At 37.5% G+C, this 144,179-nt stretch overlaps 4 protein-coding genes across 24 annotated transcripts; all 4 read left to right on the top strand.

The window, feature by feature from the left end:
* Positions 1-40,700: 40,700 nt before the first annotated feature.
* Positions 40,701-45,760, top strand: CARD16 (caspase recruitment domain family member 16). Of its 4 annotated transcripts, none has more exons than XM_003313281.5 (4): positions 40,701-40,771; positions 41,404-41,670; positions 42,518-42,580; positions 44,345-44,503. In XM_003313281.5, the coding sequence occupies exons 1-3, from the start codon at positions 40,765-40,767 to the stop codon at positions 42,535-42,537; spliced, it is 294 nt and encodes a 97-aa protein (XP_003313329.1). In that variant the 5' UTR covers positions 40,701-40,764; the 3' UTR covers positions 42,538-42,580; positions 44,345-44,503. The 4 variants fall into 4 exon arrangements, with proteins under 4 accessions (XP_003313329.1, XP_003313330.1, XP_063640555.1 ...); XM_063784485.1 differs by having other exon boundaries at positions 40,726-40,871; XM_003313282.7 differs by lacking the exon at positions 42,518-42,580 and having other exon boundaries at positions 44,345-45,760.
* A 726-nt stretch (positions 45,761-46,486) lies between these two features.
* Positions 46,487-60,570, top strand: CASP1 (caspase 1). 12 transcript variants are annotated; one of them, XM_009424087.5, is made up of 10 exons: positions 46,487-50,965; positions 51,598-51,864; positions 52,946-53,008; positions 54,798-54,913; positions 55,577-55,750; positions 56,180-56,414; positions 56,812-56,955; positions 59,127-59,236; positions 59,721-59,851; positions 60,478-60,570. In XM_009424087.5, exons 1-9 carry the CDS (start codon positions 50,959-50,961, stop codon positions 59,817-59,819), a joined length of 1,215 nt encoding a protein of 404 aa, XP_009422362.4. In that variant the 5' UTR covers positions 46,487-50,958; the 3' UTR covers positions 59,820-59,851; positions 60,478-60,570. The 12 variants fall into 12 exon arrangements, 10 of the variants coding, with proteins under 10 accessions (XP_009422362.4, XP_063640549.1, XP_016777377.3 ...); XM_063784477.1 differs by lacking the exon at positions 46,487-50,965 and adding an exon at positions 50,982-51,460; XM_063784479.1 differs by lacking the exon at positions 52,946-53,008.
* Positions 59,146-100,751, top strand: CASP5 (caspase 5). 4 transcript variants are annotated; one of them, XM_024347394.3, is made up of 10 exons: positions 59,146-59,236; positions 76,989-77,162; positions 78,634-78,888; positions 82,739-82,848; positions 83,982-84,155; positions 85,683-85,917; positions 87,159-87,302; positions 88,695-88,804; positions 90,335-90,437; positions 91,826-100,751. In XM_024347394.3, exons 2-9 carry the CDS (start codon positions 77,030-77,032, stop codon positions 90,431-90,433), a joined length of 1,260 nt encoding a protein of 419 aa, XP_024203162.3. In that variant the 5' UTR covers positions 59,146-59,236; positions 76,989-77,029; the 3' UTR covers positions 90,434-90,437; positions 91,826-100,751. The 4 variants fall into 4 exon arrangements, with proteins under 4 accessions (XP_024203162.3, XP_063640544.1, XP_063640546.1 ...); XM_063784474.1 differs by lacking the exon at positions 59,146-59,236 and adding an exon at positions 60,684-62,948; XM_063784476.1 differs by lacking the exons at positions 59,146-59,236; positions 76,989-77,162 and adding an exon at positions 60,684-62,948 and having other exon boundaries at positions 78,637-78,888.
* A 6,597-nt stretch (positions 100,752-107,348) lies between these two features.
* Positions 107,349-134,296, top strand: CASP4 (caspase 4). Of its 4 annotated transcripts, none has more exons than XM_009424085.5 (10): positions 108,600-108,674; positions 114,843-114,876; positions 122,186-122,440; positions 125,177-125,286; positions 126,076-126,249; positions 127,399-127,633; positions 128,491-128,634; positions 129,974-130,083; positions 132,313-132,416; positions 134,189-134,296. In XM_009424085.5, exons 2-9 carry the CDS (start codon positions 114,843-114,845, stop codon positions 132,409-132,411), a joined length of 1,161 nt encoding a protein of 386 aa, XP_009422360.1. In that variant the 5' UTR covers positions 108,600-108,674; the 3' UTR covers positions 132,412-132,416; positions 134,189-134,296. The 4 variants fall into 4 exon arrangements, with proteins under 4 accessions (XP_009422361.1, XP_009422360.1, XP_063640552.1 ...); XM_063784481.1 differs by having other exon boundaries at positions 108,612-108,674; positions 125,119-125,286; XM_009424086.4 differs by lacking the exon at positions 114,843-114,876 and having other exon boundaries at positions 107,349-108,674.
* Positions 134,297-144,179: the final 9,883 nt, after the last annotated feature.

Genomic DNA, 144,179 nt, shown 5'->3' with positions numbered 1-144,179 from the left:
CATTTGATAGGAATAACATTGAATCTGTGGATTGCCTTGGGCAGATGGCCATTTTAATGGTATTGATTCTTTTACTCTGTGAGCATGGAATGTTTTCCCATTTGTCTGTGTCATATCTGATTTTAGTGTTTTGTAGTTCTCCTTGTAGAGATCTTTTGGAATATTCCTGGGTATTTTCTTTTCCTTTTTTGGCTACTGCAATTGAGGTGAGTTCTTGATTTGGCTCTCAGCTTCGACAGTTTTGGTGTACAGAAGTGCTACTGAATTTTGTACATTGGAGGACAGTTTGACTTCTTCTTTTCCTATTTGGATGCCTTTTATTTCCTTCCATTGTCTGATCACTCTGGCTAGGACTTCCAAGACTATGTGGAATAGTTGTGTTGAGAGAGGGCATCCTTGTCTTGTGCTGGTTTTCAAAGGGAAATCTTTCAGATGTTTGGCTATGGGTTTGTCATAGTTGTCTCTTATTATTTTGGGGTCTGTTTCCTTTGTTGCCTAATTTGTTGAGGGTTTTTATCATAAAGGGATGTTGCATTCTATAAACAGCTTTTCTGTGTCTGCTTTTTTGTTTTAAATCCTGCTTATGTGGTGAATCACATTTATTGACTTGTGTATGTTGAATCAATCTTGCATTATGGGAATGAAGTGCACTGGATTGTGGTGAGTTAACTTTTTGATGTGCTGCTGTATTCAGTTTGCTAGTATTTTGTTGAACAAAATAGAAAACTTTTTGAGTGTTGACATGATATTCAAAGGAAATGCTTATTGAAGTATTTCTGATTTTAGGTTTTGGGATTAGGAATGCTCAACTAGTAATTGTAATGTAGATATTCCAAAATTCAGAAAAGTCTGAAATCCAAAATATTTTGTGTCCCCAGCACCCAGCATTTTGGAAAAGAGATATTCTACCCATAGTATAATAAACAGGGAATACTGAAAGAACACCTTCCTTCTGCTCAGTGCAGAGTGCACTGTTCTTCTCTCAAAGTTCATTGCTTAAACCATTCCTTTTGAGGGTCAGTTGATGTTGATTTCTGAGGTGGTAATAAGATCACAAATGCTCACTTATAGGTTTTTCTCTCTCATTTCAGCAGGGGAATATCTAGATACAGCATGGGCTCCTTACTTTTCAGAATGTGTATAGCCCCATTGGTGGTATGACACTATAACTAGCATATCTTTTAGTGGAACTTTTAAAAATGTTTGCTTTATTTCTTTTCCCCAGAGGAGGCAAAGAATTCTCTCTTTATGCCCCTGCTTTTTGAGTGGTGTCTGTTCAAAAACACACAGTTCCACAAGCATTCCATTAAGTCTGATATAAAAATGAAAATGTCCTATGTTTTTTACCACACTGGAAAAAAAAGATGAAACTTAGAGCAGGTAATGGATTTAGAGTCTTCAGACTTGATTCATAAGACCTGAACTGGCTAATAGCACCATTTTTTCCTTCAGAATACCATTTTCAGGGCTTTCTGCTTTGGGAATACAGATATAAATTATAGTAAGTACATAACTTTGAAGAATTTAGAACTCAGCAGGAGAGGTGAGGAGAAGGAAGACAGTTATGATCGTGAGAGCATGATGTGAAAAGGGACATTTTTCCAAATCCCAGAGTTTACTATTGACAAATCCATGAAGAGAATCTGCATATTTCTAACCTTTGCTAAGGGTGTTGAGAAATACAAAGTAAATTTTGATTAAAACCTAGATCCCTAATATTTCACAGTCTTCTCACAGTCAACAAATATAAAAGTAATAGCAGATAGAGCATGAGACTCTGAAGAAACACTACAGTGCATTGAATGCAAAATTATGCACCTGCATTGTGCAGGAGAAAATAGTTTGGGTTTAAATCAGTCACTCAGTGATGTAAAGATTTTGAAGAACTGGAAGAACTACAAGTTTAATTGCAATCATGAGCCTTTTCTAATCCTAAACTCAATAAAAGTGAATGTGAATTTCTGACCTCTTGAAATCCTTCAATGATGATCATCATACTGCCATTTTATGAATTATTATTTTTTAATTTCTGGAATACATGTGCAGGATGTGCAGGTTTGTTACATAGGTAAACGTGTGCCATGGTGGTTTGCTGCTGCACAGATCAACCATCACCTATTTATTAAGCCAGGCATTCATTAGCTCTTTTCCCTAATGGTCTCCCCCAGCCGCCATCCTCTTCTCTGACCCTGGTGTTTGTTGTTCCCTTCCCTGTGTCCATGTATTCTCATTGTTCAGCTCCCACTTATAAGTGAGAACATGTATTGTTTGATTTTCTGTTCCTGCATTAGTCTGCTGAGGATAATGGCTTCCAGCTTCAACCTTGACCCTGCAAAGGACATGATCTCATTCTTTTGTATGGCTGCATAGTATTCCATGGTGTATATGTACCACATTTTCTCTATCCAGCCTATCATTGATGGACATTTGGGTTGATTTCATGTCTTTGCTATTGTGGATAGTTCTGCAATGAACACATGCATGCATGTAATATATCTTTATAATAGAATGATTTATATTCCTCTGGGTATTTACCCAGTAATGGTATTTCTGAGTCAAATGATATTTCTGGTTTTAATCTTTGATGAATCACCACACACTCTTCGACAATGGTTGAACTAATTTACATTCCCAGCCACAGTGTCTCTTGAATACAACATACTGATGGGTACTGTCTTTTTATCCAGCTTGCCATATTCTGTGTCTTTTAATTGGGGCATTTAGCCTGGTGGCGGCAAAATCTCTCAGCATTTGCTTGTCTGAAAAGGATTTTATTTCTTCTTCACTTATGAAGCTTAGTTTGGTCAGATACAAAATTCTGGGTTGGAAATTATTTTCTTTATGAATGTTGACTATTGGTCCCCAGTATTTTCTGGCTTGTAGAGTTTCTGCTGAGAAGTCCGCTGCTAGTCTGATGGGCTTCCCTTTGAAGGTGACCTGGCCTCTCTCTCTGGCTGCCCTTAACATTTTTTCCTTCATTTCAACCTTAGAGAATCTGATGATTATGTGTCTTGGGATTGATCTTCTTGTGGAGTATCTTACTGGGGTTGTCTGAATTTCCTGAATTTGAATGTTGGTCTGTCTTTCTAGGTTGAGGATGTTCTCCTGGATGATATCCTGAAGTATGTTCTTCAACTTGATTCCATTCTCCCTATCTCTTTTGGGTACTTCAATCAGTCATAGGTTTGGTCTTTTTACATAGTCCCATAGCTCTGGAAGATATTGTTCATTGCTTTTTTATTTTTTTTCTCTAATCTCGTCTGCCTGCCTTATTTCAGAAAAGTAGTATTCAAGCTCTGATATTCTTTCTTCTGCCTGGTTGATTCAGCTATTAATACTTGTGTTTGCATCATGAAGCTCTCATGCTGTGTTTCTCAGCTCCAACAGATCATTTGTATTCCTCTCTAAACTGGTTATTCTAATTAACATTTCCTGTAATCTTTTATCATGGTTTTTGGCTTCTTTGCATTGGGTTAGAACATAATCCTTTAGCTCAGCAAAGTTTGTCATTACTCAGTTTCTGATACCTACTTCTGTCAGTTCATCCATCTCAGCTTCAGCCCTGTTGTGTGCCCTTGCTGAAGAAATGCTGAAATCATTTGAGAAGAAAAGGCATTCCAGCTTTTGGAATTTTCAGTGGTCTTGCACTGGTTTTTCATCATCTTTGTGGATTTATCTACCTTTAATCTTTGAAGCTGTTGACCTTTGGATGGGATTTTTGTAGGGTCTTTTTTGTTGATGCTGTTGTTATTGTTGCTTTCTGTTTTTTGTTTTTCTTCTAGCAGTCAGTCCCCTCTTCTGCAGGTCTGCTGCAATTCGCTGGGGGTCCACTACAGACACTGTTCACCTAGGTATCATCGATGGAGGCTGCAGAACAGCAAAGATTGCTGCCTGCTCCTTTCTATGGAAGCTTTGTCCCAGAGAGGCACTGACCTGATGCCTGTTGGAACTCTCCTGCATAAGGTGTCTGGCAACCCCTGTTGAAAGGTCTAACCCACTCAGGAGGCCCAGGATGAGGAAACAACTTAAGGAAGGAGTCTGGCTATCCCTTAGCAGAGATGGTGCAGTGGGCTGGGGGAATCCCCCTTGTCTAGATCTCTGATACTCTTCAGAGCCAGCAGGCAGGAAAGATTAAGTTGGCTGAATCTGAGACCACAGCCACCCCTCCCCACAGGTGCTCTGTCCCAGGGAAATGAGAGCTTTGTCTGTAAACTCCTGGCTGGAGTTGCTGGAATTCCTGCAAGGATGCCTTGCCCAGTGAGGAGGGATGGATCCCGGTCCCACCTCAAGAAGCAGTCTGGCCATGATCTGCTCCAGGGGCTGTGCTGCACTGTGAAGACTGCTGCCCAGTCCAATCTGCCCAGCCTCCCTAGCACTGGTAGAGGAAAACCGCTGACTAGAGCTGCAGTAACAGCAGTCGCCCCTCCCATGAGGACTTCGGTCATTTTAGGCCTAATCTAGGCTGTTATGCTGGGTAGTGGGGATTCTAATCCAGTGGATCTAAGCTTGCAGGCTTTTGTGAGAGTGGACCTGCTGAGTGAGGCCATTTTGCTCCCTGGCTTCAGCCCCCTTTCCATGGGAGTGGATGGGACTCCTGCCTCACTAGAGTTCCGGGAGCTGCTGGACTGTGTAAAAACTCCTGCAGCTCAGTGCCTGCCCAAACAGCTGCCAACCAGAACAGCAGCCGTGGGTCTGCCCAGTTTTGTGTTGAGACCCAAGGCCCTGATGGTGTATGCTCACGAGGGGATCTCCTGAGCCCTGGATTGCAAAAATCCTGGAAAAAATAGTACCCCAGGTGGGTAGCACAGTCCCTCACTGCCTCCCTTGCCTGAAGGAAGGAGGTCCCTTTGTCCCATGTAGCTCCTGGGTGAACTGCCGCCCACACTGCTTCTCCTTGCTTTCTGTAGGTTGCACTAACTGCCTAGATAGTCCCAGTGAGAGGATTTGGGTACCTCAGTTTGAAATGCAAAAATCACTTGCCTTGTGTATTTCCCTCTGCTGGAGCTGCAAACCAGAGCTGTTTCTACTCGGCCATCCCTTGCCTTTTTCTTTCTCCTTTTACTTACTGTTCTTCTGCGCATATCTCTTTTGTATAATCACACATTAATTCTACTACAGCTTGAGCCTCCTTCTACAATCAGCTTTCATTCAGGGGATATCAAAAAGCAAAGGTGAACTTTCACCCTCGGTAAAAATTAAATGTTACGACCATCTTAGGTAGTAAAAGGAAAGCATGCCAGGGAGTAGAGAAGAGGGTTCTCTCAGCACTATCTCCAATAAAAGGTTAAGACCATAGGGAGACAGAGAGGGGAAGACATCGTGAGGATTCATCAACACAGTTTAAGCAGGAAATATGAACTATTTGGTTAATTCTTATGAGGAAACGAAAGAAGACTTGTTAGATTAAACTCCTTCAGTCATTGTGGTTCTTTGTGATCAGAGAAAGAAAAACTGAGAGTTCAGGAAGAGAAGAGACAGATGGATAGAGTAAGTAGGGGCGGCACAGGAAACAAGGAAAAGAAACAGGCTGAGGTGTCAACCCACAGGACAATGTTTTGTCATTTTCTTTTTTTTTTTCCTCCCACAGGAAGAAACTAAGTTCCAGTACTTGGATGCCAACTTGCTGACGACAAGGCACTTCCTTACAATGAGCCTGGAATTCTAAGCAGCAGTTTCACAATCTGTAATTGCACGTTTCTGCCCTTTACAATAAAGAAATACACAGTTTCCTTTCATTTGTTAGTCTGAGGCTCTTTTCAATGCTGTAGGAAAGAACACAGGCTGTTACCTATGGCAGGTGATTCCTTTTCTGACTAGGAACTTGGGAGTAGGATCTTAGAAAACACTTGATTTATTGATGTGTAATAAACACAAGAAAGGAGGTGAGCCATTAGCATGCATGTTGAATTCTTTTTCTTACTGGTTGTGTGTAGTTTGAATCACAGGACCTGGTGTTAGAGATACTGAAGGAGATCATAGTTTTCCAGAGGTCTTTGAGCCAGAAAGAAGTTAATTCCTTTCTTTCAGCTTCTGGTAATCAAAGGGAGAGTAAAGAAAGGTAGAGGAAGTTATTTGTGTAAGACAAGTCTAGAAGTTGCAAAATGCACTCTGAAATCTTTCTCTTGATTCCAAATTAATTGCCCAGATCGTAAACATTCCTCCCAGAATCAGACCTGAGAGCCTCTGAATTGTTAACCTCTTTGCCATCTCTTATTGTGAATTATATCCTTGGTCTGTTTAAAGTGATTCCATTTTTCCCCCTTTCTCTGGTCGAGGTACTGACTACTTTAATGCAATATTTCATAGGTAACTATCACATTTGTGTGGTTGCTGCTGTTGTTTTTAAGTGGTCTCCCTCTCTCCAGGACTTAACTCTCCAATCTATTCTGCACACAACTTTCGGGTCTCCTCTTATATAACGACGCTGAAAAAGCCTAAGGGATAGTCATGAGTTACTTAGGCAGCTAGTATTCCAGCAGGTCATAACGCTTCTTTGGCTTCATTCTCCTCACAGGAAAAGGGAGAAATTGGACTAGATCAGTGGATTCTAAACCTTATAACATATCACAGTAATCTGTAATCATATTAAAAAAGTCTGATCACTACCCCCTTCCTCACTCTGAATAGCTCTGTCTTAAATATCCTGCAGGCATTTATTGCCTTTTGAAGATCTGCAGATAATTCTTATGGAACTGACCTGGCATAGGTTTGTCTACAGATTAGTGTTATTAATAAAGTTGACCAGTTATTTAACTCTCTCTGCTTATCTGCTAGTGATCTATTAATGTAACTAACTTTGCTCAGGGACATACAGTGGCTCCTTATTGCCTTTTTTAAAAAAAATCTGAACTTTCAGACAAGTTTTTCCACCTTCTGAAACGTGTATTCATTTCTCCATTAATCCTTATAAAGCATGATTTCAGCTTCATAACAAAATTACTGTATTTACTTCACTCATATTTCTTTGTTGTTGAGTTTCTTTATTACTTTGATTCTCCCTATAGAGCAATTCTATCCGGGGTTTATGTCTCACCTCACAACATTTAACTAATCTCCAGAATCAAAGGATCATTAGATAATAGATGGGAAAAATTGAAAACCACTAGTCAAAAACAAGTCATGATCTGGTAATTATAAACAACTAAGTATAGTCAGCTATTGTTACCTTAAACTCCTGAGGAATTGTATCCTATAATGTGTTTAAGCATTACATCACTTTACTGGGAACCTAAACTATGGTCCTGATGAGTTTTTTCCTCTAACTGATTCCTTCCATTTTTATTACCACTGCAGATTTCATTCAGTGATTATTATAACAAAAAATAATCTGTAATAACCGTTTCTTTAAAAAATACTTACCATATGATAGCTATTTAATGTACTCTCTCTGGTTTAATATTTAAAACCAATCAATACAGTTGTGCTATTTTTGCCATATTATAGTTGAAGGGGATACTTAGAGAATCCCTTCAAAATATGCTTTAGGTCAAAAGTCTGTTGAGAGGAGTGATCTCAGGTTGGCGTGACTCTCAAACTCTGCCATTACTCTACCTTTCTGCAAACATCTTCAAATACTTGCCCTGCCTCTGATCACTCCTACTTCAGTCCTGGCTTCACATTTATATTCCTTCTAAAGCCCAGCTCTCCCAGTTTTGTGGTTATACCAGACATTCAAGCCTTTGTGCTTCTTCCCACACTGCTCTCTGCCAGGAGACCAACCCACAGTTGTTCAATGGACAAATTCCTACTAGTCCTTCTGGTTTCAGTGCCCAGCCCTCTCTTCTCTGGAGAGCTATCTTCCACCTACGACACGCTTTACCTATGCTTTTATTGAGTATCTGCTCATTATGTACATTCTTATAAAATGTTTCATTTTACTTATTTGCATATCTATCCACTTGACTGCAAGCTTTAAAGTGTACAAACATGTTTCCAAAATGGTACCCCTAATACTAGCAGAGTAAGTTTTAAGAAATGATGATCATTAGATATTCCTGAATGGGGCCAGGCGCTGTGGCTCACGCCTGTAAACCCAGCACTTTGGAGGAGCAAAGTGGATGGATCATCTGAGATCACTCATTCAAGACTAGCCTGGCCAACATGGTGAAACTCTGTCTCTACTAAAAATATAAAAAAATTGGCTGGGCATGGTAGCACATGCCTGTAATCCCAGCTACTTGAGAGGCTGAGCCAGGAGAATTCCTTGAAACCGGGAGGCGGAGGTTGCAGTGAGCCGAGATTGCGCCATTGCACCACAGCCTGGGCAGCAAGAGTGAAACTCTGACTCAATATATATATATTCCTGAATAGATAGGGGAATGAATATGCCTTCCTTCTGCTTGAAACTTCCAATGTGCACTTATCATCTGTTAAATGAAATCAAACTCACCTGGTTTGCTATTAAGAATTTGTTACTGTTCAATGGGTTCACCTTGCCCACTGCTTAGACAGAGCTGATTTGTTAGGGTAGGGGAATTGCAATCAGGAAACAGTAACTGACTCACAGCCGGCTGTGTGGGTGATCAGAGTTTTGTTATTACTTGAATCAGTCTCCCCGAGCATTCAGAAATCAGAATGTTTAAAGATAATTTGGCAGGTAAGGGCTAGGGAAGTAGGGAGTGCTGATTAGTTAGGTGGGAGATGGAATCATAGGGTGTCAAAGTGAGGTTTTCTTGCTGTCTTCTCTTCCTGGGTGCGATGGCAGCCTGGTTGGGTTAGATTATGGGTCTGGGTGGTGTCAGCTGATCCACTGAGTGCAGTGTCTGAAAAATATCTTAAGTGCTGATCTTAGGTTTCACAATAGTGATACTATCCCCGGGAGCATGTTGGGGACGTTCAGACTCTAGGAGCCAGAGGTTGCATCACCCTTAAATTGTAATTTTTAATCTTGTAGCTAATTTGTTAGTCCTGCAAAGGCAGACTGGACCCCAGGCAAGAAGGGGGTCTTTTTGGGAAAGGGCTGTTTTTGTTTCACAGTCAAACCATGAACTGAATTCCTTCCCAAAGTTAGTTCAGCCTATGCCCAGGAATGAAGAAGGACAGCTTAAGTGTTAGAAGCAAGATGGAGTTGGTTAGGTCTGATTTCTTTCACTGTCATAATTTCCTCAGTTGCAATATTATAAAGGCGGTTTCAATCCCTTCCTTTAGGTTTTATAACAGCTTAATCTTAAGATGTAGGCTATGAAGATGGGAAAAGGCTGTTGATCACACTGGCTTCCACCTGCTGACAGGGGACATAGTGGAAATTGGAGTGAACCCCAAGGTGAGAAGACTGGAACTGCTTTGCAACTGCCAGACCATACTTATGCAGGCCTGGCTGGGCTTCCAATGCTTACATGGCAAAAACATTAGTATTGTCCTTGTAGGTTTCCTACAGTATTCAAGAGAACAGCCTCCTGTAAGGTATAAAACAAATCCTAGGATAAGGAGTACAATTCTCAATTTTAAAAGGAAAGATTCTAAAAGAATTTTAAAAGGAAAGATTTAAAAGCACTAGTTTAGGGACTTCTAATCCACAAATATTTTGGGATTTATTCCAAACTGCAGGAAAAAAAAAAAAACTCAAGGACAGCTAACAACAGGTGTATTATAGATTTTCTTTCAAAGCATAATTTTTCTCTTTCCAGAGCCATTTTTATTAAGAACAAATTATGATAGAAATAATTTGTTTACAAAAATAAGCTTTAGTCTTACTGTACTTGACCTGATTATTTGCATAAGGTGCAACAGATAATTATTTTTCAGTTAGGCTGTTTTTTGTTTAAATTGGCTTTGATGGAACTCTGTTCCATGAGCAATCTCAGGTAAGACTTTTTAAGAGCCGAGCCCAGCCATGCGTTCGTACACTCAAATACCTATGAGTTGGGTAAATTCCTCTCTTCTCAAGGTCCCAGGATAAATTGGAGCTCCTGAACCTGTTAGACAGTGATATTCTTCACTTACCAGAGATCAAGAAACTTGTACAAGGACTCTGTGTAGACAAGGTATGAAGCCAGATTCCCCAAGGGATTTCATTGTTTCTATGAGTCAACTTCGATTCTTTAAAAGAAGCACAGCATTCCACTCAAAGCCTTGATAAAACAACCAATTTCTCTGATTGTGTCCTGTTACAAAAAAAAAAAAAATCTTATTGCACTTATGCAATTAACTATGCTCCCATAAATTGTGAATACTTACAAATAGCTTCCAAATTCTGGAGAAATCAGGTAGAGAGAAACAAAGATGGTTCAAAATTTTTTCACCAGAGCATATTTTACTCACTTGTTAAAAGTTGCAAATAGCTCTAAAGAAATAAGTTATCTTGACTCTGAAAACAAAAGGATTAGCGATATTTAACATATAAGGTCTTCATGAGAGTCCTAGAAGTTTCATTTTTTCCTCCATTCCAATAGAACAAGTTTTAAAGTTATCTGACACCTGCATTCAAAGTCCTATATCTGATTATAAACTGCCATTTGAAAAGGACCAAAGCAAGACAAAATATCTGTTGATGACAAAAGCCTATAGACACTATTAAAGTTACAATTGACTAGGAATTTGGCTTACTTCTGTGACATCCCACAATTTTACATAACAATGATAATTACTAATAAAGTACACTAAATAATATCAGAATTACAGAAGTTTATATAAATACACAGACAGAAAACTCCGGGCTTGTAAGATTTTTCATTTGCCAGCTTTAAATTGGATTACTAGCTTCAGGGTGGAGCCCTTGGAGGAACAGGGTCAGGAAAGCATGCACTTTTTTCTGAGCTAAATAAGCATCCACAGCTGAAGGGAAAGACAGATCTCCAGAATTAAGGGTGTCATTTTATACTGGATGCTTGATCCCCAAAAGGAGGAAAATACTACCGGAGAAGACAGTGTGGTGCTTCTACCCTGCATTTTGTTGCAAGGCAACCTAAAACCAATCAGCCCATTTTGAAATCAGCCGATGGGAATCTCATCTCTCAGTCAGGGGTAAGGATGTTTCCATATCTTCCAGGTGGCCAAGTGCATGTTTCTCTAATCCAAGTGTGCAAAGAGCCAAGTATCCCTCCAAAAATACTCTTGGCCATCCATTAAATATATTTCCTACCTAGTTATTACATACCAAAGCTCTCATAATGCAAAGTAATTTCTGATCCCCCCAAAACTCAAACTGTCAGATAACACAATGCAAAACAGAACAGAGCCTTTGATTTTGATAGGGATCTATCTACTTTTTATTCCTGGGGTTTCAGGAAGAAAACAGAGCGTTTTTTTTTTGTTTGTTTGTTTGCTTTTTGCTGTTTTTTTTTCCAAAACGAGGTCTATGCTGCCTCCTCTGTTTTTCCCACAGAGTCCCAGGCTACCAGAAGTTATTTTAGGGCCTCTCATGTGTGCATTAAAAGTGGCAAGACAAAAAATGGAAAAAAAAATTCAGTTGACTAAGAAGAAAAAACTCCCCCCTTAGATAAGTAGTGATTGAATTTCTATCAATATACGTTAGTTTTTTTCTAATTTAGAACTTTATATAATTGGAATCCCAGGGTATGTGTTCCCTCCTATATGGCTTCATTCACTCATAATGAATGCAGAAGTTTTTTCATCCATATTATTACATATCTTAGTAATATTTCCCTTTTATGACTGAACAGCATTTCAGTGTATGTATATAGCACAAATTATTTACTTATGCTCCTGAATTGGTTATTGAGTTGTTTCCAGTTTTTGACATCTCCATTTTTGAGGAACAGTGGGCCCTTGCAATCTAGTTGCTCAATGTTTAGCTTCCCAGGACATGAGACTCAAGGCTTATGGTTCTACATCCCCAGATATATGGTCTAGTCATGATTTCTGTGTCCTGGATGCCGCTTTGGCATGCTTCAACTCAGTGGTTCCTGGCTCTATCTGGGGAAGAAACCTTCGCATCAAAGTTAATAGAAAAAATAAATGAATCAGTAAATAAATTTAAAAGCAAATGATTGGAAGAGAAGTAATTTACAGGCAATTTCTGCTTTCTTTCATGCTACAAATCCTCCCAGTGGCAAGGAGCACAAGATTGTGCTGCAAATGGATTAAGTCATTGCCAAAGTAAAGATAAAACTTTGCCCGATTTTCTCACCCCAGAAAGTTCTTCATGCCCATTGTCCTCAATTTCCTGCCACTTCCTCCTAAGATAAGTAGTGATTAAATTTTTACCACTATACATTAGTTATTTCTAATATAAACCTTATTTAATTGGAATCACAGGATATGTGTTCCTTTGTATATGGCTTCTTTCACTCATCATGAAATCATAATGTTGTCATCCATGTTACTGCATAAATTAGTATTTTTTTCTTTTGTGACTGAATAGTATTTCAGTGTATGTGTATAGCACAAATTGTTTACTTATGCTCCTGAATTGGATATTGAGTTGTTGCCAGTTTATGACATCTTCATTTTTGAGGAAACAGTGAGACCTTGCAATCTAGTGGCTCAATGTTTAGCTTCCCAGGACAAAAGACTCATGGCTCATGGTTCTACATCCCCAGATACATGGTCTAGTCATGGCTTCTGTGTCCTGGATGCCATTTTGTCATACTTTAACTCACTGATTCATGGCTCTGCCTGGGGGAGAAAACTATGTGTGAAATCCTTAAGTTAATAGAGAAAATAAAAGAATCAGTACATAAATGTAAAAGTAAATGAATGGAAGAGAAGTGATGCACAGGTAATTTCTGCTTTCTTCCATGCTCCAAATCCTCCCACTGTCAAGGAGCTCAAGATTTTGCTGCAATCTGACTAGGTCATTGACTAAGTAAAGATAAAAAAAACAAATCATGAGAAAGCCCTTAGGTTAAAAGCCACATCATTTTCCTTCTACACAGTGCATTCTAGTCTAACCTAAAAACGTTTAACTCATCGCTTAGAGCACAGGAAGTAACATTGGTGGCCCACATGTCAAAAGGTGGATGTTTTTGTGACTCCCGGTCCTTATTCTCCAAAGATAACAAGGTAATAACACAAGAAAGTTTTTGTTAAAGAAATTGATAAATGTAAAGTACTGTCTGCATTTTTTTTATTAGTCCAACTTGCATCAAAGAGGTTCATAAAATAAATTGGCCGCATTGAGTTTATTTCTGGAATTATCAATTGAACATGTGCTTGCAAAGACAGAGACCTCTTCTGGCCTTCTCTGGCTTCTCATTCTACAGTTTTCATGAGTCCTAAAATATTTTGTCTCCCATTTCTCCAATTAATTTCTTATTCTTCTCATCACTTGCCATATTTGCACATTCTGAATATTCCAGTTACATACTACATACCAGGCTTCATGTTTGTCTTCCCCTCTTGTATGTGAGAGCAAGGGGGAAATGACCATGATATGTTTTGACTGAACCCCTGGCTCCTAGAACCATATCGTCCATATATATTTGTTGACTGAATGACTAGATGCACTGCTTGAAGAGTCTAACAAAAGATAAACTTAGCTGGATAATCTGCAAATAATTATCCTTGATTTTTCTAATGTAAAATATTTGTATTAATTATAGTAATATCACTCATTATCTGCTTACCATTTGCCAGGCAATGTTCCATGCATTTTGCACATTTTCTCTCACTTAATGCTCAATGTGTAGGTATGTACTATTATTAAAATTATTTCACAGGCAGAGGAACTAATGCATAGGGAAGTTCAATTTCTTGCCCAAGAAATGAAGTTTAAGATGCTAAGTTCAACATTCTGAGTCCAGATCCTGTGCTCCAGGCCTCTATGAGGCAATGTTCCTCAAAAGAAAGCCATCCAGGATGGGTGGGTGGCTCACAGCTGTAATCCCAGCAGTTTGGGAGGCCAACGTGGGTGAATTGCTTGAGTGCAGAATATCAAAAACAGCCTAGGAAACATAGGGAGACCTTGTCTTTACAAACATAAAAATATTATCCAGCCATGGTAGCATGTGCTTGTGTTCCCAGCTACTTGGGAGGCAGACCTGAGAGGATCATCTGAGCCTGGGGAGGTGGAGGCTGCTGTGAGCCATGTTAGTGCCACTGCACTCCAGCCTGTGTGACAGAATAAAATTCTGTATCAGAAAAAAAAAATCTGAAAAGGAAGGACATTAAATAGGAAAAGCTTTAATTTTTGTGAAAAATGTGTTCATTTCTTGAAGTAAAATTGCTTCACAGGGACATACATTTCCCATGACTTTCCCTAGACTGTGAAATGGGCCCAGAAGAGTAGGGGTTCAAATTCTCTAAAGGTTGTGTTACTTTTCTCCATCAAGTTTTCTAATGAATGAGAAACTCTTCACTGTGTGAGTTTAATTGTACACATACTTTGTCATTCTTGTCTTATTCTCCAAGCCGCATTCCCCTCTTACCCTGACCTGTTCCAAAAGCTGGTGAAGAAAATTTCCCAAAGATACACTCTCTGTTGCAGTCTAGAGTTCAGGAATGTGATTCTCACTCTATTAAAAATATGAAAAAATAAAAAAAAGGCATGCGTATGCATGTGCAGTGGTTGTTTCCCAATACGTGTACACGCCCTGCCAAAAAGGTATAAAAGGAAGGTGAAAAGAAAGGTGAAGCATGCTTTCAGTTTCAGCTCACACAAGAAGGGAGGAGAGAAAAGCATGGCCGGTGAGTCTTTTACTGTCCCATAAACAGGTCCCTGGGAGGAAAGAGTTGTGGAAGGCGCTGGCTCTTTTGGAAGCTATAATTAGTATCTGTGGAAGTTTACGTGAGCAGAAGTGAGGGAGAGGGAGGAGAGGGAGGAGAGAAGAAACCAGTTGACTCTTTCAGCCTTTAGAAAGGAAAGGCAATCCCAGAAAGGAACTGAGGTTTTAGGAGCAGCCTGTTGTCATTTTGCAATCTTATTTAAACTCTTACATGTTGTAAGTGTGGCAGAGCCTACAGAATTGGCACAGGAGGAGTACTAGCAGCAGTGGTTCCTAAATGAAATAGGCTATTTCTGTTTCATTACTTTATTATTCTGAGTTAAATAAACATGGAACATAAGAGGATGATCTCCGCTTTCCAGGGACTGATGTGGAAATGGTAAACTCAGTCTTCAGTCCACTCCATGCACATGTATGGAGACTACTGAGGGAAACAAGTAGGACAGCGATAAAGTAAGAGGAGGGATTACCCAACTGTGAGGAGGGGGACATTTCACTGATGAAATCTAAATGATGTCACTTTCTGTTGGTGACATGAGAAGAATATGAGGCTGTTTTCATGATGTGAGAAATCCTTGTCCTCCAAACAGACATGATCCTCCTGAAGAAGAGATGGCTGCTTATCAATTCATTGGGTGAAGGTACAATAAATGGCTTACCGGATGAATTATTGGAGACAAATGTGCTGAGCCAGGAAGACACAGAGATAGTAAAATGTGAAAATATTACAGTTATGGATAAGGCCCGAGCTTTGCTTGACGCTGTTTTTCGGAAAGGGGCACGGGCATGTGAAATTTGCATCACATACATTTGTGAAGAAGACAGGTACCTGGCAGGGACGCTGGGACTCTCAGCAGGTAAGGGTCAGTGACTCACACTCAAGTTCACCTAGGGCCTGTCATTGTGACTACCATGTGATGTCTTTACTAGTCAGGTTAAGTTGCAGAAAACTTTCTTATCTCTGGCTTCGGGCAATATTTCTCTAGCAGGGGCCCTACTGCGTATCCCTTGACTATCCTTCGTTTCTGTTCCTTCATCCTCAGTGGCCCTCTTCTGATTAAAGCTCATTTCCTGTTCTGAGTACGTGGTAGCTAATTTCCTGAAGGTCATGAGAACTACCTAAAAAGCTTCACACTATATGTTCCACTGTTCCTGGTGAGGCACAATATTTATTGATGGATTTAGTATTTTTGAGTCCAGGCTGTACCCAGGCACTTATGTAGTTGTTTGACAAGAAGCTTTAAGTCTGTAATTAACTACATTTTGTACTTCTCTCCAAAATTTTGCCCTCCAAGTAGCATAAATTATATTTCAGAAATGACGATATACTCAGATAATACATTTATTGATTATAGAAAAGTAAGGATTTCATGTTGGCTCTTTCGTCCAGTTGCCTCCTTCATTTTCTTTTGAGTAAGATCACCCACTTGCCTGTTATCAGGCTGTGGATCATGCTGTGAGCCCTGGGCTGCCTCCATTTGCAGCCCCCTTAGGACCTGATACAGTGCTCAGGAAATGAGCTGGCCCATTCTTGTGATCCCTTGGACCTACCACATGGTGAGGATGAGAGTTCTGGCGGACTCCTAGTTACTGGTCTCTGTGGTACTTTCCAAAGCCACTTCAGAGGCAGATGTTCTTTCAAAGTAAAAGCCTTTTTTTTTTAAAATTTTTTATTTTTTTAAGAGTTAGAGGAAGCTTATGCCTGTCTAAGCAGACATGGGATAAGTTTATGTTTTCATCTATATGTAATAAATATCATATTTTTCTGAAAACGTCTCTTTCATTTTATACCCCCCACCACTCTCTAAATTAAAGACCATCTTGAGCGTTATTTAATGTCGTTCAGTTAGGGTTGTGGGAGGAATCTTTAGTGGGGAGTGTTGTAGGCATTAGGGTAAAGTTTTCCAGAGATGATAAGTGACTATTTCAATGTCCTTCTTTTTCTGGTCCAACATCTGGAAGTCATCTTACTACACGAGACTCTCAAGTAGTACTTCCTCCTAGGTAATGCTGTTTTTAAAGGAAGAGCATTCTTTGAACCCTGTCTTCTTTGACATTAATGTTGTAGAATGAACCACAGTTAAAGGGGCTATGGAGAATTCCCACAGAGTGATCATATAATTTTCTTTTTGTAATCTATTCTGCTTTTGCAGCAATTGTCCCCACAGCTTCACTATCTATGTTTATATTAAAAATTCGGAATCTGTGTCTCAAATCCTGATCACCCAAATAAGTACCAAACTTCATCATTTAAGCCTACTGAAATATTCCCTAACATCTTCCAGAGACACCTTTATCTAAACAATATCAGAGCTGAACATGCCATTCTTCCACACCTTGCTTCTCTTCCAGTTTTGTGTAACTCGGTTGTTGGTGTCACCATCACTAGTTGTTCAAACCAGGCACTTGAAACCCATCTTGGCCCCTTTCCTTTCACGCATCTCCGATATTCAAGCCATGGCCAAGTTTTATAGATTCTTCTCCCAAATTTGGAACTGTGTCTGCATTTCTACTTCTATTTCATTAAAAAAACCCTATTCATCAAGGGCCCTTTTTTATTTAGAAACAATTTAGAGGCTAGAAATGCACATTTTTTTATCAAGGTCAGGCATTACTCTATTGAATTTATTAAGGTTGATTAATTCATGAATGTATCCTTAAATGTTTTAGAGCCTGGGATATTCACTATGTAATGAAATACTGTATTTTCACTAAGAAAAATTACCTCAAAAATAACCCATATATTTCTATTTTGTTTTTTTATATTGTTTTCATTCTTCTTTCTCAAGAAACCAAACATTTATTCTATCAAATTATTATTGTATAGTTTACTCCAATATATCCATTCTAATTATTTCTTCCCTATGTCACCACACTTCATGCTGCCTTTATTTGTCTAACTGATTGTATAACAGTTTCTCAACCTTGTTTTCAAAATTAAATATTATTTTCTTGACTTAATAGTTTCTAAAAGATACTCCACAAATCTAGAAAACTCATTTCTATCTTGAAACAAAGATTACATTAACTTCTCTAACAAGTGATCACATTGTCAGATGGTGTTGAACCTGTGATGAAGTAAAAGTCTCAAGGATTTTCTCATATAAACTCTGTGAAAACATTTCCTCATAGGTCTGTGCAGTCAATGTTAAGTGCTATAAATCCATCTAGTGTGCTCTTTGATGTTAGCATTTATCATACTATTTTATATTCATTCTAGTTCATATAATTAATAATCTCCTCTTTCCATACATGGACATAGTAGGAAGAGATCCTGAAGGACAGGACAAGGGTTCATTAACAAAATATTCCTAGTGCTTACTACCATTTCCATTAAGTAAATAAATAAAAACATAAGCATATCTCTCAGAAATTTTTAGTAGCTTTAATTAAGACTGCCTCCCATTAAATTTTGTTCTATGGTTCAAATCTTTTGAAATAAATTTATATTCTAACTATTTGATCTTACACATTTGATTGTTTTCTGAGCATTTTATCATGCATGGCCTTGAAAATCTTCCTTTCTACATTTTTATCTGCAATATTTGTGAAAATACTGATCCTGAAATATGAAAGGAGATCCCTGTATTGCACACCTGGAAATCTCTGGCTGGAAATGTACTCCATTAGCAGTGAAATTACTCAGCGGTGAAAGATCAGGATTGTCTTCCTAAGAATGCATTTCCACTTTCATGGCTTCATCCTTAGGTGAGGCTGTAAGAAACACAAAGCAGAACAAAGAGGGATGCCAATGTTCATGATATTCTTTGACTCTTGCGACTCCTCAGGCAGTGCCAGTGTGGGACAACCCTGCTATGCCTACATCCATAGGCTCAGGAGGAAGCGTCAAGCTTTGCTCCCTAGACGAAGCTAAAAGGATATGGAAAGAAAATTTGACAGAGGTGCCATGCTCAGAACATAAGGATAGAGTGGGGTGAAAGATATACTTGTGGTGATTCCAAAATGCAGTGGCTTTTTCTTAGAGCTGTTCTCAATGGAGAATCGTACTTCTGCTTCCCTTACATAAAAAAAAAAATTCCTGTATCCTAGAATCCCAGGTTTATAGAAACAGTTCCTAATTGCACCGAATTCCTGGATAAATAACATCAACAATGACAGCTATTGAATGTTCACTAACAGTGGCCAGTGTTCTAAGCATTCTATGATAATACATAATTTTTAACCTTAAAAAAAAACATTTTAGAGATCAAGAAGCTGAGACATGGGATTGTTAAATATTTTGTGAAAAGAAAAACAATCAGAAATTGGAGCAATCAGTTTTAGAATTCAATCATTCTTGCTTCAAAGCTTGTGCATTTTTCAAAATCCTACCTATCAAGAGCAATGAAGCCAGTAGTTCACCTGCCATCTGGGCATTTGCAATTTCTATGCCTACTCTTGAAGTAGCACTCAATTCCATTAGCCATTTTCAATGTATAGTCCATGGGATTTGGTATCTTGATAGAATTAAGAAAGGGTAAACAGTCATAAATTTGCCAGGGGAATATTAAATTACAGAGAATAAATTACTGCTCATCCAAACTGCATTTCCTACAGATTTATCCAATAATGGGCAAGTCAAGCCGCACACGTCTTGCTCTCATTATCTGCAACGAAGAGTTTGATAGTCTTTCTAAAATAACGGGAGCTGAGGTTGACATCATAGGCATGACGATGCTGCTGCAAAATCTGGGGTACAAGGTGGACGTGAAAAGAAATCTCATTGCTTGGGTAAGGTCTATTACACCTTAGAGAGAATGGTCATGCCCTTCCTATAACTAAATAATATTAGAAAGCTTGGTTGTAGGACCAAGAAATGTAATCTTTTGATAATATAAAATATAAACTTGCCATGGGAGGGTGCTGGATGCTACAAGTTCCCTTGAAACATCAGAGTCATTCAGCATAAGCCTGGTTTAACTTAATTGTGAAGTGCTTTTTTTTTTGTTTAGTTTTTTGTTTTTGATTTTGTTTTCGTTTGTTTGTTTAACTCAGTAATGCCACGTTCTCTCTGCAAGATAACTCTGAATGACTTCCTAAAACAACTTCCTTCAACTTTCTCGAAATTAAGACTTAAAGTTTTTTTGGCACTCCATTGTTTGTCATGGAATTCCTTAAGAAATCCTTAAGTATTTTTTATTGGCTTTCCAAGGTGCCATGAGAGTTAATTACATAGTCCAAAATCAGTGGTATGGTCTCTTTCAGGAAATGACTACAGAGCTGGAGGCATTTGCTCACCGCCCAGAGCACAAGACCTCTGACAGCACCTTCCTGGTGTTCTTGTCTCATGGTGTTCGGGAAGGCATTTGTGGGAAGAAGTACTCTGAACAAGTCCCTGATATATTACAACTCAATGAAATATTTAAAATGTTGAATAGCAAGAACTGCCCAAGTTTGAAGGACAAACCCAAGGTGATCATCTTCGAGGCCTGCTGTGGTGGTGAGTGCTGATGTCCTTGAGAACACCAGACATTCTAATGCTGTCCTCATCTGTATGGATCCAGGGTTTTTCAGTTTGTGTCTGTTTATTAATGTCAAAGAAAACATAGTGTCATCATTCAACATGTGGCTTCTGTGAATTGTATGACTGGTTGGTAGATATTTGTTTCATTTTCAATCCTGAGACTTTGATGTTTGGTTGTTTTTAAAATTTGTTTGAGTGTTAGAAGAAATAAGAATTGTCGAAAAGATTGTTACTTGAATGTATGTGTGCATGTGTAAGTGAATTAATGATAGAGCAAATATATTGATAAATATGATTGAACAGAGGCTAAGAGGAGAATGTTGTCCTCTCAGCCATTGGTAGTAGTAACAAACCAAATTTTGTCTTGCCAGAGAACCATGGTGTGGTGTTGGTAAAAGATTCATTATGAGTCTCTGAAAATATATCTTTACCAAATCTGGGAGATTTTGAGGATGATGCTGTTAAGAAAGCCCACATAGAGAAGGATTTTATTGCTTTCTGCTCTTCCGCATCAGGTAACAGGTTTCTTGTACACAGAATATCTTTGTGGGTGTTATCAATAGAAAAACCCACAACCACCCACTAGAGGGTACATAAGTGTACAGAACTTTAGATAAGATTTTTGAACACAAACCAAAGCTTTGTTCCAAGTCATACACACAATTCTCTTTATCCACAGACAGCAAGTAAGCACATCTTTTCATTGAGTTAGTAATTAATGAACTCCTCTCTGTTGCAAAATATTTTAGAACTGTGAGAGATAACGAGAATTAAATGGAAGATGATCCGCGCTGTAGCACATTAGAATCTGACTCTGCATAGGAAAGGTCCTCCATGTTGAGATCATTCAATGGACCAATAGGCCCCGACATCAAGTATTCACAGGAGACGAGTAGGAGCAGTGTTCAGCAAAGTAGAATAGCAAGCAAGGAACTTTGGGCCCCTAAATTAAAGTGGGTTTTACCTAGAAGCATGAAGTATATAAAGCAGAATATATATGCATTATTCTAAAGGTATGCTTTGCAGTAAGAATCTTGCTATTATTGACTCATCTAGTCATTTAGTACTTTGTAAACTAGCTCCACTTTTTTATCCCTGGGCTTTCCTTGAATTGCTCACTAAAATATATGAATATAAATATCATTTTTCTATGGATTAAATAAATTAATCTATGTGAAATATTGCACATGACACAGAAAGAAGTACACGTTAAAGGACTGGTGTTATTTAAAATGTTTTCATCGTAGAACTTAATCCAGTTACTTTTCTTAGCAAGGTTTAAATAAAGATCACTTGAATGCTTTCATCCACCTTGTATGGCAGTTTCCTGAGAGGACTTGCATTCTCTTGGTCACCTCTGGCCCAAACGCCCAGCCCCTGCTCAAATAGTTAAATTTTCTATAATATTTTGTACAATGAGATATCTTCTTTCAGAAGAAGTTTGGTTCTATATTGTCTTGAACATGCCCTGATGTAGAACTCTATATTTTTTCAATGATCAAAAACAATGAAAAGACACACACCAAAAACATACATTTCCAGTCTGAGTACATATAGTAGACTTTAACATTAGATAGAACTGTTCTTTAATATCTTTTGGTCCCAGCCTTCCACATGACATTCACAGTTCTCTATTTAGCTCTGTATATAGCTATTTTCCAAAACCCAATTCCTTCCCTTTAACCCATTCTGCCTTTTCCTAACTCTCTACTAAATTTACGACTGTGTGAACTCAGGGACTATGTCATCTTAATGCCTGCAACATATACAGCACCGGTTAGAGTATAAGTAAAAATACACTCACTGAACTTCAAATGGATTCACTAAAATTACAATGAAGTGTATGGAAAATAGATGAATTCCAAAACATGCCTCAGCTGGAGCAGAAATACTAGAGTTTCTTCTCTTTCTTCAGGCAAGAGCCAGTCTTGAGATGTAAAATGTGCTTTATCAACAGATAATGTCTCTTGGAGACATCCCACACAGGGCTCTGTTTTTATTATGAGACTCATTGAACATCTGCAAGAATATGCCTGTTCCTGTGATGTGGAGGAAATTTTCTGCAAGGTAGGGCTCTGGTGGATGCTATTTTCACTCTAATTCCCTGAATGCTTGGCTATTGCAATTGGAAGCATAGAAAGCAGATCCAGACATGTTTATCCTCCAATAATACCCTTCTTTCCAAAAGAGTTTTGAAGTTCTTTGGAGAGTGCACAAGCCTGGGAGCCAAATCCAATCTATTAAGACCCACAGCCTCAATAAAACAATCATTTATTTTCACCCTCCCCCTGACCTGCAGAGACAAATGAGTGGACTCTAATTTGCCTGTGTCCCGCATGGCTATTAGATCCAACCACAGATTTAAAAAGCCCCAAGGAGGTCATTCAATGCTTAGATAAGCACATGGCTATACTTGTTGCAGATACAAGTACTTTTTGTTTTTGTCACTTATTTTGCTACATTTGTTGTAGTCTTTTTGGCATGAGTCAACAAACTTTTCAGGAAAACCGGTCTCTAGACTTTCCTTTCTCTTTCGGGTTCGACTTTCATTTGAGCAGCCAGATGATAAAGCACAGATGCCCAGCACTGAAAGGATGACTTTGACAAGACGTTTCTACCTCTTTTCAGGACATTAAAATAAGGAAGCTGTATGAATGTCTGAGGGCAGGTATGTGTGTGTGGTTGGGAGTGTGGGAAGGTTAAGGAAAGCATACTGAAAGTCCATTTTAGTCAAGGACTCTAGGTCTACAGGCCTAGAATTTTTAATCCAAAAATTTAAATTTTGAAATGATCTGAAATCCAAAACTGTGTGAGAACCCACATGATATTCAAAGGAAATGCTTATAGAAGCATTTCAAATTTTAGGATTTTGGAATAAGGATGCTAAACCAGTAAATATAATGCAGACATTCCAATATACAAAAATATCTGAAATTCAAAATACTTCTGGTAGCATGCATTTTGGATAAGGGATAATCAATCCGTAGTATAATATACAGAAAATACTGAAGTAATGCCTTTCTTCTGGTCACTGCAGAGCATGCTGCTCTTCTTCCAAAGTTTTTCTTTTAGACCCTTTCTGAGTGTCAGCTGATAGGGACCTAGAAGTGGCCGTAAGACTATGAACCCTCACTTTTAGATATTTCTCCCCTTCACCTCAGCAGGGTAACATTTTAAAATAGCATGCAGTCTTTCCTTTTAAGATTGTGTGTGTTCTCATTGGTGGTATAACTTTATTACTTACATTTCTTTTAGCAAAATTCTCTTTTATGTTTTTTTTTATCCCCCCCATAGGTAACCAAGGCTTCCTTCATTCTATAATGGTTTTTGGAATTATATCTGTTTAATAATAGACTTTTTTGAATATTTTAATAAATTTGATATAAAAATAAAAACATGTCCTCAGTTTCTTTCCACAGTGGAGAAACAGAGGTTGGAAATCAGAGGAAGTATTGAATTTAGAATGTTAGGCTTAATTCATAAGACCTGAACTGCGTATTAGCACCATTTTTTCATTCGAAAAACCATTTGCTGGGGTTTCTGCTTTAGGGATGCAGATACAAATTACCACAGGTACCTGACTTCAAAAAATTTAGAGCTCAGCAGGAGAGATGGGGAGAAGACAGATAGTTATGACAGTGACAGTGCAGTGTGATAAGAGACTTTTCCCAAATCCCACAGTTTACTACTGACAAATCCATGAACAGAACCTGCATATTTCTACTCTTTGTTAAGGTATTTAAGAGAGAGAAAGTAAATTTTGAATTAACTCTAGACCCTTAGTAGTTGACAGACTTCTTGCAAAGGTAAGACAGCCATCAAAAATGAAGTGCTTGGCAGATGGTGCATGACACCCTGAAGAAACTCTAGGATGCATGGTGTGTACAGTGAAGTACCTGCATGGTGCAGATAAAACAAGTTTGGGGTGAAATCATTCACTCAGGGATGTTAAGATTTAGGGAGGATTCGAAGAACTACCATTTCTCCTGCAAATATGAGCCTTTTCTAATCTCTAACCTATAAATCAAAGTGAATATCTGACCTTTTAAAAATCTTCATAGTTGAACACATTACAGTCCCCCTTATTTCTGGCCTTTTATTAACTGTCTGGGCATATCTTTTCTGTACTATCATGCATATTCTACTACAACCTGAGACTATATCTGTGATCAGTCTTTGCTCAGCGAATATCAAAAAGCAGAAGTAAATTGTCACCTTCAGTAAAAATTAACTGTTAATGCAATCTTAGGCAGTTGAAGGAAAGCTTTCCCGGGAGTAAGGGGATTCCTTCAGAATGATCTCCAATCAAAAGGTAGGATGACCAGGAGATGTGGAGGAGAAGACACCGTCATGATTTCTCAGCACAGTTTAAACAAGAAATACATTGATTGAATAAACAATCCTTTCGTTATTTCTTTTTTGTTGCTGTTGACTTTGTTAAATATCAGTTGGTTACAGGTGTGTGGTATTATTTTGGAGTTCTCTATTCTGTTCCATTGGTCTATGTGTCTGTTTTTTATACCATTACCTTGCTGTGGGGTTACTGTAGACTTGTATAGCTTGAAGTCCAGGAATGTGATGCCTCCATCTTTGTGAAAAGCAGTTTGGAGATTTACCGAAGAACTAAAAACAGAACTATCATGTGACCAAGTAATCCCATTATTGGCTAAATTCCCAAAGGAAAATGTACTGTACTATCAATAAGATACATGCTTTCAGATGTTTGTCAACAGCACTATCCACCATAGCAAAATCGTAGAATCAACCCAGGTGCCCATCAATAGTGGACTGGATAAAAAAAAAAATTGGTACATATCTACCATGGAATAGTACACTGCCATATAAATTCAAATATTGTACTTTCCAGCAATATGGATGTAACTGGAGCCCATTACCCTAAGCAAATTAATACAGAAACAGAAAACTAAGTACCACATGATCTGACTTATAAGTGGTAGCTAAGTAGTAGGCACTCATGGACATAAAGATGGAAATAATAGACACAGGGAGCAACTAGAGGAAGGAGTGAAGGAGGAGGGCAAGAGCTGAAAAACTATATACTGGGTGCTACTCTCACTACCTAGGTGATGGGTTAAATCATATCCCAAACTTCAGCATCACATAATATACCCTTTTAACAAACCTGCATGTGTATCCCTGAATCTAAAAAAACAATTGAAATGAAAACAAAAAGTGAAATATAAACTATTTGGTTAATTATTATGGGAAAATGTAAGGAGACTAGTTAAATTTTACTCATTCAGGACATGTATTTTAGATTTGCTGAGGTAGAAATACCGACAGATCAGAAGAAAGGATGAACAGAAGAAGGTGTGGGGGCCATGGTATTCTTCATGACAATTTGAATAACTTGTGAAGAAAAAAAGTTCTGATATTGAAGAAAAAGGAAAAGAAAAAATATTATGCCGAAATTGAAGACAAAGCCCTCGTCTTGCTAGACAATATGCTAAAGAACCATGTGGCTGGACAAAAGTCTATCGAGACCCTACTTAATACGTACCAAAAGTCCACCAGTATGAAAGGTAAGACTGGTATTTTACAATGGATATCTCCATTTTTTTAGAATCTATTCAACTCCAAGGCCCATGCAGTGTCTTCTGTGATCTCTCTATCCTTCCTTTACAAATCTGTCATTTTCATTAAACCTGTCATTGTTCTTTAAGGGACTACCTTGCCTTTTGTGGGGTGGGATCCAGTTTCCAATTGGCTAAAAGGCTGAGTCCTCAGGTTCAGACTGTTCATAGAAATAATTAATAGTAGATGCTTTGTAGTAAGAGATACTCAAATCTAAACCTAGATTCTGTCAGTAAAGTATATGTCTTCCTGCATGTATCTTAACCGCTGTAGCTGACTAATCATCAGTCTTACCACATATAAAGCAGGTACAATTCCAGTCCTTTTTCATAAGACTATGTAAAGCTAGAGGCAATATAATGCCAGGCATCACATACCAACAACTTCCAAGATATTAGACCTCATCCAGAACTCTCTCCTTGGAGCTCCAGATTCATTTAGCTGTAGCAGCGTATTCAACAGTTCCACTAGAGTGTTTCACTGGCATCACAAAATGAATACAGCTGAAATTAACCATTTTGTTTTCCAGAACAAACCTGTTCCACTTTTAACCCTTTTCCATTTAAGTAAAAAGAGCTAAAATGTACTAAGTTTCTGCCACCAGAATGTAACTAGTTTCTTCAGTAATTAATAGGAGTAAGTACTAGAGATCCTGGCACATAGCAGATACCTAATTAATATGTGATGAATAAACAGATGAAGTGTATGCATGCAATAAAGAATAGTTTTCCTAATTATTATTAGGATGCTACAAATTGGAATTTTTCAGTGTTTACTCATTTCTGTGAATTAAAAAAATATGATTGGGGAACTCCTATAAAATGTTTAAATTTTATAACTTTTTAAAACTTTTGACTAGAAGATTATATTTTGAGTATTATTAGAGTTTAAATATTCTCAGATCCATGTTTTTCAGGGATAGACGCAATTTTCCATAGAATTACACTGAAATCTGCAGCCCTGAACTACTAGAGTTTACCAATAATTATATATTATTTATCACGTACAATTCTCATATATAATGAGCACTAAATTCCAAACTGAAATAACCTTTCTGATCAGCAGAGGTTGTGGCAGGAAGGAGGCAGCTGCAGATACCTGCAGCAGGGGTCCAGTGGCTCCCTGCACTCTACCTGCATTTGGATTCTCCAGAGTGATGGATCCCAGGACGCTTTGGGGACACTAGCCCAGCAGACCAGGAAGCAGGTTAACGAGGCTATTAGAAGAGGTCTAGGCCTTGGCCAGGCCTTTGGATATGGTTATAATTCTGAGGTTTTCCAGCAGAGCATTGGATTCTGAAGTGCAGGATAAGAAGAATCCTAGCTATTTGTTTGTTTGTTTCATTTAACAAACCAACACATATATATATATAAAATATTATATATAATATAATATATAGATATACACATAATATACATATATTATGCATTATATAGAAATCACAGTTCCAAGACTGTGATTTAGTCAGAGAAATAGCCATGTAAACCTCTACCTGCCATGGCAATTGTTTGTCTGACCCTATACCACTCCCTTTCTTTTCGTCTCAATGTAAAGAGATTCCAGGGGAGATTCCTGAGAGAGTCCTATTTCATTACATAACAGATAAGACTCAAATTGAAATGTTTATCTAAACTCCTGATTTCCACATTTCTTTCTGTTGCACTTCCAGGCTAATAGAAACTCTCTTTGGGCAGCAATCTGCACTATAATATTTATAATATTGTAATAAAATAACCATTTTCATGCTAACTTTACTATAGGATATGAGAGAAATTTTGTCTAATTTTTATTTTACCTAAAATCACTTTATATATATATAGATATATATATATAGATGCATATATAGATGCATCTCTCTATCTCTCTATCTCTCTATCTCTCTATCTATCTATCTATCTATCTATCATCTATCTAGATGCATAAAGGTCATTAAAAGATGACTATTAACTTAGGAAATTCTCCAAACCTGTAAACAGGAAAACATACCCCCAGACCTGGAATATATCAGGACCCTGGATGTCTTCACATTGGCAGAACTTTCTGAAATGAGAAGGAGGAACATATGTCACTGTTTAATCTATGAAAAAATATATGCTTAGAAGGTTTGGTTTCATTACATACTCTTACAACTTGTTGCATCCCCAGAGATCAGGTTTTTATCATACACTTTAGCAAGATATTTATTCTAAAATATCATTAAAAACGAATGGAAAAAAATGATTGAAATAGAAAAAATACATGAAATATAACAAAATATAAATTGTATACAGGATAATAGTACTTTACTCATAGTTCCTATGTCTTGATTGGGTCTTGTAACCAAGCATAAATACTATGCCTGTCCATTCTTTTCATGAAAAGAAACCTTGTTATTGTATCTTAGTAAACTTTTATTCTAATTTGTATGCATGAATTCTTTTTTCTTTTCCAGAAGGAAGGCTCAAGAATCTCCCAGTTTCTTGCACAATATCAGTCAAAAGAGATGAATATTATATTTCACAAGGGGATAGATCAGAATGACTATTACAAACTTATCCAAAAGAGATGTATTATTTCCTCACATTATAAAACACAAGGTAAAAAACTTAGTGTTGGTTGTTCAGCACTTTGGAGGCAAGACGTCCACATTTATGTCAGAATCTCCTACAAATATTTGTCCCTTTGACCTTGGACATAGTACTATTGTCACTAGACAACATTTCTTCATTGAATAGCTGATTTCACAATTTGTTAAAAGATATCTGAAGCCCGTTTCTTCTAGAAAAGCTAATCATTCACTTAAAGTTTGCTTTTAAAATACCAGGATGGTACAGAAATCAATATTCTGTTAAGTGTTTGCTGTATATATGTATCTGTGTGTGGTGTGGACTAGGAGGGGACTATCACTCCAAAATGGAATGTTGTCCCATCCAGTTTTGTAGCCACATGTACCTATTAAGTGCTTAACTTGTGGCTAGTGGCACATGTTGATAGAGTAATGTTTTGTATATATTATAATAAATATATTATTGAAATTAATTATACCTTTTGTAAATGTGATATTACAAAATTTAATATTGCATGTGGAACTCACATTGTATTTCAAATAGATAGCACTCTGAACAGGTATTTATTTAGTACACTCTTGCCCAGACACAGTAGAAAGTCCACATGGATGAATCAGTACCATACAGTAAAACCACTGGAAAAATCACACTGTTTTTCTGAATAGAAGTAGGCCAAATGTAACCCTAAATCATCAAGATTTTTTTTCCAGAATGATCAGAATCTGTGATTGCATTTTTTGTGTGTAGAGGGATGGAGGGAGATTTCTGCTTTCTTTATCAGGGAATTCCCTTTTCTTCTTCAATAACAATACATTTCCTTAAGCTGGAAGTTAAGCACAGCTATAATCCCTACAGGCAAAGAAGTCTTTTTCCTAGGATTTCTCTCTCTCTTTCTCTCTGTCTCAACTTTCTTAGGTGATAACCTGGGTCACAGAGGCAGAAGACATCATTTATATTGTGTGATATCCCACAGCTCTTCCACAAATCAAAGCTGGACCACCTGAATCATCAGAATCTACAAATACTCTCAAGCTTTGTCCTCAGGAAGAATTCTTGAGACCATAAAGAAAAACTTGGAGAGATGCTGTGCTCTGTTCATGAAATGGACAAAAAGAGAGAATCAATTGCTTTCATTAAATGCACAATTTTTAATGGGGTCTTGCTCTGTTGCCCAGCCTGGAGTGCCATGGTGTGATCATAGCTGACTGCTGTCTTGAACACATGGGCTCAAGAGATTCTGCAGCCTCAGCCTCTCAAGTAGCTAGGACTACAGATGCACACCACCATGCCAGGCTGATCATTTTAATTCTTGTAGAGACATAGTCTCACTATGTTGCCCAGATTGATCTCTAAATACTGGCTTCATGAGATCCACTGCCTTCACCTCCCAAAGCACCGAGATTACAGGCTGGAGCCACAGTGCCAGCCATAAATGCACAAATACTTAAAGCACTAAGTGACTGGGGGTGATGGCAGTAGTAACCTTTATCATAGATGCTTTCAGCAAGGAAGGGTTCATATGGCTTCAAAAAGATGCCAATGTTCATTCAACCCATGATAAAATGTAGATTCATCATTTTTTCATTTATTGATTCTTGTATCTATTTGAGATATATTACAATTTCAGCTATAGTCACAGAAGAAAAATAGTTACATGATAGCATAGCTGAGTAATAATTATTTGTACTCTGGTTGAAAAGCCTAGATGTGAAGCATATTTGAAAAATATAATTAAAGCTTAAAAAACAGTATGTTGATATTTTTTAAATAGTATAAATATAATCATAATATGGAAGGCAAACAACCTCTGCTATATTCATTTTTACTGGTGCAGATGACATCTCTCAGTTTTTATGAAATTTGATTTGAACCTGAATATAAGAAATGTTTGAGTAGATGCAGAAGAAAAAGAAGAAGAAAGGGAGTAGGAATTATTCTAGTTTCCTTAAGATTCTTGAGTAATCATCCAGATATGTCCTGGTTCTTGCTCTGGGCTCTTGAGAGAGAGGAAAGCAGTGTCTTTTGATAGAGGTTAGGGAAGAGGGCAGCTATACGAGGTTTTAAAAAAACAAAATTGTGAAGCATATGGAGATTGAAAAGAGACTCAGGTAATCAAAGTCACTTCATCTCCATCTCCCGCAGATCAATCTAATAAAAAAAAAAACAAAAACAGAAAGGTCTGCAGATACTTGGCTCTCATTATAAGCAATACAAAGTTTGACTATCTGACTCCAAGGAATGGGGCTCACTTTGACATCATGGGGATGAAGGAGCTGTTTCAAGGCCTGGACTTCTTCTGCCCCATACTTGATATTAGATGTGTGATTATATGTGTAATTAACTTAGCTACAGAGTTTTATGAGTAAGGAGAGTTAATCCTAGCAATTTTGTAATATAGTAAGAACTACATGACATGATATATGTAGAAAACTAATTATAGTTCTGTTCATACTTAAATTGCTCAATAAAGATAATGATGGCAACAATGATAGTGGTGATGTTGATGATGATAATGACGCAATTTGGTTGACCATGAAGTAGGAGGAGTCAGCCACTTGACTGTAAGTATTATTTGGAAAGTATTTCCAAAAAGCAGAATGAGGGAGTGGGGAAGGGAGACGAAAGAAAGATAATATTCCAAAAAATGCAATAATGAATTCATTACTGCTCTGAGAAACTGGGTTCCAGTCTTTCTTCAGGATCGTCTACAATTATGTAGATTCTACCTTACTAGAAGATGAGGAATTAGAGACATTCATCAATGGCCTAATGCCATTCATTGGTTGAAATTAGCCCCCAGGAGAAGGTCCTCCCTCTCCTACAATTCTGGACCCACATATGCACAGCTAAACAGTCCTCAGTCCTTTGATGAACATCTTCGATCTTCAAAGCAGAAAGAATCTGAAGCACAGTGGCTTGATGTGTGACAACAACCACATGAGGTGGAGTCCCCACTACGACAGCACTAAAGTCAGGAGGGTTGAAGTGGTGTGTCATGTGACGACAATGATTTTTCTGAGTTACATAGTGAAAATGAACATCACATACTACATTGCTTATGAAACTTATGTTGCATTATTTATCCCTTAAATTTCCTTTCTTTTCTTAATCAATATAGTTATTACATCCTTTTACCCTCCCGTCTCCCTTGAAATAGATACATTTACTCAATGTTTTGAAATCCTTGTGGAAAAATGCTGTTGCTTTACCTTATGAAAAATTTTCTCATATGTAACATATATTTTTCTAGCATTACAGATATGTGAAGAATCATATTGAGATAAGAGGTAACATTACTACATTTGTGCTATTCAATAGGTATTATTGTTCTTCAGACATTAAATTTAATCCAACAATTCTCCAAGGCAGGTAGTTGACAGATAGAGAAATGAGACTTGAAGTGAATTATCATACAAATCATTATATCAGTGTAAATTGGTGAGATTAATAATAATTTTTAATAATAATCTTAATAAAATTTACAGACTGCAAGTCTAATCTCAGGTCTCCCAGGCAGTGGCCACAAATACCAATACCATATAGGCTTGGCAGAGAACACACATTAAGTTAATCAGGTTAGGTGAACGCAGGAAAAATCAGAAGGCATAATGAATGCGTCATCAAGGACTCAGTACCAGGCAACCCTTTCCATGTTGAAATTCAAGCAACAGAGGCCTGGAATCAAACACTTTATTTGAAATCTTACAATTTTTTACCTCTGATAATTAATTCAATGTCAAGATAAATCACATCTGAGAGAGCCAAAGAAATATCACTGGGCTCATGATGGACTCTGTGGGTCACCAGTTTTTACTTCTGTTCTAGCACATGTGGTTGTTGTTCCATTTTCAGATAATAGATCCATGAGGTGAGATTGCTCCTCACTCCATTGGCTAAGTCATCAATCTCTCTGAGAATCTGTTTTCTCATCTGCAAAATGGAACTAATAATACCTGTATTCATTTCCTAGGGCTGCCATGACAAAGCACCACAAACAGGGAGGTTTAACTGGAAATGCATTCTCTCAGTTGTGGAGGCAAGAAGTTTGAAATCAGGGTGTCAGTAGAGTAGGGCCATGGCCGCCATCCTAACTACTGGTTGCCTCAATCAATCTTGGTGTTCCTTGCTTGCAGCTACATCACTCTGTTCTCCGCTTTTGTGATTATATTGCTGCCTTCCCTCTGTGAGTCTGTGTCTTCACATGTTGCTCTTCCTGTCTGTCTTTGCTCCAGAGCCCCTTTTCTTTGGTATGAACATGAGTTGTTCCGGATGATGGCCCTACACTAATCCAAAATAAACTCATTGTAACTGATTATATTTGCAAGGACCCTATTTCCTAATAAGAGCACATTCTGAGTAACTGGGGTGTAGGCCTTCAATATGTTTTTATGGTACACAATTCAACTCATCACAATGCCGAACTCAGAGGGCTGTTAGAAAGCAGTTATTCTTTGAACTTATCCTATTACAGATACATTGTGCTTCTTCAATCAGTGGACCCATATTTTTCCCCAGTTCTGAAAAATTTGCTTTAAATATTTTGTCTTTTCTATTCTCTCTCGTCTGTCTTTCTGGTAATTTGATCAGCTATATCTCAGAGTTTCTCATTCCATCCTTCATACCTCTGAAGCCCTCTCAAATTTTTCAGCCTCTCATTTCTGTTTTGATTTTGCAATCTAGATAAATTAGTATTAACCCATAAACAACAAGTATCTGAAATGCCTTGGTCTGCTTATACATGCATTTTATAAACATATAAACATATTGGAAAAGTTTAGGAGATTTGCTACAATTTGAAGAAAATCACAAATCATCTACACTAGAAATACTGAAAAATTAAGTTAGGTATGTAAAAAATGCACAAAATTTATGGAGATGTTAAGTCTATTTTATCATTTACTACTATATTATAAAATATACACAAATCTATTATAGAAAGCTAAAGTTTATCAAAGTTTATGCACTCATAGATAAAACATAGTACCGCTTGAAATGAGAGAAATGTAAACAAATATAAAGATACACTATTAAATCCTAACTGCACAAAATTAACCATGGATACTGTACTCCTATATTTTCATAGCCATTTCCTGTTGCTATTTCAGTGAATTCAAGTTTTGTATCTGCTTAAAGTGCCATGTGACACTCATTATCTCTACATCAGCAGTTTGTATCTCCAGTAAATTTCATATTGCTATAAAAAGCAATATCCTTGGGTTTTTAATGTATTTTTCATTGCATTTACTGCAACACCATAATTCTCGAATAACAGCACGGGGTCCATACAACATACCAATACTGATGGTGTAATGTTCCCAAGAAGCAATGTCATGACATTACAAGAAAAAGTAGAACTGTTTGATATGTACTGTAGATTGAGATCTGGATTTGTGGCTGCTCACCATTTCAAGATAAATGAATACAGAATGAAGACCAATGTAAAAAAATAAAAGGAGATAATAAAGCTATCACTGCACTGTGCCTGCCAGTCCCTTAAACCTTGCACTATTGTGAAACAATTTTTAATCTTGTATTGAAATTGAAGCGTGTATGTGGTGGCAGAATTTTCATATGAAAGGTATATTTATAGACTCTAATATGATTCCAGAAAAAATGAAGTCATTTTATACAACTTAAAGCCAAAGAAAGGGGAAGGATCTAAAGGTGGATACTTTAATGATAGCCAAGGATGGTTTGATAATTTAAAGTGCTTTTGCATTAAAAAAGTCAAGACATCAGGAGATGCAGCTTTTGGTTATCAAGAGGCAGCAGATTAGTTCCCAGAAACTATTAAGAAAATCATTGAAGAGAAACTATACTACCAGAACAGGTTTTGAATACAGGTGACAATGTTCTAGTCTAGAAAAAAAGATGCCAAAAAGGCCATTTGTTAGTAAGAAATAGAAGCAAGCACCAGGATTTAAAATAGAAAAGGATAAGCTAATTCTACTGTTTCATGGGAATGCAGTCAGGTTTATCATCAGGACTGCTCTTATCTATAAAGCTGCTAACCCCTGAGCCTTGAACAGAAACGGTAAACACTAGCTGCCAGTGTTTTGGTTGGACAACAAGAATGCCTGTGCAATGGGAGCGCTTTTTCTCTATTAATTCCTTTCATGCTTTGTCCCTGAAGTCAGGAAATATTTTGCCAATAAGGGACTGCCCATTTATGATTCTTTTGATGTTGGACAATGCCCCTGGCTACCCAAAACCTCACGAGTTCAATTTGCAAAAAATCAAAGTGGTCTACTCCCCACCAAATGAAACATCTCTAATTCAGCCCCTGAATCAGGAGGTCAGAAAGAATTTTAATGCTCATTACACATGTTACTCTATGAAAAGATTTGTGAATGCCAAGGAAGAGACCATCGATAGAGATGACATCATGAAAGTTTGGAAGGGCTACACCACTGAAAATGACATCACTGATATTAAAAAATTAAAAGCCATGATTTTGGGTGCAGTGGTATGGGCCTATGATCCCAGCTACTAAAGAGGCTGAGGTGGAAGGATAGCTTGAGTCCAGGAGCTTGAGGCCAACCTAGGCAACATAACAAGACCCCAATAAATTTCTGCTAGAGAAAACTGTTTCCAGACGTTGTCCATGACTTCACCAGGGTTTATGAAAAAGCCAGTCAAGAAAATAATGAAAAAGATTGTGGCTATTGCAAAAAAGTGAATAACTTTAAGATATGGATCTTATAAAAATTCAAGAGCTAATTGCACATTAGAGAAATTAACAGATGACAACTTGATAGAGATGTGTGCTACTGAACCAGTTCCAAATAATGAGGAAGAAGATGTAGAAGAAGCAGTGCCAGAGCACAAATTGGCATTATAATTTGGCAGAAAGATTCTGATTTTTCAAAGCAGCTTTTGACCTGTTTTACAACAAAGACCATTCTATGATATGAGCACTGAAACTAAGGGAAACGGTGAAAGAAAGATTCATACTGTCTAGAAAAAATTTTAGGGAAATGGAAAAGCAAAAATGTCAGACAGAAATAACTATGCATTTCCACAAATATAAATGCAGTTTGCCTTCTTCTCCTGTGTCCTGTTCCACCTCTTCTTCTTCTGCTTCTGCCACCCGTGAGACTGCAAGACTAAGCCATCCCCTTCCTCCATCTCTTCAGCTTACTCAATGTGAAGACGATGAGGATGAAGACCTTATGATGATCCACTCTCACTGAGTCAATAGTAGATATATTTTCTCTTCCTTATGATTTTCTTAACAACTTTTTTTACTTTAGCTTACTTTATATTACAGTATATAATACATATAAAATACAAAATATTTGTTAATCAGTGGTTTTTGTTACTGGTAAGGCTTCTCTTCAATAGCAGGCCGTTAGAAGTTAAGTTTGGAAGGAGTCAAAAGTTATATGCAGATTTTCTTTTTTTTTTTTTTTTTGCAACCGAGTCTCACTTTGTTGCCCAGGCTGGAGTGCAGTGGCGCGATCTCGGCTCACTGCAAGCTCCACCTCCTGAGTTCATGCCATTCTCCTGCTTCAGCCTCCTGAGTAGCTGGGACAACAGGCACCTGCCACCATGACCGGCTATTTTTTTGTATTTTTAGTAGAGATGGGGTTTCACCGTGTTAGCCAGGATAGTCTCGATCTCCTGACCTCCTGATCCGTCCGCCTTTGCCTCCCAAAGTGCTGGGATTACAGGCGTGAGCCACCGCAACCGGCCACAGATTTTCAACTGTATATAGGGGTCAGTGCCTCTAAGTATTTCATTGTTTAAAGGTCAACTGTACATCTCTGTATCTTTCACATTATATACATTTTCGCAGATTTGTGTGTCTGCCTTTTAATCTGTCCATTATTAAATATAACTAATTTTTGTATTTATACATGCTCTATTTTTATTGTTTCTCAAATTATTGCTTATTATAGAATAATTACTTTTTGCTCCCTTTATTTACATCCTTCTATATTTGATATAGAATGATTTCATTCTATATTTGATATTTGATTTGTCCAACATCTCAATGTCCTTCAAGATCTAAATTTATAGTCTCTTCTTTCTGCTGATATATCCTTATAGTGGCTTGCTTTCTAGTGTATTTATATACTTCATCTGTCAGTGTAGTTTATATTTTGAGTGGGCTGAAGGAGAAGAATGGCTTCTGTTTCTGCTGCTAGGCAACACACCACATCCAAGACCATGTCTATCCCTCCTTGGGGATTTGGCTCTATCTGGTTCCAAGATGAGATTCTAACTTGTAGAGGTTCCATGGGTCAGTTATTATCTATCCTGTTGGTGTAGAAATCTGACACAAGGAGACCACACCCCTCCTGGCCACTTGCCTGTCCAGGCAAGCTCTTTACTGCTTCATCTTCGCTCCTTCCTACTCTTCTGCAGCTTCTTTCTGTAGTCAGCACCAACTCCGAGACATTCTTACCCCTTCTCCTGTCTCCAACACTCAGTCCAATCAGGACCCAGCTCCTGGTTCACATGGTACCAGCAATGCCTCAAAGAACATGTCCTATTAAATTCTGGATGTGGCGGTGCATGAAGTCTCAAGGGTGAGGGTCAGGATGAGATTTTGGTTTCATAATCTGGGGTTATTCCAAGTACCAATATTTTTAAATGGTTAGACAAGAGGAACCAATATAGATGAAGTATCTATTACAGGGCCTGGGCCTTATTAAGCACTCAACATGAAATAGTTACTTTAGAAGCATGTTAACGTGACTCTCCTACTTAGGAAGCTGCAATGGTTTCCTATTGCCCATCTCATCATTTAAATAGTTTACTGGGGCTGACTGTTATAAATTATCATAGTCTAGATGCATTTAACTCAGAATTTATTTCCCACTGACACAAAAAAGCACCTTTTATCTGCTTATCTACTTCCTATTTCCCAGTGTAGTTAGTACCCAGTTGAAGAGGAGCACATCACATAGAGCAAGTCATGAGTGAGGTGGTGGGCTGGCTTCTCACCCAGTTCTCCAGCTTGGGCTTACCAAGGCCTTGAAGCAATTTTTTACCTGATCTTCCTATCATAAAATGAAATTAATGCTTATTCAACATACTGAAGTGAAGCATATGAAAAATTTAGAAGTACTTAATCAAAAAGTACATTTGTACATGACCTTGCTTCTGCTCTATAGGTCATGACTACCATAAATGAGAGGTACTGTGGCATGATCTCTACACCTGGCATTACATCCTAGAAGGTAAGAATGATTAGGAGGCCCCTCCTGTACATGAGAACACAGAGGCTGAGAGATGTTAAATAACTTGTCCAAAATCTAATAGCTCATAAACAGAAGTTGACCTCAGGACTGTTAGATACCCAAGTCCACACTGATAAGCTGTGCAGAAAAGGGGAAGGTTTTAGACAAAGAAAACATAAAATAACATGTTATAGTTGATTAGTGTTCTGAATTGTATTACTCAAAATGTGCTAATGGTCCACAAACATAAATAAGAAGAGGAGTTGGATAAACTGAAAGGGTATATGATGTTCTAAAGCTTGGAAATGGGATGGTCAAAACCCAAGCACAGGAATTTTCTGTCTTCTATGTCAGAGGTTCTTATAGTACCTACTCTGTCATTTAAAATAATATTGTTTCACAGACTTCACACTGATAGAAGGATTTTTAAATCATTATGCAGATTTTAAATATCACTTATAGTAGAATTGCTACATTCATTTATTTTAAGATAATTTTACTTACGTAATGCTATTTTCCAGGTACATATTTCAGTCAATAAATTGGTTCCTGTAGGTTATCTCCCCTCTGTCTACCTATCCCCATCCAATGTGGGTGGCGGGTAATTACATTTCAGCCACTATGAGAACTGCTTCCTCTTACCAGAATTATGGGTAATTTTTGGAGGCTTGATTGTGTCCTGAAATCAAGAAAAAAAATTTTTTTCCAAATTAGTCTGTTATTACTACCATTGACCTTTTTCATTTCAAATTTTAACATTATTTTAGTATAATTTACATAAAAGAAAATGTACCCCTTTTAAGAATATAAATTGATTATTAATTATACAAGAATATTTAGTATAATATCCCATTTAATGGACAAACCAATATTGTCACCCCAAAAAGTTTTGTCTTGCCCTTTGTTCTCAATTTCCTTCCATTTCCTCCTCTGATAAGCAGTGATCGAATTTCTACCACTACACATTAGTTTTTTCTAATCTAGAACTTTATATAATTGGAATCACAGGGTATGTGCTCCTTCCTATATGGCTTCTTCCACTCATAATGAAAGTATAAGTTTTTCATCCATTTTACTGCATACATTAGTAATTTTTTCCTTTTATGACTGAATAGTATTTCAGTGTATGTGTCTAGCACAAATTGTTTACTTATGCTCCCGAATTGGAATTTGAGTTGTTTCCAGTTTTTGACATCTTCCTTTTTGAGGAAATAGTGAGCCTTTGCACTCTAATGGCTCAGTGTTTACATTCCCAGGACATGACTCAAAGCTCATGATTCTACATCCCCAGATACATGGTCTAATCATTGTTTCTGTGTCCTGGATGCCACTTTGGCATGCATCAACTCCGTGGTTCTTGGCTCTGGCCGGTGGGGAGAAACCCTCATGTGAAACCCTTAAGCAGCAGAAAAAATAAATGAGTCAGTACATAAATTTAAAAGTAAATAAACTAAAGAGAAGTAGTGCACAGACAATTTCTGCTTTCTTCCATGCTACAAACCCTTCCAGTGGCAAGGAGCTCAAGATTTTGCTGCAATCGGATTAGGTCATTGGCAGAGTAAAGATAAAAACACCATGAAAAACACCTTAGATTAAAAGCCACATCATTGTCCTCCTACACAGTCCGTTCTACTTAACCAATGACATTTAACTCTTAGCCTAGAGCACAGGAAGTAAAACTGGTAGCCCACATGTCAAACCGTAAATATTTTTGTAAATCTGGTCGTTATCCTCCAAAGATAATAACGTAACAGCCCAAGAAAATTTTTGGTAAGAAAAAAAATGATAAATGAAATGTACCGTGTGCATTTTGCTATTAGTCCATCTTCCATCAAGTTTATTCATGAAATAAATTAGCCACATTGAGTTTATTTCTGGGATAATCAATTCAGCATGTACTGACAAAGGCAGAGACCTCTTCTGGCCTTCCCTGGCTCCTCTGTGTACAATTTTCATGAGTCCTGCAATACTTTGTCTCCCACTTCTCCAATTAATTTCTTATTCTTCTCATCGCTTGGCATATTTTCACATTCTAAATATTCCAGTTACATATTACATACCAGGTTTCATGTGTATCTTTCCCTCTTGAATGTGAGAGCAAGAGGGAAAGGATCATAATATGTTTTGATGGAACCCCTGACACCGAGAACCATGTTGTCCACATATATTTGCTAAATGAATGACTGGAGGCACTGCTTGAGGATTCTAACAAAAGATAAACTTAGCTAGAAAATCTGCAAATAATCATCCTTGATTATTTTTCTAAACTGAAATATTTCTATTAATTATAGTAATATCCCTCATTATCTGCTTACCATTTGCCAGGCAATGTTCCATTCATTTTTCACATTTTTATCTCAATGCTGCTCAAAACTGTGTAGATGTGTATGTACTATTAATAATATTATTTTACAGACAGAGGAACCAAAGTATAAAGAAGTTCAGTATCTTGCCCAGGAAGGTGAGTTTAACATGCTAGGTTCAACATTCTGAGTTCAGAGTCTATGCTTTGGGCCTCTGTGATGCAATGTTCCTTAAAAGAAAGCCATCCAAGATGAGTGAGTGGCTCATGGCTCATGCCTGTAATCCCAGCTCTTTGGGAGGCCAAGATGGGCGGATCGCTTGAGCGCTGGAATTCAAAATCAGCCAAGGAAACATAGGGAGAGCCCGTCTCAACAAAAAATACAAAAATTAACCAGCCCTGATGGGGCTTGCCTGTAATTTTAACTACTCAGGAAACTGAAGTGGGAGAATCATCTCAGCCTAGGGAAGTGGAGGCTGCAGTGAGCCGTGGTCATGCCACTGCACTCCAACCTGGGCAACAGAGTGACATCATGTATCAGAAAACAAAACAAAACAAAAAAGCCATCAGGAAAGGAAGAACATTAAATAAGAAAAGCTTTAATATTGGTGAAAAATGTTTACATTTCTTAAAGCAAAATTGCTTCACAGGGACATATATTTCCCACAAACTTTCCCCAAAGCTGTGAGGTGGGGTCAAGGGAACAGTGGTTCACATTCTCCAAAGGTTGTGTTAATTTTTTCGGTCAAGTTTTCGAATGAATGGGAAACTCTTCACTGTGTGAATTTAACTGTACACATACTTTCTCAATCCTGTCTTATTCTCTAAGCCCCATTCCCCTCCAAGGGCTGGTGAAAAAAGAATTCCCTTGGATACACTCTCTGATGCAGGCTACAGTTCTGATTCTTTCTCTGGGAAGAAAAATAAAGATATGCATATGCATGTGCAGTGGGTGTTTCCCAATATGTGTACACGCCCTGCCAAAAAGGAAGGCGAAGCATACTTTCAGTTTCAGCCCACACAAGAAGGGTAGGAGAGAAAAGCCATGGCCGGTGAGTCTTTTACTGTTCCAAGAACAGGTCCCTGGGAAGAAAGAGTTGTGGAAAGGGCTGGCTCTTCTGGAAGCCATAATTAGTATCTGTGGAAGTTTAGGTGAGCAGAAGTGAGGGAGAGGGAGGAGTGGGAGGAGAGAAGGAACTAGAAGATTTTTGCAGCCTTTAGAAAGAAAAGGCAAGCCCAGAAAGGAACTGAGACTTTAGGGGTAGCCTGCTGTCATTTTGCAATCTTAATTAAACCCTTACTTACCTGTCGTAAGTCTGACAGAGGGTACAGAATTGGCACAGGAGGAGTACTAGCAGCAGTGGTTCCTAAATGAAATGGGCTATTTCTGCTTCATTACTTTATTAATCAGAGTTAAATAAACATGGGACACAAGAGGATGATCTCTGCTTTCCAGGGACTAATGTGGAAATGGTAAACTCAGTCTTCAGGTCACTCCATGCACATATATGGGGACTACTGAGGGAAACAAGTAGGACAGCAATACAGTAAGAAGAGGGATTACCCAACTGTGAGGAGGGGGACATTTCACTGATGAAATCTAAATGAGGTCACTTTCTGTTGATTACGTGAGAGGAATATGAGGCTGTTTTCATGATGTGAGAAATCCTTGTGCTCCAAACAGACAAGGTCCTGAAGGAGAAGAGAAAGCTGTTTATCCATTCCATGGGTGAAGGTACAATAAATGGCTTACTGGATGAATTATTACAGACAAGGGTGCTGAACCAGGAAGAGATGGAGAAAGTAAAATGTGAAAATGCTACAGTTATGGATAAGACCCGAGCTTTGATTGACTCCGTTATTCCGAAAGGGGCACAGGCATGCCAAATTTGCATCACATACATTTGTGAAGAAGACAGTTACCTGGCCCGGACGCTGGGACTCTCAGCAGGTAAGGGTCAGTGACTCACACTCAAGTTCACCTAGGGCCTGTCTTCATGCCTAACATTTGATTTCTTTACTAGTCATATTAATCTGCAGAATATCTTCTTATCTTTGCCTTTGGGCCATATTTCTGTAGCAGGGGCCCTATTGCATGTCCCTTGACTCTTTTTTGTGTTCCTTCATCCTCAGTGGCCCTCTTCTGATTAAACATCATTTTCTGTTCTGAGTACATGGTAGCTAATTTCCTTAAGGTCATGAGAACTATCTAAAAAGCTTCATACAATATGTTCCAGTGTTCCTGGCAAGGCACAATATTTATTGATTGATTTATTATTTTGTGTCCAGGATGTCCCTAAGCACTTATGTAGTTGTTTGACATGAGCTTTAGGGTCTGTATTCAAACACTTTTTATAAATTCTTTTCAAACTTTTGCCCTCTGAGAAGAATAAAGTACATTTAAGTGATGATGATACATTCAGGAAATACATTCAATGATTACAGAAAAGTAAAGATTTCAACAGGGCTCTTTCCTCCTGTTACCCCCATGCATTTTCTTTTGAGTAAGATCCACTTGTCTGTTGCCAAGCTGCAGATCATACTGGGAGGCCTGGACTTCCACCATCTGCAGCCCTCCTAGGGCCTGATACAGTGCTCAGGAAATGAGTTTGCCCATTCTTATAATTCCTTGAACCTACAACATGGTGAGGATGGGAGTTTTGGTGCACTTGAACATTATTTATTGTCATTTAGTCAGGGTTGTGGGAGGAATTTGCAGTGAGGAGTGGCTTATGCATTGCTGTAAAGTTTTCCAGAGATGATAAGTGGCTATTTCAATGTTCTTCATCTTTTTATAGGTCCGATACCTGGAAATTAGCTTAGTACACAAGACTCCCAATTACTGTTTTCTTCCTTCCCAGGTAATGTTGTTTTTCAATGAAGAGCATTCTTTGAACCCCATCTTCCTTAACATTAATTTAGTGGAATGAGCTCTGCTTGAAGGGGCTATGGAGAATTCCCATAGACTGATCATATAATTTTCTTTTTTAATCTATTCTGTTTTTGCAGAAACTGTTCCCAAAGCTTTACTACTCCTATTTATACTAACAAAATCTGAATTTGTATCTCAAATTCTGATTACCCAAATAAGTACCAAACTTCATCATTTAAGACTACTGAAATATTCCCTCACATCTTCCAGAGACAGCTTTATCTAAACAGTTTCAGAGCTGAACATGCCATTCTTCCCCACCCTGCTTCTCTTCCAGTTTTGTGTAACTTGGTTTTTGATGCCACCATCACCAGTTGTTCAATCCAGGAACTTGAAACTCATCTTGGCCCCTTTCCTCTCATGCACCTCCAATATTCAAGCCATGGCCAAGTTTTATGCATTCTTCTCTCAAATTTGGAAATGTCTGTTCATTCTTACTTCTATTATTTTATTAAAGAACTCTTATTCCTTAAGTGCCCCCCTTAAAATAAAAGAAATTTATATTTGAAAGCAATTTAGAGGCTAGAAATGCATGTTTTTATCAAGTTCAGATATTACTCTACTGAAATTATTAAGGATGATTACCTCATGAATATTTTCTTAAATGTTTCACAGCATGGGATACTCACTATATAACCAAATACTGTATTCTCAAAAATAACTCAAATGCTTTTCTTTAGTTTTTTTCTATTGCTTTCACAAATCCTTACAAAGAAACCAAACATTTCTTCTACTAAATTATTATTTTATAGTTTTCTCCAATATAATCATTCTAATTAGTTCTTCTCCATGTCAACACACTTCATGCTGCCTTTGTTTATCTGATTGTATAGCAGTTTTTCAAATTTGTTTGCAAAATTAAATATTATTATTTTGCCTTAATAGTTTCTAAGAGATCCTCTGGATATCTAGAAAACTCAGTTCTATCTTGAAATAAACATCACATTAATTTCTTTAACAAGTGCATCACATTGTCAGATTGTGTTGATCTTGTGATGAAATAAAAGCCTCAAAGATTTTCTCACACAAACTCTGTGAAAACATTTCCTCATATGTTTGTGAAAGCAATGTTTAGTGCTATGAATCCATCTAGAGCACACCATGATTTTAGCATTCATCATTCTATTTTATATTTATTCTAGTTTACGTATTCAATATTCTTGTCCTCCCATATGTATACATTGTAGGAGGAGATGCTGAAGGACAGGAAAAGGGATCATTAAAAAAATATTCCCAGTGTTTACTACCATGTCTATTAGGTAAATAAACAAAAGGATAAACACATATTTTAAAAATTAACTAGTGTTAATTAAGACCTGCTCCCATTAAATTTTATCCTAGGGTTTGAATCCTTTGAAAACAAATCATATTTTAACTATTTTATATCACTCATTGACTGTTTCCTGAGTGTTTTATCATGCATGGCCTTGAAAAGCTTCCTCTCTGTTTTTATCTAAGATGCTTGTAGAAATACTTATGCTCAAATATGAAAGTAGATCCTCCCTGTAATGCATACCTAGAAATCTCTGGCTTGAAATGTGCTCCTTTAGCAGCAAACGCACTCAACTATGTTAATGACTAGATTAGTATTGTCCTCTAGGAATGTATTTCCTCTTTTGTAGCTTCCTCCATAGGTGAGGCTATAAGAACAAAGAGGGATACCACTGTTCATGATATTCCTTGTCTCTTGCAGCTCCTCAGGCAGTGCAGGACAACCCAGCTATGCCCACATCCTCAAGCCCAGAAGGCAGAATCAAGCTTTGCTTTCTAGAAGACGCTCAAAGGATATGGAAACAAAAGTTGCAGAGGTGCCATGTTCAGAATACAATAATAAAGTGGAGTGAAAGATATACTTCAGGCAGTTTTGAAATGCAGTGGCTTTTTCTTAGAACCAATTTTATTGAGCGGTTCTGGAGGATCATACTTCTGCTCCCCTTGCATAAAGGAACTCTATATCCTAGAATCCCAGGTTTAGGTAAAGAGTTGCAAACTGGAACTCATAAATTATCTTAGTCTTCACCCAGTCTGTCTCTTAGAATTTATTTCCCACTGACAAAAACAAGCCATTTTGTCTGCTTGTATAACCCAGATTTTCCAGTGTAGTGCCCAGTTGGAAAAAAGCACATCACATTGAACAAGTATTGAAGTGGACTCTCGCTTCTCACCCAATTCTCCAACTTGTGTTTACCAAGAATTGGAGTCAGTTTTTTACCTGTTGTTCCTATTCATAAAATGAAATTAATATTTATTTAACATATTGAAATGAAGCATATGAATAATTTAGAAGCACTTTACCAAAAAGTGCATTTTAACATTACCTTGCTTCTGGGCTATAGCTTATGACTACTATAAATGAGAGGTATAGTGGCATGCTCTCTACACCAGGCATTGCATCTTAGAAGGTAAGAATGATAATGAGGCCCCTCCTATACATGAGAACACGGAGGATGGGAGATGTTAAATAACTTGGTTAAGATCTACAGCTCATAAATAGAAGTTGACCCTAGGGCTATTAGACGCCAAAGTCCACACTGATAAGCCGGGCAGAAAGAAAGAGGCTTTTAGACAAAGAAAAAATAAAATAACATGTAATAGTTGATTAGTGCTCTAAGTTGTATTACACAAAATGTGCTGATAGTCCAAAAATATAACTAAGAAGAGTTGGATAAACTGAAAGGGTCCATGAACTTCTAAGGCTTGGAAATGGGATGGCCAAAACCCAAGCACAGAATTTTCTGCCTTCTATGTCAGAGATTTTTATAGTACCTACTCTGTCATTTAAAATGATATTGTTTCCCAGACTTCACACTGACAGGATTTTATAACATTATGCACATTTAAAATATTACTTATAATAGAATTGTTACATTCATTCATTTTGAGATGATTTTACCTTTGTAATTCTATTTTCCAAGTACACATTTAAGTCAACAATTTGGTTCCCATAAATTATATCCACTCTGTCTACAATTCCCCATCCAACTTGGGTGGTTGGTAATTACAACTCAGTCACTATAAGAACAACTTCCTCTTACCAAAATTTTTACAAATTTGTGGAATGTGTCCAGCCAGAAATCAACAAAAAAATATATATTATTACAACCACTGACCATTTTCGCTTCAAAATTTTAATGTTATTTTTGTATAATGTACGTCAAAGAAAATGTACTCCTTTTAAGAATACAATTTGATAATTAATGATACATGGCTATTCTAGTATAATAACATCCCACTGAATAGACAAACCGATTTTGTCACCCCAGAAAGTTTTGTCATGCCCATTGTTATCAATCTCATTCCACTTCCTCCTCAGATAAGTAGTCATCGAATTTCTATCACTGTACGTTAGTTTTCCCTAATCTAGAACTTTATGTAATTGGAATCACAGGGTATGTGTTCCTTCCTATATGGCTTCTTTCACTCATAATTGAAACATATTTTTTTCATCCATGTTATTGCATATATTAGTAATTTTTCCCTTTCATGACTGAATAGCATTTCAGTGTACATGTATAGCACAAATTGTTATTTTATGCTCCGGAATTGGATATTGATTTGTTTCCAGTTTTTGACATCTTCATTTTTGAGGAAACAGTGGGCCCTTGCAATCTAGTGGCTCAGTGTTTAGCTTTCCATGACATGAGACTCAAGGCTTATGGTTCTACATTCCCAGATATATGGTCTAGTCATGGCTTCTGTTTCTGGGATGTCACTCTGACATGCTTCAACTCAGTGGTTCATGGCTCTGGCTGCGGGGGAAACCCTCATGTGAAATACTTTAGTTAATAGAAAAAAATGAATCATTTAAAAGTAAATGATGGGAAGATAAGTAATACACAGGCAATTTCTGCTTTCTTCCATGCTACAAATCCTCCCAGTGGCAAGGAGCACAAGTTTGTGCTGCCATCGGATTAAGTCATTGGCAAAGTAAAGATAAAACACCATGAGAGGTTGGGCATGGTGGCTCACATCTATAATCCCAGCACTTTGGGAGGCCGAGGTGGGCAGATTACGAGGTCAGGAGTTTGAGACCAGTCTGGTGAACATAGTGAAACCCCATCTCTAGTAAAAATACAAAAAATTAGCCAGGTGTGGTGGTGCCTGTAATTCCAGCTACTTGGGAGGCTGAGGCAGGAGAATCACATGAACCCGGGAGGCGGAGATGGCGCCATTGCACTCCAGTGGGGTTACAGTGTGAGACTCTGTCAAAAAATAAAAAATAAAAATAAAAAACTATGTCCTCCTACACAGTGAGTTCTAGTCAAACCCGAACACATTTAACCCTTCACCTAGAGCACAGGAAATAAAACTGGTAGCCCACATGTCAAAAGGTGGATGTTTTTCTAACTCTGGGTCTTTAATCTCCAAAAATATTAAGGTAACAAATCAGGAGAATTTTTGGTAAAGAATTTGATAAACGTAACATACCGTTTGCATTTTGCAATTAGCCCACCTTTCATCAAATAGATTTATAAAATAAATTAGCCACATTGAGTTTGTTTCTGGGATAAGCAATTGAACATGTGATTGCAAAGGCAGAGACCTTTTCTGGCCTTCCCTGGCTCCTCTGTCTAAAGTTCATGAGTCCTGCAATATTTTGTCTCCTACTTTGCCAATTTTTTTTTTATCATTCTCATCACTTGCTACATTTGAACAGTCTGAATATTCCGGTTACATATTACATACCAGGTGTATTAGTCTGTCCTCATGCTGCTAACAAAGACATACCCAAGACTGGGTACTTTATAAAGAAAAAAAGAGGTTTAATGGGCTCATAGTTCCACATGGCTTGGGAGGCCTCACAATCATGGTGGAAGGCAAAGGAGGAGCAAGGACACATCTTCCATGGAAGCAGACAAAAAGGCATGTGCAGGGGAACTCCCCTTTATGAAGCCATCAGATCTCATGAGACTTTTTCACTATCATGAGAACAACATGGGAAAAACCCACCTCCATGATTCAATTACCTCCCACCAGGTGCCTCCCATGACACCAGGGGATTATTACAATTTAAGGTGAGGTTTTGGTGGGGACACAGAGCCAAACTCTGTCATTCTGCCCCTGGCCTCTCCTAAATGTCATGTGCTCACATTTCAAAACCAATCCTGCCTTCCAACTGTTCCTCAAAGTCTTCGCTCATTCCAGCATTAACCCAAAAGTCCAAGTCCAAAGTCTTCTCTAAGACAAGGCAAGTCCCTTCCACCTATGAGCCTGTAAAATCAAAAGCAAGTTAGTTACTTCCTAGATACAATGGGGATACAGGCATTGGGTAAATACACCCATTCCAAATGGGAGAAATTGGCCAAAGGAAGGGGCTACATTCCCCAAGTGAGGCCAATATCCAGTAGGGCAGCCAAATCTTAAAGCTTCAAAATGATCTTTGACTCCATGTCTCATATCTCGGTCATGCTGATGCAAGAGTCGGGGTCCCATGGCCTTGGGCAGCTCCACCCTTGTGGCTTTGCAGTGTACAGCATCCCTCCTAGCTGCTTTCATGGGTTGGCATTGAGTGCCTGACTATTCCAGGTGCATGGCGCAAGCTGTTGGTGGATCTACCATTTTAGGATCTGGAGGATGGTGGCCCTTTACTCATGGCTCCACTAGGCAGTGCCCCAGTGAGGACTCTGTGTGGGAGCTCACACCCCACATTTCCCTTCTGCATTGCCCTAGTAGAAGTTCTTCATGAGGGTCCCACCCCTGCAGCAAACTTCTGCCTGGACATCCAAGCATTTCCATACATCCTCTGAAATCTAGGCAGAGGTTCCCAAACCTCAATTCTTGACTTCTGTGCCCCTACAGGCTCCACACCACATGGAAGCTGCCAAGGCTTGGGGCTTGCACCCTTTGAAGTCACAGCCCGAGCTATTTCTTGGCCCCTTTTAGCCATGGCTTCAGTGGCCCGGGAAGAAGGGCACTAAGTCTTTACGCTGCATACAGCAGAAGGGCCCTGTGCTTACCCCATGAAAACATTTTTTTCCCTCTTAGGTCTCCAGTCCTGTGATAGGAGGGGCTGCCTGGAAGGTCTCTGACATACTCTGGAGACATATTCCCCATTGTCTTGGAGATTAATGTCTTAGAGATTAACATTTGCCTCCTCGTTACTTCTGCAAATTTCTACAGTTGGCTTGAATTTCTCCTCAGAAAGTGGGTTTTGCTTTCCTAGCACATCATCTGGCTGCGAATGTTTCAAACTTTTATGCTCTGCTTCCCTTTTAAACATAAGTTCCAATTCCAAACCATATCTTTGCAAATACATAAAAATGAATGCTTTTAACAGCACTCAAATCACTTCTGGAATGCTTTGCTACTTAGAAATTTCTTCTGCCAGATGCCCTAAATCATCTCTCTCAAGTTCAAAGTTCCACAGATCTCTAGGGCAGGGGCAAGATGCCACCAATCTCTTCACTAAAACACAGCAACAGTCATTTTTATTCCACTTCCCAACAAGTTCCTATCTTCATTCGAGATGAGCAGCATTTAGTCAAAGCCATTCAACAAGTCTCTAGAAAGTTCCAGATTCTATTTTCCTATCTTTCTCTGAGCCCTAAGAACTGTTCCAACCTCTGCATTTTACCCAGTTCCAACATCGCTTCCACATTTTTGGAGATCTTTACAGCAGCACTCCATTACTCAGTATAAATTTACTGCATTAGTCATTTCTCACACTGCTAATAAAGACATACTCAAGGCTGGGTAATTATATAGAACAAAAAAGAGATTTAATAGACTCACAGTTCCACATGGCTGGGGAGGCCTCAGAATCATGGCAAAAGGCAAAAGAGGAGCAAGGACACGTCTTACATGGGTGCAGGCAAGAGGGTATGAGCAGAGGAATTCCCTTTTATAAAACCATCGGATCTCATGAGACATTCATTATCAGGAGAACAGCATGGAAAAAAAAACAGCACCCATGATTCAATTACATCCCACCAGATACCTCCCATAACACATGAGGATTATTACAATTCATGGTGAGATTTGAGTAGGGAAACAGAGACAGACCATATCACCAGCCTTCATGTTTTTCTTTCCCTCTTGAATGTGAGACCAAAGGGGAAAGGACCATGATATGTTTTGACTGAACCTCTGGCACCTAGAGCAACGTCGTCCATATATGTTTGCTAAATGAATGACTAGATGCACTGCTTGAGGATTCTAACAAAAGATAAACTTAGCTAGATAATCTGCAAATAATCATCCTTGATTATTTTTCTAACCTTAAACATTTGTATTAATTATAGTAATATCACTCATTATTTGCTTACCATTTGCCAGGCTATGTTCCATGCATTTTCCACATTTTCTCTCACTTAATGCTCAAAACTGTGTAGGTACATACTGTTAATAAAATTATTTCACATACAGAGGAACCAATGCATAGGGAAGTTCATTATCTTGCCAAGGAAGGGAAGTTTAAAATGCTAAGTTCAACATTCTCATTCCAGAGCCTATGCTCTGGGCCTCTACAATACAATTTCCCTCAAAAATAAACCCTCCAGGATGGGTGGGTGGCTCATGCCTGTAATCCTAGCAATTTGGGAGACCAAGGTGGGCACATTGCTTGAGCCTGGGAGCTAAAGACAAGCCTAGGAAACACAAGGAGACCCTGTCTTTACAAGAGATACAAATATTAGCTGGCCATGGTGGCATGTGCCAGTAATTGCAGCTACTCGGGAGGCTGAGTTGGAAGAATCATTTGAGCCTGGGAAGTGGAGGCTGCAGTGAGCCAAGGTCAAATAACTGCATTCCGGCCTGCACGACAGAATGATACCGTGTATCCGAAAAAAAAAAAAAAAAAAAAAAAGAAAGAAAAAAGCAAGGTGAAAAGAAGGACATTAAATAAGAAAAGCTTTAATTCTGGTGAAAAATGTTTCTATTTCTTAAAGCAAAAATGTTTCCCAGGGACATACATTACCCACAACTTTCCCAAGAGCTATGAGGTGGGGTCAGGGGAACAGTGGTTCACATACTCCGAAGGTTGTGTTACTTTTCTCCGTCAAGCTTTCTAATGATTGAGAAACTCTTCACTGTGTGAATTTAATTGTACACATACTTTTTCAATCCTGTCTTACTCTCCAAGCCCCATTCCCCTCCTACCCTGATCTATCCAAGGGCTGGTGAAGAAAATTTCCCATGGATACACTACCTGATGCAGGCTACAGTTCTGATTCTTTAATGGGAAGAAAAATAAAGACATGCATATGCATGCACAGTGAGTATTTCCCAATACGTGTACAGGCCCTGCCAAAAAGGAAGGCGAAGCATACTTTCAGTTTCAGTCACACAAGAAGGTAGGAGAGAAAAGCCATGGCTGGTAAGTCTTTTACTGTTCCAAGAACAGGTCCCTGGGAAGAAAGAGTTTTGGAAGGGGCTCGCTCTTCTGGAAGCCATAATTAGCATCTGTGGAAGTTTACTTGAGTAGAAGCAAGGAAAAGGGGGGAGAGGGAGGAGAGAAGGAACTAGAAGATTCTTGCAGACTTTAGAAAGGAAAGGCAAGCCCAGAAAGGAACTAAGGCTTTAGGGGAAGCCTGATGTCATTTTGCAATCTTAATTAAACTCTTACTTACATGTGGAAAGTCTGACAGAGGGTACAGAATTGGCACAGGAGGAGTACTAGCAGCAGTGGTTCCTAAATGAAATGGGCTATTTCTGCTTCATTACTTTATTAATCAGAGTTAAATAAACATGCAACATAAGAGGATGATCTCTGCTTTCCAGGGACTGATGTGGAAATGGTAAACTCAGTCTTCAGGCCACTCCATGCACATGTATGGAGACTATTGAGGGAAACAAGTAGGACAGCGATACAGTAAGAAGAGGGATTACCCAACTGTGAGGAGGGGGACATTTCACTGATGAAATCTAAATGAGGTCACTTTCTGTTGATTACATGAGAGGAATATGAGGCTGTTTTCATGATGTGAGAAATCCTTGTGCTCCAAACAGACAAGGTCCTGAAGGAGAAGAGAAAGCTGTTTATCCGTTCCATGGGTGAAGGTACAATAAATGGCTTACTGGATGAATTACTACAGACAAGGGTGCTGAACCAGGAAGAGATGGAGAAAGTAAAACGTGAAAATGCTACAGCTATGGATAAGACTCGAGCTTTGATTGACTCCGTTATTCCGAAAGGGGCACAGGCATGCCAAATTTGCATCACATACATTTGTGAAGAAGACAATTACCTGGCAGGGACGCTGGGACTCTCAGCAGGTAAGGGTCAGTGACTCACACTCAAGTTCACCTAGGGCCTGTCTTCGTGCCTAACATTTGATTTCTTTACTAGTCATGTTACTTTGAAGAAAACGTTCTTATTTCTGGCTTCAGGGCCATATTTCTGTAGCAGGGTCCCTATTGCATGTCCCTTGACTCTCCTTTGATTCTTTTCCTTCATCCTCAGTGGCACTCTTCTGATTAAAGCTCATTTCCTGTTCTGAGTATGTGGTAGCTCCTTTACTGAAGCTCTTGAGAACCACCTGAAAAGCTTCATGCTGTGTTTTCCAGTGTTCCTGGCAAGGCAAAATATTTACCTGTGGATTTATTTTTGCTGAGTGCAAGGGGTCTGTAGGCACTTATGTAGTTGTAAAGTCACATGAAGCTTTAAGGTTTATAATCAAATACTTTTTATAAATTTTCTCCAAAATTTTACCCTCCCAAAAGAATAAAATATATTTCAATGATGGCGATACACTCAGAGAACACATTGAACGTATAGAAAAGTGAAGATTTCTAATGGGCTCATTCCTCCAGTTGCCTCCTTGTACTTTCTTTGAGTACGATCACCCGGTTGCCTGTTACCAGGCTGTGGATCATGCTGTGAGGCCTGGAAATCCTCCACTTGCAACCCTCCTCAGGCCCAATACAGGGCTCAGGAACTGAGCTGGCCAAATCTCATGACCACTTGGACCTATCACGTGGTGAGGATGAGAGTTCTGGTGGATTCCCAGTCATTGATGTCTGTGGCACTTCCTAAAGCCACTTCAGAGGGAGATGTTCTTTGAAAGCAAAAGCCTTCTGTTCTAAGGGTTAGGGAAAGCTTATGCCTGTCTAAGCAGACATTGCAGATGTTTCTGTTTTCATCTATGTGTAATAAACACGTATTTTTCTACCAATGCCTCTTTCATTTTCTACCTCCCACCACTCTCTAAATTAAAGAACATCTTGAACATTATTTAATGTCAGTCAGTCAGTCAGTGTTATGGGAGAAATTTTTAGTGGGGAGTGTTTTACAGATTGGGGTAAAGTTTTCCAGAGATGATAAGTGACTACTTCAATACCCTTTATCTTTTCATAGATCAAACATCTGGAAATTACCTTAATATGCAAGACTCTCAAGGAGTACTTTCTTCCTTTCCAGGTAATGCTGTTTTTAAAGGAAGAGCATTCTTTGACCCACATCTTCCTTGACATTAATTTTGTAGGATCAAACGTGGGTAAATGGGCTATGGAGAATTCTCATAGATTGGTCATACAATTTTCTTTTTGTAATCTATTCTGCTTTTGTAGAAACTGTTTCCACAGCTTCATTATCCACATTTATATTAAAAATTCTGAATCTGTGTCTCAAATCCTGATTACCCAAATAAGTACCAAACTTCATTATTTAAGCCTACTGAAATATTCACTCCCATCTCCCAGAGACACCTTATTCTAAACTTTCCCAGAGCTGAAAATGCCATACTTCCACACCCTGCTTCTCTTCCGGTTTTGTGTAACTTGGTTATTGGTGCCACCATCACCAGTTGTTCAAACCAGGAACTTGAAACTCATATGGGACCCTTCCTTCTCATGCACCTCTAACATTCAACCCATGGCCAAGTTTTATGCAGGCTTTTCTCAAATTTGGAACCGTCTCTCTATTTTCTACTTCTATTATTTTATTAAAGAACTCCTATTCCCATAGTGCACTCTTAAAATAAACTTATATCTGAAAGCAATGTAGAGGCTAGGAATGCAAATTATTTATCAAGTTCAGATATTACTCTACTGAATTTATTAAGGTTGGGTATCATGAATATTTTCTTAAATGTTTCACAGCATGGGATATTCAATATATAAAGAAATACTGTATTCTCTACTATGAAAAAATAGCTCAAAAATAACCTAACTACTTCTAGTTTTTTTCTATTGTTTTCACACTTCTTTATGAAGAAATCCAACATTTTATCCAACAAATGATTATTCTATAATTTTTTCCAATATATCTATTCTAATTAGTTCTTCTCCACATCAGCACATTTCATGCTGCCTTTGTTTATCTAACTGATTGTATAACCATTTTTCAAATTTGTTTTTAAAATTAAATATTATTTTTTGCCTTAATAGCTTCTAAAAGATCCTCCACACATCTAGAAAACTTATTTCTATTTTAAAACAAAGGTTACATTAATTTCTTTAACAAGGACATCACATTGTTGGATTGTGTTGAACCTGTGATGAAATAAAAGGCTCAAGGATTTTCTCACATAAACTCTGTGAAAACATTTCCTCAAGTGTCTGTGCAATGAATGTTTAGTGCTATAAATCCATCTAGTGTGTACCTTGATTTTAGCATTTATCATTATATCTTCATTCTACTTCATATATTCAATATTCATGTCCTTTCATATGTATACATAGAAGGAAGAGATCCTGAAGGACAGGACAAAGATTCATTAAAAAATATTCCTAGTGCTTACTACCATGTATATTAAGTAAATAAATAAAAAGATAAACATGTACTTTAAAAAATATTTTAGTAGATTAAATTAAGACCTGATCCCATTAAATTTTATCCTAGGGTTTGAATATTTTGAAAAAAGTTTATATTCTTAACTATTTTATCTCACACATTGTTTGTTTTCTGAGTGTTTTATCAGGCATAGACTTTAAATTTTCCCTTTCTATGTTAGTATCTAAAATGCTTGTAGAAAGGCTGATCCTGAAATATGAAAGAAGATACTTGTAATGCATACCTGGAAATCTCTTGCTTGAAATGTGCTCCATTAGGAGCAAACTCACTCAGCTGTGTTAATGATGTAGATCAGGACTGTCGCCCTCAGAGTGCATTTCCTCTTCTGTGGCATCATCCATAGGTGAGGCTGTAACAAACACAAAGCGGAACAAACAGAGATGCCACTGTTCATGATGTTCTTTGTCTCTTGCAGCTCCTCAGGCAGTGCAGGACAACCCAGCTATGCCCACATCCTCAGGCTCAGAAGGGAATGTCAAGCTTTGCTCCCTAGAAGAAGCGCAAAGGATATGGAAAGAAAAGTCGGCAGAGGTGCCATGCTCAGAACACAAGGATAGAGTGGGGTGAAAGAAACACTTCAGGCAGTTCTGAAATGCAGTGGCTTATTCTTAGAGTCAACTTCATTAAGCAGTTCTAGAGAATCATACTTCTGCTCCCCTTACATAAAGGATTTCTATATCCTAGAATCCCAGGTTTATAGAAAGAGGTCCAAATTGGATCCACTTCCTCGGTAAATAACATCAGTAATGACAGCTATTGAATGCTTATTAAGAATGGGCATTGTTCTAAGCATTTTGCACATGATAATACATAATTTTTAACCTTAAACACAACCCATTTTAGAGATCAAGAAGCTGAGACAGGGGATTGTTAAATATTTTTCCCAAAGAAAAACAATCAGAAATTGGAACAATCAGTTTTAGAATTCAGTCATTTTTGCTTCAAAGCTTGTGCATCTTTCAAAATCCTACCTATCAAGAACAATGAAGTCAGAAGCTCAGCTGCCACCTGGGCATTTGCAATGTCCATGCATACTCTTGAAGCAGCATTCAATTCTGTTCCCCCTTTCCAATGTATGGTTCATGGGGTTTGGCATCTTGATAGGACTAAGGAAGGGGAAGCTGTCATAAACCAGCAAGGGAAATATTTAATTGGAAAGAACAAGGCTGTTCATTCAAATTGCATTTCCTACAGATTTATCCAATAATGGACAAGTCAAGCCGCACACGCCTTGCTCTCATTATCTGCAATGAAGAATTTGACACTATTCCTAGAAGAACTGGAGCTGAGGTTGACATCACAGGCATGACAATGCTGCTACAAAATCTGGGGTACAGCGTAGATGTGAAAAAAAATCTCACCGCTTCGGTAAGTTCTATTATACAACAGAAACAATGGTTATGCCCTTCGTATAACTAAATAATATTAGAAAGCTTGGTTGTAAGACCAAGAAATGTAATCTCTTGATAATCTAAAATACAAACTTGTCATGAGAGACTGCTGGATACTACATGGTCCTTTGTAACATAAGAGTCATTCAGCACAAGCCTGGTATAACTGAATTGGGAAATGTTTTATTGACTCAGTAATGCCACCGTCTCTCTACAAGATAACTCTGGATGACTTCCTATAACACTTTCCTTCACCTTTCTTGAAACTAAGACTAAATTTTTTTTGGCACCCCGTTGTTTGTCATGGAATTCCTTAAGAAACTCCTTAAGTATTTATTTATTGACTTTGCAAGGTACCATGATAGTTAATTACATAGTCGAAAATCAGTGATATGGTCTCTTTCAGGACATGACTACAGAGCTGAAGGCATTTGCACACCGCCCAGAGCACAAGACCTCTGACAGCACGTTCCTGGTGTTCATGTCTCATGGTATTCGGGAAGGCATTTGTGGGAAGAAATACTCTGAGCAAGTCCCAGATGTGTTACAACTCAATGCAATCTTTAACATGTTGAATACCAAGAACTGCCCAAGTCTGAAGGACAAACCGAAGGTGATCATCATCCAGGCCTGCCGTGGTGGTGAGTGCTGATGCCTTTGAGAACACCAGACAATCAAATACTATCCTACTCTGTATGCATCCAAGAATTTTTGGTTTCTTTTGGTTTGTCTTTTAATGTCAAAGAACACGTACTGTCAGTATTCAAGAATGCAGCTTCTGTGAATTGAATGGCTGGTTGGTAGATATTTATTCCATATTTAAGCTTGAGATTTTGATATTTGGAAATTTTTACAATTTGTTTGATGGTTAGAAAAGATAAACATTGTTGAAAAGATTGTAACTGAAATGCATGTGTGTATTTGCATGTGAATTAATGATAGAGCAAACACATTAATAAATATCATTGAACAGAGGCTAGGAGGAAAACATCTTCTCAGCCATTGGTAGTAGTAACAAATCAAATTGTGTCTTTCCAGACAGCCCTGGTGTGGTGTGGTTTAAAGATTCAGTAGGAGTTTCTGGAAACCTATCTTTACCAACTACAGAAGAGTTTGAGGATGATGCTATTAAGAAAGCCCACATAGAGAAGGATTTTATCGCTTTCTGCTCTTCCACACCAGGTAACAGGTTTCTACACAGGACATCTTTGTTGGGGCTATCAATACAAAAAGTGACAATAACCCACTAGAGGTGGTGATTAACAACTCAAGACCAACTCAAGCTTTGTTCCAAGTTATACACACAATTCCCTTTATCCAAGAGATCAATTTTGCATATCTGTTCAATGCATTACTAATTAAATAATTCATCTATGTTTCAAAATATTTTTGGAACTTTGAGAGATAGCAGAGAATTAAATGGAAGACGGTATGTGCTGTAGTACATTAGAATCTGACTCTGCATAGAAAATTCTGCCATGTTGAGATCATTCATTAGTCCAATTTGCCCAGACATCAGATATTTATAGGAGAAGAGTAGGAGCAAGATTCTGAAAAGTAGAACAGCAAGCGAGGCACTTTGGGGCCCTAAATTAAAGTGGGTTTTACCTAGAAGCATGAAGTGTGTAAGACAGAATATATTTGAATTTTTCTAAATGTATGCTTTGGAGTAAGAATCTTGCTATTATTGACTGACCCAGACATTTAGTATTTTGTAAAACAGTTCCACTAGCTCCTCCTCGGGCTTTCCTTGAATTGCTCACTAATATGTGAATATAAATATTATTTTTCTAGGGATTTAATAAATTAATATATTTGAAATATTGGGCATGACACAAAATAAAGCACACATTAAAAAACTGCTATTATTTAAAATGTATATATCTGATAACTTAATTCAGTTACTTTTCTAAGCAAGGTTTAAATAAAAATTATTTAAATCCTTTCATTCACCACCTTTGGCAGTTTCCTGAGAGGACTCGCATTCTCTTGGTCACCTCTGGCCCAAAGGCCCTGCCTCTGCTCAAATAGTTAAGTTTTCTAAAATATTTTCTAAAATGAGATATCTTCTTTCAGAAGAAGCTTGGTTCTACATTGTGTTGAACATGCCCTGATGTAGAACTCAATAATTTTTTTTTCCCAGTGATCAGAAACAATGACACTACCCAAAAACACCATATATTTTCAGCCTGAGTACATAGAGCAGAGTTTAATATTAGACAGAACTGTTCGTTAGTATCCTTTGATCCCAGCCTTCCACATGACATTCACCGCTAAGTAGCTCTTTGTAGGCCTCTGGCTTCTCATTATCAATCTGGCTGATTTATGTGTCTTTCTTTTCTTTCACTTTCCTTACTCCTACCTTCTAGATGACTGTCAGAAACTCCAATTCAGCTATCTATAACTTCCATGTTAAACCTATCTCCACATTCTGCTGTGCCAATCCCAACCACATCATAGTGATCTCCTGAAGAAAAATAATTATCTACTTCCTTAATTTCACAAAACATTTGCAGAGATATCTGTCTCCACCATATCTTTCACTTACTTCCTTTTACTAGAACAAGTCTCAGTTAAAGGCTTCATTTAGCTGAGATAGCTGGGTTTCTAAATAGAATTTTATGATCAATATATACTTTATGACCATTATAACTGGCTAAAATGTGTCATTAAAGAATGTGTCTGTCATTATATACAGAGCTATTGCTGCTGCTTTTCTCTTATGACTTCCTTTGCATAATTTTATGCCTTCATTACTTCTGTGTCTACTATGTAATAAATTAATATTGTTTTTCTTTAATATTTCTCTTCTTCATAAGAACTTTTTTCCTCCAATATAATGTGCTTATTTACTTATCTACTCCTCCTAGATTTCTACTTTTGTTCTGTTTTATGATTTTTATAGTTAACTTTTTGTGTGTAAATATCTTACTGTCAATGTTATTTAATTTCGATTAATCTTTTATGAAGTACATAAATTGAGAATTTGTTAATATAATTACCCCATGTAGACTGAGTATTGCATATCCTGGGTTATCTCAAACACTTGCGTGACCTCAGATACCTCCTGTGTATGGAGTTATTACCATCCCTTGTATAGCTAGCTGAGTCTATTAAATAGCAGAATGCATAATTAACTTGAATCACAGTCAGTAATACCACTTTGGGAATGCACATTTAGATATTTCGTTTCCAAATCCCAATCACTCCCCTCTACCCCATTCCATCTTTTCCTTATTTGCTACTAAATTTATGATTTCAAACATCCCTCAGCTGGAGTAGAAATACTAGGGTTTCTTCTCTTTCTTCAGGCAAGAGCCAGTCTTGAGATTTGAAATGTGCTTTATCCATAGATAATGTTTCTTGGAGACATCCCACAATGGGCTCTGTTTTTATTGGAAGACTCATTGAACATATGCAAGAATATGCCTGTTCCTGTGATGTGGAGGAAATTTTCCGCAAGGTAAGACTCTCGTGGATGCTATTTTCACTCTACTTCCCTGAATGCTTGGCTATTGCAATTGGAAGCATAGAAAGCAGATCCAGACAAGTTTATCTTCCAATAATGCCCTTCTTTCCAAAAGAGTTTTGGAGTTCTTTGGAGAGTGGACAAACCCAGGAGCCTAATCCAATCTATTAAGACCCACAGCCTTGAGAAAACAATCATTTAGTTTCACCCCGCTCCTGCCCTGCAGAGACAAATGAATGGACTCTAATTTACCTGTGTCTCTCGTGGCTATTAGATCCAGGAGCAGATTTAAAATGCCCTGAGGAGGGTCATTCAATGCTTACATACATATATAGTTATACTTGTTGCAGATGGAAGTACTTTTTGTTTTTCTCACTTATTTTGCTATATTTGTTGTAGTTTTTTGACATAACTCAAGAAACTCTTGAAAAAAAAACTCAGCAAAATAAAGGGCTACAGACTTTCCTTACTCTTTTAGGTTCGATTTTCATTTGAGCAGCCAGATGGTAGAGCGCAGATGCCCACCACTGAAAGAGTGACTTTGACAAGATGTTTCTACCTCTTCCCAGGACATTAAAATGAGGAAACTCTATGAATGTCTGTGGGCAGGTACATGTGTATGGTCGGGAGTATGGGAAGGTTGAGGAAAGGGTACTGAAAGTCCATTTTAGTCAAGAACTCTAGGTCTACAGGCTGAGAATCCTTAATCCAAAAATTTGAATTTTGAAATGCTCTAAAATCCAACACTGTGTGAGCGCCCACATGATATTCAAAGGAAATGTTTATTGAAACATTTCAAATTATAGGTTTTTGGATTAGGGATGCTAAACCAGTAAGTATACTGCTGAATTCCAATATACAAAAATATCTGAAATTTGAAATACTTCTGGTAGCATGCATTTTGGATAAGGGATAATCAAGCCATATACAGAAAATACTGAAGTAATGCCTTTCTTCTGGTCAGTGCAGAGCACGTTGCTCTTCTCCCAAAGTTCTTCATTTAGACCCCTTTTGAGATTCATCTGATATTGGCCTAGAAGTGGCCGTAAGACTACGAACCCTCACTTTTGGATGTTTCTCTCCTTCGCCTCAGCAGGGTATATTTAAACATAGCATGCGGTCTTTCCTTTTAAAATTGTGTATGTTCCCATTGGTGGTATAACTTTATAACTTGCATGTCTTTAACAAAATTCTTTCCTATGTTTTTTTTTTTTAATTATTTCTTTTTCTCATAGGAAGTGAAGAGATCCTTCTGTAAAGGTTTTTGGAATTATGTCTGCTGAATAATAAACTTTTTTGAAATAATAAATCTGGTAGAAAAATGAAAACTTGTCCTCATTTTTCTCCCACACTGAAGAAACAGGGACTGGAACTTAGAGTGACTAAGGAATTTAGAGTGTTTGACTTAATCTGTCAGACCCAAACTGGCTATTGGCACCTTTCTTTCCCAGAACTTAAAGTAAAATAAAATATAAAAATTTAAAAAAGAAAATCAGACTTACAAACATAGCAATGTTATTAATTACTTTCTTGAACAAAAATTTATTTTGGCCATTTTTAAAAAAAGAAAAATCGTTTGCTGGGCTTTCTGCTTTGGGGATGTGATATAAGTTACAGCAGGTATCTGACTTCAAATAATTTAGAGCTCAGCAGGAGAGACGGGGGAAGACAGCTAGTTATGACAGCGACAGTGTAGTGTGATAAAGAACTTTTCCCAAATCCCACAGTTTACTACTGACAAATCCATGAACTTGCATGTTTCTACCCTTTGCAAAAGTATTTAAGACAAAGTAAGTTTTGAATCAACCCTCAGTAGTTCACAGACTTCTTGAAAAGATAAGACAGCCATCCAAAATGAAGCGCTTGGCAGATGGTGCCTGACACCCTGAAGAAACTCTAGGATGCATGGTGTGCACAATGAAGTCCTGGCATGGTGCAGAGAAAACGAGTTTGGGGTGAAATCATGCACTCAGGGATGTTAAGATTTAGGGAGGATTCGAAGAACTACCCCTTACTTGCAAATATGTTTTTTTCTAATATTTAACAGATTAAATGAGAGTTAATTTCTGACTTCTTAAACACCTTCATAGTTGAACACATTACAGCCTCTCTCTCTCTCTCTTTTTTTTTTTTTTTTACCTTTTATTAACTGTTTCTCTGGGCATATCTCTTCTGTGTTATCATGTATACTCTACTACAACCTGAGACTACATCTGTGATCAGTCTTTGCTCAGAGAATATCAAAAAGGAGAAGTGAATTGCCACCCTAAGTAAAAATTAACTGTTAAAGCAGTTTTAGTCAGTTGAAGAACAGCATTCCAGGAAGTAGATAAGAGGATTCCTTCAGAACTGTCTCCAATCAAAGGGTAAGATGACAGGGAGATGGGGAGGAGAAGACTCCATCATGATTCCTCAGCACAGTTTAAACAAGAAATACATTTATTGAATAAACAATCCTTTCCTTGTTTCTTTTTGCTGTTGTTGTTGACTTTGTTGAGTATCCGTTGGTTATAGGTGTGTGGCTTTATTTTGGGGTTCTCTATTCTGTTCCATTGGGCTATGTGTCTGTTTTTTTTGTACCAATACCTTGCTGTTGTGGTTACTGCAGACTTCTAGCATAGCTTGAAGTCCAGTAATGTGATGCATCCATCTTTGTGAAAAGCAGTTTGGAGATTTACCAAATAACTAAAAAAAGAACTATCATTTGTCCAAGCATCCCATTACTGACTGAATCCTCAAAGGAAAATGTACTGTTCTATCAAAAAGACATGTGCTTTCAAATGTTTGTCGCAGCACTATTCACTGTAGCCAAAATAATAGAATCAACCCAGGTGTCCATCAATGGTGGATTGGATTTAAAAAAATGTGGTACACACCTACTATGGAATGTTACACAGCCATAAAAATGAAACCCTGCCCTTTGCAGCAACATGGATGCAACTGGAGGCCATTATTCTAAGCAAATTAATGCAGAAACAGAAAACCAAATATCACATAATCTCACTTGTAAGTTCTAGCTAAATATTGTGTACACATGGACATAAAGACGGGAATAACAGACACAGGGAACTACCAGAGGGAGGAGTGAAGGAAGAAGGCAAGAGCTGAAAAACTATGTACTGGGTGCTATTCTCACTACCTAGGTGATAGGTTAAATTGTACTACAAACCTGTGCATCACCTAATATACTCTTGTAACAAACCTGCATATGTACCCCTGAAACTCAAATAAAAATGGAAATGAAAAATAAAGAAACCCAAGATATACAAAATATTTGGTTAATTCTTATGGGAAGATGCAAGGAAACTAGTTAGATTTTACTCATTCAGGACATGTGTTTTTAGATGAGCAGAGGTAGAAAAACTGACAGATCAGAAGAGAGGGATGAATACAAGAAGATGTGGGGCTATGGAGAGAGAAAAGGAAAAAGAAAACCAGGCTGAGGTTTCAACCCACAAAACAATGTTTTGTCATTTGCATTTTTTTTCCCCAGGGAAGAATCTAGAGTTCAAGAATAGAAAGCCAATTTGCTTACTACAGGGAACTTCCCAATGATGAAACTAGAGGTTCCCAGAAGCAACTTCCCATAATCTGTTATCACTTGTCCCCACTCCCTGCAATAAGGAAGTACCTGGTGTATTTTATTTCTGAGTCTGAGGCACTTTCCAGTGCTGTACGAAGAGACAGAGGCTGTTAGCTATGGCTGGTGAGTCTGGGCCCTTTTCTGACTAGCAGCTGGGTACTCAGGTCTTAGAAAAATCTTGATTTATTGCTATGTGACAGGCAGAAATACCAAAAGGGAAATCAACCAATAGTGTGCATGCTGAATCTTTCTCTTATTGGTGGTATGTAGTTTGAATCATGAGACTCTGTGTAGAGACACTGAAGGAGAGTATGTTCTCTAGATGTTTTCAAGCCAGAAAAAGGTAAATTCCTTTCTTTCAACTTCTGGTAATCAAAGAGAGAGTAAGGAAAGACAGAGTAAGTTATTTGTGTGAGAAAACTCCGGAAATTTCTAAATGCACTCTGAAATCTTCTCTGCTTCCTCTTGATTCCAAATTAATCCTCCAGACTATGAACCTTCTCCCCACAATCAGATCTGAGAGCCTCTGTGTTCTCAACGTGTTGTCATCTCTTATCTTGAATTATCTTATTGGTCTGTTTAAAGTGATTGCATTTTTCCACCTTTCTATGTAGTCCTGGTACTAACTCTTATAATGTAATATATCTTAGGTTGCTATCATAGACTTTTAACTGTCTTCCCACTCCCAAAAACTTAACCCTTCAGTCCATACTGCACACTACTTTCAGGCCAACTGTCTTATACACAGAAGATAAAAAAGCCTATGAGTTGGAGTCCTGGGCTACTTAAGCAGCTCGTATTCCAGCAGGTCATATTGCGTCTTTGGCTTCATTCTCCTCACTGGAAAAAGGAAGAAACTGGAATAGATCAGTGCTTTCTAAACCTTATAACATATATGAATAATCTGCAGTCATTTTTTTTCTTTAATTTATTTATTTATTATTATTATACTTTAAGTTTTAGGGTACATGTGCACAATGTGCAGGTTAGTTACATATGTATACATGTGACATGCTGGTGGGCTGCACCCACTAACTCGTCATCTAGCATTAGGTATATCTCCCAATGCTATCCCTCCCCCCTCCCCCCACCCCACAACAGGCTCCAGAGTGTGATGTTCCCCTTCCTGTGTCCATGTGTTCTCATTGTTCAGTTCCCACCTATGAGTGAGAATATGCGGTGTTTGGTTTTTTGTTCTTGTGATAGTTTACTGAGAATGATGATTTCCAATTTCATCCATGTCCCTACAAAGGACATGAACTCATCATTTTTTATGGCTGCATAATATTCCATGGTGTATATGTGCCACATTTTCTTAATCCAGTCTATCACTGACGGACATTTTGGTTGGTTCCAAGTCTTTGCTATTGTGAATAGTGCCGCAATAAACATACGTGTGCATGTGTCTTTATAGCAGCATGATTTATAGTCCTTTGGGTATATACCCAGTAAAGGGATGGCTGGGTCAAATGGTATTTCTAGTTCTAGATCCCTGAGGAATCACCACACTGACTTCCACAATGGTTGAACTAGTTTACAGTCCCACCAACAGTGTAAAAGTGTTCCTACTTTTCCACATCCTCTCCAGCACCTGTTGTTTCCTGACTTTTTAATGATTGCCATTCTAACTGGTGTGAGATGGTATCTCTTTGTGGTTTTGATTTGCATTTCTCTGATGGCCAGTGATGGTGAGCACTTTTTCATGTGTTTTTTGGCTACATAAATGTCTTCTTTTGAGAAGTGTCTGTTCATGTCCTTCGCCCACTTTTTGATGGGGTTGTTTGTTTTTTTCTTGTAAATTTGTTTGAGTTCATTGTAGATTGTGGATATTAACCCTTTGTCAGACGAGTAGGTTGCGAAAATTTTCTCCCATTTTGTAGGTTGCCTGTTCACTCTGATGGTAGTTTCTTTTGCTGTGCAGAAGCTCTTTAGTTTAATTAGATCCCATTTGTCAATTTTGGCTTTTGTTGCCATTGCTTTTGGTGTTTTAGACATGAAGTCATTGCCCATGCCTATGTCCTGAATGGTAATGCCTAGGTTTTCTTCTAGGATTTTTATGGTTTTAGGTCTAACTTTTAAGTCTTTAATCCATCTTGAATTAATTTTTGTATAAGGTGTAAGGAAGGGATCCAGTTTCAGCTTTCTACATATGGCTAGCCAGTTTTCCCAGCACCATTTCTTAAATAGGGAATCCTTTCCCCATTGCTAGTTTTTCTGAGGTTTGTCAAAGATCAGATAGTTGTAGATATGCGGCATTATTTCTGAGCGCTCTGTTCTGTTCCATTGATCTATATCTCTGTTTTGGTACCAGTACCATGCTGTTTTGGTTACTGTAGCCTTGTAGTATAGTTTGAAGTCAGGTAGTGTGATGCCTCCAGCTTTGTTCTTTTGGCTTAGGATTGACTTGGCGATGCGGGCTCTTTTTTGGTTCCATATGAACTTTAAAGTAGTTTTTTTCCAATTCTGTGAAGAAAGTCCTTGGTAGCTTGATGGTGATGGCATTGAATCTGTAAATTATCTTGGGCAGTATGGCCATTTTCACGATATTGATTCTTCCTACCCATGAGCATGGAATGTTCTTCCATTTGTTTGTACCCTCTTTTATTTCCTTGAGCAGTGGTTTGTAGTTCTCCTTGAAGAGGTCCTTCACATCCCTTGTAAGTTGGATTCCTAGGTATTTTATTCTCTTTGAAGCAATTGTGAATGGGAGTTCACTCATGATTTGGCTCTCTGTTTGTCTGTTGTTGGTGTATAAGAATGCTTGTGATTTTTGTACGTTGATTTTGTATCCTGAGACTTTGCTGAAGTTGCTTATCAGCTTAAGGAGATTTTGGGCTGAGACAATGGGGTTTTCTAGATATACAATCATGTCGTCTGCAAACAGGGACAATTTGACTTCCTCTTTTCCTAATTGAATACCCTTTATTTCCTTCTCCTGCCTAATTGCCCTGGCCAGAACTTCCAACACTATGTTGAATAGGAGTGGTGAGAGAGGGCATCCCTGTCTTGTGCCAGTTTTCAAAGGGAATGCTTCCAGTTTTTGCCCATTCAGTATGATATTGGCTGTGGGTTTGTCATAGATAGCTCTTATTATTTTGAAATACATCCCATCAATACCTAATTTATTGAGAGTTTTTAGCATGAAGCGTTGTTGAATTTTGTCAAAGGTCTTTTCTGCATCTATTGAGATAATCATGTGGTTTTTGTCTTTGGTTCTGTTTATATGCTGGATTATATTTATTGATTTGCGTATATTGAACCAGCCTTGCATCCCAGGGATGAAGCCCACTTGATCATGGTGGATAAGCTTTTTGATGTGCTGCTAGATTCGGTTTGCCAGTATTTTATTGAGGATTTTTGCATCAATGTTCATCAAGGATATTGGTCTAAAATTCTCTTTTTTGGTTGTGTCTCTGCCCGGCTTTGGTATCAGGATGATGCTGGCCTCATAAAATGAGTTAGGGAGGATTCCCTCTTTTTCTATTGATTGGAATAGTTTCAGAAGGAATGGTACCAGTTCCTCCTTGTACCTCTGGTAGAATTCGGCTGTGAATCCATCTGGTCCTGGACTCTTTTTGGTTGGTAAGCTATTGATTATTGCCACAATTTCAGCTCCTGTTATTGGTCTATTCAGAGATTCAACTTCTTCCTGGTTTAGTCTTGGGAGAGTGTAGGTGTCCAGAAACTTATCCATTTCTTCTAGATTTTCTAGTTTATTTGCGTAGTGGTGTTTGTAGTATTCTCTGATGGTAGTTTGTATTTCTGTGGGATCAGTGGTGATATCCCCTTTATCATTTTTTGTTGTGTCTATTTGATTCTTCTCTCTTTTTTTCTTTATTAGTCTTGCTAGCGGTCTATGAATTTTGTTGATCCTTTCAAAAAACCAGCTCCTGGATTCATTAATTTTTTGAAGGGTTTTTTGTGTCTCTATTTCCTTCAGTTCTGCTCTGATTTTAGTTATTTCTTGCCTTCTGCTAGCTTTTGAATGTGTTTGCTCTTTTCTAGTTCCTCTAATTGTGATGTTAGGGTGTCAATTTTGGATCTTTCCTGCTTTCTCTCGTGGGCATTTAGTGCTATAAATTTCCCTCTACACACTGCTTTGAATGTGTCCCAGAGATTCTGGTATGTTGTGTCTTTGTTCTCATTGGTTTCAAAGAACATCTTTATTTCTGCCTTCATTTCGTTATGTACCCAGTAGTCATTCAGGAGCAGGTTGTTCAGTTTCCATGTAGTTGAGCGGTTTTGAGTGAGATTCTTAATCCTGAGTTCTCGTTTGATTGCACTGTGGTCTGAGAGATAGTTTGTTATAATTTCTGTTCTTTTACATTTGCTGAGGAGAGCTTTACTTCCAACTATGTGGTCAATTTTGGAATAGGTGTGGTGTGGTGCTGAAAAAAATGTATATTCTGTTGATTTGGGGTGGAGAGTTCTGTAGATGTCTATTAGGTACACTTGGTGCAGAGCTGAGTTCAATTCCTGGATATCCTTGTTGACTTTCTGTCTCGCTGATCTGTCTAATGTTGACAGTGGGGTGTTAAAGTCTCCCGTTATTAATGTGTGGGAGTCTAAGTCTCTTTGTAGGTTACTCAGGACTTGCTTTATGAATCTGGGTGCTCCTGTATTGGGTGCATATATATTTAGGATAGTTAGCTCTTCTTGTTGAATTGATCCCTTACCATTATGTAATGGCCTTCTTTGTCTCTTTTGATCTTTGTTGGTTTAAAGTCTGTTTTATCAGAGACTAGGATTGCAACCCCTGCCTTTTTTTGTTTTCCATTTGCTTGGCAGATCTTCCTCCATCCTTTTATTTTGAGCCTATGTGTGTCTCTGCATGTGAGATGGGTTTCCTGAATACAGCACACTGGTGGGTCTTGACTCTATCCAATTTGCCAGTCTGTGTCTTTTAATTGGAGCATTTAGTCCATTTACATTTAAAGTTAATATTGTTATGTGTGAATTTGATCCTGTCATTATGATGTTAGCTGGTTATTTTGCTCGTTAGTTGATGCAGTTTCTTCCTAGTCTCAATGGTCTTTACATATTGGCATGATTTTGCAGCGGCTGGTACTGGTTGTTCCTTTCCATGTTGAGTGCTTCCTTCAGGAGCTCTTTTAGGGCAGGTCTGGTGGTGACAAAATCTCTCAGCATTTGCTTGTCTGTAAAGTATTTTATTTCTCCTTCACTTACGAAGTTTAGTTTGGCTGGATATGAAATTCTGGGTTGAAAATTCTTTTCTTTAAGAATGTTGAATATTGGCCCTCATTCTCTTCTGGCTTGTAGAGTTTCTGCCGAGAGATCTGCTGTTAGTCTGATGGGCTTCTCTTTGAGGGTAACCTGACCTTTCTCTCTGGCTGCCCTTAACATTTTTTCTTTCATTTCAACTTTGGTGAATCTGACAATTATGTGTCTTGGAGTTGCTCTTCTCGAGGAGTATCTTTGTGGCGTTCTCTGTATTTCCTGAATCTGAATGTTGGCCTGCCTTGCTAGATTGGGGAAGTTCTCCTGGATAATATCCTGCAGAGTGTTTTCCAACTTGGTTCCATTCTCCCCATCACTTTCAGGTACACCAATCAGACGTAGATTTGGTCTTTTCACATAGTCCCATATTTCTTGGAGGCTTTGCTCATTTCTTTTTATTCTTTTTTCTCTAAACTTCCCTTCTTGCTTCATTTCATTCACTTCATCTTCCATCGCTGATACCCTTTCTTCCAGTTGATCGCATCGGCTCCTGAGGCTTCTGCATTCTTCACGTAGTTCTCGAGCCTTGGTTTTCAGCTCCATCAGCTCCTTTAAGCACTTCTCTGTATTGGTTATTCTAGTTATACATTCTTCTAAATTTTTTTCAAGGTTTTCAACTTCTTTGCCTTTGGTTGAATGTCCTCCCTTAGCTCGGAGTAATTTGATCGTCTGAGGCCTTCTTCTCTCAGCTTGTCAAAGTCATTCTCCGTCCAGCTTTGTTCCGTTGCTGGCGAGGAACTGCGTTCCTTTGGAGGAGGAGAGTCGCTCTGCTTTTTAGAGTTTCCAGTTTTTCTGCTCTGTTTTTTCCCCATCTTTGTGTTTTTTTCTACTTTTGGTCTTTGATGATGGTAATGTACAGATGGGTTTTTGGTGTGGATGTCCTTTCTGTTTGTTAGTTTTCCTTCTAACAGACAGGACCCTCAGCTGCAGGTCTGTTGGAATACCCTGCTGTGTGAGGTGTCAGTCTGCCCCTCCTGGGGGGTGCCTCCCAGTTAGGCTGCTCGGGGGTCAGGAGTCAGGGACCCACTTGAGGAGGCAGTCTGCCCGTTCTCAGATCTCCAGCTGCATGCTGGGAGAACCACTGCTCTCTTCAAAGCTGTCAGACAGGGACATTTAAGTCTGCAGAGGTTACTGCTGTCTTTTTGTTTGTCTGTGCCCTGCCCCCAGAGGTGGAGCCTACAGAGGCAGGCAGGCCTCCTTGAGCTGTGGTGGGCTCCACCCAGTTCGAGCTTCCGGGCTGCTTTGTTTACCTAAGCAAGCCTGGGCAATGGCGGGCGCCCCTCCCCCAGCCTCGCTGCTGCCTTGCAGTTTGATCTCAGACTGCTGTGCTAGCAATCAGCGAGACTCCGTGGGCGTAGGACCCTCGGAGCCACGTGCGGGATATAATCTGATGCGCCGTTTTTTAAGCCGGTTGGAAAAGCGCAGTATTCGGGTGGAAGTGACCCAATTTTCCAGGTGCCCTGTGTCACCCCTTTCTTCGACTAGGAAAGGGAACTCCCTGACCCCTTGCGCTTCCGGAGTGAGGCAATGCCTCGCCCTGCTTCGGCTCGCACACGGTGCGCGCACCCACTGACCTGCGCCCACTGTCTGGCACTCCTTAGTGAGATGAACCCGGTACCTCAGATGGAAATGCAGAAATCACCCGTCTTCTGCTCGCTCACGCTGGGAGCTGTAGACTGGAGCTGTTCCTATTCGGCCATCTTGGCGCCTCCCCCTGCAGTCATATTTAAAAATCAGATTACCACTGCATTCCCAACCCTGAATAGCTCAATCTTTAACAGACTGTAGGCATTTATTAACCTTTAAAGATCTGCAGACAATTCTTATGAAGCTAGCCTGGCACAGGTTCTTCTGCAGGTTAGCATCATTAGCAAAGGTGGTCAGTTAGTTAACTCTCACCTCTCACATGCTAGGGATCTATTAATATAATTTTCTTACTCAGCAACATACATTGGCTCCCTATTGCCTTTTTAAAAATATCTAAACTTTCAGATAGTGTTTTAGATGGTGTTTCTGTCTTTCAAAATATACTTATTCATTTTTCCATTAATCACTCTAAGGCACGATTTTTACGTTCATAAGAAAAAAAAAGCAAATGTTTACTGTATTTTATTTCACTTGTACTTCCTTGCTGTTGAGTTTCTTTATTCGATTCTCCCACTAGCTTAATTATCTCCAAGGTTTACGTCTCACCTCACAACATTTAACTGAAACTCCTAAAATGCAGGAATTGCTTGCCTTTAAATTTTTTTTTGTCTATTTTATGATACTAAAAAGCATTTGGCCAGGGAGGAGTAAGTCAAATTCATAGCCATGGCTGCCTCTTTGGCCGGGCAGGCTGACTTTACTGGTCGTAGACTGGAGTCAGGAGAATCATTAGATAATAGATAGGAGAAATTGAAGAGCACTAATCAAAAACAAGTTAAGTGGGTCAATAATTATAAACAACCATGTGTAGTTGGTCTTTGTTAAATAAAACTAGTGAAAAACAGTATCCTATATAAAATGTGTAAGAACATCACATCACTTTGCCCAGGACCAAAACTGCTCTTGATGAATTTGGCCTCTAAATTATTCCATTCGTTTTTATTATCACTGCATCTTCAATTCATTGATTACTAAAATAACAAAAAGTAATCAATAAAAACTGTTTTTTAAAAATAATACTGTGTGATCGGTATCTCTTGCACTCTCTGTGACTGAATATTTAAAACCAGTCAGTTAAGTTTGTGCTATTATTGCCATTTTACAGTTGAGGAAGGTGTCTAGAAAAGGACTACGAAATTTTCTTTTGGTCTAATGTCTGTTGAGAAGAGTGAATCTAGGTTGGCCTGACTCTTAAACTCAACACTCTAATGTTCTGTCAATTTTCTGCAAACAAACATCTTCAAATGGTGGCCCTATCTCATCACGCCCACTTCAGTCCTGGCTGCACACTTCAATACTTTCTAAAGCCCAGCTAGCCCAGCTTCCTGATTACTTTAGACACCCTAAAATCTTTGTGTTTCTTCCCACACTGCTCTCTGTTAAGGGACCAGCCCTCACTTGTCCAAGGGGCAAATTCCTCCTAGTCTTTCAGGTCTCAGTGCCAAGCCCTCCCTTCTCTGGACAGCTATCTTCTACCTGAAACACAATGTGCTCATGCTTTTTTTTGAGCATCTGCTCGTTATTTAAATTCTTACAATGTTTTTTATTTGACGTATTTGCATATCTATCTTTCCACTTGACTGTAAGCTTGAACATGTAAGAACATTTCCTCAAAATGGTACCCTCACAACTAGCAGAGTATTTTTCACAAACTTTTGCTCACCAAATTTTCCAGAATGAATATGCCTTCCTTCTGCTTAAAACTTCCAGTGTGTGCTTATTGTCTATTAAATAAAATCAAACTTACTTACCTTTTATTAAATATTCTTCAAGAGTTGGGCCATACCTAAAATTTATTCATTTGTTTCTACATTCACTCAACTAGTGATTCAGTAGAAAATTATTAGACTTCCCTTGAGTGCCAGAAGTAGTGCAGGCCTAGTTTATGGCCACCTATCCTCACAGAGCATAAAATCTAATGGTGGATGCTGAGAATTAGGCTGGAAATCACAATTAAAGGTAAAAAACTATGATACCCTAAAGAGAAACAAGGTGCCCTAGGGGCATGTACCTCTGACATTGTCTCCCCTCAGAGAATCAGAGGATTGCCTGAAAAAAAAAATGCCATCTGGTCTTAGACTTGGAGAATGAACAGAAAGTATAGGAGAATAGGAAGCAAGGAGAAGGTGGGAGACTGGACTAGACATTAAATGAAGAGCAGAGTATTTTAATTGTAATGAGCAAGGTGGGGACAGTATCAGAAGATGAGGCTGAATGAGAAGGCCTAGGTTAGAATAAGCTGAGAGGTTTCATGGTCAAATCTATATATAGGAACACTCTTCATTGTGAAGAATAGAATAGAAAGGACAAAAAGAAGGTTTATAAGGTTCTTGGTGTAATTCAGAAAGAAAGGGTGTTGGCCTGAATAGAAGTAATGAACAATTAAAATTAAGAGTAGTGGTCAGATTCTGAAAATGTTTAGTAAATAAAATCAATGCAGTGTGAATTGAGTTGGGGAATAAGACATACAGAAGGCAGAAGAAGTTTAATATCACCAGGTTTTGCTGCCTTCCCGCACTTGGAAGTTAGGTATTATTTTTTACTATATGGAGGAGGAAATGAAGGATGGAAATAGAAGAAAATTAGCAGTTCAATTTTAAAGGTTCAATTGAATGAGGTTGTGGGAGTATTTTAAGTGACGTCTCATTTTTGGACGTATGGGTTTCCATACGGGATCCACATCTGGGCTGATCCATAAATTTGAGTCATTTATTTATTATTTTAAACTTATAATTGATGCTATGAGAATTTATAGATTATGAAAAGAGGCTCTCAAGCCAAATGTCTTGAATTGTTTTTTATAAATATTATTTTATTTATTTAATTGGCAAATAAATATTTTATATACTTACGTACAAAATGATGTTTGAAATACATATTGTAGAATGCCTAAAGAGCTAAATAACATATGCATTACCTCATATGCTCATCTTTTTTTGTGATTACAGCACTTAAAATTTACACTGTCAAACAATTTTCAAGAATTCATCATTGACTATAGTCACTATTGGTGCAATAGATTTCTTAAACTTACTTCTCCGATCTAATTGAAATGTTGTTTCCTTTGATCAACATCTCCCCAAACTTCCTGCCTCCTCCTAATCACCACCATTCTACCCTCTGCTTTTATGTGTTTAACTTTTTTGAGTCTACACATCAGTGAGATCATATAGTATTTGTTTTTTGGTGCCCAGCTTGGCTTATTTTATTTAATGTAATGTTATCCATGTTCATCAATGTTGTCACAAATGACAAGATTTCTTTCTTTTTTCTAAAGCTGAATACTGTTGCATTATGATACTTTCTCCATCCATTCATCCATCTACAGATACTTAGGTTGATTTTATATCTTGCCTATTGTGAATAATGCTGCAATCATGATGGAAGTGTATATGTCTTTTCAACACACTGACTTAATGTTTAAAATACATACTAAATATTTGGGCTGCTACATCATTTTTAACATTTTTAATTCATTTTAATTTTTAACTTTTTGAGGAGTTTCCTATTGTTTTTCATTATGACTGTACTAATTTATATTTTCACCAACAGTATACAAGAGTTCCTTTTTCTCTACATCCTTTCCAACACTTGTTATCTTTTTTTTTTATAATACCCATTCTAATCATTCTAACAGGTGTGAGGCATTATCTCATTGTGGTTTTAATGTCCCTGGTGATCAGAGATGTTGAGCATTTTGTATAGACCTGTTGTCCATTTATGCATCTTCCTTTGAAAAATGTCTATTTTGGTCCTTGGCTCATTTTGTAATATTTGTTTTCTTCCTATTGAATTGTGTTTCTCATATATTTTGAATATTAATATCTTATCAGACATATGGATTCAAATATTTACTCCTATTCTGTTGGTTATCTCTTCACACTGTTGTTTCCTTGGCTTTGCAAAAGCTTTTTAGTTTGACGTAATCTCATATCTTAATTTTGCTTTCTTTTCCCATATTTTTAGTGTTATATCCAAAAATCATCGTCTATACCAGTGTCATTAAGCTTTTCCACGTTTTTGTGTAGTAGTTTCAAAGTTTCAGTTATTAGGCTTATGTTTTTAATACATTTTGAGTTGATTTTTGTATATGGTGACAGATAAGGGCCCGTTTTCATTCTTCTGCTCTTGGATATTTAATTTTCCCAACATCATTTATCGAAGAAAGTGTCCTTAGCCTATTGTGTGTTCTTGAAACTTTGTCAAAAATAAATTTACTGTAAATAACTGGGTTTTTTTCTGGCCTTTTTGTTTTATTCCATTGATCTCTGTGTTTGTTTTTATGCCAGTACTATGTTTGATTATTATAACTTTGCAGTATGTTTTAAAGTCAGGTTGTGTGCTGCCTCCAGTTTTGTTCTTTACTCAAGGATGCTTTGGCTATTTGAATTTTTTAATAATTCCATATGAATTTTAAGGTGGATTTTCCTATTTCTGTAAAAAATGCCATTGGAGGCTTAATAGGAATTGTATTGAATTCATAGATTTCTTGGGTAGTATAGACATAATAATGTAATATTTTCCAATTCATGAACACGGGATATCTTTTGATTTTTGTGAATCTCAGGCATTTTCTTCTGTCAATGTTTTATAGTTATGAGTATATACATCTTTAACTTTTTGGTTACATTTATTCCTTATTATTTCATGAAATTTTTTATAGCCATTATAAATGAGATTTTTATCATCCAATTTTTTAGTTTGTTGTTATAAAAATGATACTAATTTTTGCATGTTGTTTTTGTATCCTTCAACTTTACTGCATTTGTGTATTAGTTCCAACAGATTTTTCATGGAGCATTTAGGGTTTTCTTAATATATGTAAGATCATGTCATTCATAAACAGGACACATTAACTTCTTCCTCTCCTATTTTGATGCCTTTAAATTCTTTCTGTTGTCTAATTCCTCTGGTTAGGATTTCTAGAATAGCAGCGGTGAAAGTGGGTGTGTTTGTCCTCTTCCTAATCTTTGAAGAAAAGCTTTTATCTTTTCACCATTGAGTATGATGTTAACTGTGTGTTTTCTATAAGTGGCATTTATTGTGTTGTAAACCTCTTTAGGTTAATTGCTTTTCATATGTCTCCACATATTCATTCAGTCAAAACTATATTCATTTACTAAGCATGCAAGTAAGTTAAATAGAACTTCAGAACTCAGGCAGAGTAGACATTCCATTAACTAATCTGGGTACTCTTTGCAAATCTTCACATTCTCTGTTCCAACATCTACATTGCATTTAAAACCAACGTTTTTGTCTTGTCTTCTAAGAAGCCTCTGTAAACTCTCCTCCTGGAATTTTCTCATCTTCTCTGAGTTCCTTAAGCATCTTATCTGTGTTCTCTTAAGAAGCTCTTCATCAACTATCATGTAATGTAGTTTCATGACTTAAGAGTTGGGGCTCTGGATTCTGATCACTTGTACTTCTATTCCTGCTCCGGAGTTACTGTATACTTCATTTTCTTTTCACAGGATTACACTCAATTTCTTAAGTAACTTATCTGTATATGTTTCCTTTTCCATATAAAAGGGGTTAATATACATTTTGCATGGAGTTTTTGTGAAATTTCAGTAAAGCACTTGACCTCATGGGGGTTCAACATACATTATTATTACTGAAAGCCTGTCATGGTTAACTCTATGGAATGTGGTGTAAAAATAGGATTTGAACCCTAATTCATGTGATTTAGGGCAACCTATTATTTAAATGACTTATAAAATTGATAAAATAATAAATATTCTACTGGTTTATTGTGAGGGTCCAGTATACTACTATTTGTAAAGTACTTAGAAGAGAGACTTGTAAATAATAATGATAATTACTGATATGATATAATAATAATAATGATAATTACTGATTTATTATATCAGTATAATAATGATAATTACTGATTTATTATATGAGTATAATAATAATTACTGATTTATTATATGAGTATAATAATGATAATTACTGATTTATTAAATCATTATAATAATAATTACTGATATTGTTAATAATAATGATACTCATATGATATAATGATGATTGTCATTGCTTTATATGAATTCATTTTTTAATCACAAAAAATACATATGAGATGTTACAATTATTAAATGTAACTTTTTCTCCTGTTTTGTAACTTCCATGTGTCTTTCTAATAATGGTTGGTTCATTATTGGCATATGAACTCAAGATAACCTGGAAAATGAGTCTGGTGCTTCTAGGCCAAAATTTTGTTCAATGTCCTGACATGTTTTCTTTAGAAAATGTATTTTGTGTGAAAGCTATCCTTATATTTAGATAAACTAGATAATAATCTTTATAGAGTTAACAGAAGAGAGGAGATATCTGGCTTTTCCACATACAACCTGCTTAAATCATATCTCTTGTATTGAAATAAATGATTTATTACTTTGATATATATATGTGTGTGTGTGTGTATGTGTGTATATATGTGTATATATGTATATATGTGTATATATGTGTGTATATATATGTGTATATATATGTATATATATATGTGTATATATATGTGTGTGTGTACATATATATACGTATATATATATATATATCTCCTGGTAAAAATCTGAATTATACCAAGGAGTAATACATTAACTCAGTATCATATTAATCTACCATAATATTTGTTAAATATTTTCAATTCTAAATTTTGGTTTGAGAAAAGGCGCTGAAGAATTAGGTATCTAGATGCATTTATCCACTTAATGATTAAGTTGGATGTTTACTTATGTATTCAGCAAGCAGATTAAGCACTTTTAAGCATTTTGAGCAGAAAATTGTTAATTAGCACAATTGGGTATAGCTTGTGTGTTAAAAAACACAAATTCAAAGATATAGTTAATTCACCAAGGAAGCTAAATACAGAGAAAAGGAAAGATCCTGCAGTCTAGTAGGAATAATTTACAGTCTAGACAAGAGAATGGACTGTCCTGGGTGCATGCATTTCAGGTAGATCATCATGAGTTTGAGCAAGAGAGAGAAATCTGAATACAATGGATGACCAGGAATTTAGCATTAGGCCCAATGCTGCAGAAAGGAAAAAGACAAGCTATAAAAAACAAACTTAAGTGGCAATGAATTGTTAAACACAGCCTGGTAGGAATTTGATGGGTGAGAGAATGCTACAGGTACAAAGAAATAATGAGTATTTGTTGAAGACATGGTAAGACAGAATGTATTTTCAAGGGTGTTTCACATTACAGAGCTTTGTCTAAAGCAAGGGCAAAACTCTTTAAGCTGTGCCCAGAGTTGAAGGAGTCTTTATATTTCTGATAGAAGACAGCGGCAAAAAAAAAAGGCGTAAGAATTTTGAAGCTATGTTCAAAGGTATCCTTCAGAGTGGATTGGATAACTTGGTGATAAACCACATGCTAAAGAACAACGTGGCTGGACAAACATCTATCCAGACCCTAGTACCTAATACGGATCAAAAGTCGACCAGTGTAAAAAGTAAGACTGGATATTTTACAATGGATATTTCCAATTTTTTAGAATCTGTTCAATTATAAGTCCCATGCAGTGACTTCTGTGATCCCCCATCCTCCTTCCTTTATGAAACTATCATTTTCACCAAACCTATAATTTTTCTTTCAGGGACTACCTTGTCTTTTGTGGGGTGGGATCCAGTTTCCAATCGGCTAAAAGGCTGAATCCTTGGGTTCAGATTGTGCATGGAAATAATTAATAGTAGAGGCTTGTAGTAAGACATATTCAAACCTAAATCTAGATTCTGTTATTAATAATCTGTGTGGCTTCCTGCATGTATCTTAACCTCTCTTGCTCCCTAATCATCAGTCTTACCATCTATGAAATGGGGACAATTTCAGTACTTTCTCACAAGTCTGTGGAAGGTTAGAAACATTGTGTTGGCTGGCATCAACATGCCAATAACTCCCAAGATATTAGCTGTCATCCAGAACTCTCTCCTCTGAGCTCCAGACTCATTTAGCTCTAGATGTATTTTCAACAATTCTGCTCCAGTGTTTCGTTGGCTTCATTAAACTAATGATTACCTAAAAATTAAACACTTTTTCTTCTAAACGAATTTGTTCCAACTTTAATCCCTTTCCATTTTAGTAAAAGAAACTAATATATATCAAATTTCTCCCACCAGAATGCAACTGGTTGCTTTACCAATGACTGGCAGTAATTAGAAGAGGGCCAGGCAAATAAATTTATCACTTTGATATCTATATTTTCCAATAAAAATTCAAATTATGCTAAGGTGTAGTGATTAACCTGATGTCACATAAATTCACCATGCTAGAGTAGTTATGATATTATTTTCAATTTCAAATTTTGATTGAGGAAAAGATGCTAAAAAATTAGGACTCTGGGTGCAGTCATCCATTTGTTCATTAAGTCATGTATTTAGCAAGCATGCTAAGTACTTTTAAGCATTTTGGGCACAAAGATGTTAATGAGCACAAAGATATGGGTATAGGATGTGTGCTAAAAATGCAAATGCAAAGATATAGTGCTTTCCCCAAGGAAACTAAATACAGCAAAGAGGCAAGATTGTATAGTCTAGTAGTATTTACAGTCTAGACAAGAGCATGGACTGTCCTGGGAGTGTCCATTTCAGGTAAATTATCATCATCATAAGCTGTGAGCAAGAGAAAGAGAAATATGAAAACAGCAGGTGACCAGGAAATTAGCATTATTCCCAATGCCACAGAAGGAAGAAGAAAAGCTATAAAAACAAATTTAAGAGGAAATGAATTGCTAAGCACAGTCTGGTATGAATTTGATAGGTGAGAGAATTCTGCAGTTGCAAAAAAAGATGTGTGTTGTTCGCTGGAGACATGGTAAAATAGAATGTATTTTTAGAGGAGTTTCATATTACAGAGTTATGTCTTAGGTGAAGGCAGAACTCTTTAAGCTGTGCCCATAGTTAAAGGAGTCTTTCTATTTCTGACAGAAGACAACCACAAAAAAAAAAACACAGTTAAGATGTTGGAATACCTGGGCAAAGATGTTCTTCATGGTGTTTTTAATTATCTGGCAAAACACGATGTTCTGACATTGAAGGAAGAGGAAAAGAAAAAATATTATGATGCCAAAATTGAAGACAAGGCCCTGATCTTGGTAGACTCTTTGCGAAAGAATCGCGTGGCTCATCAAATGTTTACCCAAACACTTCTCAATATGGACCAAAAGATCACCAGTGTAAAACGTAAGCCTGCATCTAACACAATAAATATGTTAAAATTTCCAGAATATATTCAACTCCAAGGCCCATGCAGTGTTATCTGTGATCTACCTACACTTTCATTTCTAAACTCTCATTTTCAGTAAACATGTCATCATCCTGTTAGAGACCACCTTGTCTTTTATGGGACGGGATCAAATTTCCAATTAGCCAAAAAGCTGTGTCCTTGTGTTTAGACTGTGCACAGAAATAGTTAATAAGGGAGATTTTTTAGTAGGAGATACCTAAACCTAAACTTAGATTCTGTCACATGTGAACTATGCAGCTTCATGCAAGTTTCTTGACCTTCCATTCTCCCTAGTCATCAGTCTTACCACCTGTGAAATGTGGGCAATTCCAGCACTTTCTCACAAGACTGTCTACAGCCAGAAACATTGTAATGCCAGGCACCACATGCCAACATCTTCCAAGATACTAGCTGTCATTCAGGACTCTCTCATCTGAGCTCCAGACTCATTTAGCTCTAGCGGCATATAAAACAATTCTGCTCCAGTGTTTCACTGGCATCACAAAATGAATACAGCTAAAATTAAACGCTTTGTTTTCCAGAATAAACGTGCTCCACTTTTAACCCTTTTCCGCTTCAGTAAAAAGAAGTAACATGCACCAAGTTTCTGCTACCAGAATGTAACTGGTTTCTTCACCAATTAATAAGAGTAATTAATGGAGATCCTGGCACATAGCAGATACTTAATTAATGTGTGATGACTAAACAAATGAAGTATATGCATGCAATAAAAAGAAGTAACATGCACCAAGTTTCTGCTACCAGAATGTAACTGGTTTCTTCACCAATTAATAAGAGTAATTAATGGAGATCCTGGCACATAGCAGATACCTAATTAATGTGTGATGAATAAACAAATGAAGTATATGCATGCAATAAAGAGTGCTTTCTTAATTATTATTTGGGTGCTACAAATTAGAATTTTCCAATGCTTACTCATTTCTGTGAGTTACAAAATTATGATCAGGGAACTACTATAAAATGTTTAAATTTTATAACATTTCAAAACTTTTGACACGGATTGAATTATCAGTATTATTAGAGCCTAAATGTTCTCAGATCCATGTTTTCCAGGGAAGGACTCAATTTGCCATAGACTTTAAACTGAAATCTTCAGCCCTGAACTACTACAGCTTACCAATAATCACATACGATCATGAACATAAAGCAACATAAATTGTTCAAACCTCACTATACAAAATAAACTCCCCTTCTCTATGGGGAAAGTTTCCCCTCAACAGAAACCACATGCTAGTATAGTTGTCCAAGATTTTAGGCAAGGATGCATTCTTATTAATATTTAAACTGGTCTTTTGCAAGTATTTTCCTTTTCCTCAAACCTGGAATGGCATGAGGAAAAAATATCGGTTTTTAAAAATCAGAGATAATGCAACAAATAGGAATCATATTTGTAGCAATACGGGCTTCAAAATGATTTTAGCAATCCCAGATATCATATATGGTGAGCACTAAACTCTAAACTGAATTAGCCTATCTGATCAGCAGAGGCTGTGGCAAGAAGGAGGCAGCTGCAGATCCCTGCAGGAGGGGTCCAGTGGCTCTCTGCACTCTATCTGCATTTGTATTCTCCAGAATGATCGATCCCAGAATACTTTTGAGTACACTGGCACAGCAGACCAGGAAGCTGGGTGGGCTGGGCTATTAGAAGAGGTACAGGCCTTGGCTAGGCCTTTGGATATGGTTATAATTATGAGGGTTTCCAGCAAAGCATTGGATTCTGGAGTGCAGGATAAGAAGAATCCTAGCTATTCATTTGTTATTTAACAAACTGTTTACACACACACACACACACACACACACACACACACACACATATATATATACACACTATATACCGATGATCTGATTTAGTCAGGAGACAACCACCTAAGTCCCTACGTGCTGTGGGAAATTGCTTTACTGATCCTGTACCACTCCACTACTCCCTTTCTTGTTGTGTCAATGTTAAGAGATTCCTGAGCAGATTCCTGAGAGATTCCTGTTTCATTAGATAATAGATAAGACTCCAATTGAAATTTTTATCTAAACTCCTGATTTCCACATTACTCCCTGTTGCACTGCCAGGCTAATAGAAACTCTCTTTGGAAGGAGACTGCACTATAATATTTATTATTTTGTAATAAAATAATATTTTTGTACTAATTCTACTACTGGATATAAGATAGAATTTCTGTCTAATTTCTAATTTTACTGGAAAACACCTGTTCTACACACAGACACATAAAACTCATTAGGAGATGACTGTTAAGTTGGAAGTTCTCCAAACCTTTAAACAGGAAAACATACCCTCAGACCAGGAATATCCCAGGACCCTAGATGTCTTCACATTGGCAGACTTTTCTGAAATGAGAAGAAAAAGCATCTGTCACTGTTTAATCTATGAAAAAAGAGATGCTTAGAAGGTATGGTTTCCTTACACACTTAGAACTTATTGCATTCCCAGAACTCACGCTTTTATCACACTCTTTAGCAAGACATTTACTTTAAAATATTATTAAAAATGAAGAGAAACAAATGATTGAAATATAAAAAAACATGAAATATTAAAAAACAATATAAATTTTATACAGAACAATATTACTTTACTCATGATTCCTATGTCTTGGTTGGGTCACGTAACCAAACATAAAAGTATGCTTGTCCATTTCTTTCATGAAAAGAAATCTTGTTATTAGATCTTACTAAATTCTTCTTTGAATTTGTATACATAAATTCCTTTTTCTTTTCCAGAAGGAGGGCTCAATAATCTCCCAGTTTTTTGCACAATATCGGTCAAAAGAGATCAATATTACATTTCACAAGGGGATAGATCAGAATTACTCAGAAGCAAACTTATCCAAAACAGATATATTATTTCCTCACATTATAAAATATGAGTTGGACAGTGTTGGCTGTCCAGCAGTTTAGAGACAAGATGTTCAGAGTTATGTCAGAATCTCATACAAATATTTGTCCCTTTGACCTTGGACACAGTACTATTGTGTACTGTGTTGTCACTAGACAACCTTTCTTTATAAATAGGTGATTTCACAATTTGTTGAAAGATAACTGAAGCCTATTTCTTCTAGAATAATGATTAATTCACATAAAAGTTGCTTAAAAAATACCAGGATGGTACAGGATTCAATATTCTATTAAGCGTTTGTTGTATACATGTATCTGTATGTGGTGTGAACTAGGAGGGGACTATCAATCCAAAATGGGATGTTGTCCCATCCAGTTTTGTAGCCACCAGACATAACTTGTGGCTAGTGACATATGTTAAAATAATAATATTTTGAATATATTATGTTAAATAAATATATTATTACAATTATTTTTACCTTTTGTAAATGTGATATTAGAAAATTTAATATTGCACATGGAACTCACATTGTATTTGAAATAGCACTCTGACAAGTATTTATTTAGCACACTCTTGCCCAGACACAGCAGAAAGTCCAAATAAATGAATGAGTACCCTAGTGTAAAACCACTGGAAAAATCAAACTGTTTTTCTGAATATAGAAAAGCCAAATTTAACTTTAAATCATCAAGATTTTTTCTCCAGAATAATCGGAATCTATAGTTGCATCTTCTTCTTGGTGGGGTTGTGGGAGTCTGCTTTCTCTATCAGGGAATTCTCACAACACATTTCCTTAAGCTGGAAATTAGGTACAGCTATAACCCCTAAATATAAAGAGTCTTTTCCCTAGGATTTCTCTCTCTCTCTCTCTCAAAGTTCTTAGGTGATAAATTGGGTCACAGAGGCAGAAACCATAATTTATATTTTGTGATATCCCACAGCTCTTCTGCAAATCGAGGCTGGACCACCTGAGTCAGCAGAATCTACAAATATACTCAAACTTTGTCCTCGTGAAGAATTCCTGAGACTGTGTAAAAAAAATCATGATGAGGTGCTGTGCTCTCTGTATGAAATGGGGAAGAAGAGAGAAACAATTGCTTTCATTAAATGCAATGCACATTTTTAAAAATGGGGTCTTGCTCTGTTGCCCAGCCTAGAGTGCCGTGGTGTGATCATAGCTGACTGCTATCTTGAACACATGGGCTCAAGAGATTCTCCAGCCTCAGCCTCCCAAGTAGTTAGCACTACAAATGCACACTACCTTGCCAGGCTGATTTTTTTTTTTAATTTTTGTAGAGATATAGTCTCCCTATGTTGTCCAGTCTGTTCTCCAAATCCTATCTTCATGAGATCCACAGCCTTGGCCTCCCAAAGCACTGGGATTACAGGCGGGAACAACAGTGCCAGCCATAAATGCACAAATACTTAAAGCACTAAATGATGAGGGGGTGGTGACAGTGGTAACCTTTATGATAGATGCTTTCAGCAGGCAAGGGTTCATATGGCTTCAAACAAATACCAGTGCTCATTCAATCCATGATAAAATGTAGCTTTCTCTTTTTTATCATTTATTGATTTTTGTATCAATTTGGGATTTATTACAATTTCAGATATAGCCACAAAATAAAATGTTTATAACATGGCTGAGTAGTAATTGTTTGTACCCAGTTGAAAAGCCTAGACATAAAATATATTTGAAAAGTATAATTAAATCTTGAAAATCATTGTAAGTTTATGTTTTTAAAATAGTACCAAAATAATCATAATACGGAAGGCAAAGAAAATTTGCTATATTTATTTTTACTGGAGCCGATGACAACACCTCTTGGTTTATATGAAATTTGATTTGAACCTAAATATAAGAAATGTTTGAGGAGGTGGAGAAGAAAAAGGAGAAGGAAGGGGGTAGGAATTATTCTAGTTTCCTCAAGATTCTTGAGTGATCATTCCAGATATGTCCCGGTTCTTGCTCTGGGCTCTAGAGAGACAAGAAGGTTGAATAATCATTCCAGATATGTCCTGGTTCTTGCTCTGGGCTCTTGAGAGAGAGGAAGGCAGTGTCTTCTGATAGAGGTTAGGGAAGGGGGCAGCTGCATGAGGTGTTAAAAAAGCAAAATTGTGAGGCATATGGAGGTTGAAAAGAGACTCGGGTAATCAAAGTTGCTTCATCTCCATCTCCTGCAGATCTATCCAATAAAAAAGAGAGAGGACCGCAGACGCCTGGCTCTCATCATATGCAATACAAAGTTTGATCACCTGCCTGCAAGGAATGGGGCTCACTTTGACATCCTGGGGATGAAAAGGCTGCTTCAAGGCCTGGGCTACACTGTGATTGACGAAAAGAATCTCACAGCCAGGGTAAGAACCCCTAAGCCATCTCACACTCATCCATAGGCAACACAGATTCTTCTAATAATTAGTTAGCTTTATAGAAGTTCAACAAGGTTTAACCACCTCTGGGTTCGTGTGCGTGTGTGTGTGTGTACATGCGCACATGCACTAGCAAATGAAATTATTGAACACATAAATCAGTGTCTCTTTTGAGCCTCAAATACCCTCAACTCGATAAAACTAGACAAAATATGATTGGCATGTATTTTCGCAATTGTTACTGAGTTCCAATAAGATCAGGTGATTGGGATGTAGCCCCAAGATTCCACATAAAATCACAGAGTAATGTGTTTTAGGCAGGAGGGCACTCTATTTTTATTTTTATTTATTTTTTGAGACCAAGTCTCACTCTGTCGCCCAGGCTGGAGTGTAGTGGTGTGATCTTGGCTCACTGCAACATTCACCTTCCACAAGCGATTCTCCTGCCCTACCGAGTAGCTGGGGCTACAGGAGCGTGCCACCACGCCCGGCTAATTTTCTCTATTTTTAACAGAGATGGGGTTTCACCTTGTTAGCCAGGATGGTCTCGATCTCCTGACCTCGTGATCTGCCCGCCTTGGCCTCCCAAAGTGCTGGAATTACAGCGTGAGCCACCGCACCCGGCCCAGGAGTGCACTCTTAAAACAAATATTAAATCCAAACTTTGGGGCCAAGAGCTTTTCCTGATACTATGGATAAGTCTGTAAATGATACGAGAAGTTTCAAATTGCAAGGATCTAGGTTAGAGTGGAGGTAAAATCTCACAATATAAGCGAAACCGGACAATTTCAGATAATGAGTGTGTGTATCTGTCTATATAAGAATAACAAGAGAATCCAAAGTAAGCAAAAAGGAAACATGAGAGAGAATGTTGGATGGGGTGCGATGTTTTTGGGTTGGTCCAGAAAAGCCTCTGTGGGGAGAGAACACAGGAGTTGGACGGCACTACCGGAAGGAATGGAATGGCTCTGGGAAGATGCGAATGCAGCGCCTTCCCAGTAGGGGGCGCTACCTGTGAAAGAGCTGAACTGAAAATGAAACTGGCACATGTGAGGCACAAGAGAAGATCAGTGTGACTAGAGATTGAAGCACAACAGACATAGTATAAGGATGAGTATGGTCAGGCCAGAAGATTGATTTTATTCTAAGCAACGTACGTTGGGTCTTACAAGGACCCAACGTACCATGTGATGCGTTTATAACACATGACTCTTGTTAGGAGAGAAAAGATTGAGATTAAAAAAAGTAATATAAGTAACATATAAAAATATACAATATATTAAGACAGTGTATGGTGTGTCAGCAGGGAGAAAAAGTAGGAACCCACAGCCCCATTACAAAGGAAAAAAAAACAAAACATAAAAACATAAAACTGCTGTCATGACTGAGTAAGCGCTATGTGAAGCACCACGACCCGGATGTTACATATGTTTCTTGTTTCGCTCATGGTAAATCTAGGAGGTCCTATTAATTGTGATGCTTCTCTGACTGAAGTTAGACATTGCTCTTTTATAGGATATGGAGTCAGCGCTGAGGGCATTTGCTGCCAGACCAGAGCACAAGTCCTCTGACAGCACGTTCTTGGTACTCATGTCTCATGGCATCCTAGAGGGAATCTGTGGAACTGCGCATAAAAAGAAAAAACCGGATGTGCTGCTTTATGACACTATCTTCCAGATATTCAACAACCGCAACTGCCTCAGTCTAAAGGACAAACCCAAGGTCATCATTGTCCAGGCCTGCAGAGGTGGTGAGTGCTGAGGCTGAACATCTAACAGTTTTGAAGGTGTATGCAGAGGATTGTGATGTTTGGTTTATATTTAGGGGAAACAATGTTAGACCCCATCCAGTGCAAATAAAGTACATTGAATTATGAAGAAACTCTACCTAAGGGGCTGATATAATGAGAAATTGTCTCATCAGTGGAGAAATTTCTGTACAATTTTATCCACGGTGATAGTGGTGAAGGAAGTGAAGGAAGTGGTGAAGGAGATCATCAGAATCCCTAAATCAAAGTTAAACAGAAATATTCAAACTTTGAAATGGAATCATTTACATGATAGTTTGATTTGTAAATGATTTACAGACATATTGACATTATGTGGTTTCTGAAGAATTTGCACTTGAAACTGAAGTTATTATGTGATACAAGCACCCTATTTATTCACAATTATTGAAGGGAAAATGAGTTGGGAGTTAAGGAAACTTGAGGGGATTTAAGTCAATCTTCTCTCCCCCTCTTTTTATTCCTGACTTCCAATTACCTCATGACTATTGGGATGTATATTTTGTTTTGTTTCTTTAAGAAAGCAGCAATAATTTAACTGAAAACTGGTAATGACATGATAAATTCACTATTAATTTACACATTGCTGAATGACACTAGAGACAAAGCAAAATGTGTGTGTGTGTTTGCATGTGTGTGGGTCTGTATGTATGTATGAAATTAGTTAGAAAGAACACTGAAAAATAACAAGGTGGGCAATTGTGATAGCCATGCTAAGTGAGGCACATCAGTGTATAAAAAGTTGATGTCTCTTGATCCAACCCAAATGCCCATCAATGATAGATAGACTGGACAAAGAAAATGTGGTACACATATCCCATGGAATACTGTGTAGCCCTAAAAGGAATGAGATCATGTCCTTTGCAGGGACATGAATGAAGCTGGAAGCTATCATCCTCAGCAAATTAACACAGGAACAGAAAACCAAACACCACTTGTTCTCACTTATAAGTGAGGGTTGAACAATGAGAATACATGGACACAGGGAGGGGAACATCACACACCGGGGCCAGTCGGGGGGTGGGCGACAAGGGGAAGGAGAGCCTTAAGACAAATACTTAATGCATGTGGGCTTAAAACCTATATGATAGGTGCAGCAAACCACAATGGTACATGCGTAACTATGTAACAAACCTACACGTTCTGCATTTCTATTCTGGAACTTAAAGTAACATAAAAAATAAAGAAAGTTGATATCTCTACAGAAAAACTTGGGGAACTCTGGGTCAGAGACTCTCCAGCATCCTTGGCAGTCATCTCTTCACAGTCATCTGAGAACCTGGAGGCAGATTCTGTTTGCAAGATCCACGAGGAGAAGGACTTCATTGCTTTCTGTTCTTCAACACCACGTATGTGTCTTTTAGTAACAGTCAAAAATTTGGGGGTGCTGAGGCCACCTTTGAATGATTCTATGAAATCAAGATAGGCCCTATGCAACAATGAGCTGAGAGAATGGTGTGTGCTCTCTATATATTTTGCATGATCTTATGTGTGCTGTGAGAATAGATTCCTTCCCCCTCCCACACACACATTTTAAAAAACTGTACTTTTATTATAAGTGTTACACTTTACAGTCAAAGGCATACCAAATATTAAAGCAATACAATACAAGGAACCCCATTCGCCACACACCATGTAAACATAGATGATGGATTCTGTTTTTTAAATAAATCCATTTAACATTTTGAATAGAAGTTTTATGGATCCCAGTACTGGCTGTCTTTCCAAATGATCAACTTCAAGCCCTCTTCTACATATATCCCACTTGGTCCTACAAAGAGCAATGTTATTAAGTGTCCAGATAAAAATGTGAATGCGCTTTAAAAAAGGTAAGAAATGTTAGGGTGGAGCTAATTAGGTCTAATTACAGGAAACAGTCGTTTGTATTTCACCTCTAGGTAATCATCCTAAAGGGCTTTCTATTTTACTCTTTCCAAGTTGTAAATTTTCAAGTCTTATTTTTAAACCACTTTATGGAGGCATAGCTGACATATGAAAACTGTACATATTTAATGTATGCAACTCAATAAGTTTGGAGATTAGTACACACCCCTAAAATCATCACCCAAATCTATGCTGTAAACATCTCTCCTCCAAAAGATTCCTCCAGCTCTCTATTTATTATTATCATCATTCTGCAAGGGTGTGATAAGGATAATTTACATAAGATCTACTCTCTGCAAATTTTTAAGTATATAAGACAGTATTATTTACTATTGGCACCATATTATACAGTATTTTTCTATATTTTAATCTTCTATAACTGAAACTTTGGATGTGTTCATCTATTTTGTTTATTATATGGTGAAAGACATCATGGTGCAATCTGTAAACAATCTTGGAGCCCGACGGTAGTTTTTTGTTGCTTCCTCACTGAACCTAAAAGTTTATTCATCCTTCTGAGCTTCTATTCTTTCCTTTGTAAAGTGAAACAATTCCAGTTATTTCTCAAGTCCCCTTTTCTAAGCAAAGTGAATGAACATGAGGTCCATAATAAAAAGTTAGTTCCAAGAATCAAAATACAATCACTATGCAATCTCTTGCAATGCTTACAAGCTGTCTTTTTTGTTCAACCTTTGCCAGCTTTTCTGTTTCCTCTGTGTGAAACCTAAGTAAATGTTTGGTTATAAGGGATGTCCATAAATCTATTAAGTAAATTCCCAAGCTATGCAAAAACAAAAATATAAACAAAAACATAGTGAAAGTCGTAGCCCAAGGCATACCAGGCTGTATCATCATAGATAACGTGTCCTGGAGAGACTGCACAAGGGGCTCCATCTTCATTACGGAACTCATCACATGCTTCCAGAAATATTCTTGCTGCTGCCACCTAATGGAAATATTTCGGAAGGTAAGCTTCCATTTCCTTTTCTAGTCATTTATTTATTTGCTCAGAAAGAATTTATCATTATTCACTAATCGAATAAAAATGACACAGTTTTTCAGGCAAGCAAAAGTAGTATGGCACCTGATTTCTGTCATTCAGGTGTTTAAAATCTGCTTTAGAGAAAGAAAATGTCAATATATCCCAGAAGAAGAGCAAAGTAAAACAAAATAATGTCAGCTATAAGCTTCCTGTTTTGGGTTATAAGTTATTAAAATTCAGAGAATATAAAATATTTTGAAATAATTTACTAAATTAATAAAAACTGGATGGAGGTGAGGGGCTTCATCCTGATGACAAAGGGTTAAATGAGGCTTGCATGGCTTAAGACTATCTAGGACTCACACTTTTGTGAGAGATATGGATACTGGAAATATGGGTTAGCAAAAAAATGTGCAATTACAGATTGTGGTAGAATTCATAAAGGCATGTAAGAGGGAATAAAAAAGAAATCACTCTTTCCATGGGAAAGGGCAGAAGGGAAGGTTTGCTACTCCTTGCCCAACTTGGGACATTCCTTATTCCCCATCCTTCCTACTTTATTTTCTCCACAGTTCTTACCTCCTCCCATTAAGCATATATTAATAGTTTATTTACGTGTCTGTTTTTTACCTGTATTTACTCACTAATATGCAAACTTCAGGATGGTGGGGATTTGCTCAGCACCTCAATATGCCTGACATATAGCAGACATTCAATTAATATATATTGAATAAATAGATGCATAAATGAATAGATAAATGTTCCTTCTCTTTTTAAGGGAAAATAGGATTGGTATTAACACAGGAAAGTGTGGTTGTTTCTAAATTAAAAATTATAGAGAACAGTAAAACTCTTGTGGGAAAAGGAAGATATACCACTGGTGTTTAAAGAAGATTGTACCATAAATTGAGATGGGGTTTCTGTGAATAGAGAACTGGGAAGTTAAATCCTTTTGGATGATTAGGAATTAGACATTGTACTTTTGAGGGTATTCCTGGGAAAAGAACTAGAAATATCGGATTTACGGTAAGCAGGATCTCATTGATCAGTCCATGCATAAGATTTCAGAGGTCAGCATGGTGGTGTGGGCATGAAAGTTGTTCAGTGTTCAGGCCTTAAAGCAAGATTCTGGGATTTAATTCTCCTTAAATTGAAGAATCAGCATTGGTGGGGGTTGAAAGTACTAAGTCTTCCATATCCAGTTCTCATGAGCATATCCCAAAGGATATTTAATTGATTTCCACATCCGTAGGTCAAAAATGGAAAATAGAGAAAATGGAGGTTGAAAAGCCTTGACTAGGCATGCAGTGTTTATTTTGATGTAAAGTGTACAGTATGACATGGGGTGTCAATTCTAAGAGGTAGAGTAGCAGTGTTAAGGAGTTGGAATATCCATGGACTTGGTCCTATCAACCCTGGAAGCTCTCTTCATTCAGGCATTTCCTGGTTCATGGTGTAAGATGCGTTCTGAGAATCCAAAATCCCTCATATCTCATCTACTGTTTTTTCTTTTAGGTACAGAAATCATTTGAAGTTCCACAGGCTAAAGCCCAGATGCCCACCATAGAACGAGCAACCTTGACAAGAGATTTCTACCTCTTTCCTGGCAATTGAAAATGTAAGTATTGAGAGTTGTTGGAGGGTGAAATAAATGAAAGAGCTATATCAGTGGTGAAGTTCAATGACCAATGACAGCTGACTGCTTATATGGTCAAGTTAGTGTTCTTTATTGATGTAGTCTGGTGAGTATTTATTTGCTCTTTTTTATTCTACTTATATGCATTTAGTTTCCCCCAACTATATAATCAATCAAGGGGTAAGGAAAATTGCAGCAAAATGTAATACACAATGAAAGTCCTAGGTTAGTAATTATTAAAATAATAATGTACAAATATTACCATTATTAATTATATTCATTTATCTCTCATACACTCCCTCTGTCTCTCTCTCTGTTTCTCTCCCACCTGCCACACTTAGTTACCAAATATTGCATCAGACCTTGAACAAAACAGAGTAAACACAGGAGCTATCTATGGGGAAAGCAGGGCTTTGGTCCTCTGAGTGCACATATCACATTACTGTTGTTGACTTTCTCCTTAGTTCAGCTAAAGATGGGGTCCTTGTCACACGACCATGAGAAATTAGACTCACAGACAATCTGAAAGGTGAGGAGGGCAGGGTTTATTGTGTGAAAAGGAAAAAAATGGGAAACGGACCCTTCACAGAGCCAGAGTCCTGCTAATGCCCTTCCTGCCTCGCAGATTGAATACCAGGTACCACCCAGGAAGAGGAGGGGCCAGGCTTCTCCCTGCTGCAAATGGCATGAACTTCCCAAGGCTCCACCCCAGTGTGCATTCTTCCCAGTGCACAGGCTGGTGGGAGGTTCTGCCAGGGAGCCCTTTTTACTTGGCTGTCTCATTACTGACATTCAGCCACAGTTATGGGACTGTAGAAAATACATGCTCAACTATAGGTACTTTATTCAGGAAAACCTTCCTTGAAATAATGAAATTGGAATAAAGAATGCACAGAGTTGGAGAGTGAATCATGTGGTTCTTATGCAGGAGAGGTGTTCCAGCACAGAATACAAGTGCAAATGCCCTGGGGCAGAAATATGCTGAACATGTTTAAAAAGAACTACAATGAGATAGTGTGACCAAAAGAGAATGCAAGTGAGGGAAATGACAGAGACAAATTAGGAGAAACAGTGAGGAGCCTCATCACAATGTGCTTGAACATCACATGGTAAATCTTTAAAAAAATATTATCTGAGTAGATAGGAAACCCTTCCAGTGCTTTGGAAAAGAGAAGTGACATAATATAACTTAGGTTTTACAAAGATATTCCTGAGTACTTTTCGCTAAATAGACACAGAGGTCACAGATGGAAGTCGAGGGAAATGGCAAAAGCATATGGCAGAAGATGGAAGAAGAATCATAATGAAGGATGGGATGAAGGCAGTGAGGGGTAACCATCTTGACCTTCTGTCCTTTCTCTCTTCTGCAGGAAACCACAGGCAGCCCAGCCCTCCTCTGTCAACATCAAAGAGCACATTTACCAGTATAGCTTGCATAGTCAACATTTGGTATTTCAATAAAAGTAAAGACTGTATCTTTTTAGATTGTATGAACTGTATCTTTTTAGATTCTCTAATAGACAATATAATTTCAATGAAAACGGTGGACGAGTGAAAATGAAGTGGAAGAAACTAACTAGATTTTTGAGTTTTATGGCTCATGTAACATCTATACTTGGCTGATGAAGACGACTGGCTGTGACTTACCGCCAACAATAGAATGAAAGAAGATGGTGTTAAAAGTATAAGATACCACCTCATACCCATTAGTATTTACCCATGGGTAAAAGAAAAAAATAAAAATGGGTAGAAGATTTGGATAGATATTTCTCAAAAGAAAACATAAAAACAACAAACAGGCTTATGAAAAGATATTCAGCACCATTGATCATCAGAGAAATGCAAATCAAAACTCCAATGATACATCATCTCACCCCAGTTAAAATGACTTTTATCCAAATGATAGGCAATAACCAGTGCTGGTGAGGATGCAGAGAAAAGGAAACATTCATACACTGTTGGGAATGTAAATTAGTACAACCACTATGAAGAAGAGTTTGGAGCCTTCTCAAAAAAACTAAAGATAAAGCTACCATATAATCCAGCAATTCCACTTCGGGGTATGTAGCCAGAAGAAAGAAAATCAGTATATTGAAGAGACATCTGCACTTCCATATTTTTTTGCAGCACTGTTTACATCAGCTAAGATTTGGAAGCAGTCTAACTGTCCATCAACAGATGAATGGATAAAAAAAAATATGGTACATATACACAATGCAGTACTATTCAGCCATAAGAAAGACTGAGATTCTGTCATTTGCAGAAAATACAAGGGTTAAGGATAACAAGAGCTAGTATTTGTTAGTATCTACTGTTTTATTCCATTTGGACAGCTGGAACAAAATGCCATAAACTGAGTAGCTTATAAATGATTGAAATTCATTTCTCACAATTCTAGAGGCTGGGAAGTCCAGGATCAAGGCATTGGAAGATCTAGATCTGGTGAGGGCCCACTTTCTAATTTCTGTATGGCATCTTATAACTTTGTCCTCACATGGTAGTAGTAAAGAGCTACCTCTCTGGGGTCTCTATTATAAAAGCACTTATTCTAGTTATGAAGGCTCTGCTCTCATAACCTAATCACCTCCCAAAGGCCCCACCTCCAAATGCCATAACCTTGGGGGTTAGGATTTTAACCATATGAATTTTAGAGGGAAAATAAAGATTCAGACAATAGCACATAGCATCTACTGTAAAGCCTACTTCACATGAAAAGGTAAAGAAATGCTGTGCCAAAAAGCATAGGTTTTCATTTCTTAGACACACTGATGAAAATTCCAGGTTGGCTACTTTCCAATTGTGTGATTTCAGAGGTTATTCTACAGCCTGCAGTCTGATTTTCTTCTGTAAAACGGGAGAAATAAAGGTACTCATCTCATGGGTCTGCCTCTTGGAATGTGGTAGGATTGTACCCATCTCCTTTCAAGGTTGCTGTAGCTACATAACTTACTTTCACTAATGCCACATAAGCAGAGGTAGTATGTGAGCTTCCATTTGAGATAATGGGTTTGAAACCAGAACACCATTTGTTATTTGCCATTTCTCTGCCATGGTAAAGCCATGTGTCAAAATGGATCTTCCATTATTCCAGTTCTCTAAAAAGTACAATGATCAGAGCTACCTGTTGACTACATTAGGCAGAAAGTTAATAGTAAACCTGGTGATATTTGCAGCCTATATATTTTGATTGATATCCTACTGATAAATAGAACTCAAACCAAAATTGTCTGATTCTTTTTTTAAAAAAAGTGCTTTTTTACCCTCTATATTGTGTCCACTATTAAAAACAATAATTTATTTAAGGCATTGTGCTGAGCATCTGCTATACAAATTGAGAAAAATCTCTAGTACATGCTTTCATGGTGCTTTTGAACTTCAGAAAAAAATTGCATGTCAGAAGTATCTACCCTATATGAAAGAATATAAAGCATCTTTTTATTAAATGGCTTAATCAATATTTGCTACAGGAGATCAAATGGAGGGAAATATTTGGATTCAATTCATTACAGAAATCTTCAGGATGTAGAGGATTAGTAAATTGTTCTGAGTAACATGTTTTACATCTTCCATAGCAACTTCTTTCAGTTGAAATGACCAATTTATTAATCCAAGCAGAGGCTTGAAATATTCTTAACTGATTAGGCTTGTCGTCTCAGCTTCTGCAGTTGCTATGACAGAAACCTACCAGACCTAAAGGAGGATAAGAATTATGGAAAAGATGCACTGAGATGACCCACAAGGGAAGTAAGAGGTTCCTGCAGCTGAATTGTATACCCACAGGTGCAAAATGAGCTTAGTGAAATTTGTCGCTGAAATTTTGAGATCATTTGTTATATGGCAGTCTTGTGGCAATAACAGACTGATACATTATGAGATGTAATTTTTGAGGCTTCTAAATCTGTGAGAGAATCATAGTTCATTTTGATGTAGAATTTATGGGTCAATAACAGTATGTTGAATTTTTCCTTGGCACTGAACAAGGCTGAGACAGATATTTCTGGAGTCTAAGACACAAATATTGGTTTCTGCCAAAGACTATGATTAGTCTTACATATAGTTTAACTTGTTTGGGATATTAAGTATCCTATAAATAGGTCTGTATTTTTGCACTTTAAGGCCATACACTTTTTATAAAGAACAAAACCCTAAATGGAAGTGTGGAGCATGGTATACTTACAAAGTTTTCATGATGGGATTAGTTCCCACAAAATCATTTTATAAGTGTCGAATGTAATTATGGGAAAAAATGATGCAAAAATTAAAACAAGATAAGCAAAATTATGTATTTTGTATCATTTGGCTTTTTTTCTGATTTGGCTCAGAATAACTTTGATAAAAACAAATATTTTTTAGTTAAATTTTGTGCACTATAGGGGAAATATGGAAAAATTAAATATGTTTAAATTTAAGTAAGTGCTCTTTAAAAAGAGTACAGTGGCACATACTCTTTTTAAATTCAATACAATAAGCGCAATAAATATTGAATATTTCAAACAATAAAGGTGTGAAATAAACCAAGTAATGGTCACATGTTTGGGGACACATACAAAATGCATCTTATATGTGCCATTTGCTCACTAATAGATTTCTTACAGAAACTAGTACTCTTATCTGTGTTATATACTTCCTTGAAAGGCATAAAGAGTAGAATTTATGTTTTAGCTACCCAAATATTTTCAAAAGGTGACTGTCCTTTATTTATGTAAAAAAGAAATCAAGTAATATAATTTCTGTGTTTATAGTTTCAGTACTCCTTTTATTCCTTAGAACTATTCTAGTCAATTACTAATAACAGTATTTTCTAGGCTACTTAAACCACTTTAACATCAAAGACTTGTTGGGTGTCTAGTATTAGTCTAAGTCCTTTGACCCTTCACAAGAACCATGAGACTATATAGAACTCTATAAAAACTGAGTTCCTGTTTCATACATAAAATTTTCTACTGTACCTGTCTCCTTGCATATCTAATTGGTAGCTCAAATTTAAGGAATTTAAAATAAAATTTCTAATTTCTCATTACTTTTTCTTTCTCTGAGTCCTTCCAAAACAAGCTTATTAAGCCCATTCTTTCCCAGTTTGATGATGGCATCACTATCTGCTTAGTTGCTTGAAGAAAACTAAACAAAATAATTACATACACAGGAAAACTTTGCATTTGTTCTCTGTTCTGGCCAAACATATTTCTTCTAGTTCCCTACTCAGATAGCTTCCCCAGTTATCCTCTATCTTATTACCCCTCATATATTTTCTGGAACTTATCTGAAAGACGAGTTCTACACTTATAGCTGTTAAAGGAAGTTAAAATTGCATATGAAGCCTGATACATATTCTGAAGGATTGTTCAATTTAGTTGTGGAAATACAGTCTAATACGCAAATTCCTTTTTTTATTTTTTGTTTTGTACATGTAATTGTGTGCTAAGACTAGGCTACATGCAGGACATATGATGCACAATTAAAGGAGACCTGGTTACTAAACCTTATGGTATTTACAGTCAGGCCATAAAGGCAGACATTAATTGGGAGAAAAAATGCAGGTACAATGTAGCAGGAATAAATAATGATTGTCCACTGTGATAAAAACCTTTAAAGAAACATTTATGCTCACATTTGAAAAACTAAGGAATGCAAATCAAGGGTAAAAGAGGAACATTCTAGACAAGAGAAGCAGTGTGTATGGGGAACTTACAGACAAAACAGAGCTTCAGAGAGAGGGCTTAGTAGCTGGAACACAGTGTCAGAAGAGATGCCAACAGGGAGGCTGGGGGGTGAGGGAGGGACCAGAATATCTGAGGCCTTATATGTTCCTTCTTACTAATAGTAATAAGAAATTCTGGAGGGCTGTAAGCAATTAAGTGATAAAATTTTCATTTTTAAAGAATCACTCTGGGAGCTCTGTGGGGAATGGACTATAGCCCAGCAAGAGTGGATGTAGGGGGACAGGTTAAGTGCTAGTACAATATTGCAAACCATGGGTGATAATGATAGCCCTAAAAGAACCAAGTAATAAATGTTAACTGCATATTATTATTATTATTATTAATTTTATTTCCACTTTGCTCGCAGTGTTACAGTATAGGGCATAGAGATATAGGTAGAGAATAGAGGACATAGTATAGAGAATAGAGAATGGTTGGGACAAGAAATTCACATAGTAAAGCTGACAGTGTATTTGCCTGTAACTTTCATGTACATCACAACATTCAACTTATAAAATGATCTAACATGTGTCATGAGTCTCTCTGGACCATGGAAATTTCACTAGTTCACTTGAGGGGAGATTATTAATATCAGTGAGAAATAAATTTGAAAAAATTTCAGAAACATATTAAGGGAATATTATTGAATTTGCACAAATATCTATCATTCTGGGATGAAGAACACATTCTTATTAACCTTCTCCTTCAATTTAAGCAGATTAAAAGACCTTGTGAGTTCCAGCATGTCTCTGACCCCTATTCCTCCCAAGTTCTAAATAGATTCCTCTGAGATGTCACTGATTCATCTCAAGCCTGGAACTTGGGTTCATTCTTCCTGGCTTGGCCGATTGTTCACCTAACCCCTTTGCTGTGACAAATCTTAGCAAAACTAGAGGTCCTTGGCCCCCTCATAGTTTTCTTCAAAGCCAAAGTCAGCACTGAGTTAGGCAACTTTACTTTCAGACACCTGTGTTGCCTCAGGAGCCACCTTGACATACATATGTCAAGAGAATTACTGATTCTATATCTGATGATGTCCTGATTCCACTTTCACAGTACAAAGCAGAGATCAAAGATGTCACTCACAGATACTCATCTATTCTGCCTTAGCTATTAAATAACTGTCTAGTCATTCATGTGAAGAGCCTCTTGTTTCCCAAGTGATGTGTGTGGTTTCAAAAGACACATCTTGAACAGGATTTATTATCAATCAGTCAGGCATATGGAAAAAAAAATCAGTGAAGAGTATCCAACACATTGGGGTAAAGTTCTTCAGAGATGATAAGCGACTATTTAAATATCAATCTTTCTTTAGGCCCACTCTTTGGAAATTACCTCAGTACACAAGATTCTTAAGAAGTGTTTTCTCCCTTCCTAGGTAAGAAATAGCATTCTTTGAATCCCATCTTCCTTGATATTAAATACATATGGTAAACCCAGGATGAGAGAGTAATAGGTAATTCTCATAGATTGATCATATACTTTTTTCTCTTCTTAATCTAGTCTGCTTCCACAGAGGCTATTCTCACAGTTTCACTACCCCTGTGTATATGTCTGTATAAACAAATTTGAATTTGTGTATTAAATCCTGATTACCCACTAAAGTGCCAGACTTCATAATTCAAGTGACTACTGAACATACTCACTCACATCTCCCAGAGACGCCTTTGCCTGAACATTCCCACAGCTGAACGTGCCATTCTTCCCCAGTGCTGCTTCTCTTTCAGTTTCTTCTATCTTGGTTAACGATGTCACCATCACCAATTATTCAAACCAGAAACCTGAAACTCATCTTGAGCTCTTTCTTCTAACTCACCTCCAACATTGAAGCCATTGTCAGGTTTATGGATCTACTGTTCCAACTTGAATCTGTCTCTCCACTTCTGCTAATATGCTTCAGAGCCCCTTTTCCTAAAGTTCCCTGTAATTCTTTAGCCATAACTCTTACCAAATGTTTTGGTAATTTAAAAAATAAATTCAATTTCCTCCATTGGACTTTAAGCTTTGAGGTAAAATTTCAAAATGTCTGACTTATTCATAAGTATGATCTCATTTAACGGTTGGTTGCCTTGCATTTGATAAATATTTGTTAAAAGAACACTTCACTAAATAATTTCATTAGAATTATTGTTACCAGGCCACTAGAAAAATATTGATCACATGCCAACTGTATTCAATACCACGTTCTATGGACTGGATAGAGAAAAATGAACAAGACAGCATTCCCATTTTTATTGCACTCACATGAATACATAAACCATAAGTGAAAATGTAATTAAAAATCTCTATCCTGAAATTAAAGCATTCCAATAATTTAGGGATATAAATGAGACTACACAGGCCTGTATGTGTTAATGTGGGTTGTTTTAACAAAGTCAAACATTTATAATCACTCAGATATGGTAAAAGCTTATTTCTCATTCATGAAAATTCTAAAATTGCTATTCCTGATTAGTGGACAGCTCTTCTCCAAGTGCTAACCCAGATGCTTAGAACTCTTCTATTCTATGGCTCTGATAATCTGCAACATGGCAATGTTAAAATAACTGTGATGATAACCATCCAGTTAGTGGCATTGGAAATAATACGGAGGATCATCTTTAGGAGATTTTTCTAGGCTCACCCCATACTTGTGCTTGCATTCCACTAGTTAGAAACCAGTGATATGGTCATGCCTAACTACTAGAGTCATTGGCAACATAGACTAGCTGAGTGCCCAGGAAACATAGAAGTGTCTTGTTGGGTCTCAGTGTAGACACTGAGAGTGTCTGGCTAGTCGCTGCCACAAAAATGTAGGCATAAAACTTTTTATTCCATAAAATATTCAGGGTACTAAAGGAAATACTTATGTCCCAGATGACAAGAAAGATCTTAAAAATGTTTCAGTCCTCTACCCTGAAAATCATGATCTAAACTTTATTGAGTCCTAACACAGTCAACATGTGCTGGGTTTTGGTTAGAAAAATTTATGTTTGTGAGGTCAGCTTCTTGCTTACCAAATTGTCAGTGTTTTATTTGTCCTAGAACAGGGTACAACTCTAAAATATTTTTTTTCCAAAAGTGACTCTTTCTCTTAAAATAAAAGGATTTTATATTTGAAAGAAATTGTGAAGCCAGGAAAGCAATTTTTTCCACAAAGTTTAGATATTACTTTCCGGTTGGTTTTTTTTTTTTTTTTTGAGACATGGTCATGCTCTGTTGTCTAGGCTGGAGTGCAGTGGCATGAACGCAGTTCACTGTGGCCTCGGTTTTCTGGGCTCAAACAATTCTTCGACCTCAGTCTCCCAAGTAGATGGAACTGTAGGCACACACCACGATGCCTAGCTAATTTTTCTTTTTATTTTTTGCAGAGACAGGGACTTGCTTGTTTCCCAGGCTGGTCTCAAACTCCCAGCCTCAAACAATCCTCCCACCTTGGCCTCCCAAAATATTAAGACTACAGGTGTGAGTCACTTCACCTGGCCTGCTGAATCTATTAAGGGTGATAATTTTATGAATATTTTCTGAGATGAGACACTGATCATATCACCAAATATCCTATTCCTTCCTTACAAAACAATCAAAAACTTACTTTAAGTATTTTTTATTTTTTGAGACAGAGTTTCACTCTAGTTGCCTATGGCTGGAGTGCAATGGCACAACCTCTGCTCACTGCAACCTCTGCCTCCCGAATTCAAGTAGTGATTCTCCTGCCTCAGCCTCCCGAGTAGCTGGGATTATAGGTGCTCGCCACCTCACCCAGCTAATTTTTTTTGTATTTTTAGTAGAGACAAGGTTTCACCATGTTGGCCAGGCTGACTTGAACTCCAGAACTCAGGTGATGCACCCGCCTCGGACTCCCAACGTGCTGGAATTACAGGCTTGAGCCACAGTGCCTGGCCATCTGAGGTCTTTTGTGTTGTTCTGATTCCTCTATGAAAAAAACAAGCATTTTTTTCCACCTAATGATTATTTCTACAGTTTTCTCCAAAATATTCATTCTAATTAGCTCTTATCTTCTCCAAAATTAACCCACTAATGCTGCTTTGGTTTACCTAGCTGATTTTAAAGGAGTTTCTCAAATTCCATTTCCAAATTGAATATAATTTTCTCATTTTAATAGCTTAGTTTCTAAAAGAATCTCCAAATATCTAGTACATTTATTTATATTTTGAAACAGACAAAGATTACATTAATTTATTTATCAAATACATCACATTGTCATATGGTGTGGAACTTGTGATCAAATAAAACTCTCAAGGATTTTCTCACATAAATCTCTGTGAAAACTCATATGTTTATGAAAGCAATGTTTAGTGCTATGAAGTCATCTATTGTGCACCTTGATTTTAGCATTGATTATTTTATTTCATATTCATTCTAGTTTATATGCTCACTATTCTTCTTCTTCCTTCCCATATAGATATGTACTGAGAAGAAATCCTGAATGTTGGCACAAAAGTTCATTAAAACAATGTCTAATGCTTATTATCATGTCTAATAAGTAAATAGATAGACATACATCTTGTAAAGACATATTTAACAAAGTTAATTAAGTCTTACTCCTATTAAATTTATCCTAGGGTTTGAATCTTTTGAAATAAACTTATATTGTAAAGATTTTATCTCACACATTGTTTTCTGAGTGTTTTATTACGTCTGGCCTTGAAAATGCCCCTTTCTATGTTTTTGTCTAAAATATTTGTAAAAAAGCTGATGCTAGAATATGAATATAGATTCCTGCATTGCACCACTAAAAATCTCCTCTAGCTTGGGAAGTGTTCCATTAGCAGATAATTCACTCAATGGTGTTAATGACTACATCAGGATTGTCCTCCTAAGAATGCATTTCTTCTTTTATGGCTTCACACATAGATGATGCTGTAAGGAACACAAAGTGGGACAGAGAAGAATCCCATTATCCATGAGGAATGCCATTCTTCCTGGGAGGGTTAGAGGTGAAGTTGATGTCAGAGATATGAAGATGCTGATAGAATCTCTGGGGTATAGCGTGGATGTGAATGAAAATGTCACTGCTTCAGTAAGTTTTATCATACACAGAGACAATGGTAATGGCTTTTATATTCCTAAATTATGTTAGAAAGCTTAGTTGTAGGACCAGGGAATATAATCTCTTCATAATCTAAAATCCAAATTTGCCATTGGAGGATGCCGGATGCTACATGTTCTCTTATAACATAAGGATTATTAAGCTAAAGCCTGGTATAACTTAATTGGGGAGTGTTTTATTAACTCAATAATGCTTCCTTCTCTCTATATCTCTGGATGATTTCCTATAACACTTTCTTCACTTTTCTCCAAATTAAGACTAAAATTTTTATTGCCTCTCCATTATTTATCATAAAATTCCTTAAGAAATCCCTTATGTATTTATTTATTTGATTTCTAAGGTGCCATGATAGTGAATTACACAGTCCAAAATCAGTGGTATAGTGCCTTTTAGGAAATGACTACAGAGCTGAAGGCATTTGCTCATTGCCCAGAGCACAGGACCTCTGACAGCACTTTCCTGGTGTTCACGTCTCATGGTATTTGGGAAGGCATTTGTAGGAAAAAATACTCTGAGTAACTCCCAAATATATTAGAAGTCAATGAAATTTTTCAAATGTTGAATACCAGGAACTGTCCAAGTTTGAAGGACAAACCCAAGGTGATCTTCATCCAGGCCTGCTGCGGTGGTGAGTGCTAATGTCTTTAAGAACACCAGACATTCAACCACTGACTTCATCTGTATGCATCCAGGATTTTTCAGTTTCTTTATGTCTGTCTTTTAATGTCAAAGAACTCATACTGTCAGTACTGAAGATTGTCACTTCTGTGAATTAGATGGCTGGTTGGTAGATATTCATTCTGATGACTTTATCTTGCCCAAATTCCTATCTAAGGGGTCTGGGGAGCCAGGCCCTACAAACCATAAATTCTCATCAGATGGATTTTCTTTAACCCTGTGTATCGTGACTTTAGAATCTCACCCTGGCATATCATTATGTGACAAGGAGGAAGGTCAAAATATTTTACCCCAAAACATGTTTCTTTGCTGTATTTTGAAATGGCCCTGCAAAGTTGTCCTTTGTGCCGGAAAATTTGCATCTGTAAAGAATCTCTGTTAACATAGCTAGATCATTTTCTTCCAGGCTTTCCTAATCCTGAAGAGATTAACTAAGAGTCTAGCACCTTTTAAAGGTCTGAATAGGAAACATTTGTCATCTGTTTTCTCTAAGGCCTGTCACTACAAGACTTCAAAAGAACCTTGGTCTCCACAATCTTTTATCTTAACCTGAGCATTTCCTTTCTATCGATTTTAAGTCTTTAGGCAAACTCAACCAATTATCAACCAGAAAATGTCTAAATTTACCTGTAGCCTGTAGTCCCACACTTTGAGTTGCCCCACCTTTTTGGACCAAATGAATGTATTTCTTAAATGTATTTAATTGATATCTCATGCCTCCCTAAAATGTATAAAACCAAGCTGTACCCCAACTACCTTGGGCATATGTTCTCAGGACCTTCTGAGGGCCTGTGTCATGGGCCATGGTCACTCATATTTGGCTAAGAATAAATTTGTTCAAACACTTTACAGAGTTTTACTCTTTTCATTGACAATAATTTGGTGATCAAACATGTGGCACCTCAGAGAAGACTCAGGACCCGGAAGGAGTTGCCCAAATATGGAGCTATGGTAGTAGCAGGGCCCACTGAAGCCTACATGACTTCAAGCTTCTCATCTGGTGGAACTGGTAAGTCCTCCTGAGCCCCCGACTTCTCTTTGGTTGATGGTCTTTGATTTATCTTAGCTGGTTTTTCTCCTAGAAAGTTGTTGTTTCAGGATTTTAGTTATAGTTTGGAGATGATTTTCAAGGAATTCTCTCTATTGCTTTGTCTCCCAAAATTAATCTTAATTCACTTTGCACATTTGCATGAGGAACTGAATTGTTGATTTCACTGGTTAATGAGAAACTGAGTTTTCTCAACTTTTTTTTTGAAGAGAAAGGGCATTTGCTCCTCCTAGCCAAAAGGCACCCCTGGGTGTATCTGGGGGTTGACCTCTTGTGACATGCAGCAGCCCTGTAGGAAAATCCCCAACAAAAATTAATTATAAAGATGGCTTGTCCAGGAAATGAATATCAGGTTGATCACCCAGTGTTTTGAGCCATCTCAGAGTTTGTAGAACTCTGGAGAGAGAAACTGAGACATGTACAAGGGTAGACCTGACTCAATGGTGACACACTGTAGAGTCCTGCCCACGAGCAGTACAAATCGATCCACCACACAAAAACCTAGGCCACAGCTCAGTTTCTCCTTTTAAGAAAAAAAAAAAAAAAAAAGCAGGAAACAAATAATCTAAGAATGAGTAGAAAACAAGGAGGAAAAGCCTATTTTGAGCACTTTGTAGGTTTTATGGCACCTCTACTTGCCAGAGTATTGGGGGAAACCCACCCCCGATAATTCTTTGTGGGCACTTACCTATTTCCCTAAGTGTCAGCCAGTCTGAGAAATAAAGGGAAAGAGTACAAAAGAGAGAAATTTTAAAGCCGGGTGTCCGGGGGAGACATCACATGTCGGCTGGTTCCATGATGCCCCCTGAGCCACAAAACCAGCAAGTTTTTGTTAGTGATTTTCAAAAGGGGAGGGAGTGTACGAATAGGGTGTGGGTCACAGAGATCACGTGCTTCACAAGGTAATAAAATATCACGAGGCAAATGGAGGCAGGGTGAGATCACAGAACCAGGGTGAAATTAAAATTGCTAATGAAGCTTTGGGCACGCATTGTCATTGATAACATCTTATCATGAGACAGGGTTTGAGAGCAGACAACCAGTCTGACCAAAATTTATTAGGTGGGAATTTCCTCATCCTAATAAGCCTGGGAACACTATAGGAGACCGGGGCTTATTTCATTCCTTATCACAACCGTAAAAGACAGACATCCCTAGAGCAGCCATTTTAGAGACCTCCCCCTAGGAATGCATTCTGTTCCTTGCTGAGAAAAATAATTCAGCAATATTTCTCCTATTTGCTTTTGAAAGAAGAGAAATATGGCTCTGTTCCGCCCAGCTCTCAGGCAGCCAGACCTAATGGTTATCTCCCTTGTTCCCTGAACATCGCTGTTATCTTGTTCTTTTTTCAAGGTGCCCAGATTTCATATTGTTTAAACAATTTGTGCAGTTAACGCAATCATCACAGGGTCCTAAGGTGACATACACCCTCAGCTTACAAAGATGATGGGATTAAGAGATTAAAGTAAAGACAGGCATAGGAAATCACAAGAATATTGAATGGGGAAGTGATAAGTGTCCATGAAATCTCCACAATTTATGTTCAGAGATTGCAGTAAAGACAGGCATAAGAAATTATAAAAGTATTAATTAGGGGAACTAATAAATGTCCCTGAAATCTTCACAATTTATGTTCTTCTGCCATGGCTTTAGCCGGTCCCTCTGTTCAGGGTCCCTGACTTCCCGCAACACCAGAGTTTATGTGAAATGGAAGTAAATCATTTTTGTGCACATTTACATTAAGAAGAAAGAGCCCAAAGGTTGAACCACAAACTATAGAGTTCCTAGGTCCTATTATCTTTTCTGCCTGCTTTAAATCTACCATTACTTTTCTGCTGAGATAAAAACCACTCTTTGTCTTTGTTTCTGTTAGACCGCTTTTCATTTCTGTATTGAGTATCTTAAGTACTGTAGAAAAGATGTCACTTCTTCCTTTAAGGCTGTCTTGTAATATATATAAGGACTGGAATTGTGTTTCTAAAGAAAAGCATTCAAGTATGACAATATACTACCTGTGTTTTCACCATTAAAAGTGCTGTTTAGTAGTTTAAACTTAAACTATTTAATGTCATTTAATAAAGTGACCAAAATGTGTTCTTTATTGTATTTTCACAGCTTTGAAAAAATAAATAATTCAACCATAGATCCCTAATATTTCACAGCCTCCTTAAGAATGTATAACAGTCAACAAACATAAAAGTAATAGCAGACAGAGTATGAGATGCAGAAGAAACACTACAGTGCACTGAATGCAAAATTATGCACTTGTGTTGTGCAGGGGAAATAGTTTGGGGTTAAATCAGTCAGTCAGTGATGTGAAGATTTTGAAGAACTGGAAGAACTACAAATTCAGTTGCAATCATGAGCCTTTTCTAATCCCAAACTCATTAAAAGTGAAGGCGAATTTCTGATCTCTTGCAATCCTTCAATGTTAAGCTTCATACTGCCATTTTATTTTAATATTTTTTTAAGTTCTGGAATACATGTGCAGGATGCGCAGGTTTGTTACATAGGTAAACGTGTGCCATGGTGGTTTGCTGCACAGATCAACCCATCACCTAGTTATTAAGCCAAGCATGCATTATCTCTTTTCCTTAATGCTCTCTTGTATCCCCCATCCTCTTATCTGGCCTCCATGTGTGTTGTTCCCTTCCCTGAGTCCATGTGTTCTTATTGTTCAGCTCCCACTTATAAGTGAGAACATGCAGTGTTTGGTTTTCTGTTCCTGCATTAGTCTGCTGCGGATAACATCTTCCAGCTTCATTCTTGTCCTTGCAAAGGACATGATCTCATTCATTTTTATGGCTGCATTGTATTCCATGGTGTATATGTGTCACCTTTTCTCTATCCAGCCTATCATTGATGGGCATTTTGATTGATTTCATGTCTTTGCTATTGTGAATAGTGCTGCAATGAACACATGCATGCATGTAATGTATCTTTATAATAGAATGATTTATATTCTTCTGGGTGTATACCCAGTAATGGTATTTCTTGGTCAAATGGTATTTCTGTTCTAAATGAATCACCACACACTCTTCCACAATCATTGACCTAATTTACATTCTCACCAACAGTGTCTCTTGAATACAGCACACTGATGAGTCCTGTCTTTTTGTCCAGCTTGCCACTGTGTGTCTTTTAATTGGGGAATTTAGCCCATTTATTTTAAGGTTAATATTGGTATGTGTGAATTTGATTCTGTCATCATGATGTTGCCTGGTTAATTTTGCAGACTTGCAAAATTAATGTAGTTGCTTCATAGTGTCATTGGCCTGTGTATTTTAGTGTGTTTTTATAGTGGCTGCTAACAGATTTTCCTTTCCATGACGACTGTTTCCTACAGGACTTTCAAGGCAAGCCTGGTGGTGACAAAATCCCTCAGCATTTGCTTGTCTGAAAAGGATTTTATTTCTCCTTCACTTATGAAGCTCAGTTTGGCCAGACATTAAATTCTGGGTTGGAAATTATTTTCTTTATTAATGTTGAATATTGGTCCCCAGTCTTTTCTGGCTTGTAGGATTTCTGCTGAGAATTCCACTGCTAGTCTGATGGGCTTCCCTCTGTAGGTGACCTGGCCTCTCTCTCTGGCTGCCCTTAACATTTTTTCCTTTCATTTCAACCTTGGAGAATCTGATGATTATGTGTCTTGGGATTGATCTTCTTGTGGAGTATCTTACTGGGACTGTCTGAATTTCTTGAATTTGAATGTTGACCTGTCTTGCTAGGTTGGGGATGTTTTCCTGGATGATATCCTGAAGTGCGTTTTTTGACTTGGCTCCATTCTCCACATCTCTTTCAGGTACTTCAATCAGTCATAGGTTTGGTCTTTTTACATAGTCTCATAGTTCTGGAAGGTATTGTTCATTGCTTTTTATTTTTTTCTGTAATCTTTTCTACCTGCCTTATTTTAGCAAGAGAGTCTTCAAACTCTGATACTCTTTCTTCTGCCTGGTTGATTCGGCTATTGATACTTGTGTTTGAATCATGAAGCTCTCACACTGTGTTTCTCAGCTCCATCATGTCATTTGTATTCCTCTCTAAACTGGTTATTCTAATTAACAGTTCCTGTAATCTTTTATCATGGTTCTTAGCTTCTTTGCCTTGGGTTAGAATATAATCCTTTAGCTCAGCAAAGTTTGTCATTACACACTTTCTGATACCTACTTCTGTCAGTTCATCCATCTCAGCTTCAGCCCTGTTTTGTGCCCTTGCTGAAGAAGTGCTGAAATCATTTGAGGAGAAAAGGCATTCCAGCTTTTGGAATTTTCAGCGGTTTTGCATTAGTTTTTCATCATCTTTGTGGATTTATCTACCTTTAATCTTTAAAGCTGTTGACCTTTGGATGGGATTTTTGTAGGGTCTTTTTTGTTGATGCTGTGTTATTGTTTTTTTTGTTTGTTTGTTTTTCTTCTAACATTCAGGCCTTTCTTCTGCAGGTCTGCTGCAGTGTGCTGAGGATCTACTCCAGACACTGTTCACCTACATATCACCAATGGAGGCTGCAGAACAGCAAAGAGTGCTGCCTGCTCCATCCTCCAGAAGCTTCTTCCCAGAGGATCACTGACCTGATGCCTGTTGGAACTCTCCTGTATGAGGTGTCTGGCAACCCCTGTTGAATGGTCTAACCCAGTCAGGAGGCCCAGGATCAGGAACCCACTTAAGGAAAGAGTCTGGCTATCCCTTAGCAGAGATGGTGCACTGGGCTGGGGGAATCCCCCTTGTCTGGATCGCTGATACTCTTCAGAGCCAGCAGGCAGGAAAGATTAAGTTGGCTGAACCTGAGACCGCAGCTGCCCCTCTCCGCAGGTGCTCTGTCCCAGGGAAATGAGAGCTCTGTCTGTAAACTCTAGCTGGAGTTGCTGAAATTCCTGCAAGCATTTCTTGCCGGGAGAGGAGGGATGGATCCCGGTCCCACCTAAAGAAGCAGTCTGGCCATGATCTGCCACAGCGGCTTTGCTGCACTGTGAAGACTGCTGCCCAGTCCAATCTGCCCAGCCTAACTAGCACTGGTAGGGAAAAACCGCTGACTAGAGCTGCAGTAATGGCAGTCGCCCCTCCCCTGGGGAATTCGGTCGTCTCTGGCGTACTCCAGGCTGCTATGCTGGCTAGTGGCGATTCTAATCCAGCGGATCTAAGCTTGCAGGCTTCTGTGAGAATAGACCTGCTGCAAGGCCATTTTGCTCCCTGGCTTCAGCCCCCTTTCCATGGGAGTGGACGGGACTCCTGCCTCACTAGAGTTCCGGGAGCTGCTGGACTATGTAAAAACTCCTGCAGCTCAGTGCCTGCCCAAAAAGCTGGAAATATGAACTATTGGGTTAATTCTTATCAGGAAATGAAAAAGAGTTGTTAGATTAAACTTCTTCAGTCATTGTAGTTCTTTGTAATCAGAGAAAGAAAAACTGAGAGATCAGGAAGAGAACAGACAGATGGATAGAAGAAGTTGGGGTGGCCACAGGAAACAAGAAAAGAAACAAGCTGAGGTGTCAACCCAAAGGATAATATTTTGTCATTTTCATTTTTTTTCCCCCAAGTCAGAAACTAAATTCCAGTAATTGGATGCCAGTTTGCTGATGACAAGGCACTTTCTGATAATGAGTCTGGAATTCTCAGCAGCAGTTTCACAATCTGTAATTACACGTTTCCGCCCTTTGCAATAAGGAAATACATAGTTTACTTTCATTTTTGAGTCTGAGGCTCTTTCCAACGCTGTACAAAAGGACAGAGGCTGTTCCCCATGGCAGGTGAGTCCTTTTCTGACTAGGAGCTTGGGAGTAGGAACTTAGAAAACACTTGATTTATTGCTCTGAAATAAACACAAGAAAGGAAGTGAGCCGATAGCACACATGCTGAATTCCTTTTCTTAGTGATTGTGTGTAGTTTGAATCATGGGACCTGGTGTTAGAGATATTGACGGAGGTCATATGTTTTCCAAATGTCTTTGAGCCAGAAAGAAGTTAATTCCTTTCTTTCAGCTTCTGGTAATCAAAGGGAGGGTAAAGAAAGCCAGAGGAAGTTATTTGTGTGAGACAATTCTAGAAGTTGCGAAATGCACTCTGAAATCTTTCCTTTGATTCCAAATTAATTGCCCAGATCACAAACCTTTTTCCCAGAATCAGATCTGAGAGCCTCTGAATTGTTATCTTCTTTGACATCTCTTATTGTGAATTACATTCTTGGTCTGTTTAAAGTGATTCAATTTTTTCCTCTTTCTCGTTGGTCCTGATACTGACTACTTTAATATAATATTTCATGGGTTAATATCACAGTTGTTTTGTTTTGCTGTTGTTATTGTTTTTAACTGGTATCCTTCCCTCCAGGACTTAACTCTCCAATCCATTCCGCACACAACTTTTAGGTCACCTGTCTTATACACAGAAGCTGAAAAAGCCTAAGGGATAGAGCTACTTAGGCAGCTAGTATTCCAGCAGGTCATAACGCTTCTTTGGACTCATTCTCCTCACAGGAAAAGGAAGAAATTGGACTAGATCAGTGAATTCTAAACCTTATAACATATCACAGCAATCTGTAGTCATATAAAAAAAGTCAGATGACTATCCCCTTCCTCACCGCGAATAGCTCAATCTTAAATACCCTGCAGGCATTTATTACCTTTGAAGATCATCACATAATTCTTATGAAACTGACTTGACATACATTTGTTCTATTAGGAAAGTTGACCAGTTAGTTAACACTCTCTGCTTATCTGCTAGTGATCTATTAATGTAATTAACTTTGCTCAGGGACATACAGTGGCTCCCTATTGCCTTTTCTTTTTTTTAATATCTGAACTTTCAGACAATTTTTTCTACCTTTTGAAACATGTGTATCCAGTTTTTCCATTAATCTTTGTAAAGCATGATTTCAACTTCATAAAAAAATACTGTATTTACTTCACTCATATTACCTTGTTGTTGTTTCTTTACTCCTTTGATTCTCCCTATAGAACAATTCTCTCCGGGGTTTATGTCTAACTTCACAACATTTAACTTAAGCTCTGGAATCAAGGGATCATTAGATAAAGTTAGGGTAAATTGAAAGCCACTAGTCAAAAACAAGTCGTGGTTTGATAATTATAAACAACCAAATGTAGACAGCTATTATTACCTTAAACTCTTGAGGAATTGTATCCTGTAATGTGTTTAAACATTACATCACTTTGCCTGGAACCAAAACTGTGGTCCTGATAAGTTTTTTCCTCTAATTGATTCCTGCCATTTTTATTATCACTGCAGCTTTCATTCAGTGATTATTATAATAACAAAAAATAATCTATGGTAACCATTTCTTTAAAAAATACTTACCATATGATAGCTATTTCATGCACTCTCTCTGATTTAATATTTAACATCAATCAATACAGTTGTGCTATTATTTCCATATTGTAGTTGGAGGGAATACTTAGAGAATGCCTTCAAAATATGCTTTAAGTCAAAAGTCTGTTGAGAGGAGTGGTCTCAGGTTGGCATGACTCTCAAACTCTGCCATTCATCTAACTTTCTGCAAACATCTTCAAATACTTGCTCTGTCTCTGATCACTGCCACTTCAGTCCTGGCCTCAGATTTCTATTCCTTCTAAAGCCCAGCTCTCCCAGTTTTCTGGTTACACGAGACACCCTCAAGCCTTTGTGCTTCTTTCCTTACTGCTCTCTGCCAAAAGACCAGCTCCTAGTTTTCCAGGAGACAAATTCCTACCAGTCCTTCAGGTCTCAGTGCCAAGCCCTCCCTTCTCTGGACAGCTGTACCTGAGACACACTTTGCTTATGCTTTTCTTGAGCTTCTGCTAATTATTTACATTCTTATAATATTTTTCATTTTACTTATTTGCATATCTATTTTTCCACTTGACTGCAAACTTTAAAGTGTACAGACATGCTGCCAAAGTGGTACCCCCAATAACAGCAGAATAAGTTTCAAGAATTTATGCTCATTAAATATACCTGAATGGATAGGGGAATGAACATGCCTTCCTTCTGTTGAAACATCCAACATGCAACTATCATCTATTAAATGAAATCAAACTTACCTGGTTTGCTATTAAGAATTTGTAATCACCAGGTGGGTTCACCTTGCTCACTGCTTAGACAGAGCCAATTTATCAAGACAGGGGAATTGCAATGGCGTAAGAGTAATTCACGCAGATCCGGCTGTTCTGGAGAGGGAAGTGTTATTATTACTTAAATCAGTCTCCCCGAGCATTCAGAAATAAGAACGTTTAAAGATAATTTGGCAGCTAGGGGCTTGGGAAGTAGGAAGTGCTGATTACTCAGGTGGGAGATGGAATCATAGGGTGTCAAAGTGAGGTTTTCTTTCTGTGTTCTCTTCCTGGGTGTGATGGCAGAACTGGTTGGGTTAGATTACTGGTTTGGGTGGTGTCAGCTGATCCATTGAGTGCAGTGTCTGAAAAATATCTTAAGTGCTGATATTAGGTTTTATAAAGTGATATTATCCCTGGGAGCGCAATGGGGACATTCCAACTCTAGGAGCCAAAGGCTGCATGTCCCTTACATTGTAATTTTTAGTCTTGTAGCTAATTTGTTAGTCCTGCAAAGGGAGACTGGACGCCAGCCAAGAAGAAGGTCTTTTCGAGAAAAGGCTGTTATCGGTTTTGTTTCAGTCAAACCATGAACTGAATTCCTTCCCAAAGTCAGTTCGGCCTATGCCCAGGAATGAATAAGAACAGCTTAAGGGATAGAAGCAAGATAGAGTTGGTTAGGTCTTATTTCTTTCACTGTCATAATTACCTCAGTTATAATATTGCAAAGGCAGTTTCAATCCCTCCGTTTGGGTTTTCTAATAGCTTAATCTTAAGGTGTAGGCTCTGAAGATGGGAAAAGGCTGTCAATCACTCTGGCTTCTTCCTGCTGACAGGGGACATAGTGGAAATTAGAGTGAACCCCAAGGTGAGAAGAATGTAACCACTTTGCAACTGTCTGAGCATACTCATGCAGGACTGGCTGGGCTTCCAATGCTTGCAATGCAAAAACATTAGTACTCTCCTCTGTAGTTTTGCTATAATATTTAAGCCAACAGCCTCCTGTAAGGTAAATAACAAATCCTAGGATGAGGAGTACAATTCTCAATTTTAAAAGCAAAGATTGGAAAGCATTAATTTGGGGACTTCTAATCCACAAAGAATTTAGGATTTAGTCCAAACTGTAGAAAAAAACTCAAACAAAACTAACAACGGGTATATTATATGTTTTCTTTTGAAGCATAATTTTTCTCTCCAGACCCTATTTTTATTAAAAGTAAATTATAATAGAACTAATCTGTTTACCAAAATAAGCTTTAGTCTCACTGTACTTGGCCTGATTATTTGCATAAAGTGCAACAGGAATAATTATTTTTTATTTAGGCTGTTTTTTGTTTAAATTGGCTTTGATGGAACTCTGTTCCATGAGGAATCTCAGATAAGACCTTTTAAGAGTCAATCCCAGCCACGCATTTGTACCCTTAAATACCTATGAGTTGGGTAAATTCCTCTCCTCTCAAGGTCCCAAGATAACTTGGAGCTCATGAACCTGTTAGAAAGTGATATTCTTTACTTACTACAGATCAAGAACCTTGTACAAGGACTCTGTGTAGACAAGGTATGAAGCCAGATTCCCCAAGGGGCTTTTATTGGCTCTGTAAGTCAACTTCGATTCTTTAAGGGAAGAGTGCCATTCCAGTCAAAGCCTTGGTAAAATGACCAATTTCTCCAAATGTGTTGTGTTACAAAAGAAAACAGATTTTTATTGTGCTTATGGAATTAACCATGCTGCCATAAATTGAGAATACTTACAAAGAGTTTCCAAATTCCGGAGAAATCAGGTAGAGAGAAACAAATATGCTTCAAAATTTTTTCACAGGAGTGTATTTTACCTAATTGTTAAAAGTTGCAAATATCTCTAAAGAAATAAGTTATCTTGACTCTGAAAACTAAAGGATTGGTGACATTTAAGACATCAGCTCTTCATGAGAGTCCTGGAAGTTTCGTTTTTTTCCTCTATTCCAATAGCACAATTTTTAAAGTTATCTGAGACCTGCACTCAGAGTCCTATATCTGATTATAAACTGCCTTTTGAAAAGGACCAAAGCAAGGCAAAATGTCTGTGGATGACAAAAGTCTGTAGACACTATTAAAGCTATAATTGACTAGGAATTTGCTTACTTCTGTGGCATCCAACAATTTTATATAACAATTATAATTACTAATAATGTACAGTAAATTTTATCAGAATTATAGAAGTTTATATAAATACACAGATAGACAGAAAATTCAGCACTTGTAAGATTTTTTATTTGCCAGTTGTTAACTGGACTACTGGCTTCAGAGTGGAGCCCTTGGAGGAACAGGGCCAGGAAAGCATGCATTTTTTTTCCAAGCTAAATAAGCAGGCACAGTTGAAGGCAAAGACAGATCTCCAAAATGAAGGATGCCATTTTATACTGGATCCCGGATCCCCAAAAGGAAGGAAATACTACTGGAGAAGAGAGTGCAGTGCTTCTAACCTGCATTTTATTGCAAGGCAACCTAAAGCCAATCAGCCCATTTTGAAATCAGCCCATCTCCCATGGAAGTCTCATCTCTCAGTCAGGTATGGGGATGTTTCCATATCTTCCAGGTGGCCCAGAGCATGCTTCTCTGACCCAAGTGTGCAAAGAGCCAAGTTTCCCTCCGAAAATACTATTAGCCATCCCTTAAAGTATATTTCCTACCTAGTTATTACATACCAAAGCTATCTCATAATGCAAAGTAATTTCTGATATCCCCAAAATTCAAACTGTCAGATAACACAATGCAAAACAGAACAGAACCTTTGATTTTGAGAGGGATCCATCTTCTTTTAATTCCTTGGTTGTCATGAATAAAACAGAGGGTTTTTTGTTCGTTTCTTGTTGTTTGTTTTTCCCAAAATGGGGTCTGTGGTGCCTCCTCTGTTTTTCTCAAGGAGTCTCAGGCTACCAGAAGTTATCTTAGTGCCTCTCATGTGTGCATTAAGAGTGGCAAGACAAAAAATGGAGAAAAATAATTCAGTTTACTAAGAAGAAAAAACCTTTTACAGAAAAACGAGATCCAAGAAGAGAAAAACATAAAGGCCTTTTAAATGTATCCATAACTTGTTTATTCACTTTTAATTAAGCTGACTTTTAACCTTAGTGCTCTTAACAAAATCCTTTTAAATTTCGTATTACCCAACTTTAGCCATGCGGCCAACATTTCTGGCTTTTGAACTTTATCAAAAGTAACTACCCAGGTGCTTCAAAGGTGTGGTAAGCAGTTTCTTTTTACAAGATTTAGAATTTCCCCAAGGTAGTTCAGAGAAAGGAAAATTCAAGAGAGGAAATCAGACGCTATCCATGGGGTTGTGGGGGAACCTCATTAAATGGCAAAGTTATGCAAATAGCAAACCAGAAAGAAATCGTTCCAGAAGCCAAGAATAGAGCCTGAGCCTCTATGTCAAAAGGCAAAGTCTTAGCTACTGAGTTACAGCATTGAGCAGTTTCTATTGCTATTCCAAGAAGGAGACTAGAGAAGCCACTTTTAACCTTGCCAAGGCTTTTAACTGCTCAAGAAAAATTTTTAGGGCTGGATGGTATAAACCAAAAGGAAGTATCCACATATGGTCACAAGATTAAGCTCTTAAGAAGGCCAAACAAGACAGAGAAATTTCATACAGTATTGGTTTCAGGGACCCATTATAATTGGCCAGCCTTCTGAGCTGGCTTGAAAAGCAGGCTTATAGGGGTCCTAAACCCATGTTCTATCTTGTGATACCCCTCTTTCCATTACAGAACACTGAAAGACAAATTCTTAGCAAAAAAACATCAGATTTGCTATAGGCTAAGACTAGTCTTGTAAATTCTTTTTTCTATTAATCAAAACTTTACAGAGAAACATATAATGATGTTTACTGTTTACACAGATGGAGAAAGAGAGAGAGACCAGAAACCTAGCTGGTAAGAATTTCTTATACTTTTTGCTGGCATACCAGATTTCTGGGTGCCTTTTCTCTGCAACTTCCAGAAGAACGGAACAGCTTCTGATCAGCCTGCTCACCTCACCATAGTTGTGGGGTTCAAGCTACTTTACAAGAAAAAAATCACCATTTTCTGTTTTATGGAAACATAGGCAAGATTCTTAAAATGCAAGATGCTTCCCAACCAGCTGCATAGGGAACCATTTAATATTTTCTATCCCAGCAGAATTCACATAACAAAACAGACACTAGTCACTTCGTTCAGCACCCAATATCAACCTGGCAAAGCTCAGACTTTTTTCTGTTCGTCCCTGTTGTCTTTGATCCAATCCAGGTGGGGAGGGACGACCTCAGAACAGTAATTCACAATGGGGTCTCTGGGTAAGGCAAAGAGCAGATAGTCACCATGAGACAGGCCTGTTGAACTTTCTCCAGGGCTCATCGAATGTGACCAAATAAGAAGAGTCCTCTGAGTTAGGCCTGCTGGACTTCCTTCAGCAATTCCTTCTGAGATTCCCTCCACATATACAAACACACACAAAGATGAGACAGACAGAAGGCCTTCCAAATCAGATGATCCCTAAACAGGAACTCCAAGAGTATCCCTTCCAAACTATCCTCCTATTCTCTGTCTGAGAAATCTCAAAATTGTCCTGATTGAGGACAAGTCTCCTGAACCAAGACTCTTCCTACTAGTTAGAGCCAACCAAGACCCCAGTGGAGCCTAACAGATACCCCGTGGTGGAGCTACAAACAGACACCCTGCAATGGGGCTACAGACACCCCGCAATGGGGCTACAGACACCCCATCATAGAGCTACAGACCAGTCGAGAGAAGGAAGGAGGCATTAGCAGTGCCTAGTATATTCACCAATCCTAACATCCTGCAATGGGGCTACAGACAGACACCCCACTATGGGGCCACAGAACCAGTCAGGAGAAGGAAGGAGGCATTGGCAGCACCTAGGATACTCACCAATCCAGACACCCTTCAATGCAGCTACAGATGGAAACCTGTGATAGGGCCACAGTTAGAGGACATCTCTCCAGGATTATTTCTCCATTGCAATTAAATGCATGCACATTGGGTTGGCAGTGCCTGCCAGTGGAGAGAGTACCAGAGCCAGCCCCCAGTCCAAGAGAACTAGGCGGCCACTTGGGCTAGCTTCTGGATCCATCGCTGGAGGGGGGGCACCAAACCACAAGCAGGTAGCCACAAAGGCTTTCCCAGTCTGATTTCATTCATTGTTGTAATTTCCTCAGTTATAATTTTGCAAAGGTGGTTTCATATTCCTTAAGAGTTGAGCCACACTTAAGTTTTATTCATTTGTTCCTACATGGACTTGACTACTGATTCAGTAAATAATTAGTAAATATTCAGTAAATAATTAGTAAAAAGAATGCCAAAAATAGTGCAGATGTAGTTCATGGCCCCTGTCCTCACAGAGCATAAATTCTAACAGTGGATAAAGATAAGTAGGCTGGGAATCACAATTAAATGGAAAAATTTTAAAAAAGGCTGGATGTGGTGGCTCAGGCCTGTAATCCAATAGCAGCAATTTGGGAGACCAAGATGGGTGGATCACCTGAGGTCAGGAGTTCGAGATCAGCCTGGCCAACATGGTGAATCCCCATCTCTACTAAAAATACAAAAATTAGCCAGGCGTGGTTGTGTGCACCTGTAGTCCTCGCTACTCAGAAGGCTGAGGCAGGAGAATCACTTGAATCCGGGAGGCAGAGATTGCAGTGAGCCAAGATAGCACCACTGCACTTCAGCCTGGGTGACAGAGTGAGACTCTGTCTCACAAAAATATATAAATACATAAGTAAATAAATGGAAAAAAATAGGAGATACAAGGTGCCCTAGGAGCATATACCTCTGACGCTGTCTCCTCTGGAAGAATCAGAGAGGATTCCCTTAAGAAAATACCATCTAATCTGATACTTGAAGGATAGACAGATAGACAGAGAACAGTTCAGAAACCAGAAGAAATTAGAAGCGGGGTTGCTGAAACTATACAGATCCCTAAGTAGAGACTTGATTCCCTGAGAAAGGTGCCATCTAATCTGAGACTTGAAGGTTAGACAGACAGCAGTAGGAAAACAAGAATGAATGAGAAGGTAGGGGCTGGAAATACAGAGACCGCTAAATAGAATCTTTCTAGAAATAACTGAAGGCAGAACGTTTTGAATGTAATGAGCAAGGTGGGAACAGTATCAGAAAATGAGTGAATGAGAAGGCCTAGATTAGAATAGGCTGAAAGTTTTCATGGTCAAATCTAGATATTGGAACACTCTTCATTGCAAAGAGTAGAATAGAAGGGACGGAGAGTAGATTGATAAAGTTCTTATGAATTTATTTCTTAAGAAAGAAAGGATGTTGGCCTGAATAGAAGTAATGAACAATTAGAATTGAGAGAAGTGGTCAGATTCTGAAAATGTTTAGCAAATAAAATCGATGCAATGTGAATTAAGAAGGGAAATAAGATATAGAGAAGGCCAAAGAGGTTGAATATCACCAGGTTTTGCTGCTTTTTTGTACTTGGAGTATAGGTATTATTTACTAGTATATGGAAAAGAGAATGAAGGATGGAAATGAAAAAATGAACAGTTCATCTTTGTAAGTTGAGTTAAATGAGGTTGTGAGATGTAGTTGAGATATCTCATTGTCTATTGAATGTATAGGTTTCAATACCAACATCCACATCTGGGCTGAATCTATAAATTTGAGAATGATTTATTTATTCTTTTAAGCATATAATGGATGCCATCAGAATGTGCAGATTATACCTCAGGCCATACTTTTAATTTACTTATTTATTTATTTGACAAACAAACATTGTACATATTTTCTATGTACAACCTTCTGCTTTTATGAGTTTAACCTGTTTAGAGTCTATGTATAAGTGAGATAATGTGATATTTTGTGTTTTGGTGCCTGGCCTGGCTTATTTTACTTAATATAATGTTCTTCATGTTCATCAATATTGTCAGAAACGATAGGATTTACTTCCATTTAAAAGCTGAATAGTGTATTCACTATTCAGTGAAAACACAAAGCTGAAAAGCATTGTGTATATAATCCACATTTTCTTCATCTATTAATCTGTCCGCAGACATTTAGGTTGATTTTATATCTTGGCTATTGTGAATAATGCTGCAATGGAAATAGAAGTTCAGATATCTCCTTGAGACACTGATTTTCTAATTTTTGATATATACTTAATAGTAGGATTGCTTGATCATATCTTCAGCTCTATTTTTAACTTTCAGAGGTGTCTCCATATAGGTTTCCATAAAGACCATGCTAATTTACTCTTTTTTTTTTTTTTTTTGAGACAGTCTCACTCTGTTGCCTAGGCTGGAGGGCAGTCATGGAATCTAGGCTCACTGCAACCTCCACCTCTAGGGTTCCAGCAATTCTACTGCCTCTGCCTCATGAGTAGCTAAGATTACAGGCGCCCACCACCACGCTTGGCTAATTTTTGTATTTTTACTAGAAGCAGGGTTTTACCATGTTGTCCAGCCTGGTCTAGAACTACTGACCTCAGGTGATCTGCCCGCCTTAACCTCACAAAGTGCTGGGATTACAGTCGTGAGCCACTGCACAGGGCCTAATTTACGTTTTACCAACAGTGTACAAGAGTTTCTTTTTTTCTACATCCTCTCCACCATTTGTTATCTTTTGTCTTTTTGGTAATAGCCATTCCAACAGGTGCAAAGTGATATTTCATTGTGACTTCAATTTCCCTGGTGGCTAGAGAGGTTGATCATTTTTCATATACATATTCTCTGTATGTCTTCTTTTGAAAAATGTTTATTCTGGTCCTTTGCTTATTTCTAAATCAGTTTATTTTCTTTCTATTGAATTGTTGGTGTTCTTTGTATTTTGCATATTAATTCTTTATCAGATATATGGTTTGCAAATCTTCTCTACCATACTGTTGATTATCTCTTTAATCTTTTGATTGTTTCTTTGACTGTGTAAAAGCTTTTTAGTTTGATGTAATTTCATTTGCATATTTTAGCTTTTGTTTCCTGTCCTTTTGTGTCATATCCAAAAATCATTGTTTAGACCAATGTTATGAAGCTGTTCCCCTCTGTTTTCTTCTAGTAGTTTCACAGTTTTGGTTCTTACATTTACATATTTAACTCATTTTGAGTTTATTTTTGTATATGTTTAGAGATTTTTATTCTTCTGCATGTGGTTTTACAATTTTCCCAATACCATTTATTGAAGAATTTGTTCTTTCCCAATTGTGTGTTCATGAAACCTTTGTTGAAAAGTCAAATTAATGTAAATAATTGGGTTTATTTCTGGGTTTTCTGTCCTGTTCATTTGCTCTCTGTTTCTATTTTTATGCAACTATTGTGCTATTTTGATGACTATAGTACTTTGTAGTCTATTTTGAACTCAGATAGTGCAATGCCTGCAGCTTTGTTCCCTTTACTCAAAATTGCTTTGCCTATTCAGGGTTTTTTTTTTTTTGTGATTCCATATAAATTTTAGGATTTGTTTCTATTTTTGTAAAAGCTGCCATTAGAATTTTGATAGGAATTGCATTGTATCTTTAGATTTCTTTGGGTATTAGGGACATTTTAATAATAGTAATTTTCCAGTCCATCAACTCAAAATACATTTCTACTTATTTTTGTCTTCTTCAATTTTCTCTATCAATATTTTATAGTTTTGAGATTTGTTATTATTGTTGTTATTTTTGAGACAGGATCTCGTTCTGTAGCCAAGACTGGAGTATAGTGTCACAATTATAGCTCACTATAATCTCAAATTCCTGGGCTTAAGCAATCCTCCTACCTCAGACTTCCAAGAAGCAAGGACTATAGACACATGCTACTATGGCCAGCCAACTTTTTAAATTTTTTGTAGAGACATAGTCTCACCATGTTGATCGGGTTGAAGTTTTATACTTTTACGTGTACTTGTTTTTTACCTACTTGGTTAAATTGATTTCTAAGTATTTTTGTAGCAATTTTAAATGGAAATTTATTTATTTTTTAAAGATGGTTTATTGTTATACAGAAACACTACAGATTTTTGTATGTTGATTTTTTTTATCCTGCAATTTTCTTGAATCTGTTTATTTGTTCTGAAAGATTTTTGGCGGATCCTTTAGGGTTTTCGTATATAAGACCATTTCATCTTTAAACAGGCACAATTAAACTTCTTCCTTTCCAATTTTGATGCCTTTTATTTCTTTTTGTTGTCGAATTGCTCTGGCCAGAACTACGTTGAATGGAAGTGGTAAATGTGAATATCTTTGTCTTCTTCCTGATCTTAGAGAAAGGGTTTTCAACTTTTCACCATTGAGTATGATGTTAGCTGTGTGTTTGTCATATGTGACTTTTTTTGTTAAAAACTCTTCAATTTTATTGCTTATTATATTTCTTCACATATCATTTATTCAGTCAACACTATATTAGTTTACTGAGCACACAAATAAATAAAACAGAAGCCCAGAAGTCAGGTAGTTTGGATATCCCACACACTAATCTGTGTACTGTTTGCAAATCACACTGTGTTGCAACATCTGTACCTGATGTTGCAAGACTAATATTTTTGCTACCTCTTCTCAGAAGCCTTTGTGATCTCACCTGTTGGAATGCACTAATGTTTTCTGAGCCCCTTAAATATCTTGTCTACATTCTTTTAAGAAGCTCTTCACCAACTGTCAGGCAATGTAGTTTGATGAATTAAGAATGGGGGCTCTGGATTCTGAACCCCTAGATTTCAATTCTTGTTCCCAGTTACTATATACTCGGTGTTCTTTTACATTATTTGAGTCAATTACTTATTACCTTCCATTTTCCATATAAGAGAGGTTAATATATGTTTTATATGGAATTTTTGTGAAATTTCAGTAATGCACTTGGCATGATGAGGGTTCAATGAATATTAACTATTTTAACTGAACCATATCATGATTAACTATATAGACTATGGTGAAAAAAACAAGATTTGAATCCTAATTCATGTGATGTGACACAAGTTATTATTTAAATGGTGAATATAAAATAGGGAATATAATAACTACCCCACTGGCTTATTGTGAGGGTCCAGTATATTAACATTTGTAAAACCTTTGGTACAGTGATGTGTAAATAATAATGATGATTATAATAATGATTTAAATTGTTTTATATGCATCCATTTTTTATTTATAATAAGTACATGGGAGATATTACCCTTTATTAAGTTAATTTATATTATGTAACTTTTTTCCTGGTTTGTAACGTCTAATGTTTTTCTCATAATAGCTGCCCAATAAGCACGTATGAAAATATTAATTCAAGATAACCCAGACAATGAGGCTGGTGCTTCTGTGCCATAGCTTTTGTGCAATGTCCTGACATGATTTCTTTAGATGTCATTTTGTGTCAACACTATCCTTACATCTACATGGATTGTATAATTATCTTTGTAGCATTGATTGAGAATTGATAAGATATCCAGCATTTCTGTGTACAATCTGCCGAAATCATATCTGTTGTATTGAAACAAAGGATGTATTACTTTGGTATCTATATTTCCTTATAGATATTCAAATTACTCTAAGGAGTAATACATTAACATGGTGTCAAATTAAACTAATCCACCACACTGGAAGATTAGTAATCAGGTTACTTTCAATTTTAAATTTTCATTGAGAACAAGATTTGAAAGAATTATAAATATGGATGCACTCATCCATTTATTCTTTAATTTATGTATTTAGCAAGCATATTAAGTACTTTTAAACATTTGGAATACAAAGATGTGGGTATAGGATGTAGGTTAAAAAAATGCAAATTCAAAGATATAGTTCTTTCACCAAGAAAACTAAATACAGAAAAGAGTAAAAATCATATAGGAAGTAAAAATCTAGTAGGAAGAATTTATATTCTAGACAAGAGCATTGACTTTCCCGGGAATACATGTTTTAGGCAGATCATTATCACTATGGGCCGTGAACCAGTAAAAGAGAAAAATGAATACAGTGGATGACCAGGAAGTTAGCATTAGGTCCAATGCCACAGAAGGAAGATGAGAAGCTAAAAGAAAGGAAAAGAAAAAAGAACAAAAAAGAAAATAAAAAGTATTAAGTGGCAATAAATTGTTAAACAACCTGGTAGGAATTTGATGAATGACAGAACTCTATAGGTACAAGAAGACAGATGGTGAAGTAGGACATACTTTCAGAAGTATTTCACATTATAGAACTATATCTAAAGTGAGGGTGAAACTCTTTAAGCTGTGCCCATAGTTAAAGGAATCTTTCTATTTCTAACAGAAGGCAACCACAGAAAAAAGCCACTTAAGATGTTGGAATCCCTGGGCAAAGATTTCCTCACTGGTGTTTTGGATAACTTGGTGGAACAAAATGTACTGAACTGGAAGGAAGAGGAAAAAAAGAAATATTATGATGCTAAAACTGAAGACAAAGTTCGGGTCATGGCAGACTCTATCCAAGAGAAGCAACGTATGGCAGGACAAATGCTTCTTCAAACCTTTTTTAACATAGACCAAATATCCCCCAATAAAAAAGGTAAGACTGGATTTTTTACAATGAATGTCTCAATTTTCCCTAAATCTGTTTAACTCCAAGGCCTAAGCAGTGTCTTCTATGATTCCCCTATCTTTCCCTTCCTAAACTATCATTTTCACTAAACCTATCTTTGTCCTTTTAGAGACCACTTCCCTTTTGTGGGGTGGAATCCAGTTTACAATCAGCTAAAAGGCTGAGTCCTTGTGTTCAGACTGTGTACAAAAATAGTTAATAGTTCACACCTTGTAGTAAGGGACACATAGAACTAAACCTAGATTCTGTCACCTGTGACCTATGTGACATCCTGTAAGTTGCTTAACTTCCCTAGATCCTTAGTTATTAGTCTTACCATCTGTGAAATGAAGACAATTCCAGTACTTTCTCATAAGATCGTCTAAGCCTAGAAACATTATAATGACAGGCACCACATGCCAACAACTCTCAAGATATTAGCTCTCATCCGGAACTCTCTCCTCTGATCCAGGATCATTTAGCTCTAGCAACATATTCAACAGGTCTACTTGAGTGTTTTGCTGGCATCACAAAACAAATACAGCTAAAATATACACCTTGTTCCCCAGAACAAAACTGTTGCATTTTTATTCCCTTTTCATCTCAGTAGACAGAAACAACATCTACCAAGTTTCTCCCACCAGAATGCAACTGGTTTCTTCACCAATTAATAACAGTAATCAGTAGTTTTCTTGGCACATAACAGATGCCTAAATAACGTAGGATGAGTAAATAAATAAAGTATATGCATTCAATAAATATTAGTTTTCATAATTATTATGTGGATGCTATGAACTAGACTTTTCCAGTGCTTACTTCTGCGAATTACAAAATATGATAAGGAGAATCTCCATAAAATGTCTAAAATTTTAAAACTTCTTTTCGGAACTTTTGACCCAGATTGAATTACGTATTATTAAAGGTTAAATATTCTCATATTGAAGTTCACCAGAGACAGACTCAATACCCCCCAGAATTTAAGCTGAAATCTTGAGCCATGAAGTATTACAGATTACCAATAATGATAAATAGTGATAAACAAAAGGAAATATAAATTGTTGAGACCTCACTATATCAAATGAGCTTTTTCAATCAGCACTCCTCTATGAAGAAGGACTGTTCCTACCAACAGGGAGCACATGATAGTATGATAGTTGTCCAAGATTATAAGAAGGTAGCATTCTCATTAATATTTAAACTGGTCCCTTTGCAGGTTTTTAGTTTTTTCTCAAACCTGGATGGCATGGAAACAATCTCCATTTTCAAAAAGTCAGTGATAGTGCAACTAATGGGAATTAGAATAGAAGTAATAGAGGCTTCAGAATGGTTTTAGCAAACCCAGATATCACAATGAGCATTCAATTCTAAACTGAAGTAACCTATCTGATTAGCAGAGGCTGTGGCAGGAATAAGGCAGCTGCAACCCCTCACAGGAGGGGTCTAGTGTCTCCCTGGGCTCTATCTGCAGTTGGAGTCTCCAGAGCGATCCCAGGAAACTTTAGGTACACTGCCAGTGTACCTAGAGTATATCCAGCTCTCTTTGGGCAGCAGTCTGCAGTATAATATGTACTATCTTCTAATGAAATGATTTGCTTTCATGCTAATTTTATTATTGGATGTAAGATAGAAATTCTATCTAATTTCTAATTTTACCTGAAAACACTGTATCTCACACACACACATAATGATCATTAGGAAATGACTAAGTTATGAAGTTCTCTAAACCTGTAAGTGAAGTGGAAACAGGAAACTTTGGATTAGAAAACATACCCTCTGACCAGGAAATATCCAAGGATCCAGCATGTCTTCACATTGGCAGAATTTTCTGAAATAGGACCGAAGGTCATATATCACTGTGTAATCTATGAAAAGAGATGCTCAGAAGGTTTGATATTCATACACACTCTTACAACTTGTTACATCTCCAGAGCTCAGACTGGCTGGCTTTACAAATAGCTGGCTTTACAATTTGCACAGGGATAATTGAAGTTCATTTCTTCTAGAATCATTAAAAATTAACAGTAAAGTTGCTAAAAAAATAGTGCCTTGAAAGTACAAGATTCAATATTCTGTGCTTTGGTGTATGTATGTATTTATCTGTATGTGTAGTGGGGATTAGGAGGGGACGATTACTCCAAAATAGGATTTTGTTCCATCCTGTATGGGATAACTATTAAGCATCTGGCTTGTGGCTAAAAATACATGTTAAAATAATGCTTTTTGTATGTTATGTTAAATAAATGTTATTAGAATTAATTTTACCTGTTTAATTTTACTTTTTACATGTGATAGTAGAAATTAAATATTGGACATGGAACACACATTAAATTTGTAGTAGATAGTGTTCTGACAACTATTTACTCAGTATACTCTTGCACAGACACAATAGAAAGTCCACACAGATAAATGAGTATCCTGGAGTACAACCTTTGGAAAAATCAAATTCTTTTGACGGTATAAGGAAAGGCCAAATTTAACCCCAACATCATTGGCATGTTTTCCCCAGAATGATCAGAATCTATGATTACATGTTTGGGTGGATCTGCTTTTCTATCTTTTCCAGTAACAATACATCTCCTGATGTAGAATACTAGATATGAGATACAACTAAAACCCCTATATGTGAAGAAATCTTCCCAGGACGTCTTCTCTCTCGATCTTCTTAGGTGATAAATTGGGTCACAGAGGCAGAAATCACAATTTATCTTATGCAATATCCTGCAGCTCATCCGAATATGGAGGCTGGACCACCTGAGTCAGGAGAATCTACAGATGCCCTCAAGCTTTGTCCTCATGAAGAATTCCTGAGACTATGTAAAGAAAGAGCTGAAGAGGTGCTATGCTATCTATATGAAATAGAAAAAAAAAGAAGAGATATCATTGCTTTCCTTCAGTGCACCATTTCTTATAGCACTAAATGATTGGGGGTGGGGATGACAGTAACCATTTTCAATAATGCTTTTACTAAGGGCAAGATTATGTGACTTCACAACGATACCAATCCTTTCTCAATCCATGATGCAGATCATTTTATCATGAGTTGAAAGAAAACTGGTATTTCTATTGCTCCTGTATTTATTCTTGTAATTATTTGGATTTTATGGCAATTGTAGCATTAGCCATGGAATAAACATATTTGGAGGATAATATAGCTGACTTGTAATTGGTTGCACTCTACTTGAAAAGTCTAGACATGAAGGATACTTGGGAAATATAATTAAAGCTTGAAAAACATTATAAATTTATGTGTTAAAAATAGTAACAAAATAGCTATGCTTCCAAAGGCAAAGACTTTTGCTGTATTCATTTTTTCATTGGAGTCAATGACAACATCTCTTGTTTTGTATGAAATTTGACCTGAACTTTGAATGCTAAGAAGGATTGGAGTAGGTGAAGAAGAAAAGGCGTAGGAATTATCTAGTTTCCTCAAGATTCTTAATAACAATTTCAGATATGTCTGGTTCTTTCCCTGGGTTCTTGAGAGAGAGAAAGTCAGTGTCTTTTGATACAAGTTAGAGCAGAGAGCAGCTGCATGAAGACTTGAAAAAGCAACACTGATAGGCATAAGGAGGCTGAAAGGAGACTTGAGTAAATTAAATTTATTGCATCTCCATATCCTGCAGATCTATCCAATAAAGGAGAGAAACAACCGTACACGCCTGGCTCTCATCATATGCAATACAGAGTTTGACCATCTGCCTCCGAGGAATGGAGCTGACTTTGACATCACAGGGATGAAGGAGCTACTTGAGGGTCTGGACTATAGTGTAGATGTAGAAGAGAATCTGACAGCCAGGGTAAGAATCCCTCAGCCGCCACAAACACATACATATTCAAGACACATCCTTCTAATAACTACCTGGCTTCAAAGAGCTCAACAAGGTTTAACAACCACTGAGGGTGTGTGTGTGTGTGTGTGTGTGTATACAAAATAAGAGTACTAGACTGGTAAATCTATGTCTCTTTGGTCCTCCAAATATCCTCAATTCTGGAAAACTAGACTAAACATGATTGACACGTGTTTTCACATTTCTTATTGAATTCCAAAATCATGTGATTGGGATGCAGCCCCGAGAATCCCCAGAAAATTGTAGAGTAATGAATGTTAAATGGCAGTATACTTATAAAACAAATATTGAGTCCTAAACTTGGTGCTAAGAGCTATTCCTAACGTTGGGAATAGGTCTGTAAATGAGACAGGAAGTTCCCAGCCAGCATTCATCTAGGTTACAGTAGAGAGAAACAGTGAAATTGTAAGAAAAAAGACAACTTCAAGCACCAGGTGTGCATATGTGTGTCTACAAAACAGCGACAAGACAGCCAAAAGTAAGTAAAAAGAAAAGAAAAAGGAAATATGAGACAGAATTGTAGGGTGGGGAGCAACGTTTTTGGGTTGGTTGGAGATGGCTCTGGAAAGACACGAATGCAGCGCCTTCAAAGTAGGAGATGCCACCTGTGAAAGAGCTGAGCTGAAAATGAACCTGGCATATGAGAAGCACAAAGAGAAGACCAGTGTGACTAGAGGTTGAAGGAGAAGGAACATAGTATGAGGGTGGTGTATGGTCAGGCCAGAAGTTTGATTCTATTCTAAGCATAGTGGGATGGATTTTACAAAGATCGTGGTGTGTTGCATTTATAACACATGACTCTTGCTAGGTAAGGAGAGAAAAGATTGAGATGGAAAAGAAAAAGTAACATGAGTAACACATAGCAATATACAATATACTAAGAAGACAGTATGTCAGCAGGAAGAGAAAATGGGAATCCACGGCCCCATAGAGAAGGAAAAATAAAACCATTAAACAGCTGTCATGACTGAGTAAGCACTAAGTGAAGCACCACGACCTGGATGTTACATATGTTTCTTGTTTCGCTCATGGTAAATCTAGGAGTCCCCTTTAATTGTGATGCTTCTCTGACTGAAGTTAGACATTGCACTTTTACAGGATATGGAGTCAGCGCTGAGGGCATTTGCTACCAGACCAGAGCACAAGTCCTCTGACAGCACGTTCTTGGTACTCATGTCTCATGGCATCCTGGAGGGAATCTGCGGAACTGTGCATGATGAGAAAAAACCAGATGTGCTGCTTTATGACACCATCTTCCAGATATTCAACAACCGCAACTGCCTCAGTCTGAAGGACAAACCCAAGGTCATCATTGTCCAGGCCTGCAGAGGTGGTGAGTGCTGAGACTGAACATCTAACAGTTATGAAGGTGTATGCAGAGGATTGTGATGTTTGGTTTATATTTAGGGGCAACAGTCTTAGACCCCATCCAGTGTAAATAAAGTACATTGAATTCTAAAGAAACTCTACCTAAGGGTCTGGTATAACAAGAAATTGTCTCATCAAAATTAGTGGAGAAATTTATGTTCAATTTTATCCACAGTAAGTGGTGAAGGAGATCATCAGAATCCCTAAATCAAAGTTAAACAGAAATACTCAAACTTTGGAATGGAATCATTTTCATGATAGCTTGATTTGTAAATGTTTTACAGAAATTTTGACATTATGTGGTTTGAGAAGAATTTCATTTGAAACTGGGGCCATTATGTAAAACAGCATCCCTTTTTCTTATAATTATTGAGGGGGAAATTAGTAAAGAGATCAGGGGACTTTAGAATGTTGCAGTGCCACTTTGCTCCAAAGATTCAATTGCCTCATGGCTGGCTGAGGATGGTGGCTATAATCCCAACACTTTGGGAGGCCAAGACAGGAGGATGGCTTGAGGCCAGGAATTTGAGACCAATTGTCTCATAGCTCTTGGGAGCTATTTTTCAAAAGAAAACAGATTTTTTTTTTCTAGAAAATGGTAAATTCAAGATGATTTCACTATCAGTAGGCACATTGTTGAATGACACTGGAGAGAAAGAAAAGTGGTGTGTGTGTGTCTGTTTCTCTGTGTGTGTTTGTATGTGTGTGGGTCTGTATGTATGAAACTAGTAAGAATGAACATTCAAAAAGAACAAGGTGGGCAACTGTGACAGCCATTCTGTGGGAGGCACAGCAGTGTGCAGAAAGTTAATGTCTCCATAGCAAACCATGGGGAACTGTGGGTCAGAGACTCTCCAGCATCCTTGGAAGTGGCCTCTTCACAGTCATCTGAGAACCTGGAGGAAGATGCTGTTTACAAGACCCACGTGGAGAAGGACTTCATTGCTTTCTGCTCTTCAACGCCACGTATGTATCTTTCAGTGGCAGTAAGGGATTTGTGGGCCTGAGGCCATCTTTGAATGAATCTAGAAAATCAAGAATCCCTATGAAACAATGATCTGATAGAATGTTGTGTGCTCTCCACATATTTTACATGATCTTATGTGTGCTGTGAGAACAGATTCCTAAAGCAACCCGATACATGGAAACCCATTCACCACTCACCATTTAAACAGATGATGAATTCTGTTTTTTTATTAAGCCCATTTAACATTTTACATAGTGTTTTTATGGATTCCAGGAATGGCTTCTCTTTCTCAAATGATCAACTTCAAGTCTTCTTCTCCATATTTCCCATCTGATTCTACAATGAGCAGTGCCATTGCATGCCCTGCTAGAACTGTGGATACCCTTTAAAACAAGTAGAAAATGATAGGGTGGGGCTGATTAGGTCTAATCTCAGGGAACACTGGTTAGTATTTCATGTCTAGGTAATTATCTTAAGGAGCGTACATTTAACTGTTTTTGATTTGTATATTTTTAAATCTTATTTTTTAAACCACTTTATTGAGGTATGATTGACATACATAATGTTACATATTTAATGTATACAACTTAATGAGTTTGGAGATTTGTATGTACTCCTGAAATCATCACCACTATCTATGCCATAAACATATCTCTCTTCTCCAAAAGATTCTTACACTTCTCTGTTTATTATTATCATCATTCCGTGACTGCATGTGAGAAGTATACTTAGCATAAAATCTACTCTCTTAACAAATTTCAAGTACATAACACAATGTTGGTTACTACTGGCACCATCCTGTACAATAGATTTTTATCACTTTTTTCAGCTTCTATCACTGAAACTTGTCATGTGTTCATCTATTTCTATTATACGGTGAAAGACAGTGTGGCATAATCTGCAAACAACTTTGGAGCCTGGTGGCAATTTTTTGTTGCTTACTCACTGTGTGAACATGGGGAAGTTCCTTCATCTTTCTGTGCTTCTATTTCTTCCTCTGTAAAGTGGGATAATTCCAGTTATTTCTCAAGCCCCTATAAAAGCTGAGAGAATGAACATGAGTTTTGTAGTAGAAAGTCAATCCCAAGAATCAAAATTTCTTCAATACACAATCTCTTGAAATGCTTACAAACTGCAACTTTTGATCACCTTTTGCTAGGTTTTCTGTTTACTTTCTGTGGAAAGTGGGTAAATGTCAGGTTGCAAGTGCTTCCTACAAATCTGTAAAGATAATTCCCAAGCTATGCTTTTCTTTTTAAAAACATTCTCAAAACAAAAATACGAACAAAAACATAGTGAAAGTCATAGCCCAAGGCATACCCATCTGTATCATTATAGACAACGTGTCCTGGAGAGACAGCACAATGGGCTCTATCTTCATCACACAACTCATCACGTGCTTCCAGAAATATTCTTGGTGCTGCCACCTAGAGGAAGTATTTCGGAAGGTAAGTGTCTCTTTTCTAGTTACTCATTTATTTCTTCAGGAAGAATTTGTCATGATTCACTTTTTACTTCACAATGACAATTTTTGTCAGGGAAGTGAAAGTAGAGAGGTTCCCAGTTTCTGTCATTCAGTTGTTTAAAATATGGCTAAGGAAAAGACAATTCCAATATATCCCAGCAGAAGATCAAAGTAAAATAAAATAATATCAACCATAAGCTTTATGTTATGGACCGTAAGTTCTTAAGTTTTAGAGAAGGAAAAATATTTTGAAATAATTTTTATTTCTTAATTTATTAAATGAATAAAATCTGGGTGGTCTGCTAGGTCATGGATTTCCTCCTGGTGACAGAGGGGTAAATGAGGCCTACATGACGTAATCCTATCTAGGACTCACATTTTCGTGGGAGATATGGATAGGGAAAATGTGGGTTAACAAACAAATATGTGCTTACAGATTGTGATAGGATCCATAAAGACATGTGAGAGGGAACAAAAAAGAAGTCATTCTTTCAATAAAAAAGTGCAGAAGGAAAGGTTTGCTACTTCTTGCCCAACTTGGGACATTCCTTATTCCCACTACTTCCTACGTTATTTTTCTCCATAGCTCGTACATCTACCCACTCAGCAAATATTAATAGTTTATTTATGTGTCTGTTTTTTTACTTGTATTTACTCACTAACATGCAAACTTCGTGATGGCAGGGATTTGCTCAGCAATTCAACAAACCTGGCACGTAGCAGATATTCAATTAATAATTATTGAATAAATACATGCATAAATACATAGATAAATGCACCCTCTTGTTTAAAGAGAAAATGGGATTGGTATTAACACAGAATAGTATAATTATTAATAAAGTAAAAATTGTAGAGAACAGTAAAACTCCTGCGGGAAAAGAAAGATACACCTCTGGCGTTTATAGAAGAAAGCCATCCAGAACCAGCACAGTCACTCATTCCTGTAATCCCAGCACTCTGGGAGTCCGAAGGAGGGTGGAGTGGCTTGAACCCAGGAATTTGAGGCCAACCTGGGCAACATGGCAAAACCCATCTCTACAAAAAATACAAAAATTAGCCGGGCATATTGACTGGAACCTGTAATCCGAGCTACCTGAGAGCTGAGATGGGAGAATCGCTTGAGCTCAGGAAGCGGAGGTTGCAATGAGCTGAGATTTCACCACTACCCTCTAGCCTGGATGACAGAGTAAGACCCTGTCTTAAAAAAAAAAAAAAAAGAAAAGTAGTGAAATAAGAAGAAGGAGGAGGAGAAGGAGGAGGAAATGCAGCATAAATTGAGACAGAGCTCCTGTGAATAGAGATCTGGGAAGTTAAATCTTTTAAATCTTCTTGGATAAGTGGGAGTTAGACATTGTACTTTCAAGGATGTTCATAGAAAAAGGAACTAAAAATTCTGGATTTAGGATAAGTAGACTTACCAATTAGTTGATGCAAAAAAACTACAAGATCAGCTTGGTGGTGGAGATACGAAAGTTGTTCAGTGTTTGGGTCTTAAAGATAAGATACTGGGGCTGGGCACGGTGGCTCACGCCTGTAATCCCAGCACTTTGGGAGGCAGAGGCAGGAGGATCATGAGGTCAGGAGTTTGAGACCAGCCTGGACAACATAGTGAAACCACGTCTCTACTAAAAATACAAAAAACCAATTAGCTAGGCGTGGTGGTGGGCACCTGTAACCTCAGCTACTTGGGAGGCTGAGGCAGGAGAATTGCTTGAACTCTGGAGGTGGAGGTTGCAGTGAGCCGAGGTTGCACCATTGCACTCCAGCCCAGGCAACAGTGCAAGACTCCCATCTTAAAAAAAAAAAAAAAGAAAGAAAGATAAGATACTGGGATTAAATTCTCCTTCAATTGAGGAATCAGCCTTGGTGAGTGTTGAAAGTAGAGTCTTCCTTATCTGGTTTTCATGAACAGTTTTCAAGGGATAACTTATTGTCAGATCTGTAGGTCAGAAATGGAAAATAGAGGAAATGAATGTTGAAAGACCTTGGATTAGACATGAGGTGTTTATTTTGATGTAAAGCGTACAGTCTGACATGGAGTGGCAATTCTAAGAGGTAGGGTACAATGTTGAGGAGTTAGAATGCCCATGGGCTTGGTTCTATGAAACCTGCAAGCTCACTTCATTCCAGGTGTTGTCTGGTACATGGTGAAAGATGCTTTCTGAGACTTGAAAAGAGTCGTATCTCATCTACAGCCTATTTTCTTTTTCAGGTACAGCAATCATTTGAAACTCCAAGGGCCAAAGCTCAAATGCCCACCATAGAACGACTGTCCATGACAAGATATTTCTACCTCTTTCCTGGCAATTGAAAATGGTTAAGTATTGAGAGTTGTTGGTGGTATGTGAAATAAATAAGAGAGTGATATTGGTGGTTAAGTTCAATGACAAATGACAGCTGAGTACTTGGATGGTCAAATTGGTGTTTTTGTTGATATAGTCTGGAGATTATCTGCTACTTCTTTCCGACTTACATGCACTTGGATTCCTCCAACTCTACAATTAATCAGGCAATCAATCAATCAATCAAGGAGGTAAGGAAAACCGCAGCAGAATGTGATGATGAAAAACCAAGGATAGTAATTATTAAAATAGAAACATGCTCGTGCTTCCATTACTATTTATATTCATTTATCTCTCATAGTCTGTCTTTCTTTTTTATTCCCCTTTCTTACACACACACACACACACACAGAGAAAGAGAGAGAGAGAGAGAGACACTAAGTAGCCAAACATTGCATCAAACCCTAAACAAAACAGAGTAAACAAAGGAGCTAACTCTGGAGAAAGCAGCATTTTGATCCTCTGAGTGAGGATGTCACAGCAAATACCACATTACTGACATCCAGGTACCATTACCAGATGGTACAGAATACATCCTACACTGTAGAGTTTGTGTTGATCCAGGCTCTGGTTCTCAGACTGTTCTCACAATGCAGATCACCAATCACTCAGAGTTGGCTTTTGAATCTTCAATCACAGTCCAGAAGTTCCTTCAAGCTCCCATGTAACTTTTGTTATTATTTTGACCAAAATATTATAGAATGGGTACATTGAGTCTGGACTAAATGATTACTTTCTTCACTCATAATAGCTTTATTTAACACTAGACTATAAGACTATTATCAATCTCCCTCTAAGATACATACTTAAAATTATATTTTATAGTGAAATGTATAAAGTTGTTCTCAATACTTCCAACATTTACCACATAATTTTTACTCTTGGTTTCTGACACTTCAGTCACAATATTGCATCATTTCAGCATAACAGCTTTCAGTGCCTAATCCATCCAGTGGGGCTGCATTTGGACATTGAATTGTTTGTTGACTAATATTTGCCAACACTAACTGTGCACCAGGTTTTGTTCTAGATGCTTGGAATATGCCAATTAACAACGTAAATAGATTTCTTACACTCTGAAAGCTTATATTCTAGTGAGTAGAAACAGACTCTGAAGACATAAAGTGGTAAATATATCACAGGCCAGAGAGCAAAAAAAGATAAAAGGAAAAATAAAGGAAGACAAAGGAAAACACAGAATGATGGATGCTGTACTCCTATAGATATTTCACTCAAAAGCTTTTCTTGAAATAATGAAATCAGAACAAAGAATGGACAGAGTTGGGGAGTGAATAATGTGGTTCTTATGCAGGAAAAGTGTCCCAGCACAGAATACAGCCAGTGCAAATGCCCTGGGATAGCAATGCACTAAACATGTTTAAAGAACTGCAATGAGACAGTGTGACCAAAAGAGAACGTGAGTGGAGAAAATGGCAGAGACAAATTAGGAGAAGCAGTGAGAAGCCAGATCGCGTGGTTCTATGTTTTCACATGGTAAACCTTTAAAAATTATTATCTGAGTGAGACAGGAAGCCTTTCTAGTGCTTTAGAAAAAAGAAGTAATATGCTTTAAATCAGGTTTTACAAAGATCACATTTTGGTGAATAGACTAAGATGTCACAGATGGAAGTCAAGGGAAGTGGCAAGAGCACATGGAAGAGGATGCAAGAAGAATCATGATGAGGGATGGGATGAAGGCAGCAAGGGGTAACCATCTTGACCTTCTGTTTTTTCTCTCCCCTGCAGGAAGCCACAAGCAGCCCAGCCCTCCTTAATCAACTTCAAGGAGCACCTTCATTAGTACAGCTTGCATATTTAACATTTTGTATTTCAATAAAAGTGAAGACAAACGAACTGTGTCTTTTTCTAATAGAGAATATAATCTCAATGAAAATGGTGGGTGAGTGGAAATGAAGTGGAGGAAGCTAACTGGATTTTCGAGCTTTATGGCTCATGAAATATCTATACTTGGCTGATGAAGAAAACTGACTGATTTATCCCCAACAATAGGATGAAAGATGTTGCCAAAAACTATAGTGAGATACTGCCTCATACCCATTTGAATGACTCCCATCAAAAAAAGCCCCAACAAACAGAAAATAACAAGGGTTTGAAGGGATGTAGAATAATTGGAATCCTGTGCTCTATTGGTGAGAATTTCAAATGGTACAGCCACCTTGGAAAACAGTATGGTATTGCCTCATAAAATTAGAAGTAGAGTTACCATATGCTCCAGAAACTCCACCTATGGGTACATAACTAAAGTAATTGAAAGCAGGGTCTCAAAGATATATTTGTACACCCACATTTATAGCAGCATTGCTCACAATATCTAAAATGTGGAACAATCCAATAACTGATAAATGGATAAGCAAAATGTGGTGTATACACATAATGGAATTTTATTCAGCCTTTAACGAGAAGGAAGTTCTGACATTTGTTACAATATGGATGAACCTTGACATTATGCTATGTGAAATAAGGCAGCAATAGAAAAACACATACTGCATGATTTCACTTACATGAGGTACCTAGGGTATAAAATTCATAGAGACAGAATGTAGAATGGTGATGGCCAGGGACTGTGGGGAGGAGGAAATGGGGAGTTATTAGTTAATGATATAGAATTTGAGCTTTGCCAGACAAAGAGGAATTCTGAAGGTAAATGGGGGTGACACTTATATGACTTTATGAATGGATTTAGTATCAAACACTACATTTAAAAATGTTAAGATGGTCAATTTTGTGGTATGTATTTTTACCACAATAAGACATTGGGGACAAAAGGGATAACTGGAGGTGAGAAAAGATGGAGTAAATTGCACCCGGGAAACTCTGATCAACTTACACAGAAGAGAATTAAGCTACTGTGCAAAACTGATGAAAGAAGAAATGAGAGTAAAGTATATTACTTATTATTTCAAAATGAATCAAGGAAATAATCGGAAATCTCACCACCATCAAATATTATGTAGAACAAGAGAGAGATCTGGCAGTGTGAATGAGCTATATTTCATTTTTCATGTAAGACAGTTAACCACTTTTCTACTGTGATAAATCTTAGCAAAACTAGGGGTCCAAGCATATACGTCTTTTTCTCCCCCATACGGTTCATCAAACTGAGTTAGGCAACTTTACTTTCACACACCTGTGATGCCTCAGGAGCCACCTTGACATACACATGTCAAGAAAGTTATTAATTCTATATCTGATGATGTCTTGATTCCACTTTCACCAAACAAAGCAGAGACCAAAGGTGTCACTCACAGATACTCATCTATTCTGCCTTAGCTGTTAAATAACTGTCTAGTCATTCATGTGAAGACCCTCTTGTTTCCCAAGTGATGTGCATGGTTTCAAGTGACTTACATCTTGAACAGGACTTATTATCAATCAGTCAAGCATGTGGAAAAAAAATCAGTAAAGAGTATCCAACACATTGGGGTAAAGTTCTCTAGAGAAGGTGAGGCTTTTTCAATGTCCGTCTTTCTTTAGGTTCACTATTTGGAAGTTACCTTAACACAGAAGACTCTCAAGCAGTGTATTCTCCCTTCCTAGGTAACAGTGCTTCTAAAAAAATAGCATTGTTTGAATCCCATCTTCCTTGGTATTAATTACATAGGATAAACCCAGGGTGGGAGGGCTATGGGTAATTCTCATAGATTATTAAATCTATGAGAGTATATATAATAATCTATGAGTGTATATATAATATATATACACTGAATTAGTAATCATTGAATTCCTCTATAGTACAAAACATTTTCCTTAAACTGTGAGCAATAATAGAGAATTCAGTGGAAAATGATCTATGCTGGAGTACATTAGAATTTGACTCCACATAGAAAAGGTCTGCAATGTTGGGATCATTCAGCAGTCCAATTTGCCCAGACATCAAGTATTTATAGAATAGTGGAAGCAGAGGGCAGAGAAGCAGAAAAACAAGCAAGGCACATTTGGGTCCTACCTTAAAGTGGGTTTTACCTAGAAGTATGAAGTACATAAAACAGAATATATCTGAATAATTGTAAATGTAAGCTTTGGTGTAAGATCCTTGCTTTTATAGACTGACACAGCCACTTAGTACTTGGTAAATTAATTTCATTTATTTAGCTTCTCTGGCCTTTCTTTGAGTTCCTTACTAATAGATGTGAATATAAATATCATTGTTCTAAGGATGTAATGAGTTAATGTAGGCAAAATATTTAGCATAGTCCAGAGTAAAGAAGGTGTTAAACAACTGCTATCATTAAAGATATTTCTACTTTGTAACTTAACTCAGTTAACTTCCTTATCAAGGTTTAAATAAAAGTCATTTGAATCTTTTCATTCACCATGTTTGGCAGTTTCCTGGGACTTGCATTCTCTTGGTCACCTATGGCCTGAAGGTCTTGGCTCTGCTCATATAGGTAAATTACATATTGTCTATAATGAGATGCCCTCCCTCAGGAGACAGACTGGTTCCACATTGTGCTGACCATATCCTAAGGTAGAATTAACTTTTTCCGTGATCAAAAACGATGATACCACACAAAAGACCCAAACATTTCTAGCTTCAGTGTAATTAGCAGACTTTAATATTAGATGGAATTGTTCTTTAAAATCATTTGATCCCAGCCTTCCGCATGACGTTTGCCTCTGTCTTTGCAGCCCTTTGTCGGTCCACTGTTTTCTCAACATCAGTCTTGCTGGTTTCTGTCTCTTTCTTTTCTTTCACTACTTTTTACTCCTTCTTTCCAGATGACTATCAGAAACTCCAATTTAGTTATCTATAACTCCAATATTACACCTAGCTCCACATTCCACTGTGTAAATTCCAACCACATCATGGTGCTCTCCTGAAGAAAAATAACCATCTACTTCCTGAATTTCACAAAATATTTGCAGAGACACCTGTCTCCATCTCATCTCTTACCTACTTTATTTAACTGGAACAAGACTTAGTTAAAAACCTTCCTTTAATTGTGATAGACATGGTTCTATATAGAATTTTAATTTATTATTCAATATATTTTATTACCATTACCATTGACTAAAAGATTGGATTAAAGAAAGTGTCCATGGTTATAAATAGAGCTATTGCCATTATTTTTCCCTCACACCTTCCTTTGTATAATATTTATATGTCTTCATTACTTCTGTGTCAACTATGTAATAAATTAATTCTTCTTCAATATTTCTGTTGTCCATAAGAACTTTTTCCCTCCAATATTATGTATTTCTTCCCTAATCAACCCTTTCTAGATTTTCACTTTTGTTCTGTTGTACCATTTTTGTATTTAGTTAAAATTTTGTGTAAATATTTTTGGTGAATATTGTTTAATTCTAATTAAAATTATTTTTGAAGTTGATAAATTGAGAAGCTATTAATAGAATTATACTGTAGAGATTGAGTATTACATATCCTATATTATTCCATACACTTGTGATGCTTCAGATATCTTTTGTGTATGAATTATTATCCTCCCCTTTATAGATGAGGCAATTGCATTTCAGAGCTCATGATTAACTTAAATCAGTTAGTAAATATCACTCTTGAAATGCACATATAAGTATGTCTTTTCCATGGACCAGTCACTTTCCTCTGCCCCATTTTACCTTTCTCTTACTCTCTACTAAATTGATGACTTCTTGAACTCAGGGAATATGCTACTCTAATATCTGCACCACATACAGCACACTTGTCAAATATCAGTAACAATATACTCACTGAATTTTGAATATATTCACTAGAAATATAATCCAGTGTATAGAAAACAAAGTGAATTCCATTGCATGCCTTAGCTGACTTAGAAAAAAAACAATATTTCTTCTTTTTCTTCAGGCAAGAGCCAGTCTTGGGATTTGTGAGGTGGTTTATTCACAGATGTTTCTTGCCAACATTTCACAAGTGGCTTTTTACTCTGACACTTATCAAACATTGGCAAGAATATCCCTTATCCAGTGAAAAGGAGGATATTTTCTGAAAGGTGGGCTAAAGATGCTTCTACCACTTGACTACCCTGGATGCTAGACTATTGCAGTTGGAAACATAGAAAGCAGATCTGGCCTGCCCTGAACAGATGGAATGAATGGACTCGAATTTACCTGTATCCTTCATGGCTATCAGATCCAGAGCAGATTTTAAAAACCCTGGGGGGGGGGTCATTCAATGCTTAGATATGCATGTTGCTATGCTTGTTGCAGGTGCAAGTACTTTTTTATTTTTGTTATTCATTTTGCTGTATTTGTCGCAGTTTTTCTGGCTAAAGATTCTACATCAGAGCAAAGGTCTACAGACTTTCTCTTTTTAGGTCTGATTTTCATTTGAGCTTCCAGATTATAGGGCACAGATGCTCATCACTGAGTGACATTGACAAGATGTTTTTATCTCTTCCTAGGACATTAAAAGAAGTAGGCTGTATGAATGCCTGTGGGCCGATGTGTATGTGTGTTGCGGGGTTGAAGAGTTTGGAGAAGAGTACTGAAACTCCATTCTGGTCAAGGTATCTAGCCCTAAATGTGGTTATTCCTCATCCAAAAATTCAAAATCCAAAATTCTCCCAAACCTAAATTTTTTCCCATTACCTCCCACATTTTTAAATTGAAAAGTTACATTAAGAGGTACATGTGCACTTTTGTGACCTAAGAATATTGCATGATGCTGGGGTTTTGGTGACAATTGGTCCTGTCATCCAAGTCGTGAGCATAGTACACAATAGGTAGTTTTTCAACCCTTGTCTTTCTATCTCCTTCCTTCCTCTAGCAGACCCCAGTGTCCATTGTTTCCCATCTTTCTATCCACGTGTACCTAGCGTTTAGCTCCCACTTATAAATGAGAATACACAGTATTTGGTTTTCTGTTTCTGAGTAAATTTGCTTAGGATAATGTCCTCCAGAAGCATTCATGCCACTCCAAAGGATACGATTTCGTTTTTTTATAACTGTGTAGTATTCCATGTCGTATATGCACCACATTTTCTTATCCAATCCACCCTTAATGACACCTAGATTGATTCATTGTCTTTGCTATTATGAATAGTGCTGTGATGAATATATGAGTGCATGTGTCTTTTTGAAAGAATGAGTTATTTTCTTTTGGATATATGCTCCATAAGAGGTTTCCTAGATTAAATGATAGTCCAGTTTGTTTTTTCTCTCTTTCTTTAATTTTCAATTTTAGGTATATATTTATGTGTATACACATAACATATTTATGGGTTACATGAGATATTTTGATACAGGCATGCAATACATAATAATTACATTGTGAAAAGTGAGGCATCCATACCTCAAGTATTTCTCTTTTGTATTACAAATAATTCAGTTATGCTCTTTTAGTTATTTTTAAATGTACAATTAAATTATTATTGACTTTAGTAACCCTGTTTTGCTAGAAAATACTAGGTCTTAATCCTTCTTTTTAACAGTTTTTGGGGGAAATAACCCTCCCCAATTTCCCTGCACCCCACAGTATGCTTCCTAGCCTCTGGTAACCATTCTTCTTCTCTGTATTTCACTGAGTTCAATTATTTTAATTTTCAGTTCCTACAAATAAGTGAGAACATGTGATCTTAGTCCTTCGGTGCCTCACATATTTTACTTAACCTAATGACTTCTAGTTCTATCCATGTTGTTGCCAATGACTGAATCTCATTCTTTTTTATGGCTGAATAGTATTCCACTATGAATAAGTACCACATTTTCTTTATCCATTTATCTGTTCATGAACACTTAGTTGGCTTCCAAATCTTGGCTATTGTGAATAGTGCTGCAATATTCACAGGAATGCAGATATCTCTTTGATATACTGATTTCCTTTCTTTTGAGTGTATGCCCAGCAGTGGAATTGCTAGATCATATGGCAGCTTATTTTTAGTTTTCTAAAGAACCTCTAAACTGTTCTTTATAGTGGTTGTACTAACTTACATTATCCCCAACAGTGTATGAGGGTTCCCTTTTTCCACATCCTCGCTAGCACTTGTTATTCCCTATCAGATAAAAGCCATTTTAGCTAGCATGAGATAATACCTTATTGTAGTTTTGATTTGCATTTCTCTAATGTTGTGCGCCTTTTCATATACCTGTTTGCCATTTGTATGTCTTCTTTTGAGAAATGGCTATTCAGAACTTTTGCCCATTTTAAAATCAGATTATTAAAATTTTCTCCTATAGAGTTGTTTTAGCTCCTTATATATTCTGGTTTTTAATCCCTTGTCAGATGAATAGTTTGCAAATTTTTTGCCCATTCTGTGGGTTTTGTCTTTACATTGTTGATTGTTTCCTTTGCTGTGCAGAAGGTATTTAACTTGATATATTTCCATTTGTCCATTTTTGCTTTGGTTGTCCACGCTTCCGTAGTGTTACTCAAAAAATCTTTGCCCAGTCCAAAGGACTAGGGAGTTTCTCCATTTTTTGTTATAGTTCCATAGTTTGAGGTGTTTAAGTCTCTGATTCATTTTGATTTGATTTTTGTATATGGCAAGAGTTGGGGGTCTAGGTTCATTCTTTTTCACATGGATATCTAGTTTCATTTTTCAGCACCATTTATTGAGGAGACTGTCCTCTCACCAACGTATGAATATTCTTGGCACCATTGTCAAAAATGAGTTCACTGTGGATGTATGAATTTATCTCTGAGTTTTGTAATCTGTTCCATTTATTTACATGTCTGTTTTTATGCCAGTACTATGACATTTTGATAACTACAGTGTAATTTAAAGTCAGGTATTGTGATTCCTACAGTTTTGTTATTTTTGCTCAAGATAGCTTTGGCTATTTCAGGTCTTTTGTGGTTTCATACACGTTTTAGAATTTTTTTTTGATTCTGTGAAGAATGTCAACGGTATCTTGATAAGGACTGCATTGAATCTGGAGATTGCTTTGGGTAGTACGAACATATTAAAAATATTGATTCTTCCAACCCACGAACAAGGAATTTTTACATTTTTTCACATCCTCTTTAATTTATTGCATTGATGTTTTATAGTTTTCATTGTGAGGGTCTTCTACTTCTTTGGTTAACGTAATTCCTAGGTATTTAGTTTTATTTGTAGATATTGTAAATGAAATTTTTAAATTTCTTTTTCATATTGTTTACCATTGGCAGATAGAAATGCTACCAATTTTTGTAGATTGATTTTTGTATCCTGCAATCTTACTGAATTTGTCTATCAGCTATTATAGTTTTTTGGTGGAGTCTTCAGGTTTTTCCAAATATAAGAACACATAATATGCAAACAAGGATAATTTGAGTTTTTCCTCTCCCATCTGGATGCCCTTTATTTCTTTATCTTGTCTAATTGCTCTTCCTAGAACTTCCAACGCTATGTTGAATAACAGTGTTGAAAGTGGGCATCCTTGCCATGTTTCTGATCTTAGAGGAGAGGTTTTCAGTTTTTCCAGACTCAGTATAATATATGTGTGGGTCTGTTGTATATGGTTTTTATTATGCTGAAGTGTTTCTTCTTTACCTGTTTTTTTTGAGAATTTTCATGATGACGGCATTTTTAATCTTGTCAATTGATTTTTCAGAATCAGCTGAAATGATTATATGTTTTTCGTTCTTTCTTCTGTTGATACAGTGTGTTACATTACATTGATTTGCATATGTTGAAGCATTTTTGCATCCCTAGGATAAATCTGACTTGGTCATGATGAACAATTTTTTAATGTGTTGTTGAATTTTGTTTGCTAGTATTTGCATCAATATTCATCAATCATATTGGCCAATAGTTTTCTTTCTTTTTTTTAATGTATCTTGGTTTGGTTTTGGTATCAGAGTAATGCTGTACTTGTAGAGTGAGTTTGGAAGTATTTTTGGCTTCCCTGGCAGTTCTAAGTTTTTTTTTTTTTTTTTCAAGCTATTTTAAGTTCTGGGGTACATGTGCAGGATGTTCACATTTGTTACAAAGGAAATGGTGGTTTCCTGCTGAGATCAACCCATCACATAGGTATTAAGCCCAGAATCCACTAGCTATTCTTCCTGATGCTATCCCTTCCCCTGAGCCCCTCACAAGCCCCAATGTGTCTTGTTTCCCTCGCTGTTGTCCATGTGTTCTTATTGTTCAGATCCCACTTACAAGTGAGAACATACCGTTTTTGGTTGGTTGTTCCTGCATTAGTTTGCAGAGCATAATGACTTCCAGCTCCACCCATGTCCATGTCCCTGCAAAGAACATGATCTCATTCCTGTTTAGGGCTGAAAGTATTCCATGGTGTATATGTACCACCTTTTCTTTATCCATTCTATTATTGATGGGCATTTGGGTTGATTCCGTGTCTTTGCTGGTGTGAATAGTGCTGCAATGAACATATGCTTGCATGTATCTTTATAATAGAATGATTTATATTTCTTTGGATATAAAAATCTCCAAACTACTTTCCACATTGGCTGAACTAATTTATGTTCCCACCAACAATGTATAGGCATTCCTTATTTATTTATTTATTTATTTATTTATTTATTTATTTATTTATTTTTGAGATGGAGTCTTACTCTCTCACACAGGCTGGAATGCAGTGGCGCAATCTCGGCTCACTGCAACCTCCATCTCCCAGGTTCAAGTGATTATCCTGCCTCAGCCTCCTGGGTAGCTGGGTCTACAGGCATGTGTCACCACACCCGGCTAAATTTTGTATTTTTAGTAGAGATGGGGTTTCACCATGTTGGCCAGGCTGGTCTTGCACTCCTGACCTCAAGTGATCCACCTGCTTCAGCCTCTCAAAGTGCTGGGATTACAGGCATGAGCCATCGTGCTGGACAGCATTCCTTTTTCTTCACAGCCTTGCCACCATTCATTGTTTTGACTTTTATTTTCACAAAAATTATAAGAGGAGAAAACACTTCTCAATTTACTTTATGAGACTAATATTATCTTGATATCAGAACCAGATGAAAATACCACATGTAAAGAATAGTATGGATGATTACTGGGTATATATACCCAAAGGAATATAAATCATTCTATTATAAAGATACATTACATGCATGCTACCAAATTTTGTATACTGGAGGATAGTTTGACTTCTTCTTTTCCTATTTGGATGCCTTTTATTTCCTTCTGTTGCCTGATCACTCTGGCTAGGACTTCCAGTTCTATGTGGAATAGTTGTAGTGAGAGAAGGCATCCTTGTCTTGTGCTGGTTTTCAGACGGAATGCTTCCACCTTTTCCCCATTCACTATGATTGGCTATGAATTTGGTTATGAGTTTGTCATAGAGGGCTCTTTTTTTCTTTTTTTTGAGACGGAGTCTCGCTCTTTCGCCCAGGTCGGACTGCAGTGGCGCTATCTCGGCTCACTGCAAGCTCCACCTCCCGGGTTCACTCCATTCTCCTGCCTCAGCCTCTCGAGTAGCTGGGACTACAGGCATCCGCCACCGCGCCTGGCTAATTTTTTGTATTTTTAGTAGAGACGGGGTTTCACCGTGTTAGCCAAGATGGTCTCGATCTCCTGACCTCGTGATCCACCTGCCTCGGCCTCCCAAAGTGCTGGGATTACAGGAGTGCGCCACCGCGCCTGGCCAGAGGGCTGTTTTAAAATTTTACTTTAAGTTCTCGGGTACATGTACAGTACATGCAGTTTTGTTACATAGGTATACATGTACCATAGTGGTTTGCTGCACATATTGACTTGTCTTCTATGTTCCCTCCCTTTCCCCTTCATGCCCCAAAAGGCCCTGGTGTGTGTTGTTCCCCTCCCTGTGTCCATGTGTTCTCATTGTTCAACTTCCACTTTTGATTGAGAACATGCAGTGT

Source organism: Pan troglodytes, chromosome 9 (assembly GCF_028858775.2).
Source record: "Pan troglodytes isolate AG18354 chromosome 9, NHGRI_mPanTro3-v2.0_pri, whole genome shotgun sequence".
Classification (NCBI taxonomy): Eukaryota; Metazoa; Chordata; class Mammalia; order Primates; family Hominidae; genus Pan; species Pan troglodytes.
The sequence above is the reverse complement of the archived record's forward strand: the minus strand, read 5'-3'. Positions and strand labels throughout refer to the sequence as shown.

Bases quoted from the DNA above. Each gene is read 5' to 3' on its own strand.
- CARD16 (XM_003313282.7), top strand. The intron at 41,671-44,344 runs GTAAGGGTCAGT...TGTCTCTTGCAG, and splicing joins GACGCTGGGACTCTCAGCAG to CTCCTCAGGCAGTGCAGGAC.
- CASP1 (XM_016921888.4), top strand. The intron at 55,751-56,179 runs GTAAGTTCTATT...GGTCTCTTTCAG, and splicing joins AAAAAAATCTCACCGCTTCG to GACATGACTACAGAGCTGAA. The intron at 56,956-59,126 runs GTAACAGGTTTC...CTTTATCCATAG, and splicing joins TTTCTGCTCTTCCACACCAG to ATAATGTTTCTTGGAGACAT.
- CASP5 (XM_063784474.1), top strand. The intron at 78,889-82,738 runs GTAAGCCTGCAT...GATATCCCACAG, and splicing joins AAAGATCACCAGTGTAAAAC to CTCTTCTGCAAATCGAGGCT. The intron at 88,805-90,334 runs GTAAGCTTCCAT...TTTTTCTTTTAG, and splicing joins TAATGGAAATATTTCGGAAG to GTACAGAAATCATTTGAAGT.
- CASP4 (XM_009424085.5), top strand. From the start codon at position 114,843: ATGGAGAAAGAGAGAGAGACCAGAAACCTAGCTG. The intron at 114,877-122,185 runs GTAAGAATTTCT...TATTTCTAACAG, and splicing joins AGAGACCAGAAACCTAGCTG to AAGGCAACCACAGAAAAAAG. The intron at 126,250-127,398 runs GTAAGAATCCCT...GCACTTTTACAG, and splicing joins AAGAGAATCTGACAGCCAGG to GATATGGAGTCAGCGCTGAG.